Source organism: Beta vulgaris, chromosome 4 (genome assembly GCF_026745355.1).
Source record: "Beta vulgaris subsp. vulgaris cultivar EL10 chromosome 4, EL10.2, whole genome shotgun sequence".
NCBI classification, from domain to species: domain Eukaryota; kingdom Viridiplantae; phylum Streptophyta; class Magnoliopsida; order Caryophyllales; family Amaranthaceae; genus Beta; species Beta vulgaris.
In genome coordinates, this window is record NC_079205.1 from 54,296,308 (window position 1) to 54,422,660 (window position 126,353).

Sequence of the window (126,353 nt, forward strand, 5' to 3'; positions counted from 1 at the left end):
TCAACAGCTGAGGCAGAGTATAGAGCTCTTGCCCTAACTACTTGTGAAATCTCCTGGCTAACTCACTTATTCAAGGATCTTGGAGTAAAAGCTACTCATCCTGTGGTAGTCTACTGTGACAACAAGGCAGCTTTATCTATTGCTGTCAATCCTACTCACCATGAAAAAATGAAACATGTCGAGATAGACTGTCATTATATTAGAGACAAGGTTTCAGATGGCTCCATTGCTCCTCAGTATGTGCCTTCCAGAGAACAATTAGCTGATATCTTTACTAAACCTATCTCTATTGCTCAGCAAACTCACATTTTGTCCAAGCTGGCAGCTCAACCTTTCACTACCAACTTGAGGGGGAGTGAAGAAAAGAGTACTCCTCCTACATCATAGTATTCCTTCACTGTCATAGTATTCGATCTCTCAGTATGTATGCCTCCATGACACTGTCATCAATGTACTGTGTACTGTGTACTATGAGAGTACTGCAGTCATTTACATTTACTAGCTGTTATTTACTAGCTGTTATTTTGTCCTTTTGCTCTATGTAAGGTGTCATGTTTCTATAGGTCCTCTAGGTATTATTTGTCTTACTTTGGTTCCTAGGGATCCTCTAATTCCTTGAATATATATAGGTGTGTGTATCAACATTGAATGGATCAATGAGAATATATTATTGTGCCGCCTCTTATTTCTCTCTTCAAAACTCAACAAGACAAGCCAAACGTTGTATTTGCCTGCTCACCAAATTAATCGATGTCGATATTGTAGTGCTCCCCAAGACTAAATATAGAATCATACGAGTTACGACTCATCATCTTCCCAATGATACAGCAGGTGCTGGAGCACTTCAAGCAACAGCCTTTCCTCATCACTTGTTTTCCTCATCTGTTCAGGTGATTCTACTTTGCTGTTACACAAAGGCATGTACCATTAACCATGACTCCCCTTTTCTGAAGATTATCACAGGTTGTAAGAGTCACATGCTGTTAATAATTTTTCCGATCACCAGATCAACAGTAACAGACAGATTGTCAATAAAATGATTGATCAGCTTCTTTCAAACAAAATATTAACAGCAACAATATAATAATAGCTACACGGAGAAGGGACAGACCAGAGATTAGTTGGTTAAGACACTGCAAACTGATGAGTGAAAACTTAACAGAGGTGATCAATCAGAAATTCAATATAATATGGGTTTGTTCTCAGTTAGGAGATAGGACATTATTGTGGATAGAGCGATTGATTAAGGTTGTAAACATGATAATGAGGGAAATAGCCAACTTGGATATGTCAAGAAGAGAGAAACTGAAATCGACAACACAGTGAAAGGATGCTTCATCAGCTTTTTCTATCATAGAAACAAAACATCATATATTATCAGCACACATCCAACTTAATACAATGAAGAAACAAACAGCCCAAGAGTCATAAAATAAGATGGTTATCAGGGACTTGAGGTGAAGTAGACAAAGAAACTAAAAGCAAAATCTCAAGCCAAAGTACAAGTAATCTAACGTGTGACTCGTATCGTTTTAGACATTACAAACAACATGGAGGAACATCTCAACTATACTGAGATCTTGCATATCGCCAAAACTTAGTCATAATTATCCTGTTCTGGTTTTATTCATCATTTGATGAATTTCCTTATCTGGTCCTTTGCCGAGTCACTTAAATTATCAGAAGACAAGAGGCCAATAAATAACGAGAACGTATCAGCTTCAGCTTCATGACCCTTGCTAACCATAAGGTCAGAGTAGTAGAATGCATTTGATAAGTCATTGTTGACAATAAATCCTCTGATAATTGTATTATAGGTACGATCATCAGGATAACAACCATTTTCCTCCATTATTGTCAACAATTCAACAGCTTCATTCATGAGCCTTTTCTTGCAAAAACCTTTCATCATAGTAGTGTATGTTTTAACATTAGGCTGTAGACCCTTCAATACAAGATCGGAGAAGAAATTGGCTGCATCTTCAAGTTGCCCAGCCTCACACAAATTGTCCATTAGGATATTGTAGATGACAATATTAGACTGAACACCATTATATTCCATATCTTCAAGTAATGCTATTGCCTCATCAAGTAGCGCATGTTTGCATAAGCTATCAAGCAAGGAAGCATATGTAACAATATTAGGAGTAATTCCATGACCTTGCATATCCTTGAACAATTTATGGGCAATGGGAGTCTATTAACTTTGCATAGTCCATCGATGAGAGTGGTATAGGTAACAACATCAGGTGTCATTATTCCTTTTTGAAGTATTTCTTGGAATAAGTACAGTGCCTTGTCAATGTTTCTAGCCTTGCAATATCCATTAATCATAGTATTAAAACTTACAGTATCAGGCTCACAACCATGTTGCACCATGAGACCAAGTAGTTTTTCCGCATCCTCCATCTGACCACGCGAACAATAACCATCGAGTAAAGCATTGTAAGTTATGACATCTGGCACCTCACCTCTCTCAATCATGTAGTCTAGAATAGCTTGTGCTTCATCAATATTCCCATCTTTGCAAAACATGTCAACCAGCATGTTGAAGGTGGGAACATCTGGTGCTACATTACGCTCCAACATCTCAACTAGCATATCATTAGCCTCGACTTTGGAGCCAGAGTTGTAGAGACCTCTAATTAAGGAGTTATAAGTGATAACGTCAGGTATCATGCCCTCACTTTTCATGGCGGTGAACAGGTCGAGGGCCTCTTTCAACTGCCTATCCTTACAGAGACTATCAATGATGGTACTATATATGACAAGGTCAGGCTGACAAGGATTAGATTGCATTTTCCTGAGCAAGTGGAGGGCAGAAGCATTGTCACCAATCCGACAAAGGCCTTTGAAAATAGCACCATAGGTAACAATGTTGGGTTGGAAACCTAGCTTAACAATTTGCTCGAGCAATTGAAGAGCTTGAGGAAGCTTATCACAGTGGATAAAGCCATTGATTAAGGTGTTAAAGGTATAGCAGTTGGGGGAATATCCAAGTTTGAGGCATTTTCCCATAAGAGAGAGGCCGAAATCGAGACGGCCCAAATGACAGTAACAATTGGCGAGAATACCAATAGAGTGCCTATCGGGTCGAATACCTGACAATTCAAGGTTTCTGAGTAGAGAGATAAGGGTAGAGTGAGGTTGAAGGCGTTTCAATTTGGACATGGCAGTGAAGAGCTGATTGAAATCTATAACAGAAGGAAGAGGGCGCAATGAAGTCATTTGATGAAAGAGAGAAAGGGGGAAATTGAGATTTGAAAACCCTAATTTGCAGTGTTCTTTAACTGATTGAAGAAACAACTTACGATGTTCATGAGTTGCAATGGAGTAATAATTGCGTAAATGAAAATGAAAAGCAGAAAAGAAAGGGGAAAGGGAATAAGAAGAAGGGAGAGAGCAAGGAAGAAAGCTATTACCAATTAATGGATGACTCAGCCTCATTGTCGTCTTCGCCACAAATGAAATGCAGTACTGAAACTCAACAATGAGAGTGGAGAAGTGGAGTGACTGGAGTCTGGAGATCGCAACTAAAAGTGAGGAAAAAGAGAATACATTGTGCGTGACTCAACCTCCTCAAAAAAAAGTCCTAATGCAAGAGAGTGGGATAGAGAAAAGATAATTTGCTAGAGATAAAATTATAAATAGTTCCTCCGTTCTGTTTTAAATGAAACATTGGATGAAATGACACTATTTATTGATCAATTTTGACTCCAATTTATCGCTATTATATAAAGAAAAACATAGTCAAGTGGGATCTTGTTAGATTCGTCTCGATGCATACTATCAAATTATAACTTTTTTATATTTTTTACGCGTACACAACAATAGATATTAATAACTAAAGAAGCGCGTTGGGTTGCGTGAAAAAGCAAACGTTTCATTTAAAACGGAACAGAGGAAGTATATAATTACTTCCTCCGTTTTTTATTAGATGTTACACTTTTCAAATTACGGATTCCTAGGTAATTTTTGGAGAGGAGAGAGATAGAGAGAATGAAAAACAAAAGGGCCCCATGTGAACATGTGATAGGAGAGAGATAGAGAGAAGTTATTACCCAAAATAAAAGTGTAACATCTAATTAAAAACTTCCTAAAATAGAAAGTGTAACATCTAAAAAAAACGGAGGAAGTATAAATATTTAGATTTATTGTTGGAAACTATTTTTAACTTTCAAGTTTTTTGCGAGAAACTATCTTATAAAAAAACTTGTTGTCTTAAATTACATTATTTTTACAATTTTGTTGTTGACAACTAACTTATGCCGGTTTCGACGTTGACTTTTGTTTTTTTTTTCGGTTTTTAATGTCACGTTATATCACTTGATCTCTTCAAAACTTCAACTAAAATTGAAACAATCACCCTCTCCATATCGTCGAATCTCAAGCAATTTTCACAAGGGTAATTTTGTTATCCCATAATTTATAACTGAAAAAACAAAAGTCAACGCAAGGAAACTGAAATAAGATAGTTGTCAACAATAAAACTGTAAAAGTAAGGTAATTTGGGACAATAATTTTTTTTAATGGAGTTTCTCGCAAAAACTTGAAAGTTAAATGTAGTTTGGGACAAAAAAATCCAAAATATTTCTCAATAATTTAATGAGATAAAGAGGGAAAAATACAGAGAAAGAGGGAGAAAATTTTGAAGAGAGAGAAAATAATGTGCTTTATCTCCTAAAAAGTAGTGTTGTGGTGCTCAAGATAGAGAAAAATTATAAATATATCTCAACAATATACTAAGATAGAGAGAAAAATATAGAGAAAGGGGGAGAAATATTATTTTAACGGGAATAGGAAGAAAAAATATATAGAATTGCTGGAAAATCAATAGTTTTCAATGAAGTCGAGAAATCGGGTATTCCAAAATTTCAAAAGTTTGTTTGGAAGAAGTTCGATAGGATTCAAAACTAGGATCTTTATTATTGTTTATTATTATTAGTTTGTGGATGATACTAGGCTACTAGCTCCTGCCTGGCCTCTTTGTTCTCTTCGTTCATATACATATTTTTTTTTTCTTATTTCATTCCTCTAATCTTTAAGTTTTCCCTTTTTTCGCTCTCTAAAACAAAGTTTTCATTTTGATGTTTAGGCGGTAATATTATTTAAACATCATCTCTTCTTCATTTTCTAGAAGTTTTATGATTTAACTTTGTTTGTAACTAGAATCATTTAGCTGTAGATTTATTATGTATATAATTTTTTTATTAGATCTAGATTATTGTTTGTATCTTAAGTAATGGACAAAATTATAATATACAACTTTTAGATGAATTCAATTTTTCCACATTAATTTTAATTTGATTATTTGTGATTATTGTACCTATTTTCGTTGAGCTTTCAGTCGTGGAAAATTAAATATACAAAAGTTATAACGTCAAGATCAATGTTAAAAAAAGTGATTTCATTAAATAATATATGATTTGATACTACATGGTTATGATTCAATTACCCTAAATTGGTACCAAGCACAAGTGGGTTTGGTACCAAATGCGTGATAATAATGAGATTGGTACTAATTGTCTTAAATATGGTACCAATAGAATATTAGATTGGTGTCAAATGACTTATCTTACTATTTTACCGGGAGGTCGATAACAACTCAGTAACAACGTGCAGTGGTACCAATTAGAAGGATATCGTGCCACCTCTCAATGTTTCCTTGAAGGACCAGGGCAGTGGATTCACTACTAGTATCTCCTATTTATTGATGCTTTCAAATAATAAGATAGATTTGTTATGAATTTGTTGTTCTAAATGTCAACTATATTCCATGCCTCATCACTCGTTTAAGTTTCTGAATTTGCCTCCGCTTTGAGTCCAAGAACTCCTTGTTTGTTCACATTTCACATTGTATTTTCATCTTTGGAAACATACATATCCAGTACATTGTAAATCTAGCAACAAGCACTACTACATCAAATAAGACAATTTTATATTAGTCGATATTTAAACTTTTAGTTGTATGCAAATCACGTCATGTTTAGTTAAAAAGGACGTCTCATATCAGTATAAATTCTTATAAATTTCCTCAAAAGATGAGTTAGACATTTAAAAAAACGATTAGATCAATGTCTTACCATAACTATATTAGATCAATGGATTAATATAACTATACTAGTCATTAAGTTATATGCATCTGAAAACTAAAAACATATAATTGTCGTAAAATAAATAGATATTGGATTAGATCAAGGTATCTAGTAAACCGACAAGTTAAATTAAGATAATAATACTACCTGTAAGTTAATCGTTAACAAGTTATATCCAATTTGAAACTTATAAATCTCAGTCAAGCAAAAAGAAATTGATATTAAATTAGATGAATGTATCAATATTAGTCGGTAAAGTAATTGAAAATAATTGTGTTCCATTAAAAGTAAGATTAAGTTGTATCTATTCTGATTTTAAAACACAATATATTAGAGTGAAACAAATTGATTTAACGTTCTTTTATCGTTTATCAAGTTTAATTTTAGAAGTATATAAGAAAATATAAGCTAAAATAAATCAATAAAAGAAAGGTTAAGTGACAGAGACTTAAACTATGAAATTTAGCCAAAAAAATGTCTAATGTAATTCAAACTTTTTACCCTAATTATACCCAAAAGGCTAACATTTATTTTTTGAAAAAAAATTAAAAAACAGACACGCATCGCTTGCATAACTTACTATTATTATAAGAGGCGAGTTGGGCCGGGCTTTGGATAAAATGTCGGGCCAATTTTTTTTGGGGTCAGAGAGTGCTGATTTGGGCAAGGCCAAGCGGAGTTTCACACCATTTTCGGGTTTATGTTACCCATGGCCCAACCTTTTTGACCAAAAAGGCAGGGTACAAACCGCGGGGCAAAAATATTGTCCGAAACCCGCCAAATTTTAGGTTGGGCCGTGATCAAGTTGATCACCTCTTAAGTATTATAAAACGTTGTATATCCTATTCTCTAATTATTAAAAGCCCCACCAAGGATCCTTGAGTCCAAATGGTATGTCTTCCTATGATCCCATGTGGGAGACCAAGATTCAAATCTTGGTGGAAGCAAAAATTTCAATATTGTTGCGAGAAGGGTTGGGGCTTGTTGGGGCTATTGGTGAGTGGTCTTGTTAGAGGCAGCACAGAGAAAATTATTCTTATCACGAGATTCCCGAAAGCCCCCATTCGAAAAAAAGTATTATAAGCACCCTTAATCTTATCTTAAGAAAATATAAAAATAAAATTGTTTATTGGATAAAAAATATCATTTTGACAATATACATATAATTAGGTCATATTGTTGGATTTTTATACTTCCTTTGTTTTGAAATACTTGCACCATTTGGTATTTGGTCACTTTTATCAACTAACTTTAACAAACTATATTTCACCATTATATAGGAAAAAATATAGTCAAGTGTGATCTTGTTAAAATCGTCTTAATACCAGAATTTCAAATATCTAATTTTTATAATCTTAATTTATACGCAATTGCAAATATTAACGTTCAAAAACTATCTTGACAAACGTCAAAAAGCAAATGGTGCAATAAATCTAAAACGAAAATATTATTACTCTGTTTCTATTAAATACACCATTTTGACTTTTGTAATATTCACATATTTGAATAGTCTCGTGTATAAAAACAAATGTTAGGAATAGAATACAAGATGTTGAATTTATCTTGGCGTACATTTTCAAAAAAAGATTTTTTTACTAATGGATGGTCAGAGATATTAATGGTCAAAGTTTATCTCGATAAATGTACAAGTCAAAATGCATCATTTATTTAGAAAATGAGGGAGTACTTTTTGTTCTATAAGTACACTATCTTTTGCAATCGATATATATTATTGTTTTTGCTTAATATACCATGAAAACCTGTATAATGTTTAGAGTGGTTCTAATTTAAGCATTTCTCTATCCTAAAGTAAATATGGTTGTTTGTCGGTCTGACCAGTTTATAAGCATTTACGAGTCTCTATTTCTCATTCATGATATGTTAGGGTGTTGTCTCCTCAATAGAGGTGATCATGGGTTGTGTTGGGCCGAGCCTTAGAAAAATCGCGCATTGGTCGGGTCGGGCAAAAAAATTGTCCCCAAAAACCTTTCATTTTGAGCAAAAAAATAGCGGTTTTTTTGGGCCAAAAAATAAACTAAAAACTCATTTTTGGCTTGCCAAAAACCCGTCTCAAAAGGCAAAATAAATCCTGGTCAAGCCGAGCCTAACCACGGGCCAAGAAATTTCTGCCCAAACCAACCCAAAATTCGGGCCAGATTGGGCTTTTTTTGATCAGTTATACTCCTCACTCTATCCCGCTTCAAGATCTTTGACTTATCTTAATGGTGTATACAAAATGATTGAGTTTCACTAATGCTATGAACATTTATATGTTCCTATTGGGAAGAAATTTAGCATAGACTAAAGTGAGAGAAGCCATGTGTATTTCATGCTCTAAAATTAAGAGGAAAATCTAAACAACTTTTACTTTTTAGTATGATATTTTGGGTTTTTTGTGCGATTCCACCTCTCCTAACAATGATAAATTATGATCATTTGTTTTTTTTTTTTTTGATTCTAAGGAAGGCACAAGCGCCAAACAAAAGGAAAAAACAACTAAAAATAAACGCACTCTACGGAGGAACTAGGCGAGGGGTAGTAACCCCTCTCAAGTCCTCATCTAATATACTACTGAGGCCTCTAGGAGCAGAGGAGAAGAGTGAAGTAGGAAGGAGTTGTGATACTCCCAAATTGGCGAGCCAATCAGCGGCTCTGTTCCCTTCGCGATACACATGTTTCACCTGATTTTCCCATCCTTCACGTTGGATCAGTTGGATGCATTGTCGAAGAATATATGTGCATTCATTTCTTCCACTATCCCCTGACTGGAGTATTTGAACACAAGCAATATTATCTAGCTGAATCTGTAGTTTAGAGATTTGTAGCTCCTGCGCCAACTCCAACCCTTTGCAAAGAGCCATGACCTCCGCGTTAAATGAACTGTACACACCAAAAGACATGGCCAACGCTAAAGCAGATCCTCCACGGTGATTGCGAATGATGGCGCCACCACCAGCCATTCCCGGCGAGCCTTTAGCAGCTCCATCAGTGTTCAAAGCATAATACTCCATGGGGGGATGGCACCATTGAACTCCCACAATTTCACGTTGACGGTGTGTCTCCGAATGAGTAAATCCTAGAGCCTTCTCGATACTACGACGCGTTTCATCATATCGTACTTGTATAAATCCTCCAATGTCCTGTGGAACCTCATGGTTCCGGCCAAAAACAAGGCAATTTCGCCATTCCAAATCCACCAAGAAGCAATACAAAATAAAGTAGCCCAAATTGGATACCCCAAAGTCTCTTGATGTTGAAAATTGGAGCTGAACCACTCTTTAAGAGTGTGAGAATAGAAGGCATTTGAATCTGCTGGCCCCCTAAATGCCTCCACACCATATGGGCAATGGGGACAATCCCGAAGAATGTGAAGAGTCGTTTCTTCAGTGGCTCCACACACATTACATTTTGGGTCATCCATCATATGGCGTTTGAAACGAACCGCATTACCTAAAATCCGATCATGGCAAGCAATCCATAGAAATGCCCTGATACGTTGTTGAACAGGAGCACTCCATATAAGTTTCCAGCAGTCCTCATCAATCATGTCATTTTCATGGCGCAGAATACGTAAAGCAGACTTTATAGAAAACTTGCCTTTAGACCCATCACGCCAGTAGAGCAGATCGCCTATATCTGGGTCCTCTTTGAGTTCAAAGGACTGAATGCGGCGAAGGACATCTTTAGATAAGTAAGGGGCAAAAACATCCCATTTCCATCCTTGCAAAACATCCCACATTTCCTCCATGGTACTACCTAGAAGCTCATCCAGGACTGGGGCAGCAGCGAGGGAAATAAGTGGCTGCGGCGTAGCCTAGCTATGGTCCCAAAATAATGTAGTATTCCCATTGCCAACTGCCACTTGGAGGCCTGCACAAAGAACTTTAGCATTCTCTGAAATACCCCTCCAAACATTCGACATGCTCAACTTGGACTCGAACATATCAACATCACAACGACCATGACAATATTTGGCACGCAAAACTCGCGCCCAGAGTGCATTTGGTTCAGTAAGGACCCTTCACCCAAGCTTAGTTAGGAAGGCCGAATTAGCTTGTCGAGCCGAAGGAATACCTAGGCCTCCTTGATCATAACTTTTCTGCAGATTTTCCCACGCAATAAGATGGGTTCCTCGCTTGTCTTCTGTTCCACCCCAACTACACTTGCGGACTTTTTTGTCAACATCATCACAAACAGTGCGAGGGATTTTCGCGGTTTGCATCGGATAGTTTGCCATTGTTGTTAAGGTGGATTTAGCAAGAGTAATACGACCCGCCAATGAAAGATATTTAGTCTTCCAACCCATAAGCTTGCGGTCAATACGTTCGCAAATATATTGAAACTTCTCTCTAGTGACATAGCTAGTAAGAGTAGGCATGCCCAGGTAAGTGCCCAAGTCATCCGTAGCTACAATATTCAAAGCCGTACTAATGTCTTGTTGCATCTCCAGCCCAACATTCTTGGAAAAATACACCCTTGACTTTGGAAGGCTAATCTTTTGCCCTGAGGCTACGCAAAATCTCCGTAAACACTCATGAATTACACTGGCTTGGTCCACCGAAGCTTCCGCAAATAACACAATGTCATCTGCAAAGAAAAGGTTAGATAACTTCGGGCCATTTCTACTCACATAAATGGGACGCCAGCGATTATCCACTATTGCTTCTTCAATGGTTTGATATAACCGTTCCATGCACATGACAAACAAGTAGGGTGAGAGGGGATCACCCTGTCGAATACCTCGAGATGGCTTGAATTTCCCCGTGGGCTCCCCATTCCAAAGCACTTGAAGACAAGCTGACGTAATGCACTCCATTATCACATTAATGAGAAGGAGAGGAAGATTCATCTATGAGAGAGTGTCACGAATAAAATCCCAACGAAGACGATCATATGCTTTCTCAAAGTCGATGTTAATGGCCATATAGCCTTTGGTACCCTGCTTACGTTTCATGGTATGGAGGACTTCCTGCATTATGACAATGTTATCTGTAATTTGGCGACCCGGCACAAAACTTGACTGAGTGTTCGAAATCAACTTGGGTAGCAGAAGTTTTAATCTATTCACAATAACTTTGGTGATGGTCTTATAACCCACATTATAGAGCCCTATTGGGCGGAATTGGGCTACCGTTTCAGGGTGATCAACCTTCGGTATCAATGCTATGAATGTATCATTTAGATTGCTCGGCATCCCTTTTCCTTGTAAAACCTCTAGAACCATTTTATACACAGAAGTGGAGACAAGGCTCCAGTTTTTTTTATAGAATATCGCTTGGAATCCATCTGGACCAGGATCCTTAAGGGCACTCATGTGTTGAACAACTAGATCAATTTCCGACACCATAAACGGCTTGCAAAGGCGCTCCCAATCGTGTTGAGGAAATTATGGGAAGATGTCTTGAGGTACTGCTTTTAAATCCGACTCACCCTCCTCCGTAAACAACTTAGTGAAAAAATTCACGAAGAGATGTTTCACTTGGGATTTATCATGGACCCAATGGCCAGAATCATCTTTGATGGTGGTAATAGTATTACGCCATCTCCTTCTAATAGTGCTCAAGTGGAAGAATGAGGTATTTCGATCACCATTACTAATCCATTCAATGCGAGACTTTTGATACCACAAAATCTCCTCACGTTCTGAAATATCATCCAGCTCGCGTCGAAGCCGAGCTTCCAGTTTGATCAGTCCCCTATTACATTCCCTAGAAAGAGTCGTTTGAATACCAGCTATTCGGGCCAATAAATGCTTCTTTTGATGGAAAATATTACCAAACACCTCTTTATTCCAAGAAGTAAGGTCCCGCACTAATTTATCTAAGGCTGAAACAAGAGGTTCGTTTGGAAGCCAACTATCTTTCACAAAAGCTTGGAATTGTTCATGTGTAAGCCATGTTGCTTGGAACTTAAAGGGGTGATTCATCTCTTGGAGCGGGGCAAATCCGTTAGGGGAGATAAAAATGGGACAATGGTCCGATTGGATGGCCGGGAGATGGCGCAATTGAGCTTATCAAACCGCATACTCTAGCTACCATTACACTGCGGTCTATCGAGGCGGGCACTCTAACGGGTCTCTGGAGTAAGCCCTCGGGACCAGGTATGCAAGGAACCATAAAATTCCACTTCTAAGAGCTGAAGATCATCAATCCATTCGTTGAACCCTTGGGATCTTCAAGTGGTTTCCCTACAAGAGCTACTTCGTTTAGATGGAAACCTTGTTTCATTGAAATCACCTGCTAGCAACCATGGTTCGTTGTGAGCATTAGCAAACTCACGTAACTCCCTCGATAATACTTGACGCTTAGAAGGATCCGGACTAGCATAGATAGCAGAGAAGTACCAGGGGAGCGCTCCGACCCTGGATATAGTCATGGTAATGTATTGCTCATGCTGGGAAATAGGTTCAACTGACACTAAATCTTTCATCTAATAAATCCAAATACCTCCTGCAAAACCAACAGCATCAACACGAGTGTGACCAGTATAACCAAGAATATTGGCGATTTTCTCAGCATGATCACCCCCCATGTGAGTTTCAATCAGAGCTAAAACGTTAGGCTTGTTCCTTTTGACTAGTTCTTTTAGAGAGGAGATGAACGCTCTACTACATGCCCCTTGGACATTCCAAATCATACAGGAAATAGGCAGGGAATCATTCATATTAGGAGGAAAATTATCTTCCATCGCAACTGGTATGGAGGGGAGAGAACTTACATAAGCTTGGCTTAAAATCCGCATGAGACGTCCAACTTCATTGGGAATGGATATCATGGCTATCAATTCGAGGGTCATAATTGGAGGGTCCACCCTCGACGGGAACACCACCTTGAGTTGATGAGTCTGGTGGTTCGCCACTATGTGGTAAGGGTACTCCATGGCTTGGTCCACAAACACTGTTTACTCCGGGGGGATATGGAGGAGAGTAGCATGTGGAGGATGGAGGGCCCATGGGAACATTGATTGGCTTAAGAGGCATTGGTTGGGGTTGGCCATGGTTTTCAGTTCGGTTAGTTGGCTTCCTGGTAGCGTCAATGTTTTCTTTACCGGAGGGGGGGATATTGGTTGGCTTATTGATGGCGTGTTTAGGTCGCACTGAACCAATCTCATTCAAAACCGTGGATTTTTTAGGAACTTTTTTCTTTTCCTGAATTACTTTGGATTTGGCGGAAACACTTAGGCCTTTTTGGTTGGATTTCAAATCTTTTCCTAAATTAAAGGATTGCATATTGTGCTGAATATTAGGAAGAGGTTGAGATTTCTCACCTAAGTTGACAATCTCATGCACTAGGGACTCTTTACTCGAATTGATAAGAGTTTCGTTTCTATCCTCTCTAGGTCCCTAATTTGAATTTCCGGATTAATCGTCTCTAAGGACGAAAATCTCGAACCTTCCGTTTGAAATTCAAAAAGTGGTTTCGTGGGATTAAGCGGGATTTGGGCCTCCAAATTGGGTTCCGAACTGGGCTTACCAACCCGGTGCAGCAATTTGTCCACCAGCCATGCCATGGCCAGTAGTGGTGGTTGCCAAAGGCTGCTGCTCCCTCCCCGAGGAGATCGTTTGCGGACTGGTTTTTTGACCATCATCCAATCCCCAAAGTTTGCTTCGAGTTCGGGACTAATATGGATGACTGGGTGATTCATCTTAACAGCATCCTCATCCATCAAGGAATTAGTCATGGAATCCAGATGGTGCGTATGAGGGTTGGTAACATTTGGGCACTCCACAACGCTATGCCCCCAACAACCACATTGAAAGCATATCATATGAAAGCCCTCATACTGAATGCGCCAGACTCTCCCCTTGAGCCAAAATTTAGATAACAAGGGTTTGGTGAGATCAATCTCAACACTAATCCTGGTGAATTGTCCTCGCATAGCCTGAACTGTAGTTTTATCAATCCTTAGGATCTTCCCAATTTTGGATCCTATTTTTTTTCAGGAAAGTGCTATCAAAATATTCCACCGCTAAATGTGGAATGCGCACCCATGCAGTTAGCACTTTCGGTGGATTATCATCTGGGATGAAATTAGGGATCCACTTACGAACCGTGAGGTAATTATCATCAATCATCCATGGACCTTATGTGAGAAAGTGTTGGTAGTCAGCATTGGTGAAACGCGCAATGTAAAATTTAAAGACAATATCCGTGAGTGTTAAATCTCCCTTATGGCTCCATTTTCTTTTGAATTTCCTCATAAGTCCCATGTATCCAACCTTACCATGAAACATTTTGATGATTAGAGCTTGTTTCCATGGTTTACGCATCTCAAGTTTCTCCTCCTTAGTGAGAAGAATGGCGGGGCACTGTGCATTATTGATGAATTCATCAGGGGCACAATCATCATCAGACACTTCATCTTCCAGTAAGGAGTCAGAGAATTGTTGATGATCCTGGTAACTGTGATTACGGACACTAAGCATGTCACGAAAGGAGGGCGGTGGTGTAGTCCTCACAGCCTGGTTTAGGGTAGTCCCCAGAGGAACAGTACCAAGGTCAGGAGAATTCTCCATGTTTGCATCTTCATCATTAGTAATGTCAAAGATCCAATTCGTTATTTTGCGCTTGTATTTCTTGTTTGATCGAGTCAGTTGATCCGTTTCCTCAGTCGAGGAGCGGGGTTGAGAGCTTTTGGAAGGAGACATTGTTTCTGTGTAAGAGTTGCTACATATCTTGAGATTTCTTTCTTGGTAGTGTCAAATGATCGAGTCAGTTGAGAAAATAATTATGATCATTTGTAATTGTGTGATTCAAATTTTGTTGTTCTTAATTTCGAAATTCAAATGTAAGTATGACTTTAGGGCTTTGTTTAATTGCCAAATTAATAGGATTAATTTGTGTGATAAATTGGTCATTGGTGATTGATTTTCATAAATTTAGTTATCACTCCTGTACAATAATATGATTTCTTTCTGCAATCTTAACACTAATCATAAGTGAAGATGAGATTGACTTGTAGCAAATAATATTAAGAAGGATGCCATATTTTATTTTTTTGTTACTATTCGGGGAATGCATTTGCTAATGGGGATTTTGGTTAATAGAATAAATTGATCAAGTTTAAGAAGCATGTCTATAACTTCACAACCTAAAGTCAAAATCATGGTTCCACCGCAATTTGTGTATCTATGATGCATAATTTGAATTTGTGAGAGATACATATTTCACACATCTATTAAATAGTTTTGCACCAATATCTCCGCCAATTAATAATAAAAAAAACATAGCACGATATCAAAATGGTTTTGAAATTTGTGCACCAATTTAATTTTTAACGCCATCTTAATACAAATTGCCTGAACATTTAATACTAATTTACTTAAATAGAAAGTCCCCCATCCCATCCCATCCCATCCCATCCCATCCCATAGCTAGATATGGAAACTTTCTCTCGCGCAAAGATGGGATAACAAAGGTCTAGTCTTAGATAGATATACTTTCAGTTTTTAATACTACAATGTTGATTCAAATTATATTAATGGTAAAATAGTCATAATATATTGATATTAAATTAAAAATGTAAAAAAGTAAAAGGTATTTAAAGTATTTTAAATGGACAACAAATTCCTCAAGAGTTTGCTCATATAACAGAGATAAATAATCCGTTATGCCACAATGTGCTTTAGATGATAACTACACTTTTGAGGTGAAAGTTCTTAGATCACCAAAAGAATTACTACCTTTTCATAGACCCCATCAACAATTAGCATTAATTTATATGTTCGAACTGAAGGGATCCCTCTCCAGACAAATAATTGTGAGCATTATAGTGTAGTTTACATAGACGGGAAACCTGCCAAAGAAAAGGTGACTAGATATTTATAGGCACACGCAGTCCATCATAGCTCAGTTGCACATCAAGTCCTTCTGAATCCTTCAATTTCAACAAGTACGCATTGACTTCTTCATGATCCATATGATGCATCATGCCTAGGAATCATGCCACCGGAGAAAGAAGGGACAAAGCAGTATTAGAATTCATAATAGTCCAGTTTACTGTCTCTGGATTTTAGAGAGTGCTTGTAAATTGAATGGCTCGTGAAATAACAGATGAACGTATCATCAACAAAAGCAATGGAAGAAATTAATAACATAAAAGACTCCAATTAGAAGACCAAAAAAATGAGCTATCTGCATATAACCTAAGTTTCTTCGATTCTTAATTCTACTTGTAATACCTATGTTAGATGCTTGACACTCAAACTTAGGTACGAACATAGTGACACTTCATTTTGGGCCAAAATCGTGGAAAGATTCCACAAAATAGTCGAGTTGGACACACACCCGTCTGAAACGACTACCTGATTCCAAGTAACGTAGCATATATAACAGAGTGGAACATACCAGTAAAAAGTGTCCTCTTGGGTTGGATTTTTCGTACTTCATCCAACGCCTGCAAGACAGATATGGAGAACGATAATCAAACCATCTGGATCAAGATAAAGTAGACAATTAAAAAAAGAGCCTACCCTTGGAAGTCCAAAATGCGTTGGAGTAGATCCTTCAGGTTTCAAAGCGTCCTAAGTTGGTTTAGTAAAGCTTATTAGGTGCTAGCCAAGAGAAGATACTTGCAGATGAAAGAAACTCGGGTAAAAACAATGAACAGAAGCAATTAAAAGCACATAGAGATATGAAGAAAAAGAAAAGAGGGTCCAGAGGATACCAGAATTAAGAGTTCACAATCCTCCAAGAGTGGGTAAGTTTCATCAGGGATATCACTAACATCACTGAAACAACAAAAAATGTCCAATGAAGTATAGACAAACTTAGTACTATAAGGCACTACAATATGACAATCTGAAAAGAATCACTAGACAACAATACCTAATGTAACAGATGTTACCAAAACGAAAACCAAGAGAGCGATAGCCCCGGCCATGCCACACAGGTAATGGAGTGATCTTGAAACCATAAAGATGATATTTAGCAGTGATATGAAAAAACTATAAGAGGAGGAAGCATTTGGTTGTTATTTCACAGACCTTCAGATCATGCACACTGAAAGGCTCCTCGTCAATAATAATAAACTGCAATTCCGAGACAGCAGCACCTTTTAAAACTACACTTGTATCAACCAGATAGTAATGGGTCTTCTTCATTACCTGAGTAATTGCATAATGTATTCTCATTAATAATGTCACAGTTCCAGTGCAAGAAAAAAGAGGCACATCTTTTCTAATCAGGAAAAGTCATTATAGCCTCTCCCGCATAATGATATGGTATTCCTCAGTCCCCACAATTCGATATCTGAAGTGTAACTATACTTCTTGTAAAAGTATGAAGGCCCAATTAACAATTCCAATTGCTAGAGAGCAAGGCCACACGGCTAAATTTACTAGCAGTCTAAAATTTTGTCACATGAGTCTATGAAGGGCACTTGGTATGGGGCCCACTAACCCTGCTCTCTCATTTACTTCATTAAGCCAACTAGAGCCTTTTATTGGGATCGGGCACCTCCTTAGCATCCCACATGATCCCATCATGCAAAGTTCATAATATAGACAAAGGGAAGACGCAAGCAACAAAAACATAAGAAACGTCACATATCCAAGAAACCAGCCAACCAAGCTTTAAATCCGCTAGGTGAGTTTAGCTACATAGAATCCTCTTTCCCCAGCATCATATAATATCAAGAATTTGTGAAACCTATAAAATTTCAGGCTACAATGGTGTTCTTGCAGAGATGGTTTTTAGCCTTGTAATAGAAATAATGGCATTCCTTCTGAATAAGTACTTGTTAAAGTTGAAAACCAAATATTTCTACTCATCTTTTTCCCTTAAAGGGGGTGGTGTCAATGAAGTTGGAAAGCACCAAAAGTAGAACAGCTGATAACTTAATATCATATAGGTATTCAAATAAACCGTCACCTTATTGATAAAACATGCCTCATATGGCCAAGATGGGTAGAGCTGGTAAGAGTCAAGCTAAGCTTGAACCTGGGGTTGCTACTTGCTTGACATGGCTCGTCACACTTACACTCAAGCTTGAACCGAGTCTCAACCTATTTCAATAATTTTCAAGTTCAACTTAGCTTAGAACTCAACTTGAGTTCGGATATTGTAACCAAGTAATATCGTTTTGATGTTATAACGACTATCATAATTAAGAATTTGCTAATACTAAAAGATCTTCACAAGTTTTGGTTATTATACATCAAAATTTGATATACATATATACAAAATACTAAACAATTTTCGAGTCTTTGCACGAGTATCTCCAGCGACCTTAGTGGTGCTTGACTCATAAAAACTTTGAGCCGAGCTAAGTAGTTTGCATACCAGCTTTCAGCAGTCGAAAAACATTAGATATCTAGCTCATCATCATATATCTAACAGCAAATTCTAACAAAAGATCCTTCATATTCCTTCAAGAATGACTTTTGAGCACATAATTTCAATTTTCAAGTAAGAGCTTTAGATGAAAACAAAAGATGTAAGAAATGCAAAATGTGAGAATAGACCTCAAAATCACGCTTTGCAACATATATTGGAATGGAGGGCTGAACATTGTTGGTCCAGTCCCGAAGGTCATCAAGGCCTATACGAAATAAGAAGAATCAGGTGGGATATCTGAAGTTTAATTGAGTAATTATCAGGGGAGTCATGTGAAAATCAAGTTATAAGTGTTCATGTCAGAGACCTCCAATAGCATCAGCATGCGAATGAGTAATAATAACCGCATCAATTGTTCTTATCCTGGCAGAAATGCAACTAGTCATGAAAAGGAAAAAAGAAACTAGCAAAGACATGACTCAGAAAAGCCATTACAACATATTACGATTCGCTTAGATGCAACATTTAACTTTAGTCAAGATTGAGAAAAAAAAGCATATCAGGCCAATATACAACCAATTTGAAATCAAGTATTTGAAGCAAAAGAACATAAAAATATTATTCTTGAAACATTGATTCTACAGAAAATCTCAATTGCAGAAAGACTGTAACTTTAGATTATCCCTTCCAGCAGCGCCCCACACTCCACCCCTCAAAAAAGAGAGATCATCTTTAGATTACGAAAGTCCACTATAGTAGTGCATACAAGTGCATGTATCCTTTTATAGCAATTACATCTCAAAGAGGGCACACATTTTGTTTACCAAGTTCATCGATGCTACAATGTTACGCCTCACTCTTGATAAAAACTCCCGTTATCTGTTAGTAGTCACATACTCAGATAGACTATCTTTCAATACTCCGTAAAAGTATTCACCACTCAAAAAAATTGACAGGGACCGAGCAGGAATATACAACTGCTGTAAGGATCTTTTAAATAATTTATCTCATAATCTTAATAATGAGAGTTAGGTACAATGTAATTTGTATGATGTAGAATTATAGGAGTATACAGTAAGAAGTTTTTTACCAACGTCCAACATTAATGAGATAATTCTTACTTTTGAAATAAAATAACTTAAGATCATATATGGTTAGTCTTCATAACTACAAAATGATAAACTAAAAGATCCTATTATTCTAGACATAAATACCTTGTATAAAATTTGCCCTGGCCTACTTCACCTATGTTGACTTAGTGCAGCATACATGTCAGACTTTGGTATGTTTCTATGTTTCACAGTCATACCTTGTGAAACCTTGAAATGCTTTTAGACCAAAATGTATCAAGTGTCCACATTCAGGTTGGAGTATCAAGTATTCAAACATAAGTACTTGAGGTTTAGTGCCCAAGTAACATCACCCTTCACCTTCTAACTTTTTGGTAAGGTTTGAAAACAATGTCATGATTATACGGCTTAAAAAAAGTAAGATCTTCCTGTCTGTTAATTAGATCTGTCTCAACTTTTCCCATCGCATAAATTCTGCATGTCAAATATTGTTTATTTTGTTGTAGAAAGGTCCTAAGACACTTTGAATTACAGAGTTGCTCAAAGATGAAGCATAAAAAATTTGAACTTTAAAGTGCCTGATAGATTCAACTTATCTCCATCAAACCTTAACTTCTAGTAAAAGTAACAATGCCATACATTCTTTCCAATTTTTTTTATAGATGACATGTTTCTACACAAATTATAGCTTTCACAAATAATTAGACATTGGAATTGGTATTACTTTTAGATGTTACGCAACATTGGTCAATATATAGTGAAGCTACTGCTTACCCATAGGTGGGGAACCAACGAAGAGCACTATGGTAAAAAAACCTGCATAATTTGAGAAGCTCTTCATGAGTACAATTAAAGGCACATGGAAGAATAGGTAAATGATAAACTTGCAGGAAATTCATCTTGTTATATCTGATAAAAAGACCACAATGTCCATATAAAGAATGATGACTGTTACAACTCAGTTCCCACAACACATCAGCTGAGCAATTGAAACAAAACAATAGCTTCTTCATTACCAAGTAATGTGCATGAACATTCCAATCTAACCTAGATGAAAGAAAATATACCCTAGATGATTAAATATCAACCTTTTTATCTTTAAAACCATTTGAATACCAACATAAAAAGACCAGAATGCAGTGCAATCATAATATCCCTATTATTACTTTCCCAATTATCTCTAGCATTATTGGCTGTAATCCAAGGAGTTTCTATTTCTTTACCAATATTTTTTTTCCAAGTTCATGTAGTTGAATGGATTTTTTCCGACATAACATTACAAAAAGGAAGACGCCGATAAATGGGAATTAAATACATGGGTTTCTAGATCCCAGAATATAAGTTAAAAGAAAAAAGAAAGATCCACAAAGTGACTCCTAGAGTTTACTTTATAGCATAATTTGACTAACCAGATTCAAAAACCTGAAATACATGCAACCATTAATGGATAATTTTGCATAATTATGAGAAAGGATGGAATAATTAAACCACAAAAAAAAAAAAAAAACAAGATTGTTTTGTCCTTATTGACTAGGTGCCTCAAATAACAACTTATATGCTAATCAAGCAAGACGATTAAGGAAACCTTCGTGCGCAAATATTTTGTTGGGTCCACAAGTCCACCTACAACTTCACAATTTCCCAAAAGGTCTTATACTAATGTAGCTGATGAACTCTTATAAACTACGTATTTCTTTCTTATCTCTCCGACGTGAGACTTGGGATCAGGGAAAAAAAACGCGCTCGCGGTCGCGTTCGCGGGAACGGTCGCGTTGTCGCGGGAACAGCTTGTAACGGCGAAATAGAACGTTTCGCGGCCGTCGCGGCGTGAATTTTTTTAAAAATTCACATTAATATGTTTTAACCTTATTTGCATTTTTTTAGTTTATGAAGCATTATTACAACATAATATAATCAAATTTAATAGAATATCATGTTCCTCAACTATATAATTAAATCATAAAAAAAATTTGGCCAATGTTTGAAAAGAACGGATGTAATGGGGATAAAATCGTTCTAACGCAGCGAGTTCGCGTTACGGAACGGACAACGCGGCGAGAAGTACATGAATTTTATTATGGCGTTCCGTAACAGGATTTCGCGGAACGGCAAATCCAAAATCCGTTACAGAACGTCCGTTCTGTAACGGAACAGGAGAGTTTTAATTCCCTGCTTGGGATGTATACCAAGTTCCCAATAAATCCTCCCCTCCAGCAGTAATCAGTCTGATCATCTTATACCGCCGCCAACATGGAGAACACGTCGCCTAACCACCACAATATCAGAAAGACTTTCAACACAAGGCAACAAGCTCAAATTTTCCTTCGCAAGGTCACACTGAGAGCCACCCACATTCTCCTTAGCTCTCATGCACCATACCTCTTAGCTATGTCTGCAACCAACATGTTTGTGCTCCATTCTTCCACACCCATGACATATTACTGCTCTACAATTGCATGTCCATACATTAACTGAATCACACATCTTCCAGAACCATACAGAATACAACCAAAGACTTGCACGCACACCCTATAGCTACACCGATGTGCACCCCTAAGTGCTCCAGCAAGCTAACCATGTTGTTGGGGTCACCATTGTATGCACGTTCTTCCAGTTAGCGGTGTTCGTAAGTATCTGATCTGGTCCGATCCGGTTTTTTTAGCTTTAAGATATTTTGGATCGGGTATCAAAATTTCGGATCAGGCGCGAATAAGTTTTCAGATATCCGATCCGATATATCCATTTTCAAGGCCGGATATCCGATGATCCGGTTCGAAACTTATTTCATGAACTTTTCCTTTGAAAATTTAGTTTTCGGATATTTGATTTTTCGGATTTGGATCGCATTTTTGGACCGGGTTTATCTAAATGAACATCCCTACTTCCAATTGAATCTTCGGCTCTGATACCATTTGTAGAGAATTAGACTAAAAAAAACACTTTTACGTGCAATAAACACTAATCAACAACTAATGAGGAAGATTAATAAAACTAATAACAATAAGAAAAGCACTGAAAAACACAATGAATAACGTATGAAAACCCGAGCACCACAAGAAAAAAGCCACCAAACAAACAACTTTAATGAACGGTAACAAAGGATAATGATTACAAGCATTAATGGATGAGTTAATGCTCTTTTCTCTCTCCTCTTTCACTAAATCCTAGGAATATCTCACTGTGTGAAGAGTACTAAAACCTGAAAAGGGGGTTTACATAGTCTAGGGTGAAAATAAAACCTAAGGGTCGAGATTAAAGCTTAAACCCGTAAAAAATCCCCAAAGATGTCGCCGGCCCGGGACATACGTTCCCAACATACTGCCTTGAGTCCTAAAAAATGTCGCACGCCCGAGGTAGCTCACCTGGATTGCCGCCAAGGTCAAAGCTCACACAATGCCATCTTGGAGGAGACGAGCCAAACCAGCAGCTCACACGTCCTTGCTTGCTTGTGTGCACGAGCTTGCTTGCTTGATGCATATGCACGATCTCCGGACATGCCCAACAATCTCCCATTGGGAGATTGGGCAAACAAGAGTAAAAACCTCCTATGCAACACCATATACAAACCCCTAAAGTCATCACCATCCAAACCCGTTATCATCAAAGATGAGACCGATTGAAATCCTACACAACCTCAATTTCTCACTAGGTGTCCGCTGGATTCTTTAAACCGGCAATATTCCTCAAAACCAAGACACCACCATCCACTAAATACCTTGTTTAGTGATAGTGCCATTCGATGTGCTTGAATTAAGTAGTGAAATAAATTCCTAGCAAATTGAACCGCACTTCGCTACCACTATGCAACCCAAATTGTTGTTTCTTCATGTGCATTTCTAAAAGGAAGTTCTTCAACCGTTCTATCTCCTAACCTGCCTCCGACATAGCCACATACTCGGACTCCATAGTAGACATGGAGACACACTTTGGGAGCTTGGTCGGCAGCTCGGCCAGGCGAGTGCCTATCAAGCCCAAGCGAGCGCCTTAAGTCTGCATAATTGTGTCCTCGAGGGCGAATGTTAGAGAAAGGTATGCCCGGCCGGTTCTTCGATATCACATCAGGGAAGCCCATATATGTTGGCATTTTTTACGGGTTTGAGATTTAATCTCAACCCTTGGATTGTATTTTCGCTCTTAGACTATATAAACCCCACTTTTCATGATTTAAGATATTATTTACACAAAGTGAGATCTTCCTAGGGTTTAGTGAAAGCGTAAAGAGAAAAGAGCATTGAAATCATCCACTATTGCTTGTAATCATCATTCATTGTTACCATTAATCATAGTTGCTTGCTTAGTGGGTTTTTGTCCAAGTGCTCGAGTTTTTTCACATTATTTAATGTGTTTTTCATTGTTTTCCTTATTGTGCTTAGTTTCATAAATTTTTCTCATTAGTTGTTGATTATTGTTAATGACAAGTAATTAGTGTTTTGCTTAGTCTAATTCTCAATAAAAGAGTTTCTCGGCGAGTCTAGGGGGACTAAAACACAGCTAGATAAGTATATTGTATTCCAATATAACAATCTAACTAGGGTTGTCAAATCTTTGACTTCTGACTTCATCTGTAAGAGAAGAAGAGTGGCTGGAAAGTTTGACCCGATTGAAGACATTGGCGAGACTAAAAGCACTAAAAGTAAGGTAAGGGAGGTTGCCAGCTTTACTTCGCCTCCACGGCACGGAGGTCATCCAGTTAGTTTAGGAGATAAGCTCTTGGGTAGGAACATAGAAAATTTAAACGAATCACTGAGTAGAAGCTAACTCGAAAATCTTTGTGGAGTTTAACGTTGACCCATTGGCTAGAAGTTCTATTTCAAATGGATTGACTAAGAGGATCTTGAGCCTGATAGGAAAGGTTCCTCGCCAAGGTTCAAGCAAGAAGTAAACCCTTACCGGTATTGGATTCTTCCTACCAATGTGAAAGACGTGAGCGAAATGGTCAAAACTTGTCGTGTCGTAACATCATCTTTTTCTCAACCCTATCAGGAGGCCCAAGCAATGCCCAAGGACTCCCATGCCTATCCGGATCATTGGTCAACTACTTTCTCTCTATTTTAACGGAATAGTATATATGGCGCTCTTCGAACAGCCGTCTTTCAACGTCGCTCTTCGCCCCCGACGTCTTACCTGAGCACCAGGCGGAAGTGTGGTGGGACCCGAGGTCCTAGGATCAAAATCTGGCTCTAATACCATTTGGTAGGCCCACCTACAACTCCAATATTAATATGATATTTTGGGCTAAGCTCGCACAATTTGTTTATGGGCCCCTTCCTAAAAGGTCTCATACTAATGTAGTTCGTGAACTCTTAAAAACTAGGCAACTCTTTCTTATCTCTCTGATGTGGGACATGGGATGTCAACATATTTGTGTCATTATGTAGTAAGAGTGAAATGGAAAATATATAGTGTAATGGCATCTAAGAGAAGCAGCATGAACAGTGTTCTAAAGGATCATGAAAATTCAAATATAATTGGCAACACGAGAACATAATGGTGAATATGTCGAACCGACATGCAACTCCATAACACATCAGAAGAAGAACATCATGGCTAACAAGATGCAACTCCGTAACTATAATGTACTCTCTTTATCTCTTATTAGTTTACCTACTTTTCTTTTTGGGTTGTCTCTTATTAGTTTACCCACTTCTTTTTACTATTTTCGAGATGGACTCGCTAGTTTTACATTATTATTTTACATAAAGCATCATTTTTTCTATTTGTCACTATCCTTCTCTCTCTTAGCCTACAATATATTAGTACTTTCTCTTTCTCTTTAGGACCCACAAACAATTTCTCCTAAAACTTTGTGCCTAAAGAAGAGTACATTAATAAGAGATTGATGGAGTGTGCAAAGGCAAAGTTTATTTTAGTAACAACATATAAATAAATAAAAGATTCATCATCTTCACATGTTAGAAGAAAATACAGATTGAACTTAGAAGTACTAATAAACATTAATAAATGCACCAAATCCAATAGTATAGGCAATTGGAAACCACATTGGTCTCCTATAGTCCTATTATCTTCCCTAAAATACCATTGTATGTGTCAATCAGTTAATGATCCTTGTAACCACCTCTCCTAATCTCTTGAAATTTGAAATAACTGCAATGATTGTCCCATGATTGACACTCCTGTTAAATTAAGCTGAAAAAAAAAGGGAAAAAAAGTAAAAGAAAGAACCAAACTTACTTCCCAGCATCGATAAGAAGATTGTGTATCCCAGAAGATCCATTAAAACGGATCAGGATGCTTGTGTTGAGTCTCCTATTCTTGCTATCTGGCTCCGCTGCTTTCTTGCATACCTAAATAGTAATAAAAATGAAATATCAACATTCTTCTTCGAACAATGATATATTGATGGATTAAATGTTAGCATTGTATTACAGAATGTTGTTCATACCGAACAAATCTTGACAGGATCAGTCAAGCAGCTTACACGTGGTATGCCCTCACTTGTTCCGGTCCCCACAAATATGATCTCAGACTGCTGTCCTGGGGGTGTCACAATACTGTTGCTTGTAGATTCTACTGACAAAAAAAATCAAATTTGCACTCAGCAGCCTTCAGTAAATTTTACGTAATTAGCAAGCACCATCAAACCAATCTTCTTTTCTACAGTTCAAGTTTCAAAAACCTCATTGATCATCCATTCAAATAAGTGTACATAAATAATAGTTTTCCGTACAGCAATTCCATAGTCTTAAGCCCAATATAATGGTGTTGGGAGCATGAGCTAAAATTTTACTCTCAGTCATTCACATTGATCATACGCCTCCATTCTCTTGTGTCAAGTGTTAAATGCATACTCAAATTATTCACATCATTCTCAATGCCCTCCATGAAGTCATCCATCTTTGGCTTTCCACAAATTACTCTAGAATGTCCATAATTCTAACTGTTAAATGCACACTCAAATTATTCACATCATTCTCAATGCCCTCCGTGAAGTCATCCATCTTTGGCTTTCCACAAATTACTCTAGAATGTCCATAATTCTAACTCTCCCGTCTCCACTACCCTTAGAGGTGCATCCTCTTGTCAACATCTCACAGTTTCGTTCTATCATACTCTATATATGCAACTCCAACCTTCCTCCCGAATAATCATCATTTAAAGTAATATCCCTAAAGGTATTTCCCACATCCATCCACACAAATTTTTCCATCTACGTAATTTTTATACCAAAGGGAGTAAAGTAATTTTTAAAGATTAAAATGTTCTAAAGGGAGTAAAATAGATAAACCATTATCAAATAAACATACCAACATATTTCCTTTTTATATCACAGATACAAATGCTTGTAAGCCAAAGAAGATTCTCATAGAGGTATGCTTAGGAGTTATGCCAGCAAAATTTAGACACCAAAAGTCAATATCTTATATCTTAATACCTTCTTCAAAAACAATTTTAGTGGAAAATTTTATCTATTGGCAACTCTTTTTCTTTATGATTGCTTCGAATTCTCTCATTTGACAACACTTACCCAATAAGCATTCCTCTCAATTTTCAAAGTTTCATCCTTATTTAACAAGAAAAGTTCATCAGTAGGCTTCAAACTACGAATTTCTCCGTCTAGCCTTCTTTCACTCGTATAAGAGACAAGCACCTCTTTACTCATTAGTTTCCCTGTTACTCATCATGAGAACCTTAATAACACAAACACTGTGAGAAATTTAGAACTTAAATAAAACCTGGTCAGGATATATACTCTGTCCATCCCAAAATAGAAATATATCTACTATGTACACCGTGCATGGTCTCCATGGCACACCTTTGATTACTAAATGGCCTAATATGTATATTGAGAAAAATATATAAAGTGGATACAGTAAAAGTCTGTCTTGAAACAAATCTAACAACATCCCACATGAGTATATATATTGATTAATAAATAAAACGAAAGTCAATAGATTTGGGGACAGAGGAGCATGTTTTTTCCCCACTCATTTTCTGCAAGTAGAGGGCATAAAGGGTTAAGTCCTCACCTTTCCCCTTCATAGTACTACTCATGGTAATATGAATCATCAAGGATCGTATGACACCCACTTTATAGGTACTGATCAAGTACCCCCAAATTTTAGGAGTACTTGATGAATACAAACACCCATGAAAAATAATACTTATGAAGGCAAAATTTTGTATGGTTAATTCACACTAAATTGTCAATTCTTCCTCCTTTGTATCGACATATAAGTTGATAAGCATTTTCCACTTATAAGAAAGTAGTGCCACATTTCGCTCTATATTCTTGAACTTCCTCTTTCTGTTCTCTTCCATCCCTTCCATTTTCTATTTTCTCTAATTTATATTTGAAGGTTAAATCCACCTACGTTGACCATATTTTTGAACTAATAACAAAGGAATATATATTCATATGAAACCTTGGTAAATTTATTATAAAATGGGTGCTTTCAACATTTAGATTTTCCATATTCTTTACTACTATATTTTTAAAGATATTAACAAAAAAGATGTGTATTATATTGGAAATACCCATAGTGGTAGCTTTACTGTACTTCAATCTCTCTCTCTTGGATTGAAAGAGTAAGAACCCTTATCCAGCTTAGATATATGAGCTTTCCAAGTAATATCTATATTCTAAAATGCTCCCATTATCTGACTTGCACTAGAAGCAGGTAACCCCACGAGCGTCGCTTCCGATTTGTGTGCACAATATGGTGTAATGTGCCTACTTTAGGCGATTGGTAATGTGATTAATTAGGTTTACAATTGTAGCAAGATTTTCTCCTTTTGTTGGAATTTTATGAGAAAATTAAAGCTCATTAGTAATGAGTTAAGAGTTATGGTATTTTTCTCCTCTCCTATGTGAATAAATATTTCCAATCTCTATAAATTGAGTGCATAAACCAAGAGAGTTGCATTATATTTGGGGGACAACACCATCTCCAATTGCACCATAGTCAAGGCATTACTGCTTTTAAGAAAGTGTTCTACACACATTACATCAATATTAGATTTTGATGGCTCGCATTCATGTTTTAGAATTATGTGCATCTTAAGTTGATTATTGTCTACCTACAAGCTACACATGGGAAACCACAAAATATAAAACTGAAAGGACAAGAAGAAAGATAAGTAAATTGAACCAAACATATATATATATATATATATATATATATATATATAATCACCCTTATGGTGAGAACCGTGAGAACCACTCATTTTTCCTCATTTTACGAAGATTTAGCTCATTTCACAAAGTTTTCACGCATTCTATAGTTTGCTTATTTAATGCTTTTGCTCATTTAACATTTTTATGCTTATTTGACAACGTTTTTGCTCACTTTGCGTTTTGCTCATTTTATGTTTTTGCTCATTTTTAGTGGTTCTTAATAGAACTCAACCCTATATATATATATATATATATATATATATATATATATATATATATATATATAGGGCAAGATCACATGAGAATGCTCCTTACATGAGAAATGAGAATGAATCTCAACCACACGATTGGATTAGAGTTACAACACTTGTTCATTAGAGTTATACCCACCTAAAAAAATTTAGAGCCAAAAAAAAAAGTTTGAATTTTGAATTTTTGTTTCTAATATACTTATTTTTTGGAGTTACATCACTTTTTCATTAGAGTTACATCACTTATTTATAAGAGTTATAGCGCGTAAATATCATTCTCATTTCTCATGTAAGTATGCATTCTCATGTGAACTCGCTTCTATATATATATATTATAATATATATATTATATATATATATATATTATATATATATATATATATATATATATATATATATATATATATATTGTGTTTTGTCATACCAATATATTCTATTCTAGCTAATACTAGTAGATATGGACATAAATAATTTAAAAAACTGATTAAAAAACATTAAATCAACATAAATGAGAACAGAAAAAGGGAGCTTAATCACATACCAGAACGAAGAGACGCTTGAAACTTTCGTTTAAGGACATGTAAGGACAAGCCATTCCTGGAAATTGAAACCGGAAATCTAGAGAGAAAGTTTGAGTCTTCGATTCATAGGATTACTTAAAAAGGAAGCATTGACGAACTGTACCTAGAAAAACTACCATTTCACTTACAATTACTTACGAGAAATTAAAATTGGCCAACAGATAATGAAAAGATAAAGTAAATCTACAATGTTGGAGATTAAGTAGTTGGAGAAGATTTTCCTATATATACAAAATGGTGATTGATTCAAAACCTATTTAAGGTTAGAGACACTATTAGTACGAACAAGGAATATTGTCATAGTCTTATGTACCTACAGAATTGTTTGATAAATGTTAATATAAAACCCAAACAAATGGAATTTGCTTTTCCAAAGTCACCGGTCACCATATCTTTTCACTGTGAAAAACTTTATCTACCCAGTGGGTCAACAATCCAGTAAAAATAGAAATAAATAAATAGTGGAATCCAACTCATCAATTTTAATAATTTTTTAATTCTCTATTTCTAGTGGGTTAACTACCCACCGAGTAGATGTAGCATTGTCCCTTTTCACTTCTATCACCTCTAATTTGTTTGGATAGTTATAAACATATTTAGACAAGGAGCAAAGAGTTAGTGTTGTGTGTGGAGAAAGTGAGAAAAAGTGAGGTAAGTTTGGGTAACATAACTAAAATTATAAAACATTGCCAAATATAGAAGAAGTAAAAGAAAAAAGAACGAACACAAATAGACTGTGTGACAAAAAAAAAGCAACAAAGGGATATACAATAAAGTCTATCAACATGTGAAATCTTGTCAATGTGTATTTTCAAATTGCCAACTTTAATCTATATTATACGTGATTAAAGATATTAATAGTCAAATATGTATCTTACCCACCGTGAAAAATCAAACGCCTAAAGTATTCCGAGACAGATAGTATCAGTGGCGGAGCTAGTTTGGGTCACGTGGGGTCACGTGACCCCGCGAATTAAAAAAAAATTGAACGATTTTTCGGGGGAAAAAAAAATTAAAACCAGTGCCCAACAGTCAGCTAGAAAAGAGGAGTTCACTGTTCAGGGCTCCTTCCTTTCCCAATAAACCTCGGTACAATTGTAAAATTAGTATACCTGATGAGTGAATAAAGATAAGAACAAAGCTTGAAGATGAAATTGTAAAACTTAGGTTTCGAAAATCTGGGCAAAAAAAATTGGATTTGAGCAGGAGAGAGGAGAGAGAGGATCTTGTGGAGAGAGGAAGAAGAAAACATTTGCGATGGATGGACTGTTGTATTTCAATATTTCATTTAGTATAGTACAATTGTTTATAGGTGTCATCCACTCTTTTTATTTTCTTCTGTTTTTTTTTTCTTGTGGGGGAGAATACAGTTGTTATCCACTTAACTAGAAAGTAAAGATGACAAGGTTAATCTCTCTAGTAAACTCTCAAAGAAGAAACTCTTTAGTCTCTTTATATAACAGTATAATATACTAACTCAAAAAACATTATTCTATTCTTTAATAATCTAATTTTAATTGTGACTAAAATACTGTAAATTAATAAGCTTATAATTTCCATTTAAGTTACGAAAACTAAAAATTAAGATAATATCATTCATAAATGATTATATTTATTTATAATTTATTTGTATATATTTTTTGCCGAATCCAAGCCGTACCCGTTTTCGGTAATTTTGATTTTGCCGTTTTCCGTCCCCGTATCCGTACCCGTATCCGTCCCCGTACCCGTATCGGTGTTACTTAGTTAATTTATATTAAATAATGAATATAGGAAACGATGAGTGATATACCTAGATAAAAAAAAACAAAGGCAATGCGAAAATAATCCGATCTTTGACAATGTTTCTTTGTGTGGTAAAATTTTTAATATTGAATATCTTTTATTTTTTTGTGACCCCCCGATTTTGAAATCCTGGCTCCGCCACTGGATAGTATGCTATTCAAAAAAAAACTTCACATAGCATCACTACAAGCGAGTCAAGAATGTACAATTTAGTTTGTAAGCAACACTTTTCACATGATCAAAAGTATTACAATTTGGTCAAAATCTGATGATGTAAAGATGTTAAATTGTTAAATGAACTACATATACTATCATAAATCATTCAAACTCTCATTGGAAACATAAATTAAGGTCATGACCTAATAATTTATCACACAATCGTAGAAATTGACGATAATAATCAAAAAATACTGAACTGAAAAAATCTTGCATAAATTCTACCTATTGGACCAAATGCTAGAGCGATCATTTCTTCGAGGAGTCCCAAATCCATCACAATGTAACGTTTTAACGTTCGAAGTTCGACGAAATTTTTCGGAAGAATTACTCGCTTTTAAAACCCTAACAAAAATAAAATCGAAAAAAATAAGCTATAAAATCAGGAATTGAGATGAACTGAAAATGCAGAAACTAGAATGTTAAAAGTTTATCATACCTGGGAGAAAGAGGGTTGAATGGAGGAGAGAGAAAGAGAGAATGAGAGGAGCGAGAAGTGAATTTGTGGTCGAAAATGGAAGTGTTGAGTCTGGGAAATGTTGAAGGTGATCGTAACGCCACATATGAGTGAGCCATAGTGTTTTTTTGAACTTTACTTTTCTGCAGATATCTTCAGCTCAGAGAAATAGAGAGAGAAAAGACGAGGAAGTGAAAAATGTTGAGGAGATGGGTAGAGTTTTCATGGGCCTGGTTTGTAAACAAGGGCTAAAGTAGACGGACCTGCTAGATTTATTAACCCGTTAAATTATCAACATCATTCATACATTTATCAACCCCTCTACGCTACATTTAGGACATGTTCTCTACGGTATAAAACAGTTGAATTGAATTGAACTGTATTGATCTGAATTGAACTAAAATGAGTAGTGATATGTGAGAGTAAAAGTATTGTCCAGAGCTAAACTAAACTAAACTGATTGATCTGAACTGAACTGAAAATAAGTTGGGGAGAATAGGCTCTTATTTTGCTGATTTTAGGTTCAAATAAATTATTAAAATAGGCAATCTAATTTTAATATAAAATTAGCCAAATTCAAACATATGTTCTCCTAACAAGCATTACAATTGAGGAAGAGGTGGTAGTTCAGTGGAGTACCACCCCGAATTATAGGACATTGCTCGTGGTTCGAATCCTCGTCCCAACCATATGTTGGGACATTTTGCTTCTGTGATGTTTAGTCTTGTACTCAACTTCTAAACTGGCCTGTCCTGTAGACTGATAGACTGATAGTGATTGATTTTCGGACCAATTATCTTTCCTAATAATAATTTAAAAAAATATTACAATCTTAATACATAACCTTGCAGTCTTAGCGAATTGATTAAACACATCACTAGATCAATTAACTAGTCGATAAATGAATTATTAAATATATTAAACGGGTAAAGTGGTTACTTAACCAGTCAAACTAGTCACTAAATTTTAAAAGTTGGTCCAATCTCATCTTATTATTGAGCTTGGGCCATCGTCCAATTTTAAATTAAAATTAGGCAGTCTTTTACAAGACCAATTGTTGTTTCCCTTAAGGTGTTCAATTTGTTGGATGAATAATTTTTTAGCTGCCACGTTTAATTACTTCTTAACTTTTTTGTAATTATCTCTAAGTGATTTAAATTATCCCCGAATAAGCAAAGCTTATAAGGTTATCTTTTAATGGGTTCAACAGGTAAATAACATGTTATTGTAGGTAACATGTCCACATGTCTTATTTTTATTGGTTTATATTTCCAAATTAAAAATATTAATTAAATAAAAAACATTAATCAAGACCCATTTACCCTTTCCGGCCCAAAAACCCTCCCACCCTTACCCCCCTTCATAAAATCTCTTCCTCTTACTCAAACTCACAAACCTAATTTTCAATTTTCACCCCATTTTAAAAAATCCATCTACCCTTTTATGATCAAACTCCTTGAGTTTCCCAAACTATCATATTAGACAACACCACCACCATTATCATCATCATCATCATTGTTATCAACAACGTTGTCATTAGAGATGTAAATTGATCGGGTTCGGGGCAGGTGGAGTGTCACCCGCATCCACCCGATCCATGCATCCATCACCCACATCCATCTCCACCCGAATCCATCCATCCATTTATAACCGGGTTAAACGGATGGATCGGGTGATTAACGGGTGAAATCAAATAGTATTAGGAGAAGAAAGAAAAATTACTAACAAGAACCACTAATCCATTTATATAATTCTACTTACTATGTAAAATCGTCTCCAAACTAGCCCTAATCCACATTATTAAAACTTATATACTTATATTATCATCTTGTAACTTTTGGGCTATAGATTAATAAAGCTGTAAAAACGAAAAGGCCCAAAATTAAAAAAAAATTATATATTTTTTACTTTAATCGGGTGACGGATCGGGTGGTAAACGGGTGATGGGTTGGGTGATGGATGAAAAAATATCACTCGAACCCAACCCGCATCCATCGCACGATTATCCGTCACCCGGCTATCATCCGTTTAAATCGGGGTTTTCACCCACTTAATAAATCGGGTGGATGGCCGGGTGGTCCACTGGATATTGCCATATCTAGTTGTCATTGGGGGAAAGAGCGGAGTTAGGGAGTGGGCTGCGTTTGAGGTGATCCATGAGAGATATAGATCAAAGGGTGAGTGAAATAAGAGGAAATATAAGAGGGATGGGGGATAGGGAGAGGGGGTCTCAGGGGTGGGAATGAGTTTTGGGTGGGAAAGGTAGATGGGTTTTAAAATTGAAAATCTAAACCATTAAATTTAAGATATGTGAACATATTATATATAATAACAGATGGTTTACCCGTTGAATTCTGTAAAAGAAAATCCCATTGTAAGCTTTGCTTATTCAAGATTATTCTATAGTTTGACTTATTTTGAGCGAATCGTTGAGTGCATTCATCATAAATCCGGGTGTACCATGTGTATGCCCAAGGCTAGTTTTTGCTTATTTGAAGCTCTATCTATTATCTGATTATACTTTTTTGGATGTTTCAAATGAGTAATGAGCAAAAAAAATAAAAATATTGGGTGTACCATGAGCATGGTATACCCGGGTATATGATAAAATTTATGCGAACCTGCCAAAAGTTAATTTATTCTTGCTATTTTTACCCAAAGCGTGGATGGTGGACTAGAGACCACCTTCCTCTACGTGGTCCTACTCCAAAATGCATGACCTTGGATATCAAATGCAATTTAAAGAAAGGGAAATATATTTTAAAAAAATAATAATAATTTTTTTTTAAAAAAACAAAATGATAGAAGTCCCAAAAAATTCCGGGTGAATTTTTATATAGTTTTTTGTATCTCAGCGATTATACGTTTATGTTCTTTTATAATCAATATGACGTTCTTTGTTTGGTATCGTCATGTTCTTTTATGTTTTTATTAATCTTTGTGATTTTTAATAATTTTTTTTTTCGAATCTCAAGTATTATATGCACATGTCATTTGCAATTAGTATGTTGTTCTTTGTTTTATACCTTAATGTTCTTGTTAGGTTTATTTTCATGTTTATGAATTTTAAAAGCCTTTCGTTTCTCAAGTACTTTATAAACATGTTCTTTTATAATTATTATGGTGTTCTTTCTTTGATATATTCATGTTCTTTTTTACGATTGTATTCATTTGCAATTAATATGGAAATGAGAACTATATTTTGGGACACCCAAAATGAAAATGAGAACTATATTTTGAGACGGAGAGAGTAATATAGTTTTAATAATATTTTGAAAGTTTACTCAAAACCATAAATAATAGTAGTTTTTTTGGTAAAATTTGATGTACTCCACCCAATATACAAATATGAGGAGATATGAGTAGTTACCCACCGCCGCAATTTGTGGGAAACTATCAGCAATTTTTGTTTAGCAAATTTTATTTTTTTTAATTTCTTTGAGGGGAATAAATTTCACTCACATACTTAACAAAACGTCGCCGTTATGTAACAGGTGCACAGAGAGCATCATGCTCTCTGGTCCACCTACAAATTTACCATTTTTACCTAAAGTAGAAACAAATTCAAAATTACATTTCACCTACCTCTCCATCACCAAGCGATAAAAGTATGGTAGATGTATGTCGTAAGTGATGGGCATTGGTTGATAAGACTCTATTAAACATGTTTGGTAATTCCCAACGACTCAACATTACATGAGACTCTTAGAGCATCAACTACAGTAAGCCACACCCAATTATAACTTGCTATGCAACATCAGATTTTACAAACTACAATAATTTTAAATTACAACCTCTTTAATGGAAAGTCACAACCAATTGAAACTTTTGTAGGTCCTACTTGCTAAAATGTGCCCAAATAACATTAATAAAAAAACAAAAAAACATGTCTAGATTATCGTAAAACCATGTCGCATGTTCCAGCTACAAGATTATTCTAAGCCACAACTATTTGGACATTGAATGAGTGATTCCAAGGGTTGTCAACTCTATTATTATTGAATTTTCATTGGTTAGAAATACATTAAAATATTATTTTTACATCACTTCTCCCCTCATTTATTACATACATATTAATATTTTATTCTAATGTGTCGAAGAGGGTTGTCAACGCTAAAGGTTACTCAAACATTTTTCCCAACTACTTGTAGCTCCCCAATGGTAGAGCTAATATGTTTATCTTTTATTTCATCCGTTTCAAAATAGTTGCACCGTTTGCTTTTTTAAGTTTGCCAAAACGCTTTTTTGAACGTTAATATCTGTAATTGCGTATAAGTGAAAATTGTAAAAAGCTGATATTTAAAATTCTCGTATTGAGACGAATTTAACAAGATCTCACTTGACTATGTTTTTCTTATATAATGGTGAGGGAAGACTTGTCAAAATTGGTTCATAAATAATGATCAAATGTCAAATGGTGCAACTATTTTGAAACGAAGAAGTATATATCTACAAGATAATCTATTCCTTCAACCATTATAATGGTGTTTGGATCCTCTAGAGTTTTAGTGAAACTCTACAAGGTAGAGTTTGAACAATATCAATCATTGAATAAAAAATCAATGACTCATATATTATCTTTCCAAAATCCCCCATATTTTATCTCATCAAAATCCACCATTAAATCTTTTCCTTCCACCAATATGAGCCCTTGATTTCAAAATGTATGACTCAGATACAACTCTACCTTGTAGAGTTTCACTAAAACTCTAGAGGATCCAAACTCATTATATTGTGGATGCTCTTTATGTAATTATGTAAAACGGGCAGAGGAGGTCAATAACTTTCTAAATAGAAAAGTATCATATTTCCTCAACACTTTCAGATAAGATAATAGTGCAAGCGAATAAATGTGGTTTTCCATGTCAACCTCGAAACATATTACCTATATAAAAGATGCCTTTGTGAAGGTAATGTCTCTAAAATTTGACAAATTTTTACATAGACTTGTTCGGGTAATGCTACATCTACTCGGTGGATAGTTAACCTACTAGAGTTAGAGTATCAAAAAATTATTAAAACTGATAAGTTGGATTCCACTATTTATTTATACTTTATAACATATTAACTTTTTCCTCATATAATCACAATATAGTTTTTTTTAAGTAAGATAAAATCGTTTGCAAGGAAAGAGAGAAATGAGATCCTCCTTGCAAGGGGTAAGACTCGATCCCTTGACCTCTGGAATCAGGGGTGATGCCAATACCACTAGACTATCACCTAGCTATCACCTACTGCTCATATAATCACAATATAGTTGCTCATCTTTATTTTTGAACTTAGTATTTTTTTTCCCCATAAATCACACGTGCTAACATTATGTCCATACTACATTTAGCTTGGACCATATAATATAAGTTTTTTTTTTGTCACAACAACAATTTAAGATTCAGATATCTTACCATTCTCTTAATAATATCCTATTTCTCGACTGAACTAAACTGAACGGAAATAAATTGAGCTAAGCTGAACTCAAACTATTAAAGGAAAGTAGCTAAATTAAATTGGAATGAATCTCAATAGAAGATTGTGCTCAAAATAACCGGGTATATAAGAATGCATAGTTTCTTGCCCTAAAAAAAAATTAGAGTGCATAATTTCAGAAAAAAAAAGAGGGCATAGTTTTCAATGGATGAGGAAGGCATAAAGGAGAAGGTCAAAAGAAGTAGTATGTATGACGTAATGACCACATAAAAGATGTGAAAAGAAGAGAATCAGAGCTGTTTAAGAGTGAATAGACGTTAGACGTTTTCAGATTTTAATAGCGTGTCCAGCGTTTAATGGCGACTGGACTGGTGTGATAGACTTTGAAGTTTGAGGTGAGAGAGATGACTTGTTGAAAACAAAACCAATAAATTTGATTCATTTTTTATTTTTTTACTAGTGTCTACAGTACTATGTTTTTTGTTTGGAAAAAGAAAATGGGAGTACAAGGAAGTGAGGAACAAGGTGTTACGTGACTCATGTAATCTGTCAGAAGATGACATGGAAGACAAACCATGACCGTTGAGTGCGACCACCTTAATTTGGAGACCCCAAACATTACGCGTAATGCGCGGGAGCTTTTTTGTACTTCTAGTCTCATGGTATGAGTATTTCCTTGTGAGAACTAAAAAAGACATCTTTCCATGCCTAAAATGTCAAATGTCGAATACTCTCATTGTTCTTTCTAGTTATAATACGAATAGGTCCGAGTCTTTAAATCCAACTAAAACGAGTTGAAATGAAGTAAAACTTTTTAAAAAAAGTAATTGAATTAAACTAAAACGAGTTGGATTGAACTGAATTAAAATTGTGTCCAAAATAACAGGATCGAAGAACTGATGGTAGAAGATATACGTTAGTCAAATATTTCAGTTATAGCAATCTCTTATGGTTAGGATATTAGGTATACTTTTAGGATACCGTATTTTCTTTGTATAGCATATTCTCTAAAATATTATTAGCATAATATCTTCATTTCCTGTTTCAATTGTTATCTCTTGTATTGTACTATAGTCTATATAAGATGTACTTATCCTACTATGCAATACAAGCTTTCCCATAAACACTATTACGGCTCTGTTTGGCATTACTAGCTGAAAATAAACTGAAACTGATAAGTTAACTGAAACTGATAAGATAAAGTTGAAACCGATAAGGTGTTGAAATTGATAAGGTAACTAATTAGTTTAACTGTTTGGCAAAATTAGTTGATTAAGTTGATAAATTATTTTAGCAAAATTAGTTGTTGTCAAAATTTTGGAAAGGTTTTACAAAATTTCAGTCACCTGATTGTGAAAAGGTAAATTTTTTAACTTATCATCTAAGTCATTTTAGCCACCTGAAATTTTATTTTAGATGTTCCCCAAACACTACTAATCATTTTAACACCTAAAATATGTTAGCACCTTATTATTTAAGGTAGCTAAAATGCTTCCCCAAACAGAATCTACATATAAATATGATTCTAACTCAAGTACTTCAAACACCTTATGAAAATATTCAGAAAAAGGTGTAGATAGATAAAGTGAAGTCGTGTTTACAATTATGGGAACAATTGCCACTTAAATTTGGATTTCTCCTTCTAAAAATTTGAAAAGTTGAGTTTTTTCTTTTAGAATTGACAATTTGCATTCCTTCCTTATTTTTTTTTGTTTAACGGCTAGGTAGTGTTTTTCAACTTTCAGGGCTAATAATAACACATAACTTCATCTAAACTTTATAACGAAATTAATAGACAAAACAGACACTATAGTAGATTGGTATAAGTATCAACTATACAAACTCATCCATGACTATTTCCTGCACCAGGTCCTCCTAGCGTTAGAACAACACCTTGAAGATCACTTCTATCTCTTAATAACTGATCCCTCCTCGGTAGAGCTCGAAGAATGGGAGAGGGGCGATCAATGTTTCCATGACCAAATTCATGGCTGAATCCTACACCACTGCTTTTTATGGCCTGCACAATTGGACTCTTTCCATGAGTGGATCCTCTGTTAGAGTTTGTACATTGCTCAGCAACCGTAACTTGACCAAAGCTATTTTGGCATCGATTCGCTCCTTTATACGTGAAATTTGGTGCCTGATTATTGACATCAACAACCTTTTAAACATTACATTGCAGACAAAAACATATATAGATTAAGCAAAATTATAAAGATGAATCATTGCCAGAAAGTCAAGAGATTGCTTACAGGAGCAAACAGAACCCCTCTAAGCATTCTCCCATTAACAGTAGCAGTCATTAGGTAACCGGAATCGAATGACCCGTCTACTTTCCCCTGTACTTCAGCTCCAATCTACGAGGAAAAATTTACAATGAGGTTAATACTTAATAAGCAAGTGTGTAACTAATGATAATACTTGGTATGTTACTCAAGACTCTTCATTCTAAAAGTACCCATGTCGGATCCTCGCCACACCCACTTGACTTGAACCAAATCTATGGAAATTTAAACAAAATAGCCGAGTTGGATGCTTGGACACAGGGCGCTCAACATGAGTTCCAGAGTAAGAATAAGCAATTGCATATATTTCTCAAGTGAAAAACTTCATTACCAAGTTTTGAGTGACACTTTGGTTTAGGTGTCTCCCCTCTGCTGTTAAGAATTCCACATCACTTCGAACTGCATGAGACAATGGTAAGGAATGTGGATGTCTTTGGCTCGGTCGATGCTCCCCTAAGATATAAACATCAGGCAGATTATGCTGACTTTTCCTTGGAGGTTTATTTAATGGATGAATAGAAGGCGGGAACTGGAAACTTTGAGATGCTGGTAAGGAGGATGTTGGGTTTTGAACAGTTGTTTGTTCTTGATCAGATTGAGATGGAGACGAATTCTGTGAGACAGAAAGAGAATGCTCTTCCTGTTCTGGTTCCTTCTCCCATGTGTTTGTATTAATGGTTCTTCTCCTCTTTGAGTGTAAAATGTCAACCTCATTTGCATCTTTTCTTTCGGTCTCAATGCAACTCCCTAAAAGCATTGTCTTCTGCCATTGAGTATCGGACTGACCTCTTCTCCTTGGTTGACTCCTATGATTTCCAAAACTCTTGCACATGGAAATGTTGTAGCGTCCATTTGGGTGCTCGTTCCCGAGTTGCAATATAAGGAGCTCCCCTAAAGGACGCTCGTCTTCTCCACACCTATTAGAGTACACAACTACATATTAGGAGGAATTTTTTAAGAAAAAATAGGTAAGAAATTTCATAAATCCGAAATCTTAGTGAAATGGAAAACAAGATGTAACACATATTGGGACATATGCATCTTAACCCTAGAGTAGTGGGGCAGAAGTCAAGGGACTACGGCTTTGTTCACTCTATTTAAAAGGTAACTCATCTGAATTTATTAAGATATAGTCTGGATTAATCTAGTCTCCTAGTTTGGCTGAACTTTGATTATACATTTACTCTAATTTATAGAACAACTAATTCATTTACGATATTGTTAGATTCATCTCAACAAATATTTATCTAATAGCGAAGTTTCCTAATTTTTACTAGTACAAAAGTATCAGGTAATATAACGTATATAAAAAGAATGAGTAGTAAATTCATGAAACAAGGGGAAGAGAACATAGTCTAACCCTCCATATATTGCAATGTCAGAGTCTGTAACAATTGCTGTATGAGAAAACCGCCCTTGAGGTGGCTGACCACAAATCTCAAGCTTAGACCATGAACTTATAGCTGTATCGAGGACCCAAGCATCGTTGTAGTATTTCTTGTCACCAACTCCACCAACAACATACACCTGGTTTGTTTATTAATCATAAGCATCAGTACAGTAACTCATACACGACTGAAATCAGAAACTAGTAGTTTTTAATTTCATCAGCATTTATAAACCATTTACTAAAACATAATCTATCATGAACTGCATTAGATTAATGAGAAAAACAGACAACTCAAGTCCTGATTTCGCAGACCTTAGTTCCAATCTTCACAGCAGCATGTCCTGCCCTCCTACCAGGTGAAGGTCCTAGAACTTCCAACTGCCAACAGAAGTCACATAAGCTATAATATAGGAATTTGACCAAGCAAATGGAAGTGTATACTAGCAATGAGAAAACTTACTCTAGACCACGTCAAGGTATCGAGATCGAACAAGTCCACATCACCATGATAGCGGTCCCCACAATCCCCACCATATACGAAGACCTTCCTCCCAACCACCGCACTGATGTGGCTATCTCTAGGAGGAGGGGCATCACCCTTCACCATAGGGGAAGTCCATCTCATGGTCTTAAGATCCAAAAAGTGCAAATCATTCAAGTAGTTTCCTACCCCTTCACCACTCCCGCCAAACACGACTAAATAATCATCCCCAACTAAGGTGGCAGTGTGGCTCTCGCGTGCTGAAGGGTAGGCACCGGTACACAAGGGTTGGGTCCACTCCTTGGATTCAAGGTCCAAAATGTGGAGGTCATTGACCTTCTTAGAGCCATTAGTGCCACCAAAGACTATAATCCTGTTCCGCCACAGCGTGGCACTATGGCTATCTCGTGGTCCCGGACCCTTCCCAGTAGTCACTAGAGTGGTCCAGGACATTGTGTCTAGATTCAGGACTAAGACATCACCGTAATGCAGACCCCCACAACATCCCTGAAAGTGAACAAGCATATAAGTTTTGTTATACTCCTATTATTAACCTAAAGGATATATAACCATGGATTGTTCCACCACTATATCGATCAACTGATGAACTGATATAAGAGTAAAATGTGCAAGGACTTCTCTATTCAGACGCATTAGAAGTAATAATTAAGATGAAACCTAACAAAACCATTTGAATAGCATGAAAAAGGGTAAATTTTTAATGAAAGGAAAAACAAGCAAAACAAATGTAAAATGCATTACTGCATTCTTAAGCCCCCCAAAAAAAGAGAAATCTAACTATACTCAGAGAATTATCAGATAAATATAATAGAACACAACTAAGAAATCAACTGATTAAACACATGCTGAGGAATTACATACCAACATTATCATGCAAAAAAACCAAGTCAATAGTAAATTAGCCAAACTCATCAAACCAACAGCTATAACAATAAGCAAAGGGAAAAAAGTTCCAAATCCACCTAAATTCACAATTAAAAATCATGTAAACCACTCCCCCATTACATATAGTAAAAGTAATTTTGTTTAGAATTAATAGTCACGTCGAACATGTAAATTTAACCAGTAATGTGACAACTAAATCCGATTGTGACAAAATGCAGGAAAAATTACAATATGAGAGTAAATGTTACATACATATTACATAAACAAAACAAAACAAAACAAAAAAAAAGAGAAAAACTTACCCCAAAGACATAAACATGACCTTGAGAGAAGCAAGCAGTATGCCCCCATCTTTCAGAAGGATTAAAACCAGACACTTTTGGATACAACCACATTGCCTTTTTACCTTTAACTCCTTCATAACTTCCTAAAGAACCCATCTTTTTTCACCCCTCTTATTTTTCTTTGTAGACTAGAATATAGAAGTTATGTAAAAGACGAATCTCAAGATAATAAAAAGAGCCAAGAAAGAAGAGTGCAAAGAGATAAATGTAAATATTAGAAATATATGTAGTGATTTTAGCAAGTACTAAAATACTACTACTACTATTAAGATGGTGTAGTCTGATGAACAATTAAGACATGAAAAGATGGGTGCTTTCAACTCCAATTGTCACTGTGACAACCAACACCCAACTCTTCAAGCTAATAGTGGGACTGTTTGAGAGTGGAAGTGAAAAGATATTATTAAATCATGACCTTTTTTTTATTAAATTAATTTTAAAAAAATATAGTTTTATCATTTATGTGTATATAACTATATAAGGCCTAGTTCAGTAGTTTGTGTTGCTGACCATCACAAATGTGCATGGTGTTGGATAACTAAAGCTCTGAAGAATTTATATGAAAGTGATGTAAAATCATGGAAGACATGACAGTTGACAGATGGAGAGAGAGTGTATGAGAGACAGATTTGTTTTATGATTACACTTTTTTTTATATATATATATAGAAAAAATAAAAGATTTTGGTTTCCTTACTTGTCTAGCTGAAAATGATGGTGTGTATGGGAGGGTGGAATGCATTGGTTTGTGGGTGGAATGATTTCAAGAAATGGGGAGTTGTGGGAGTTTTGAGGTTTTGAGGTCAAGCATTGTTTTTTTATTTCTTTCACTTCTTGTCAATATTTCTTTTCTTATAAAATTTAGGTTTTATTTTTTTGAATTATTTTTAGATCAGTGCAATTCAGTTAATTTTAGTTCAGTTTAATTATTATTATTTTTTCAGTTTAATTTAGTCCAATTCAATCCAACCAAATGGGTCTTGCCTTTTTTTTTATTCCCTTTATATATTTCTCTTTTTTCCTTAATTTAATAATGAAAATTCAATAATACTAGATTAGCAAAGTTAAGTAAACTTTCTCAAGTTCATATTAGGTGAAACTCATAATAATGGAGTCTCGTTATTTTGGATCGAGAAGAAACTGAACTGAATGAAAACTATAAGAGGAAATTAACTAAACTGAATTGAAAATAAGTCCAAAAAAACATAACCTTATTATTTTTATTTCGAAGTAAATGAATTAAGCATAATTAGTAATATAATTGATCATCATTATAATGTTTTTTTATCTCAGTCAAAAAGTCTATTGCATTTTTTATATTTTAAATAATAATTTTTAACTTACAATACGAATTATAGAGTTGTGGATTTTTATTTTAATTTTAAGGGAAAAGTTATGGATCTTTTAATATAGACAAACAGTGTTACTAGTTTTTAACAAAGTACAAGTGCAAGCGGTCTAAGATTAACTGCTCTTTCACATAGTAATGTACTCCCTCCGTTTCAATTTATTTGCTACATTTTGCCATAGGTGCGTCCCAATTTATTTGCTACATTTGCAAATATTTCCATATATAGTACATAGGTCCCACACTTTATTTACAAATTTGCCATCACTCCCTCCTTGTTTTTGTAAATATTTCCATATAGAGTACATAAGTCCCACAATTTATCTACTTCCTCTGTTTTTTTTTAGATGTTACACTTTCTATTTTAGGAAATTTTAAATTAGATGCTACACTTTTATTTTGGGTAATAACTTCTCTCTATCTCTCTCCTATCACATGTTCACATGGGACCCTTTTGTTTTTCATTCTCTCTATCTCTCTCCTCTCCAAAAATTACCTAGGTTTCCGTGATTTGAAAAGTGTAACATCTAAAAAAAACGAAGTATTTGCTTTTTTGTTAATTCTTGTTATGGTAATGGTCCCCACTCCCTCCTTGGTCTTTGTGATAAAGCAAATGTAGCAAACAATTTGGGACAGAGGGAGTAATAGTGTTGGATTTATATGAGTACAATTTTTTCCATTGGGTTGATGCATACGGTTGGTATAAAAACATTAAAGTCTTCCATAAAAAAACATCAAAGACAAATTAAATATAACCCCATACAACTGGGAATTATTTCATTCCATTAGATGTTACACTCATTCTTAACAATTCCATTTAATTCCTATAAAGTATAACCTTTTGGTTCAAAGAGTTATCTGCATGTAAAAGAAAAAGGTATTCTAAGTAAAGATATTATCACCTCAAAAAAGAAGCAATAATATTGTCATTTTATAATTGCCTTTTCTCAAATAGTGATAAGTTGTACTGTTGTAGGGATTGATGGAAAGGGAAGTTTTAGGTGTTTGCTTTTCAATTTGGCCCCAAATTTCTATGTAAAGAGTTATGGTGGTGTGAATCTAGAAATTATGTCCCTTCTCAAGGCTCCTTGGGGAGAGTGTTTGTGGGATTTTGTCAAGGGAGAGAATCTCTCATCTTTCTTCAAGTTTTGGGAGATGAAAATGTGGAATTTATGGTTTCTCTCAATCCCACTGCCACTTCAATGTCTGTTTCCAAACAAATGAAAATATGTCTCTCACATACAACTTATAAGTCTTGCTTTTTCATTGGTTCTCCTATACAAATAATCACTTGAGATTCCTTTCATATTCTTTCTTTCCCTTCGATGCCCTAGCTGCTAGGGCTGAGCAAAAATCCTAGGTACCCGGACCCAGACTTGGCCTGAACTCGCCGGTTCTAGACACTGGACCGGTTCGACTGTGTCTGAATTCGGGTCCAGCAAAAGGACCCGATTGCGTACTGTTCAGGTCTGATAGTATTGTTTCGACCCGGTAACTGGTGAGTATCCGATATAATCAGTTCTCATCAACACCTATTAGGCTATTAACCTGCATGGTACACCAGCTTAGACGCTATGTATAATGCTAAACAAGATAGAAGTAGACGTCCCAACAATCCAATATATTGTTTGGATGAGGATTCGAACCCTAGGCAATGCTCTAGAATTCGAGGTGGAACTCTACTGAGCTACCACCTCTTCCTCATTTCCTTCATTCCTTAGAAAACTTAAAATTCGTTTTGTTTAACTTTATATGTTCATAAGGGAACCAAAAATGATGGATAATCTCATAATCCTAAACAAGAGAGAAGAGCAATTAAAATTGAAGAAATACAAACAAATTTGTAATACTATGTATGAGTATTGAGGATGATTGTGACTTAATCTTGAATAAGGAGTTCAAGCACCATAGCTTTAGATAATGAGTACAAACAAGCTAACTAGTGAAAATACTATATTTTCCTTAAGATATATAATGATGCGTACCCTAATAGCAACCATTAGTCCATTACTTCTACTTATGATGGATTGAATGTACCAAGTAATACTTGGTCTAGTGGTAAACCTTGTATCTCGCAATCTTAAGGTTGATTTATGGGATCAAACTCCACAATAAACAATTTGGAAGTGTGGGATTCCTTACCAAATATAGATGGTACATGACCGTAGTATTCCTATTTAAAGGTAAAAACTTATATGGACTTGGTATACACTAAGTTAGTGTGAACCTATTGCTAATTCGTATGATTTATGAAAAAAATGGTCACTATAATATACTGTCACTTAAGATTTTAAAAGGTTACTATATTGAAAAAAAGGGCCATTATATTAAATTAGTGGCTTTGGTCCATAATAATATTATTGAGGACCAAGTCCATCATCCATGCAAGACTTACTCTTTTTGAAAGGTTTTTTCTACGTATATGAGTTGGATTAACCTATAAAAGATTATGATTCAATAACTACTTTTCGATACTAATATAAAGAAAAATGATGGATAATCTGTTAGGAACCTAGACATTAATTAGGATTACGTACTGTACTCTAATTTTGTTAGAGAGAGAGATGCTTTCTAGAGAGAGAAATCTCCGTGGAAAAACTAATGGAGTGGCGCATGATCTTCAATGGATCACAGTCAGCAAAAGGAAATCTAAACCCCACCAAACCATAGCCTCAAAAACGTGTTTTGTAAACCATCTGCCTACCACCTTCACCATCTCTGACATATCCAAAATTTTCCGAAGTCATGGAGCAATAGCAAACATATACATCCCAGCAACTCAAAAAAATCCAAAGCACAAGTATGCATTTGTCCAGTTATATCATTCACAATCTCTGGCTACTGCTATTAGGGATGAAATTGGGAGAGAAGTCGGGAAGAATTACATTTCGGTATTCCCTGCCAAACAAGATAAAGCAATCCCAAACATCACCCCTCACCAAATACAAAGAACCCAGCAAACCTATATGAAAACAAACAAAAAGGCTCCTTTTTCCGTCCGAGATCATCGATCATACAAAGAAGCTGCCAATGTAAGTAGAGATGGCAATGACAAGACCGTCACAGAAAACCCCACCCAACACCCAAACATACCAACCCAAACTCTGAAACAAAACCATTATACCACAACCAAACCGAAACCATCAAGGCATAGAATTATGAGTTCAAGAGCTCTGGGGGAGGAAACTGAAAACATAAGGAACTCATTGGGTGAAATAGACCTAAATAGCGATTATGCTGCAACATTAAAAGGAAAAAAAATGTGAAGATATAGTAGAAATGCTGCAGCGCAGTGCCATTGCTATTGCCACATCCTCACAAACTTTGGAGTTGATTCTAAACCATATTCTCTCGGAAGGGGTCAATTGTCTTACAATCAAGCCCATGGGGAACATGCAACACCTATTAATCTTTGATACTTATGAAGACAAGAAGCATATGATGGAAAGCTCATGGTTGCAACAATGGTTCATGATAGTAACAAATGTCAATGATCAAAGCGCGACATTATGGAGAGAAACATGGATCAAGGTGTATGGCGTACCATTGATTGCATGGGGGTATGAGAACTTCTTTAATATTGGATGTGTGCTAGGGCGTGTTATTTCGGATGATTACAATAATTACGATAGTGCAAGCGTGCTCATATATATAGATTGTCTATTTGATATCAATTGCAAAATGTCCATGGAAATAGAGGGGAAGGACTATGCAATTCATGTCTCTGAAATGAAGCAAAATTGGCACCAAGTCTCCAAGTCAGATAATGATATCAAGGAAGCGATGGAAATTAGAGGTAATGCAGCCAGTCCTGTCCACAATCAAGTATGTTCATGATCAATCAAAGGTCTCTTGATGCAGAAAAAGAACCTAGTCATGTCCCCACTGACAATAGAGAAGTAAATGATTTTCTTGAAATGACATCCCCAATTCCTCTCCCAAACACACCAATAATTAACCTAGGAAATGAACACATGATGTTTCATATGATTCCTAGGAATTCCAATCATCAGTTGACAACAGAAGCAGAATTAAATGTCAATGTTCCCTCACAATCTCAGCCGCCATTCTCAAACACAATCCAACCAAACCTCAAAAAAAGCCCTGATAAAAATACCAACTTCCTAAACAGCCCAATAACCAAAATTAAAACAACAAACATTCAAATCATCATATCCCCAAAAAAAAACCATCCACCCAGCCCAATACAAATCACTAATAAATTCGAACCTCTTATGCGCTCAAACAAGCCCAACTCAGCCTCTATTTCCTCTTTGGGCTCATCCTCATGTTCCGGTCCCCTTTTTCCACCTGGGTTCGAAGATAGAATACCAATCCACACAAAAACAGCCCAAATTAAAAAGAGGGCAAGAAAAATGGCAAAAAAGAAAAAACTGAAAAGAAAATCAGCCTACGCACAAGCAATCTCTTCTCCCTCCAGTACCAATAACAACAAGTCAAGCTTCATACAGACTGAAGACATCATAGCAATGGCAGGGGCACTAGGTCTAAAGTATGATGGACCTTTATCAGAACTCAAGAACAAAATAGAGGCGATTCTGGTAAATCAAAAGCATCTTTGGGAAACCAATAATGCTTGAAATCCTTCTCCCAATTCAGCCAAATGTGTTGCAATGTCTGTGCTATCTTGGAATATAAGAGGACTCGGGGCTCGAGTCAAAAGAAGCTCTCTTCGGAGGAAAATTTCAATGTATGATCCCACCTTCATCTTTATTCAGGAAACAAAGATGGAAGAAATTACATCCAAAATAACCAGAACAATATGGAAGTCCTCTGAAATGGACTGGACATTCTGACCTTCGATTGGAAACTCAGGCGGTATTCTCTCCATGTGGAATACATCTCAGTTCAGTTTACGTGAGCAATCTGTGAATCGTTATTGGATTGCAATAAAGGGATCGTTTCCATCACTGAATTTCAACTGCATTCTCATCAACATATACAATCCTTGCTCAATCAGTGCTCGAGCGGATGTTTGGGCTGAAATTTCAAACTACTGGAAGACAGCAACACTTCCATGTCTCATAATTGGGGACTTCAATGATATTTTAAATGCATCTAAAAGAGGTAGCAACCTATCCTCTCAATGTAGTATTGACAATTTCAAAAAAAATTTGCAGGAACTTCAATTAATGGAAGTTTCTCCCTCTGTGAGGGGCTTCACATGGTTTCGGGGAAATGCAAAAAGTGTTCTTGACAGGTTGTTTGTAAATCCGGAATGGTTGTCAATATTCCCCTCCTTGAACATAACTCTACTACAGCGAGGACTATCCGATCACTGCCCCCCTGATAGTTCAATCCAAGACAAAAAATTGGGGACCGAAACCGTTTAGGTTTCAGAATTTTTGGCTAACTGATCCAAAATGCTTGAAGATAGTAAAGGAATCATGGTCGAAATCTTCATCTAGGCCCATGGTAGAAAAATTAAGAGCAGTCAAAACCAGTCTTAAGCAATGGAATCAAAAGGAGTTTGGCAATCTGGACTCCAACATTGCAAACCTGGAATCCACCATTCAAAGCATTGACAATATTGCAAACCAGAGAAATCTTGATAGTGAAGAACTGGAAAAAAGGAAAGCTGCGCAGGAGGACCTTTGGCTATGGATGAAGTGCCGTGAATTGTATTGGGCTCAATGTTCCAGAATTTCTTGGCTTAAAGAGGGAGACAAAAACACGAATTTTTTCCATGCCGTGGCCTCAAACAGAAGGCGAAAAAATGAGATTCCCTTCATTGAGATAAATGGATGTAGAGTTGAGGATCCGAATCAAATAAAGCAAGCTGCAAGAAATTTCTTCTCAAAGATCTTCAAGGAAGAAAATGCAAACAGACCGATTTTTGATAAACTCGAGTTTAAATGCTTATCAAGTGAACAAGCCACGACTCTAACCTTACCTTTCTCAGACGAGGAAATTGACAGTGCGGTCTCTTCTTGTGACTCAAACAAAGCTCCGGGACCGGACGGGTTCAACTTTCAATTTGTCAAAGCAGCAGGGCATATCATCAAACATGAAGTCTATGGAATAGTACGAGAATTTCAAGCTACAGCTCATCTTCCTAGTGGCTCTAACACGGCCTACATTACCTTAATTCCAAAAATTGAAAACTCAAAGGAATTCAAGGACTTTCGCCCAATTAGCATGATAGGGTGCATCTACAAAATCATTGCCAAGCTAATGGCTAGAAGGTTGCAAAGAGTTATGAGCTCTCTTATAGGTCCTCTTCAATCATCTTACATTGAAGGTAGGCAAATTCTAGACGGAGCTTTGATTGCAAGTGAGCTAATCGACACATGTAAGAAGAAAAACATTGAAGCCACTCTTCTAAAGCTTGATTTTCACAAGGCCTACGATAGTGTATCATGGCGCTTCCTTGAATGGATAATGGCTTGTATCTCATCTGCTTCGGCCTCGGTGTTAATTAACGGTTCTCCTTGTGCACCCTTTAGACTTCAAAGGGGATTAAGACAAGGTGATCCACTCTCACCTTTCTTATTTGTCTTGGTAGCGGAAGCCCTAAACCAACTCATAGCAAGAGCAACAACCTTGAACATGTGGAACGGCATACGTCTTCCTCAAAGTGAGATGGTAATCTCGCATTTGCAATATGCTGACGACACATTGATATTTTGTGAGGCAAAACTTGGATCGCTCATGAGCATAAAAAAAATGCTCATCATATTCCAACTAGCCTCGGGGCTCCAAGTGAACTTTCACAAAAGTTCACTTATTGGGATTAATACATCAAAGTTGTGGATTGAACAAGCAGCAGCTGCGCTTCATTGCAAAATTGGGGATATTCCTTTCACCTACTTAGGGTTACCCATTGGTGGTAACGCATCTAGAATCCAGCTTTGGGAGCCTATAATCTCAAAAATCTCACAACGACTTGCTTCATGGAAAGGAAGGATGTTATCAATTGGTGGTAGAATCACTTTGATCAAGTCATCACTCACAAGTCTTCCATTGTATTACATGTCAATATATCCTATTCCCAAAGGAGTTGTCAACAAAATCAACATGCTCTCAATATCGTTTCTTTGGAATACCAATCCGGAAAAAAAATCTCTCTCTCTTGTATCATGGTCACAGGTGCAACTACCAAAAATCCTCGGCGGCCTTGGTATTGGCAATTTAACTCACAAGAATCTTAGTCTCTTATTCAAATGGGTGTGGCGCTTCTTTGAAAGTCCACAACAATTGTGGTGCCAAGTAATTCGTGCCAAGCACAAGTACCCACCAAACTTGTGCATTACTGATTTATCAATTCCCACAACAGGTGGGATTTGGAAGCAAATATGCTCCTCCATCTTTCAGCATCCACACGCAAGGGACTTGGCTCTCAGGGGGATTAGAAGAAATGTTGGTGATGGAACGAAATGTCTCTTTTGGCATGACTCTTGGGTGGAAGCTACGGCACTAAAAAATTTGTTTCCAAGGCTTTATAAACTCTCTGTAATGCCGTATGCATCTGTGGACTCTCTTGGATTTTGGGAGGGTTTCAACTGGGTGTGGACATTCTCTTGGAAGCGAGCATTGAGACCGCAAGACGCTGCCGAAAAATCTCAGCTCGACAAAAAATTAAAAGATGTATGCCTTGCCTGCGATGGCAGGGATAAACTTGTGTGGACATTCAGTGGCTCAGGGCAACTTTCCACAAAATCTTTCTCTCTGGAGCTTGACAAAGTAAACCCCATCCCTCATCGAGATGCAATAAAAGGTGTATGGCGTGGATTAGTGCCGCATAGGATTGAAGTTTTTGTATGTGCTGCGCTTCTTGAAAAAATAAACACGCGCCAAAAGTTAGCCAAGATAGGCATAATTTCAAGTGAAAATGACATATGTGTGTTGTGCTCTCTTCACTCAGAATCATCCAATCACCTTCTCCTCCATTGTCAGTTTGCGCAGATTATATGGTATTGGTGGATCAATCTATGGGGAATGAGTTGGGTTTTTCCTAGCAATTTAAGAAGTGCCTTTGATCAGTGGCAGTCTCCAAAGACAACCCCATTCTTCAAAAAAGTATGGCACACGTGCTTCTTTATAATTGTATGGACGATTTGGAAGGAGCGAAACTCGCGTATTTTTGAAGAACGCTCCTGTTCCGCAAAGCAGCTCCAAGACATGGTCTTATTGAGACTTGGATGGTGGATTAAAGGATGGAGTGATGACTTTCCTTATTCACCTTGTGACATTCAAAGAAATCCGAAATGTTTAGTATGGAATGGTTTTCAACCGGTCTCAAAGCTTCTTCAACCAATCCCAGATCCTTGCTCATGGAGTCCCCCGGATTCGAATCAAATAAAATGGAATGTAGACGCGTCGGTGAATCCTATCACATCAAACTCGGCCATTGGAGGTATTCTTCGCAATGAAAATGGAAGTTTTATGTGCATGTTCTCTGCCCCCATTCCATTTATGGAAATAAATCACGCGGAAGTCTTAGCCATACATCATGCTATAAAAATCAAGCTGGCATGTGAAAGTGAAAGTGTCAGAAAGTGTAATATTATACTGGAATCAGACTCATCAAATGCTGTTTCGTGGAGCAACAGCGTGAACGAAGGGCCCTGGAACTTGAATTTCATTAGGAATGCTTGCAAGAGGGACCTGCGCATCAGAATTGTACACAAGGGAAGAAGCGCCAACTTTGTGGCGGATGCCCTTGCAAAGCAGGGCCTTGAAAGGAAGGAAGAATTCATTGCTTGGCTATAAAAAGAGGCTAATCAGATTCAAGTAGTGAAAGTAATATGTGCAGCTTGCTTATTATTTCATATGTATTGCGGAACACTCATAGTTTTGTAGTGATTGATGATAGCTACTTCCATAATGTATTAGTTTTGTAATGAAGGTCTTACGGCCTATAAAGGATGAAATTCCTCCTCTCCTCTGGGTGTGATTATTCACTATGAAAGTTCTCTCCTTCTGAGGAGGGATACCTGGGTTGAGTAGAGGTTTCTTATCCTTTTTATTGAATGAATGAAATGCAACAACAATTATCAAAAAAAAAAGAAAAATGATGGATTGAATTTGGGGCTAAATTAAGTTGAATGTAAAAATAAGTGTACAAGAACAAGGTGTTAGGAGGTTTGTTAAATATCGACCCAAATCTACTCAAAATCGCCCCAAAAATAATTGAAATTACATCCCTAGCCTTTTCTGTCTCTTTCCCTAAACCACCATCCTTCACATCCTGTCACCACCACCACCCTTCACATCATGCCACCACCACCCTTCACATCATGTCACCACCACCACCCTCATCTCCATTAAAATTACCTCTCATCTCCATTAAAATTACCCCTCTCTCTCCTTCTTCAACGTACCACCACCACCCACTCACCTCACTCCACCACTCTTACCTCCACTTCCTTCGTCGCACACAACCTCCCCAACCACCACCACCTTCGCGTCAGTTGAAATTTTTTAACATGGGCGAACATCCGGCCAGGACGTTCACCCTATGGCACGAACGTCCGGCCAGGACGTTCGCTCCATGGGCGGAACGTCCAGGCTAGATGTTCGCCACATGTCCGGACGTTCGCCCATGGTAAAAAAATTTCAACGGGCCTTTCTCTCTCTTCCGTCGCTTACATTCCACTGGTAATCTCTCTCTTCGCGTAGATGGTGGGTCACAATTCCATGAATTCGTGAAGGTAGTGGTCAAAAGAAGGTGGTGGTGAGAAAATTCGCAAGGTGGTGGTGGTTGGGGAGGTAGGTCATGGCAGGATTGGCCGGGGTTGGCAGGTGGTGGTGGGGGTGGTGGGTGGTTGGCAAAAAAGAAGGGTAAATTGGTCTATAAAATTAAACTTATGACGATTTTAAGTAGATTTGGAGCGATAAATAAAAGTTCAGTTGTTAATTGCCTAGTTGGAATCTGGGGATATGAATTGCAGGAATAGTGAACACCTGTAGAGTAAAGGGACAGTAATGAAGCGACAAACACGGGAGTGTTTTTGTTCAGGGTGAAATGGCGGCAACTGCATTGATTCACGTGAGTTTATTACTTGGACTACTGCTACACTCTACACTCTACACTCTTACTCTTTATTTGCACTGACTCGACTACTACGACTCTCTTACCTTTTCTCATTTCTCTCTCCTCTTACAACTCTTTTTTTCTTCCATCGAAACTTGAAATCAACAGCATCAACCTCTAGAAAAAATGAAAAATACTCTTTCTTATTCAATCTTTTCAATACTGTAGCCTATAGTTGAGATAAATGAAAAGAAAGAATTTTGACATCCATCATCTTTTCTAGAGTGTAAAGAAAGATTTAAGAGAAAACAATTGATATGTTACTATTGCTAGAATAAAATATTGAGGTTTTATTCATTTTTTTTCTTATTATTTCAGATTTATTTCATTTTTCTTGTAAGGAAAGACGAAGAGTACAAAGAATTGAGATGCTGCTGTCATCTTTGCCTCAGCACTGTCAACACCAGAGTAGACTTCAATAACTTCACTGCTTGAATTAGAAATTATTGGTGGTTTATATTTCCACATGTTTTTTTTTTTGGCAAACCCATGTACTTTTCATTCCTTACTTGAAAAAATAATATTTCCTGCATTTTGAATTAAATGTAACAAATTCACTTTAACGCATTATGATATATTATTTTGACCATAAATATATATAATTATATAAAATTAAAAATTATAATTTTATAAAGTATGTCACGATATGAATCTAACAAAATACCATTTGACTTTGTTTTTTATTATGTATAAATCACAAATCTTAGTCAAAATGAAAAACGTGAATAGTGAACAAGTAAATCTGTTGCATTTTTTTTTTTTGATAATTTAGTTCATTTCATTAAAACTCAAAATAGAGTTAAAGTCATACAATGAAGTGTCAAGATTACAACATCTTGAAAGACAAATACATGAAAATGCCAACCAAAACGCTCTAAACACAACAAAGACCCCACAACAATCTCACCACTACAACAAACAAGAAACAATACCCCAACCACATTGAAGAACCGAGAAACACACAAGCCTACTAACTGAAAAACAACAAACTAAGACAACATCAAAGAACTCATGAACTCCATAAGACGATTTTGAATCAACGACACCACATTAACCATTGGGATAACTCACACTACACCGTCTCTTTGATACTTGAATCCCATTTTTCTTCTCCATGCTACGATTGAAACCAAGATGATTAAGCAACGGACATTGATTTTTCTTTGCTAGTCTCCGAACAGAAGACTTCGGCACAACATTGCTCATAATTGAATTCGGTGATAAAATTGAAACCTCACTGACAACCCCAACTGAATGCTGAATCTAATATTGTGCCATTTCCTTTATCACAAGAAGAACCCTCATCTCCGTCAACACAAAATGAACTTCTTCCATTGATGCGCATCTCATTCGCAAATGAAAGAGCACTAGCAATGCCACTCAAACCAACACTTTCCTGCAACCTCTCCGGATTTGCCAACATCTTCTCCTTTATAACACCAACATTCTCTAAAGGGACACAATTCAATATACTAGGTTCCTTAACATGATGAATCCCACTTTCTAAATTAGGATGACTTGAACCAATCTGCATATTTTCTAAGATAAGCAGAGCACCCACTTCTAATTTGAGCTCACTATCATGAGAAGGAGGGGAAATATCATGCTGAAAATAGAAAAAGAATCCAAACAGGCATTATGACAGTCACCATCAAAACCAACAACCTTCACTTCCTCGAGCAACATGAAAAAGGCATGAACAAATTTTTCCAAGGATTATCACTACCTAAGCAGCGGACAAAAACTGAATACCATAAACCTTTAATCTTCACACTTAACTTCAAAAACCACCCCCATCGATTACAACCAGATTGAATTTTCCACCAAAGACAACCAAATCGTCTACAATGCTCAAATTCAATCAACTTTGAACAATCTTGAAGGGTACCAGAAACCAAATCTGTTGCATTTACTTCGAAACAAAGGAAATATATAAGATAATTATAATTTATAAACATGCATATTACACGTAAGATGGTTCCGGAAATAATTTTATGTCAAATACGTAAATGATGGTGTCGGAAAAAAATTTAAACTTGGCATATGGAATTTATTTTAGGCTAGCATCATTTGGGGAAAAAATTATATTACTATATGGATAAAATCATAAAATTGTGATTTGTGAAGATATATGGATGAAATTGTGATATAAGAAGATGAAGTATAATTTTTAGAAAGTCATATCATTTTGAGATGACTCAAAAAATAAAGCATATAGGCTACCACCTTATAATAAAAAAACCCTTGAAACTTGAAACCACCTATTGTTGCGGTTTCCTTAAAAAAAAGGGCAGCATACGTTATAACGATCATTTTTTCAAATATTAACATTTATCATAAAAGTCTAGTTTTCGATATATCAATATATATTATCAAAACATGTGGGCAAGTATTGTACCACGTCACCTGTTGAGTTGTTGCCCCCTTACATGGCATGTATGTTGACGTATGATACTTTCCTCTTGTGCAAAAACTCATCCGTTATATTTAAAAATAAATTTCATTGTGATAAAATCTGAACTCATGACCTTGTATAAAAAATACGGTTATTCACCAAATACCCCTAACAAAAAAAAAATTATTTACCAAATACCCCCACATTTTTCAAAATTCACCAGATATCCCTAACCTACAAAAATTTTACCAGATATCCCTGACCTTTAAATTTACCCGAAATACGCTTTTGGCTAACGGATGTTAGTGTTCTGTTAACTAATTAACCCTAAAAAAATCCTAAATAAATCTAATTAACCTTAACTAAACCCTAAAAATCCTAACCCACCCCCCACCACACTAACCCCACCAACCATCTCCCAACAACCCATCCCTACCACCCCAGACCCACCACCCCCTCCTCCTCCCCCTCCCCTGTAGCCGCGCCTCCCCTCCTCCTCCCCTCACCCCCAACTCGAATTCCCCCTCCTGCCCCCACCCTTTCGATCTCACAATCCCCGTACCCCTTCGAACTCGTCCCTCCCCCACCCTTTCGAACACGGCGCTCTCCCTCCCCCGCCGCAAAATCGCAAATCCAGAGCCCCCCACCCCTAGGTCGGTGGTGCTGCTTCTGCTGATGCTGCATTCTCTGCGAGGGAGCAAGACGAGTTTGGTCGCCGGTGTTGGGTTGTGTGTATGGGAGAGGGGTTGCGGGAAGGGGTTTGCGTGCAGGGGATGGGGGTTGCAGGAGGGTGGCTGCGAGGGATGGAGCTGCGGGGAAGGGGTAGGGGTGAAGGGTCTGGTGTTACGGGTTACAGGGGAGAGGGCTGGTGTTGCTGGGGTTGGTGGCAGGGTGGTGGGCTGGGGTTGTTGGGGTGGGATGGGGGCTGGTGTATTATGGGATAGAGAGGGTTAGGGTTAGTTAGGTTGACTTAGGGTTAATGAGGTTGATTTAGTGCTAATTAGGCTGACTTATGGCAAATTTGTAAATAAACACTAATGGAGGATTAATGTCCGTAAACAAAAGGGTATCTAGTTAATTTTTTAAAAGGTCAGGGGTATTTGGTGAACTTTGAAAAAAAATGGGAGTATTTGGTAAATAATTTTTTTTGTCAGGTGTATTTGATGAAATAATCGTAAAATATATAAAACTTGTTCTAATGAATTAACATATAAATAATGATCAATTACTCCAAAGAAAAATTAGTGAAGTATTTTCACATGTTTTCTACATTACAAAATAAAAGAAAGAATAGTTTAATGATAAAATTAGACTAAACTATGATGTTTTGTATGTGTATAATTCAACCATTTCTAAATAAGTGCGTGCAACACTTCTTGTTTTCATGTTTGCCAATGCATTATCTGATTAGATTTGAAATAAGCAAAATAAGGTGAACTAAACATAGGCTTATCTCAGATCTAATCAGATCAGAAAAAATAAGTTCAGATCAGATCAGTTCAAATCATGCTTATCTTTAAAAATCATTGTATGTTTCATCACATATTAGTAAAAATTTAATAATTGAATATTAATAAAGTATTCATTGAGACGAATCAAACAAGATCCCACATGACTATATTTTTTCTTATATATTGAGAAAAATATAAAATATAAGATCTTGTAATCTGATCAGTTCAAATCAGATCAGATCAGAAAAAATAAGTTCAGATCAAATAAGTTCAGATCAGAAAATTTCAGGTGAACTAAACATAGCCTAAATCAGGAGATTGTTTGAACCCAACAACTATTTTCTACTTATTTAATTCACCATGTAGGCTGCTGATCCAAAAGATAAATCAAAATATCTGCATATAATGGTCAGATAATAAAGGTAACGCATAAACAATAGGTTCTGAAACCGAAGCACCAGTCATGCGTAAAAGAGTAAATTTTTTGGGGAGTATCACAAAGAAACGAGCAATTCAAAGGTAGAAGAAGCTCCTAGGGTGGAGAGCCTGAGTTGTAGAGAAGAGAAGGCCAAAACTCGAATTCCTGAACACAAAACCCACATTCACAACATCCAACAACCAGAGTATCAGATAACGTAACGGGTACGAACTGTTGACCTCGTTCATCACCATTCAACGGAGCACGTAAACGACAAAAACAATTACAATTGGTTTCTATCCTCTCTATTTTTGCGCACATCCCTTTCCTTTTTTTAACTTTTTTTGGAAATTTTTGTGATTTCTGTCTACGATGCTATGATTGTTACCAAGATCCAATTTTTAATTATGTTTCGCGTATTGATAGGAGAATAATTATTAAATAGGAGATCTAATTTTATAAAATTAGAAAAATCTAAGTTTATATTTTCCTAATAAACTTGTTTTATTTTACTCTAATTCAACATTATCACTAGCCCGTCAAAAAAAAAAACATTATCACTAGACATTTGACAACAACTTAGGTCCTGTTCTTTTGAATTTATTTTCAGTTCAATTCAGTTTCTCTATGCAATTCATCATCTCTCAGTCGTAATTTACGGGGTCCTAATCGTCCATTCTTTTCTCCTTTGTTTCCGACAATCTTACGTAATGGATTAAACTAGTCGCTAGATGGATTAAACTAGTTAATAAGGGACTAAAGGATGTGATTACTAAATGTATAAAAATGGTCACTAAGGCCCAGTTCTATTAGACTTATTTTTAGTTCACTTTCTCGCAGTTCAACTCAGTACAGACACTCTCTCATGTTCAACTTTCTCGCAGTTCAGTTCAACTTCTCTCGGTTCAAAAAAACAGGGTGTAACTAAATTAAACTAATCACATAATTCAGAACAATAATTCATTTTCTTTTTAATATCGAGCTTGAAGTGTTACCTAATTTTAAATTAAACAAAAAAGAAATCCAAGAGTACAATAGAACAATGGCCAAAAGACAACCACTAGCCTTAATCTTTCAGTTACATACTACCTCCGCTTTTTTTTTTTTACTTGCTACATTTTTCTTAAATGGTTGCTTTTTTTACTTGGTACATTATTTCAACTTTCCTTATTAGAAGACTTGACCCACCAAAAAGTAATACTATTATATTTTTTTCTTTCTTTTTCTACCAAAAGTATTACTTTTTCAGATTTTCCTACCTCATTTGATGCTCAAAGTCAAAAAGTACAAAAAAATTTGAAAGAAACATCACCAAAAAAACTAGTGCAAATAACAATGTAGCAAATAAAAAAAATCAGATGGAGTAATCACTCAAAGGACTTTCCTTCTTAACGCAAGTTCTTATAAGTACCTTTTCAGTTAGTTTAGATTTATTAGTGTTACCAATTCCCCTATTCCAATGGACTTTTTTGGGCCAAACTAATTTAGGGCTAAAATCAACAAAATGAATTCACAAATTATTTAAATTACATTATGAAAATATTTTTAGCTAAAAAAAAATACACATAAATTCCTGACAAGATGAACAAAATAAGGTAAAATATTATGTAAGGTAGTAGTTCACCAAGTTCACGTAATAAATGAAAATACAACTTTGAAAATCTAAAAAGTACTCCCTCCGTCCCATAATATAATGTCTACTTCATTTTTGGTAGATCAAACTTTAAAATCTTTGACTGAATATTCTCATTTGTATATATAAAAAAACATATTCATGTGAGATCTTGTTAGATTCGTCTCTTTGTGTAGTTTTATAATATCAACAATTTATATTTTTTATTAATACGAAATTGAAGATATTAAAGGTCAAAATTACGTCTTTGGAGACTGTAAAAAATAAACAAGCAGTATATTATGAGACGGAGGGAGTAGTAAAAACTAAGAATTCAAACATTTTTTTGCAGTTTACCTTAGACACCTTAAACAATTTCATGCAAAGCAGAACATAACTTAAGCTCAAAATTGCAGGAAAAAGGAAGGAAACCCCAAGATTGCCGCTTACTGTGTATAACCACAAGTATTTCTAGTCTGGAGCACTGGACTGGGAGTTCATAATCTTTGTAGCATGCTAATGGCTTAAAGCCTTGTATGATGTTGGCGATTCCATCACACTTCTGCTTTAAGATGAGAGACATCCCCCCTAGCTATGCTAGTTATCAATTTTGAGGTTTTCCTCGTATGTTTGGTTTGTGGTTTAGTTGGTGTTAGTTTGTTTGTTCGAATTGTTCAAGACTTAGTTTGTTGTTGGTTCTGGCTTTTAAAAACTGTTAGTAAGTTGAAGCAGGGATGATGGTGTCAGGATGTAGTAGTTACTTCTGTAGTTTTCTTGAATTGTTTGTTGAAGGAACGGGTACATCACATGGTTGAGAATTGTGAGTATGGTCGAGGCAATGTTCGTTATTCGTGGTTGGACTTCCTGTTTTCCGGTTTTCTAAACCGGTGGTGTGTTCGAGAGCTCACCATGTTTAGCTCTCATTTTCGCTTGGCAAAGATCATGGTCTTTGCCTTGAAAAATCAAAATCTGCAGGCGGCACCCCAGTTTCATCTGGTGGATTTCAACACACCCCGTTTCTCCTACTTTAAGGAGAAACATAACGTACTCTCGCGAGAGAGTCCTGAGTCACCTAGGAATGTGACTCTTCTACAAATCCTGAGCCAAGAATCCCACGCGTCAAGAGTTCGTTGGGATTGCTCATGCGGCAAGTTGCAAATCTTGCCTTTGGTTCGTTGTCCAGATCATGATCGACATTTGTTTCTCCTACCACATTCATCAGTCCTCGACGTTTTGATTCCACCACTACATTCACCGAGCAATGGCGCACTACTTCATTGGTGGCTCATTCTCAGCTTTGCTTATTTATGTTTTTTAGAAAATGTAAGAGCTCATACAACTCCTTTAGGTTTTATTCTGTTCTTTGTGTGATTGTATTAGTAATAGGTTGTATTTTGTTGTTTACTTAATGCACGTTTTCTTGATGTCAAAAAAAAAAAAAAAAAGATGAGACATCATCACGGAGAAAAACTTAATCCGTAATGTATTCCATACGAATTAGAGATAAACATTAATGCTTAGCGAAATAAACTAAGCAACATTCTCAAAATTACGATGTCTTTGAGATGTAGGGGATATGCAAATATAAACTAGTGAATGCATGATAATCTCTATTAGTTTAAGTAATGATCTTTCACCCTCTGTTATTGATGAAATGAACACACTTTAAGATGGAAACGCTAAGGATGCTTAAGTAGCATCAGATTGGACAGTTCTACCATCAAAGAGAAGAAATCTCAAAAGTCCAAAGTAAACACAACCACAAACATATATGAAAACAGAGGTGCCAGTCCTGGCTGCAAGTAACAGAACTCAGAGCAAATAGTTAATAATTGTACATGTACCAGGCAGTGACCATTAAAGATTCCATGAGAAAATGTAGTAATAGGTAATTGCATCAACTTCAAGTTCTCTTTGAAACATCACATCTATCCTTGAATACCTGCTAGCAAAGAGAAATCAGAGAGCCCACTCTTACAGTAACGATAATGAAGAGTCGCGAATGACATTACAGATCTTCAATCACATCCTTAATCTTCTGTTGCTTTGTTATTATAACATCTGATCTTTGCCAGAAACCATTATAACAATGTTTCATCAAAAATGTATAAATCGCGCTTTGATTTTTTTATTTTTTTTATAATCGATTATTGTAATCTGAATATTCTGCTTAAGCTTACAGTTTTAGAGAGATATACAACCAGTAACAGTCTAACAGAGAATTCTACCAGCTAACTGAAATGAATTTATTCACAAAAAAAAAATCGAAGGTCCCAAACTACCCTTTAAAAAAATAAAAATCGTATTAAGCATTTACAGAAGGTCTGAACTAACCTGTGGTAAAAAAAATTCATAAGCAAGTTGAATTCATAGATAGTAATTACATAGATCTTATACCTCATGACAATTTTGTACTGTGTAAAGTGTTAGGCTCATCATTAGTGAACAGAATCATAACCTTCCACTAAGATGAGAAAAGGAATAGAAGGGGTCAAGCTCGTCACCTTTTCATTGATGTACAAGAGGAATGCTTGGGATGGGAGTATATACCCCGTGTAAGATCGCCAATTATCCCCAAAGTATCAAACATGTGATTCTTTTCTATTCAAATAATGTAAGCCTCGTAGAAAAGGCTCCTCGACAACCAGCGATACCTGCATCAGAAATCATGCAAAAGAACGGAATAAGAAACCAAAATTTTACAATGGTACCGGAAAGGCAAGGAACACAGTTTTCTAAGCATTAAAAAAAATTCTGGAGAAGCTCTTTCAAGGAGGCTCATATTTTTGGCAAATGCTCAAAACACATAACCACATAGCGGCATGTAGAAAGTAGATGCAAGAGCATTCGTCACCAAAGCTGTGTTTGGTTATGAGGAAATCATTTTCTAAGAATGGTTTTCTCAATTTCCTCCATCAAATTTGTAAAGAATTATCTCATTCTTCTAAGTTCAAAATAGTTTTCTCAAAGCTGGACAACATTTTCCTTTAAGCAAGAGATGCCACATTTTCCTCCTTACACTTCGCATTCTTCATCCTCTCCTTTCCACCCCGTCCATTCCCTTTTCCTTCACTCTACCTTCTCCATCAAGGGATCAAACAAAGAAATATGAAATCCGAAACTTCAGTTCCATTGCGAAGAAGATCAGTTCAATATATTTCCCTTTGAACCAAACACACCCAAAGTGCAAATCTTAATTACTAATGAGACCATATAATTAGGTGTCTGAGGGAGAGATGCATGTAGAGTACTCACTGTGAAATCAAAACTGGCGTTGAAAAGAAAAAAGCTTCCTTTGTTCTTCTGTTGGATTCATCAACCACAGACAGAAGATATATGCTGCCGCAATAACGGAAAGGAGGGAAAGCATAGCTAAGTATCCAAAATGAGAGACATCATTCGCAATTATTGCTATGCCCAGCATCACAAATTCTGCCAAACTAGCAACAGAGACTTCTGTCGTCCCAATAAGATTAGCTTTGGATGATGGAATTCCCGTTTGAAGTATTTGCTGGCCAATTACATCATATGACATATGTCCTAACCTTGACAATACCTGCACATCGAAGCACAAAAGCAATACACCATAAGAATTGTGAAAGATTGATCAACAAGTGCATAGAATCTCCCTAAAAAAAAGGTAAAAGTACAATAGGCACAGAATACTATTACAATTAATCACTCCCTCCGTCCCAAATTTATGGCCAATGTTCCCTTTTCAGGTTGTCTCAATTTTTTTGCCACATAACTTTAACGGCAATCATATTCACTCAACTTTTTCTCTATAATTGGTCCCCTGGCATACCCACACACTTCTTTCCCTCTACCTTTATACTTCCCTACAGCTTTGTGCCAAAGTGGATTGTGGCAATTAATTTGGCAAAGGAGTAACATATCCTTACAACTTGACAAGAATGTTATCAATTCAAATTAGGTAAATTGAGTCATGACATATCCTTACAATTAGGCACAGGAAGAATAGGATGGGTGTCTGCTGAGACAGAGAGGCACTCCAGTAAACAGCAACTGCAAGTGCAAGAAGTGATGCCTGGAAAATCAAGCCAGCTGCCCCAGCCTGCAAAAAAATAAATCATGAGAGCTACATCTTGAAATAATACCAAATAAATGAGAGAGGGTTGTCAACAGCACCAACCTTTAAGATACCAAGCTGTCTGATGAGTCCAGCAGATACAAATGTTGCTGCAACGCCCATAAAAGCACATACTCCACTAAATGCACCGATGAGGGAGGAATTAAGACCTGTCATGAAGCGAAAATTATATGTTGCACATGAACTTCTAATGTGAAGTATATGAGTACATAAGGAAGGATGGGTAATCTGATGCAGCAGAAACAAATAACCACAGTTCATAAGTCAAGCACCTCCACGCCCAAAGCATGAATGCAAATACATCAGGTCATCTCATTTTAAAACTATATCTAGGCAACTTGCAAAGTTGGTATCATTTATTGTTCAGAACCATAATCCCATATGGGACTTCTGAGCTTCATCATCTGCATAGATGTAAGCTTTTAGATAAAGGGGGGGGGGGGGGGGGGAGGGAGGGAAGAAAAGAATGTTACAAGTATATGGTAAATCTATCACATGACAAAGAATGACTGGGAAAAGATAGCAAGTTAACAACTACATCTGCAGATTCCATTCTCAAGCTGCCCATGTTGCAGTAAAAGTGACTGTTCTTAATTGGATTGAAATTAATCCACATTCTCAACTCGTGTTAATTACTTAAGATACATCCTTGTTTTTCTTGACAACAAAAAAAATCCAGGGGAGCTGGCACAAGGCTATTGTTTGAAAGAGAGTAAAATGACAGGAATTTCCATTTAGTAGTCCACAAATCACCAACTTGATTAGAAAATAGACTATCACAATGGTTTGGCTCGTTACAAAATGGTGTTGGTGTACAAGAGGTATCTTACTGGGGTGCCTTTATGACTATGCGCCTTTTCTTCTTTCTAATAAATTCTCACCAAAAGATAAGAAATGATTTTACAGAAAGTAATTCACATGTCATACTAGACATTCATTATTCATATTGATGCTATATACAGGCAATGTCATCAAGTTTGCATCAAAGAAAACAATTGCATAGAAGCTTGTATTAATGGATCCAAACCATACCACGTTGTGTCAAAAATGCAGTCATCAAGCCACCAGGGGTGAGAACAATGTTGAAATACAGAAGCACGTAAGCTATGCTTGCAGGAAGAGCAGGTTGCTTTATATACTCGACCCACCCATGTTTAATGGCATCAATACCTAGATTCACTGAAAATACATTCAGCTTCTGTTATGTTGAAATAACCCATTCTTAGAATGTCAAACAGAACTGTATACTTCTTTAAGAGATCAAGAGGGTTCACCTATATTTTCATTATCCATGTGGGTAAACCGAGTAGAGTCTTCAGAACAGGTATGCAGACACTTAGCGCGGTCAAGAACACCAGTGGAGACCTTGTTGGTCAACCAAGTAAGAGCAACCTGAATACAAAAGAACACGTGCGTAAAAAGAGGGGGCAGAGGTCAATAATGGTTGTGGAACTGCCAAGGATTATAGATATTGCAGAGGGAAGGATTATTAACTGCAACTGGCAAGCCCCATATCATAAATCCAGCAGCGAGTTTCAAACAGGTCACAGGGTCATATTTAGACAGAAGAATACCGAATAATGATGCTCCCGCAATCTGCAAGTACATAAGGCTGTAATATCCACAAAGATGTTCCAGATTTGTGATATGTACTTGTGAGAAAATGACTGTAAAAGTTAAATGCCAAAGCATACACAGGTATGCAGCTAAACTAATTTAGAGCTGGTCATTCAGCTGCTTAAAAAACATGATTGAGTGAACACCACAGAGTGCAAAGCTCAGTAAACAAGCAAATTTTTACCTCACATAGAAGATCAATTCGATTTATAACAGCATTAGCCTGAGCAAGTGCAATAGGTCGATTGGTCCCAGCTAGCTGGAGATCACAGAATGTCTGCATCAGAAAATTATACTCCTAGGGGATTAAGAAAGCAATGGAGTCTGCGGCTTCTGAAAAAATATTACCAATACAAGCCAGTCCCGCTCCATGGCAACACCCAAAGCTAACCCACATAGCCGCTCAATTGCACCCGCAAATACAAGAGTAATAAACCAAGGACGAAGTAGAACAGATGACACGGAAGCAACCCTAAAATTATGAGCATGAATTATCATTGCCACTGACATCAGTTGAGCTGTAACCTGCCATATGCAGTGAGTCTTAAAACTATGAGAAAGAGACACAGGATAGCATATTGGATGAAATAAGAGGATTACCTGAACGAAACTCAGAGAATTGTATGCATGTACTCTGGGGAAATGGTCCATAAGTTTCCCAACCAATGGCCCTCCAAGAATAACGGCAAGCTGTCCAAAATTAAAGATAACACTTAAATCAACATTCATCATACAGTTACATGTTCAATTATTTCAAGGACACAGCTACCTTAGTGAAAAATCCCATGACTGCGACAGGAAGAAGACTTGGATAGATCAGCGCTATAGCAGCAGGCCAAGCAAAATTCCACAGTTGTTCCACAAAGTTCCCCACCAAGCAATTAGCATATAAAGCTAATAAAGGCATATGACAGAAGTTAGTGTAATCTTAACAAGAGCTACATCATGTTATGTTCAAATTCAATGACCTTACTGAAACATCAAACCCTTGCATAGTAAGACTGTAGCATAAAAATAACCCCAGACCTTATTTTCTTTCATTTCATTCCCCCAGTTCCCATCTCATTTCCCTCATGTAAAGAATAGGGTTTAGAGGAAGATGATAGCAGCATAGAAAGCCCAAAATGAAGGTACTAAAAAAATATTCAGTATTTTTGTTACACAATCCAGATTTTTTTTGTAAAACAGTACAAGCACATCAAAGACCCTTTTAAAGCAATCTTTTATAACCTTGCAGTTTGAGCAGAACATACGAGACATCATATGTTTTAAACCCTTAAAAACATTTAAATAAGCACAGCAGATCATAATCAGGTCACTTTCTCAACACCACTCCCTTGTGTGTAATTGCATAGAATTGGCAAAATAGGAGTTTACACTTGTTACATTTCATCATATCAACTACTCATGCGCAGGAAAGCATCTTTTACCATACAAGCCAGCAGGATGAGCAGGAGTAGCAGCAAGCGCATTCTGTTCCTCCTCGGACAAAACCTAAACACAGACATCATATACTCATTAATAAAAGCGCAAAAGACATAGACATTAATCCTGCAAGAGAGTATTGTCTTACTGAATACTTACTGGCAAGCCAGTCAAAACAGTATCTACGTAACTTCTTTCATTCAAAATATTCAAAGACTCTGCCTCAAGAATGTCAGGATGGAGATGAACTATTGGACTAGAGTAATTAGAAGCAGAAGAAGACAAGTCTTCTTCAATATCTTCATCAGATGCAATGTTATCGACCTGGAGATCGGTATCTATCATTGAACAGCTTGAACAAAACCTATCAGCCCTGCAACCAGGAGACTTTAATTAGAGCGTTTCTCTCTCTCTTTTTTGGTTTTGGGGGGGGGGGGAGGATCGAGTATAATTTGAATCTGCAACTTCTCTTTGTTGGGGAATAGACACCAAAATGGATCAAACAAGAAAGTTACAGCAGAATGAAGGGGCAAGCGGCAATAATAGAAGAAATTTTCCAGTTCAACTTGTATTACTACTTGGCTCAGCTACAAGAAGTACAAGCACCGACTCACCGTAACAAAGCATATTGTGATGCGCAAAAAACTCTCCATGACTTCTACTTCTGAGAACTCTCAAACACTAACATCAATGAGGATTCTCACTGCGATCGGTACCCCCCCCCCCCCCCCCCCAAAAAAAGGCAATTATTCCCAATTGCAATGTCACATCATGCACACTCTATAAATGAGCTTATTAGTCCCTTACTATAAGCCTTCCTTATACTAAGCCAACTAGCATCATAGAAGAAGCTATCATCCAACTTCCCAATTTACACTAAAGTGGATATCATAGCACACTCGCGATATATATCTTTCTGATTAAGCAACAAAAGGATGAGATAAATGTCTTCCATAAAAATATTAACAAAGCATCTAGTGTGAATACAGCTTTTTTCAACTGAAAAGCTAGCTGAAAGATGATAAAATAAGCTATCCGTTTGTAGATCTAGCTGATCCACGTCTGATACATCAAAAGATATTCTATATTTGATTGGGATCGGATAGCTAGTTTAGGAAAAGGCTAAAGGAAACAAAAACATTTCAACAAGGTAAGATTTATTTCAATTCGAGTAGCTTATCATTTCAACTTAAATTCCAGTAACCTATTCTTTTCCGACTCTTGGTTAAATATTTCTAATATACCTAGTTAAACATGGAGCCAAACATGTTTTACATGTTGTGCTTGCAAATTTTGTTCCCAATTAGCTACCTCTTTCGCAGAACCTTAAAAATGATTATATGTATCTAGAGGATCTTGCCTAGACCATGACTGCCTAATTTATCGTACTATTAGGTCACAGATTCTGCATAGGCAATGCAGAATTTACCTCACGGGAGTTTAGTTTGTAAGACGTATTTGACATCACTAATTTGCTGTTGAACATAGTAATTCATTATACTAATGGTTTAAAGATTACAAGCCTTATATCGTACTAGTGAAAGGTCAAATTATTATATGCAACCAAGGGGACAAAACACTTACTTTTTTCCTTTCCTCTTATTCATTGATGCTTCAAATGCCAAAAAGCCCTAACTTACCGAAAACTGTCGATCTTTATGCACATATCTTCTGAAAAAGAAGCATCTATACGAAGTGAATTTCTTCCTTTCTTGTTTCAATCTATTATGTTTAGGGCTATCGTAGAGGGGATCTATACATAAGAGGGACCAGGTTGTGTCAAGGTCATAACTCTTCAGTATGCTAGGGACCAAAAATTGGTATGGAGAACCTAATTTGTGGAATGCAAAAATCGGCATCTAGGAGAATTAGGTAACTTGACATCATGAAAAGTTATTATCATCATTTATCACCATTTGGGTTATTTACTTTTTTACACCGCAAGAAAATGTTCGATTCCCAAAAAAACAATCTGAGTTGTTTGGTTTACAAAGTCAGCACCAATTTATATCATTATAAGTTTGTAATGCAATTATGCAAAGCAAGTGTTGTACTTGTACACGACAAAACAAGCTCTGTAGTGTAAAGTTCATGTCATGTATTAGTTCAAGTCACAACTTAACAAAAATTTTTTAAAGCAAGAATATAATACTAAAAATTTGCAAAAAATCTCACATCTTCTGATACTATAAATTAAGACTACCTTAAGGGTATCACTCACTAGGAAACTTATGCAGCTGTTAGAAATAGAAGTAGCAGATCCTTTCTTTTGAAGATATGTGATTGGTTAAATCCATGTCTCAATGATACATAACATCCCAAAGTTGTAACTTTCTGAGTCACAGGAGATTTGACCTATAATATTAAAAAAACATTGTGCTCTCAACTTTGCAAAAAGAGCCTATACTACTAAAATATGACATCATTCAAAAAACTTGAGAAAACCTCCTTCAAAGTTTCAATTAGCATTTTTTCTTCCACCCGTATAAAATACTTCAATCTCATGAGCACTAAGCACATAGCAAAAGACAATCAATCTTGAAGCATCCTTCAACATACACATAATGCTTCCTTGTTTAAATCATTACTCATTCGAAGCACTATCATACACTGACCTTACAAGGAAGTCTTACGACCACATTTAACCATTTTCTGATGTCCTTATGAATTCCTTCCCAGGTTAGTACTTATCCAAATACTTTAGTGGCCAACAAAATACTATTCGAGAAACAGAACAAGAGGATCAAATATTGGACTTTCAAGAAAGACAAAATGCCAAAACCACTTTGACTCGCTCTGAGAATAAGCTTAACTAACACATCTACAAGATCTTAGGTAACACAGCAGCTTACTAATCTTCTCAGCAACTTCCACAGGCTCCTAATGTGAGAGTTTTATCCAGAAAAAGTTCTTCTTTCTGGTTTGCTTCGACTTTCCGCAAGGTACAAACTAGCACTCCCTCTCTCATAAACATAAACATCACGTTGATCAGCATACTTCTCTGCATTCTAAAAATATAATCATCACTCATCCTAAAATCATGATGGTGTAATACATTGCTTAATCCAACTCAACCTCTTTCCCTTAGTAACCTGTCTAACTTACTCGCCCAACTTCATCCAATCATCCATATTTCGGAAACACAAAATCTTATATGAGGCGAACTTACAATAATCTGTCGCTGGACCCACTTCTCTATTTATATCGTAGAGTATAATCTTACTCTACAATAAGTTATTGTAAGTCTGTCTCACTTAAGACTCGTTATCCTAACACATATAACTCCTTACATTAAACTTAGTTTTGCAAAATTGACCTCAACACCACAAAGTACGGTCCGGGTGTACCAACACCACAACTTTGACTAGTAGTCAAAACTCAAAACACCACAAAATATTAGCTTGGATGCATCACGTATCACAAATGACGTTAGAGCTAACTTTTTTTTCGCCAGTGGCGGGGAATAGAAGCCTGAAATAGAAGCCTAAATCCCGTGAGCATGTGTTGAAAAGTTAGCTTTTACGTCATTTATGACATTTGTTACACCCAGGCCAATAGTTTGTGGTATTTTGGCTACCAGTCAAAATTGGTGGCGGGACAATTTCACCTAGTTCTAACAAAAACACTCATTTCCTAAATTTAATCGATTCATTTCCTTACAATAAAATCCCCGGCTCATAAAACCATTATTATAAGCAAATAAATAATCATGAATTAGCTCAAACAACAAAACAGTTTAAATTAATTTCCACCTCACCTGGCATGAGGGAAATTAGGGTATGAGAAATTCAACGATCGACGAGAAGAGAAGCGATGGCGTATTCTAGAAGAAGGCGGCGACTGTGGAAGTGAAGAAGAATTCCAGCGTGGAGGAGAGAGAAAATGATTATGGTGAGGCATTGAAGATAATGGCAACAATTGAGCAACAATAACCCCACCAACCGCCATTGTTGAACTAATGTTACTTCTTCTTGAAGCTTTCCTCTCTCTTTCTTCTTCAAATAACCTAACAAGAAATCCTCTCCCCTTAGTTGCCTAACCATGCAGCCCCAAGAAATCCAACTTCAAAACCAGTTTTAACTAATCTTGTTTGTAAATTTGGCTTACGCGACTATTAGTCGCGAAAGCATTTAATACCAATATAAGGTATTAGATACAAATTCAAACTCCGCGTCCAAAATATAGACGCCGAGTTTTTGTTGAGATTGAGTGAGAAAATAGGTAACTATCTTAAATTTCTCCCTCTCTTTATTTTGTGGATAAAAATAGTGGTGAAGTGTTGTTTTTAGTTATGGTGTGTTGTTTGTAGTATGAGAAATTTGTGGTAAAGGAGAGTGTTTTTAAAAGTAAGAGATGGTGGGAAGATTAAATTGGGAGTTTCTTATCTAGAGGAATAATAGAATCGATGATGAGGTATTTTTCTCTCCCTTTTAGAGTTTTAGAGTGTGGAGTTGTGGTCTTGTGGATGGTAGTAGATAGGTGTGAGAGATAGACGATATTTGGGCCCGCACAAAGTGCCAAGTTGGCAAGTTGTTTGAGTTGCAAAAACTTGCAATCTTGTCATTGCACCAAAACAAATGGCATCTCCCGGAAACAAGAGGTTCTTAGTTTCTCATAAGAGTTGCTCTTCAACTCTTAAAAATTTTGTCATACTCATGGCTTCATGGGTGTACCATAAATATAGTATAATAATAAGTCTACATGATTACATCCAATTGTAATAGATTTAGAGAAGTTGAAATTTAAGTGAAGCATACAAGGTTTAAATGAAAGATATATTTTTCATCCGTCCTTCTTTCTTTACTCATGAGAATCGGCCCTTACTTCTTACAGTTGTGAGGTTGGTGGTTGCTTTACTAACTTAATTTTGTTTAGATAAACACACACTTTTCTGTGGAGTGTGAAGAAATGTTTACTAATTTCATGTTGAATTTTCAACAAAATTATAAGTAAAGTTGTTCAAAAGAATCTGGTTTGCGCTATTCGATTTGTACACCGGCCAATAGATACGATCTAAAAGATTGGGTATATCAGGGTGTGCATAAATATTCAACTCCGTTGATCCAATATGTCATATGTACGATTTCGATCCGATAAACCGGGTATCAAATCCTGTTTGTTAATTGGTGTTCGGATATTTTGGACCAAATATCAAAAAAAATTTAGACCGGTGACAGGTCGGAAATTTTCATTTTCAATATCAAGAACACAGGAATTCAATTGCATAAATACAACGACCCGATCCAACACGAAATTTACTTTTTGGAATATTTTTTTAAAAAATCATTTTTTTAGTTATAATATATCCGACCAGTCCGAAATTTCGGATCAGATTCAGATTGCGATTTCTCCGATCTGAAATTTTTAGATATCCGAACCTTCATGTTATTTTTAGTATGAACACTAGACCAATTACGAGAGGGGGGAGGTGTGAATTGTAGTTGAAGAAATTTTTCGAATTTAAATGCGGAATTAAAAGAAAAGAAAGATCACACAAAAAATGTAACCTATAAGGAAAACTTCGTATGCCCAATAGGAAGAAGAACTTTGACCCCAACGGGATCTTCACTCAATACTTCTCTTATTAGAATAGGCCAAAACTCTATTTACAACTTATTACTGGACCCTTCTCTGTTCCACTAGGAACTTGTTCCCAGTCACTCAGTTCCCCTTGAACTGATGACACTCACTTGACTTCACTCGAATTTTTCTCTCTTCTCTCTTTGTTTCTCTCACTTGATTACAAGGATATTTTGAAATTTTCACTCACCCAAACACTAAGAATATTATAATGGGATATATTGTAGTAGAAGAAGAAAATAATTACAGAAAAACTTTCTAAGTAAATATAGAATTGTAATGCTTGAAAGTTAATATAGCTGTTGTAACTTCTTGTTCTTCATTGCACATTCTCGATGTTGTGTTCTTGCTGAGATCTAGGGATCATGGCCCATAACTTGCTGCACATCATCCACGGTTTTTGCAATAGTAATCAAGCTCCTCCACTAGCCATTTGTGCGCACATATCCAACATGAAGTTAGAGAAAATCTTGCTCCTCTTCCCTTCATTGTAGGCACGGATATTTAACCTAATTTTTCTCAACAAAACAACAACCACAACATATTTAATAACTAAGAATCTTTTATTCAAAAGATTATAAGTTAATAGATCCATTAAACATACCATATAATAAACTTAAGCGTGTATAAAGTATACTATCTTGATTAGATTAAAACTCAATCTTTCTCTACAAGATAAAATACACATCATCATGTAACAAGTAATAAAATAGTATTTTTTGGAGTTTTATATTTTTCAAACTAAAACTATAGAAACACCCAAGTATTTGGCATCATCAAAACATGGAATACAACATTTTCGATCGGATAATCGAAAGTGAACAAACCTAAATATATGATCAATGGTTAAAATGTTTGAAAAGGTTGGCCATTAATCTATAAAAACTTAGATGTAATCAAATATGTCATGAAAATTGTGTCATTTGCTTAAACAAGAAGATTAATTAGATTGAGTTGAGGAGTAATAAGTATGAAGGAGGACATAGATGAATGATAAAGAGAAATTGCCAAAAAAAGGAAAATAAATTATAAGAACAACTTTGGTAATTATTTTTCAAACAGATAAATCAATACACATAAATACACTTTCAAATCAAAAGAATATGTAAATATTCCTAACTCCACAATTGCACTCCAACACAAAATTAATCAAATTAATCAATATAGCTATTATATCGACCGGTATCATCAATTAATTAACAATCATACAACTTTTTCTAATCTCACCTTCAGCACCAGCAAGGACCTCGATTGAACCCATACGAACCATAGCTTTAGCAAATTTATTAGCCTAAACACTATCTTGCCAACCAAAATTTTATTTTCACCATGCTCAGTGCTTTAGGACTAGTCATAAGACTTGCATCTGATGTTAGTTGCCCTCTTCTGTTTTGAACATTTTGATAATATTTTTGTTGTCTAATCTATTAGGTGTGACAAAATCTTGAAAAACAGTAGGATCAACATTTTTAGGAGAATTTTTAGGGCACTTGGATTATATACTAGCAAACCTTGAGTCCAATAAAGGGTCTTCTGTGTTGGTAGCATTAAAGGAGTAAAGTCTTTGTGTCAAAAATGAACAATGTGAAATTCCAATAGAGTGTGCCCCGAACAAAGTGACCATTTCTTCTAGAGAAAGGCCTTTTCTTTCAAAGCTTTTTTGCAGTTGTTGTAAGTTGAAGAAAGGCGTGGTAAATTTTGGGTCGGGTTTAAGCGAGACTCTCCCATCACGACGACTTGATTGTACGTCATACTTGATCCCTCCTAACTTGGAGGCTGTATCTCGTGTTACAAAGGTTACGATGTCTGCACAAGAGACAGTTTGTGGACATCGAACTTCAAGTAGTTTCTTTGCCTCATCAATCATCAGGTACGAAGCTACTATTACACTATTGGGTTCAATTGAACCCACTTATTTTTTTCCATCAAAACAATAATATATGTGTGTGTGTGTGTGCGCGCGCGCGCGCACGTGCGTGTGCAGTATATGTACAATATATGTGCATTATATATGCAATATAAATATAAATATCTAATATTTGTCGTACTTTAAAGTTTTAGATTTTCAATTGATAATTTATAAACTTATGAAATAAATTTATAGTGTTGTACTTCATGCTTAATCCTTTTAGGACAAAAAAGTATTTATGAACTTGTTTAAGTGATTTTAAGAAGTAACTATATTTATGTCTATCTAAGCATTAGTTTTTATTAACTTGAATCCACTTGAATAAATTGCTAGCTCCATCATTGTCAATCACCTTGTAACCTCACAGACTTGGATTGTTGGCTACATTGTATTTCTCTGCTAAGTTCCCTGGGATTGAATCAAGGTAGGATTGAAGCATCACAACCCTGAAAATTGTATGAGGAAAATGTTAATGTCTCATGTAGCATATTGATTAATAATAACTATCTACGTGAATGTGAATACTCATGCAACTATGAATACATACCCTCACAAAACAATCTTGAAAAAACATCCTAATAAGACCAGCTCCTAATCCAGGATTTCTCGTGACAACATTCTTTACTACGTTCCTCACGATAGCCTCTGTCGAAGGACAAGTCCACTAATAAAATCCAACCTTTAGAGATGACGACGAAAATTTAGCAGTAGGCATACATGCCATCCCCATAACAAAAATTAATAAGAGCATACAAAAGATTGAATACATTATATAAATTTCCACTCAGTTTACTAATTAAGTTGTGTTTTTATGATGAAGATGGTTTTGGTGTTGAAACTAATAATAAGAAAAATGGAGTGGAAGTGGAGTTTATATAGGAAAATAAGATTAGTTAAATTATGTGATGATCAAGAAAACGAGTAGCCAACCAAGCGCAGCTTTGTGCCGTCTTAGTTTGAAGCTTGAATAGTTCGGCGCAATTCTACAGTGGTAGTCACCAGCCGCCATCACCTTGTTTTCCCTAAACAATTACTATATGTAGTAGTAAAATAATTCGTCAAGAGTTTTAGGCGCTCTTATTAATAGTTTGACTATGATGATTTCATATGGAATTTGCACGTGAGATAATATTAATTCAGTCATATCTTAGAAAGTAAACTAAGGCCATATATGTACGCCAGTTACATGTTGACCCTAAAAAAACACATATTTTCAAGTGTCTAGTCCCTCCGTTTTTTTAATTGCTAACAAATAAATCAGTAAACATAAATACTTTGGTAATCTTTATTTTGTAACAAATAAATCAATAAACATAAATACACTTTCAAAATAAAAGAATAATTAAATATTCCTATCTCCACAATTGCACTCCAATACAATATTTAATCAAATTAATCAAGATAGCTACTATACCGACCAATATCATAAATTAATTAACAATCCTACAATATTTTATAATATCATCTTCAACGGCAGTAAGGACATCGATTAAACCCATATGAACCATTGCTTTAGCAAATTTATTAGCCCCAAACACTACCTTGCCAAACAAAATTTTTCACGATGCTCATGGTTTTAGAACAAGTCATAAAACTTGTATCCACTAGTAGAGTAAATGTTATTTGCTGCGGTAATATTGCTGCGGTTTTACCTATACGCAGCAATATAACACGCAAAAAGAAAAGAAAAAATAGAAATTGACAATATTGCTGCGGTTCCCGCCCAAAACCGCAGCAATATTGTCTAACAGACACTTTTTAAAAATAATGTAGGCCCCTGAATAGCAAATATTGCTGCGGTTTCCACGTAGGACCGCAGCAATATATTAAAAAAAATATTTTTTTAATATATTGCTGCGGTCCTACGTGGAAACCGCAGCAATATAGCTAAAAAAAATTAAATCGTAAAAATCTTAAAGTGGGGCGCCTTTCCCCTCTCATATCTCCCCCTCTCTCATGTAAACCCTAAATATAAATAAACTGGGCACCTCTCTCCTCTAAAAACTCCCCCTCTCAAAGCTCCCAGCCCCTCTCTGTCTTCCCTCCCTCACATCTCACTCCCGGAATTTCCCTCTCTCTCTCTCGTGTAGAATTCCGGTCGTCATCCTCACATCCTCTTCCTTTTCGTTTGTTTGTCGTCAATCGGCCGTTGAAACTTTAAGCCCTAAATCCTTCTGTTGCTTGTTTGTCGAAATCAGACCGGCCGCATCTCTCCTCTCTACTCTTCGTCGCCGGTTGCGATTTCGTCTGGTTTTTTTCACATCGGAGATTTTTCTGCTTCGTCATCATCACGCGATTTCGTCTGGTTTTCTTCGTCGGGGGTCTCGTTCGTGAATCGAAGAGTCAGTTCAATTCTCAGATATCTTTATAATTTCAGATCGAAGAATTTTTTCAGATCGAAGAGTCGAAGAGTCAGTTCAATTCTCGAAGATTTTCATTTCGATTTTTTCAGATTTAATTTGTGTATTTTGTCGTTTTCCTTATTATTTCAGATCTGGTTTTTTTTTATTATTATTATTTTAGATAGGTTTTTTTGGTTTGTTGATTATTTTCGTTTGGTGATTATTTCAGATCATATTTTCATTTCGATTTGTGTATCACAAGCTTCAGTGGGGGAGTCGCAATTTTTGTAATTGTTTTTATAATATTTTAGTAATTATTTGTGTATCAGAATACTACTTTTGAGTTGTATGGTTTTGGTTTTTTATAATTTGCCTTAAATATTTTTGTTGTTTTTTTAGTTATTATAATTTTGGTTTTTTATATTCTGCCTTAAATATATTGTAATAATATATTTCAATTTGAATTTTTTATGTCTTTGAATTTTGTATAATAATTTTTTGTTATTAGTTTTAATAAGTGTTGTTTTATTTGCTTTTAACTTTTTTGTCATTCAAATTTGATGGCAAAATGCAAAAAAAAAAAAAAAAAAATTTTTTTTTTACCTGTACAGACCCTACCGCAGCAATATGATTTCTTAAATCTGATATAAAATAAGTATATTACTGCGGTTTGGCCTAAAAAACCGCAGTAATATTGGTATATATTGCTGCGGTTTAAAACCGCAGCAATATTATTAATACCTATTGCTGCGCCCTTAATTGTTGCGCGCCCCAAAACGCAGCAATATGGCCCTTTTTAACCGCAGCAAGTAGCATTTATTCTACTAGTGATCCGATGTTAAATTAGTAGCCCTTCTATTTTGCACATTTTGATAATATTTGTTGTCCAATCTATTAGGTGTAACAAAATCTTGAAAATATTAGGATCAACATTCTTAGTTTTTTTAGAGCATTTTTATTTTTTTGGTTAAAGGGGGCAATATATTAAAAAAGAAATACTACACGACCTAGTTGCTAGCATAGCTAGCATATAGGGAGCTACTCTCCATTTATTACTGCAATGGCATAATTGTTCAAAACTAATATCATCTAGGTTAATGTTTAATTCAACCCATGAATCTGTGCAAAATTGGCGAAACACATTAACCTTCCTACTTCCCTGGCGAATTGTGCTAGCCAAGATGTCTGCTTCTCGAACTTGATCCCTTTCCACTTTCTGAAGCTGAATTTGACTCCCCTCTTGCAACAACTCGCTGCAAATAATAGTATAATGGTTATATCAATCTCTTATCCTTGTGTTTCCATTTATGCTATCCACAATCACCAAGAAATTTGAAAGTATGAGGCAATTTGACAACTGATTCGACCTTATCCACATCAAAGTTTCAATGATTACAATGATCTCAGAGAGATTAACATCATTGCTCACAAGATTACCACAAATTTCGTCCACCCATTGGCCTATCTGCATATAGCTCCCATGCCTACATGAAGGCTAGATTTAAGTAGAGAAGGAAGCATCAACTATTATAGTGAACTCATGGTTTTGGGATATTTGCAAAGGTTGCGAGGGGTTAGGATTTAGAGATAGGCTAGGTCTTGAGCAAGCATACTCAATAGCTATGTTTTAGGACACTTGGATTTCAACATATTTACTAGCAAACCTCGGATTCAATAAATGGTCTTGTGTGCTGGTAGCATTGGAGGAGTAAAATCTTTGTGTGAAAGATGAACAATGTGAAGCTCCAATAGAGCGTGCCCCGAATAAAATGACCATTTTTTCTAAAGAAATTAAAGGCCATTTCTTTTAGAGCTTTTCTAGATTTGTTGTATGTTGAAGAAATAAAGGTGCGGGTAAATCTTGGGTCTGGTCGTTTTTAATTAAGCGAGAGTCTCCCATCATGACGACCTAATTGTACCTGATATATACTTGATTATTCCTTACTTGGAGGCTCTCGTGTTGTAAAGGCTATAATGTCTACAAGAGACAGCTTGTAGGCATCGAGCTTAGAGTTGTTTCTTTGCCTCATCAATCACAAGGGGTGAAACTACTATCACACTACTAGGTTCAATTGAACCCACTTGATATATATGTATGGTGCAACATATGTATGATATCTGTGCATTATATATGAAATATAAACATAAATATCTAATATTTATCAGAATTTAAAGTTTTAGATTTTCAATTGAGAATTTACAAACTTAGGAAATAAATTTGTAGTGACATACTTCAAGCTTAATCTTTTTAGGCCAAAATAAAATTTATAAACTTGATGTTTAAATGATTTTTGAGAAACAACTATATTTATGTTTATCTGAGAGTTAGTTTTGATTAACTTGTACCCACTAGCTCCGTCATTGTCAATCACCTCGTAACCTCGCATACTTGGATTGTTGGCTACATTGTCTTTCTCTGCTAAGTTTCATGGGGTTGAATCAAGTAGGATTGAAGCAGCACAACCTGAAAATCATATGAGGAATATGTTGATATCTCGTGTAGCATATTGATTAATAATAACTATCTATGTGAATGTGAATACTCATGCAACTATAAATTTGTATCCTCATAAAACAATCATGAATACGCATCCTAATAAGATCAGCTTTTAATCCAAGTTTTTTCGTGACAACATTGTTTAATACGTTCCTCACTATGGCCTCCGCCGAAGGACAAGTCTGTTAATAAAATCCAACCTTTAGAGATGACGACAACAAAATAGCAGTAGGCATACATGCAATCCTCATAACAAGAAAAAAGAGCATGCAAAAGATTGAATACATTATATAAAGTTTCACTAAATTTTCTAATTAAGTTGTGTTTTTTCTTTGACATCAAAAAAACGTGCATTGATTAAATAACAAAGTACAACCTATTACTGAAACAACCACACAAAGAACAAAAGAAAGCCTAAATGAGCTTTATAAGCTCTTAAATGTCCTAAAAGACAGATATAAGCAAAGCTGATGAAAAGTCGCCTAAGAAGTAGCGCGCCGCTAGTCAATGAAATCAAAACTCTGATGATTGACAGATGTGGTAGGAGAAGCATATGGCGATCACGATCTGGACAACGAACCAAAGGCAAGATTTTCATCTCACTGCATGAGCAAGCCCAACGAACTTCTGACGCGTGGGATTCTTGGCTCATGAGCTGTGGAAGAGTCACATTCCTAGGTGACTCATGACTCTCTTTCGAGAGTACGTCAAGTTTCTCCGTAAAGTAGGAGAAATGGGGCGTGCCGAAATCCACCAGATGAAACTGGGGTGCCGTCTGCAGATTTGATTTTGTCAATGCAAAGACCATTAAGATTATTGCCAAGCAAAAAGGAGAGCTAAACATGGTGAGCTCTCGAATGCACCTCCGATTTGTGAAACCAGAAAACATAAAGTCCAACCGTGACTAACGAACATCTCCTCGACCATACTCACATTTCTCATCCATGTGATGTACCCATTCCATCAACAAACGTGTCAATGAAACTACATATGTAACGACTACAACCTTACACCACCATCCCATATTCGACTAACAAACAATTTCTAAAAACCAGAACCAACAACAAACTATATCCAGAACAACGTGGACGAACTAACTCACACCAGCTAGGGGGGAAAGGGAAAGGAAAGCCCAACTACTGGGGGGAAGGGGATGCCCAAACAAAACCAAACAACACTCGAACAGGGGATACATGGGATGGGCCCGATGGGGTGAGGCTTGACTGAAACACTCGAACCTAGGGGGGAAAGGAAGGGGAAACCCGATTAACTAAAACAAGGGAGGGGAAGGGGAGGCCCGACGAAGGAACAGGGCAGGGGGAAGGGAGGGCCGACGAAGGAACAGGGCAGGGGGAGGGGATACCTTAGTGACGCGACTGGAGAGGGGGGAGGTGGACGACACGAACTGGCGGCGACATGGGCCTGCACGCGGCGGCGGCTGACCGGATAAAAGAACCAGCGACAACAAAACACTCGAGTGATAACCAGTGACGAAGGGAACCCTACGACACGACTAACCTTCGAACAAAAAGAGAACAAGCAGCAGGCTCGCCGGCGACCTGCGCCCACCAGCGAGCCTGCTGCGACGAATTTATGTAAAGGGAGGCTAGGGTTGTGAGAGTCGGGACAGAGAGAGAATAAAGGGAGACTAGGGTTTTTGACTTAGTATGCGTGCTATCCTAAACACAAGTTGTGTTTTTATGATGAAGGTGGTTTTGGTGTTGAAACTAGGAGTGAGGAAAAATGGAGTGGAGGTCGAGTTTATATGGGAAAATGGAGTTAGTTAAATTATGTTCAAAAGATGATCAGGAAAACGTGTAGCCAACTAGGCACAGCTTTTGCGCTATCTTAGTTTGAAGCTTGAGTAGTTCCATGCAATTTTACGACGGTAGCCACCAACACTTCGTCTTAGCTAAACAATTACTGTATGTAGTAGAAAAATAATTCGTCATGAGTTTTAGGCGCTAGGGGAAAAAACGGAAGGGCTGCGGTGCAAGGGTTGCATTTTTCTAAAACCGCAGCCCTTAATAGTGAAGGGCTGCGGTTAGCCCAAAAACCGCAGCCCTTCATAAACGAAGGGCTGCAATCAATGCAAAAACGCAACCCTTTAAGTAATAAGGGGATGCGCTTTTTTAAAAAACGTAGCCCTTTAAGTAATAAAGGGCTGCGTTTTTTTAAAAAATGCAGCCCTATAAGTAATAAAGGGCTGCGATTTTGGGCTAACCCGCAGCCCTTTACAATTAATTCTCGCGAGCTAATGGGCTTAGGTTAAAACAATGCAACCCGCGCTTTATAATCAATGAAACTCTCTCATGCATTATTTTCATCGAGCGGCCCTCATCTTTTCTCTCATCTTTCTCTCTTCTCACTCTAACTAGATCTCCCTCTCCGACCACAAACTCCTCTTCGCCGACTATAGCCGCCGAATTCCAGTGACGCTCAACCTCGGTTCTCGGATCGTCGACCACAAACCCTCTCTCGCCGGCATTTGTGCATACCACCAGACCTAGTTCTTATGATGATATACCAAATCACACTTCGTCTTTTTTGGATCTCATGTTTTAAGGTGATTTGGTATATATCATAAGAACTAGGTTTGATGGTTAAGGATGAAATAATGACTGGGAAATGAAATTTTCTGAGAATTCCCAGAAAAATACTCCTCAAATTTGTTAATTTTTGTTGCGGAAATATGGTAGGCACTAATTAAGTTGCCATGTTCGTTTTTTTTTTCATTTTCGTTTGTTTTTTCATTTTCGTTGATTTTTCTGGTTGATATGTAATTTTGTTTTTTTATTTTTCAGATCTATAAATTTCGACAATAATTTTTTTTTCAGATCTATAAATTTCGACTGTTCTTGTTGTTATGTAATTTCGTTTTTTTATTTTCGTTCGTTCTTGTTGATATATAATTTCAACTATTATTGTTGTTCATTTTTTTAATAGTTAATGCCTTAGATTGTTCTTTTTTTTTTACTATAAATTGTAATTTGATGTTCTTGTTGATTGTTAATAAGTAATTTCGTTTTGTTTGTTTATTGATTCGTTTTTTGATTTTTCTTGTTGTAAATTTCTTGATATATTTAGGAGTAAAAATTGCCATTTTTTTTTTGTTTTGGGTCAAAAGGGTTGCGGTTATGGTCAAAACCGTTGCCCTTTGTACAAAGAAGGGATGCGTTTTAGGCCCAAAATCGCAGCCCTGCGGTTTTGGGCCTAAAACGCAGTCCTTCGTTGTGAAGGGCTGCGGTTTATAACCGCAACCCTTCACTTTTGTGAAGGGCTGCTGGCCAAAAACGCACCCTTAGGCCTGTTTTAACCGCAACCCTTCCGTTTTTCTCCACTAGTGCTCATTAACATATGACTGTAGTTTGACTAGGATGATTTCATATAAAATTTGCACGTGAGATAATATTAATTGAGTCATATCTTTGAAAGTAAACTAAGGCCATATATGATATATGTATGCTAGTTACATGTTAACCCCCCACAAAAACACATATCTTCGAGTGTATCCTCTTTTTTTTTTTAATTGCTACATTTTCTTTAAAAGGTTATTTTTTTTTAATTGATACATTGTTTAAAATTTTTGTTATTTGGAGTACTTGACCCATCAAAAAGTAATAATATTTTTATGGTTTTTCACATTTTCCACCAAAAAATACAATTTTTTTTCACTTTTCCCCCTTATTTTATATTAAATGGGTCAAAAAGTATCCTCTAAAAATCTTGAAAGTGACATTGCGTAAATCTTGTGCAAAACACAACGTAACAAAAAGATGGAGGAGTATAAAATTAAGGTTTTGCTACACGCCGCCCTAGTTTTACTTACAAACGCCCTACATTTTTCATACTTTCATACATTTTTTACCCCCTCCCCCTTCCCCCATTCCCTCCTTTCCTTTTTCATTCTTCTCACCTCATTAATAGCCTCTCATCTCTCACACATTATGACTCTAGCTTACTAAGAAAAGATTTAATTAGTGTAAATAATTAATTTCAGCAGAAAGTCAATTAGAGCTCTACGTACCTATACGATTGAGGTAATTAATTTCAGCATTTTTGACGCAATTCTTAGATTATTATTAAATTTTCCGCTTTACCATTCTTCAATCATTCTTCACTACTTTAGTAAAAAATATGAAGCAAAAAAACCATAGGCAGGTGTCTATCATATGAAGTTCTCTACAAGTTCATGCGCCCACCATGGACGTCTTAACCTTTGAAGAGTCCCCTGGACCTATGGACAAGCGTCTGCCATAGGCGTCTTACCACATGTGTGGGCGTCTTTGTCAGAATCCTGGGGTTTTGTGAGCAATTTCAATCATTTTCGAGCTCTATTGTTGCCGAAAAATTACTTCAAGTTGCCGGAAAAAATTGTCGGGAAATATAGAAGAAGAGGAAACGATGAGAGAGAGTGAGAGTATGAGATCAGATGAGAGGGAATGGAAGAGGTGAGAAGAATGAATAGGGGAATAAAAAGTAAGGAGGAATGGATTAAATATATAGAGATGGGACCTCTATGTATTCCCACCTCTATGTATTTAGGACGTTAGTAAATAAAAAGTAAGATGGTGTCTAGTCGTCTAGTAAAACTATTTTAAATTGGCCATCAGCTTTAAGTAAGTGTAACACATCTGCAAGATCTTAGGTAGCATTTAGCTTACTATTCTTCTCAGCAAGTTCCACAGGCCCCTAATGTGATAGTTTTATCCACAATGTATAAACTAGTACTCCCTCTCTCATAAACATAAACATCACGTTTATCAGCATATAGGCACTGCATTATAAAAAATAATCATCACTCATCCTATAATCATGACGGTATAATACATTACTTATCCACATCAACCTCTTTTTCAGTCAACCTTTCTAACTTCCTCACCCAAACTTCACCTAATCATCCATAAGTCCATATTCCGCAAACACGAAATCTTATATGATGCGGACTTAGTATCGTAGAGTACAATTTATCGTAAATCGGTCTCGTCTAGACTCGTTATTTTAACACATATACCTCCTTACATCAAACATTAAAGGCGGCTCAGGCCATGTGCAGAATGAGCGACTGCACAGAGTTTCGAAATATAAAGGCCTAACGGGGCGTTTGGTATGAGGGATTGGGAGTTTGGGGATTAGAGGATGGGATTGGGAATGGGAGTTAGAAGGTGGGAATTTATTAAATATATCCCAATCCCTTGTTTGGTATGTTAGTGGGATTAAGTAGGGAATATATTGCTAAATTACAAATTTACCCATTTTAATGAAGGATAGCAAAAGAAGAGCAAGCGATATTAGTGCAGTATATTTTAATGAAGGGTAAATTTGTCTTTTAACATAACCAAAAATAATCCCCCTCCCTAATACCTGCCTACCCCCATGTCTTATTTTGGTGGGATAAGAGGGGTTTTAATCCCATTCCCTTTCACATGAGAATTTAGATATCCCCTCAAACAAACATGGGATATCTACCCATAGGGATATAATATCCCATTCCCACCCCCTAATCCCCCTAAACAAACACCCCGTAATTCTATTAGTTGTCCGTCCAAAGAAATAAAAAACCTAAATCTAATTACAAATATAAAGAGATTAATTTTTATATGGTATTTTTCTTCTTCTTCTCCTATTCTCCAAAAAGCCCCAATTTATAACTCTTCCGTCTCTTCTATTTACCAAAAAAATTAATCTTTATAATTTATTGGGTTTTTCTATGTTATACCCTTGTGTTTCTTCAATTTCTACGTTTTACCCCAACTTTTTAAAAATTCTGCACGGTACCCTCAAGCTTACCTTTTTTAATGCACGATGCCCAAACTGCTGATTATATGTCATTAATTTCATTTATTTTTTAAAATTTATTGGAACTAATTTGACTTATACATAGTTTAACCCTTAGAAGGTTATTCACTAATTAGATTCGTTCCACCGAAATATAAAAAATAGACGAAATTAATGATGTGTAATCAGCGTTAGGGGCATTGTCCGTTGAAAAAGGTAAGTTTAAGGGTACTGTGTGGAAATTTGAAAAGCTTGGGGTACAACGTAGAAATTGAAAAAGTACAATGGTATAACGTAGAAAAACCCTAATTTATTTTAGCACTGAGCATAAGACCCCTAATTTTATGAAACGGCCATGTCAAACGTAATTTTAAGTTTTAACTAAAACACTTATTTCTAAATTCAATTGACCCATTACCTTACAATATAATTGATTAATCCCTAACGAATCAAACCATTATTTATCTCTATTATATAAGAGAAGGGCGAGCTATGGTGTCCCATTTTAAACTTACTTAACTACCCCTTCGTAAATCAACTACTACCAAAAAAAGAAAAAAAAAATCTAACTCAAATATAGCAATAAAAAATTAACTTAAATGTTGGAGAGAATCGAGTTATAATTGAGCCACCAAAAAAAGAAACATTGACTATAAGATTTAGTACTTTTATGTGAAAAAAAAATTATATCAATCAAATATATTATCAATCAATTCACAAACACAATCATGTATTATCAATTAACAGAGTGAAATGATTTATTTAACACAAAAGACTATGTTAATACAACATAAGAAATTGTAAATAAATTCACTTAATATTCTTTAATGGTTCTTCAAGTTTAATTTTAAAAACCTAAAATAAATAATAAGTAAAAAAACTAATAAAACAAGGGTTAAGTGATAGGGGTTTATCCTATGAAATTTAGCCTAAAAAATGTCTCATTGTCAAATTTTTACCTCTATTTATGTCTAAAAAGGTTATTATTTATGCTTGAAGAATTAAAAAAAAAACCGAGCAACCCGTAAAAAAAAACAAAACAAAACAGACACGCATCACGTGTATTATTTGCTAGTAAAGCTATAAGCAAACAACTTTAGATTACATTAACTTCCAACGCTAGCATGAGGGAAATTAGGGTTTTTTGAGAAATCCAACCATCGACGAGAAGAAAAGCGTCAGCGATGGCGTAGTCTAGAAGAAGGCGGCGACTGTGAAGTGTGAAAGTAGAAGAATTCCACCTTTTAGGAGAGAGAAGATGATTATGGTCATGGTGAGGCGTTGAGATCCTTGAGGATAATGGCAACACTTGAGCAACAACAACACCACCACCCGCCATTGTTTAACTAATGTTACTTCTTGAAGCTTAAAAAATTTAACTAGTTTTATTTGGGAGATTTGGTTTACGCGAATATTCGCGAGAGCATTTGGTACCAGTATAGAGTGTTAGATATGAACTCCGCGTCAGAAATACAGTCGCGGAGAGTTTCTCGAGTTTGAGTAAGAAAGTGGGTAAGTTTTATTTTGTGGATAAATATAGTGGTGACGGTTTGTAGTATGAGACATTTGTGGTATTGAAGAGTTTTTTGAAAATGATAGATGGTGAGAAGATTCAACTAGGACTTGGGGGTTTCTTATCTAGAAGAATAGTATCGTTGATCAGGCCCCAATTCGTGACTAGGTTGCCTCTGCCGGCCTCTTGCGCAGAGGCGGCTAAGGCCATGTGCAGGGTGAACAATTGCATATGGCCCCGAAATATAAGAGCCCAATTCTATTAGCTGTCGTCCAAAGAAAAAAAAAACATACATCTAAGTGCAAATATAAAGAGATTTATTTCTATTTGGTGTTTTTCTTCTTCACCTATTCTCCAAAAATCCCCATTTATAACTCTTCTGTATCTTCTATTCACCAAAAAATATATATAATTTATTTTAGCACTGGGCCCCTGCCCTTGCGTCACAATTCTTAAGCTTATTCATCTTTCCATCGACTAGGCTGGCATGACTAATTAGAGCATGTTACATTGATATTTCCTAATTGTAAAATCGACGAATTATGAATTTGGACCACCATGAGAATCACCAATCTTTCGATTATTATTTATACATAAATCAAATTTAGAATTAATATGTGAATGAACATACCCCAAACTTGTAGGATGACAATTTTATCTTATTATTACAATATATTCAACAAATAAGTAAACAAACAACACTCCATATTACAAGCTTGACAGTTTCATCTATAGTACACACACATACATACAAGTAAATTTTCTAGTATTGCTTCTATCTATGCTTCCCAATCATATTATAAGATCAGAAATCTAAAAATAAAACACTCCATTAACGTGGAAGAGTTGGAATACTTTGCTCATTCCTGAAGAAGTTATCTGGATCAACCATGCTCTTTATCCTCACCAACCTATCAAAGTTATCCTTGAAATACATCACACCATATTTCTTCCCTTCAACATAGCTTCTTGAACCTTGGTGATTTATTCCCAAGTCTAAGTCCCTATAATTAAGGAAAGCTTCCCTAGGATTTTTTGACACAAAAGGAGTCATGTAAGCATGCAACTTCCTTGTCAAATCTATATAATACTTTGCTCTCTCACTCCCTCCTTCATTCCAGTTAATAGCATACTGAAGCTTAAACAAGTTTCCTGCCCTATGTGGGAACGGCGTCGCATTCGCCGCAATCTCCGCCATTCGACCTCCATAAGGGTTGAAAGTAAGCTGAAGTGGTTGTAATTCAACCATTATTTTCCATAACCCTTCTAACCCATATCTTGGAATTGGCTTCTTCACATAATCTGATTTTCTTTTAAGGTAGGTCACACTTGGAGGTTGCCTATCCAACAAAGTCTCAACTGGGGTTCCCATAGAATAGTCAGAATAGAAAAGTATAGATTCAAGCCAACTCATCTCAAGACAATCTGACTTTTCTAGTCCTAACAAGGGAAAATTCTCATGAACTAAGGATATTAGGCTTTCAGTGTCACCTAAAAACAAGCATCTAAATGTTGCTTGGTTTGTTAAAAGGCCGGTTTCGCTCGAATTTGTAACACCTAAGGTAAGCCTAATGAAGGCATTATGATCCAAATTTGGTGCAACATGTTGGTATTGATCAACTATGTTAGTTAAGTTTTGTTCTAACAACCTTGAAACCCTAAAAACAGTGACTCTTTCAGGCACTCGGACTAGTTTTATTTTGTAAGAAAGAATAACACAAAAGCTCGCGCCACCACCGCCTTTAATGGCCCAAAAAAGATCCTCTCCCATGGTTGCACGATCAAGTATCCTACCATTAACATCCACAATTTTAGCATCAATAAGATTATCAACTGTAAGACCATATTTTCTCATAAGATTTCCATATCCTGCTCCAGTGATATGACCTCCAGAGCCAACTGTTGGACAAACTCCTGCAGGATACGCGTGAATTCTACTGTTGTTACCAATGTTATAGTACACCTCGCCAAGAGTAGATCCAGCATCCACCCACGCAGTCTCCTCGTCGATGTTTACATCGATAGAGCGGAAGTTGAACATATCAACCATGAAGAAAGGGACAATGGAAACATACGAGAGACCTTCATAGTCATGGCCGCCACTTCGAACTTTCATCTCTATACCATGTTGTTTGGCACATATTATGGCTGCCTGGATGTGGGATACATGTGTAGCAGTTATGATAAACAAGGGTTTTCGAGTGGTCGATTCGTTGAACCGGAGATTTCGAATGTAGGATTGTAGAACGGTTGAGAAGGAGGGATTTTGTGGGGCGTAGATTTGAGGTGATATTGGATGAGAAGGAACAGAATGGTCGTTAAGGCAGTTTATTAAGGTGTCTTGGATTGAATTATGATTTGATATTATGGGTGCTGCACTTGTAATACCAAGTGTTTGTAGGAAAATAAGAGGTAGAATGAAAACAAATGCAAAGATTGGGAACTTCATGTTATGTATATATATGATGTATGCATACAAGATAGATGAGAGAATTTGGTGTGAAGTTGTGATGATTCAAGGTTGCTATATATAGTGAGGACTACGTACGTTGGAGTTGATTGTATTTGTATGAACATGGTTCATGATGTATTGATGTTACGTACTCTCATGAAATTTCTTAGAGAAGATTTTGGGTTTGAATTTCGGCGCCATTTGACGATAAAATCCAACGAAAATTAGAAGAAAAATGGTGTACACAACGTCGTTGAATTCTAACTTGGAACTTGGGCAGGGGCCCCAATATTGTGGCTTAATATAATTCTTCATTAGTTTAAGACGCCTTATTAACATATGATTGTAGTTTGACTATGATGATTTTGTATGGAATTTGTATGTGAGATATATTAATCAGTCATATCTTAGAAAATAAACTACGCCCACGTATGTATGCCAATAACATATTGACCCAAAAACTATATCTTCATGTGTATATAGAAGTAATTAATCAAAATTGTCCATCAAGGAAAAAAAAATTATTTTGAATTTGATGACTAATGAGATAGACTACATATAATCATGTCTAGTCACCCAAACACCTACTACAATTTAATTTTGTTTTCCCTTTCTAATTGAGAGTTTGAGACTGATGTTCAACTGTTCAAGAACTGCTCAGTAAGGTTGATGTAGGGCCCGTTCTCCCCAACTTATTTTCAGTTCAGTTCAGTTCAGCTCAGCTCCATTCTTTTATAACCATTTTGTTAAATATTATTATTATATTAGTATAATTTATTTTACTAATTACTCTTATTATAATTATTTAAATATATATCATTACTATTAAGTATTATTATTATTGTTGTTGTTTCTATATATTATTTGTTTATTATAGCTTTACTCATTATTATTACTATTATTATTAGGAGGAACATGGTTTAGGTCAAAGCACAAATAAACCCACTTATTTTAGCCCATAAACCAATCAAATCGCGTCAAGACGGTTTATGATGTAATTTTTGCTGTCCAACCCAATCATTATTTTTATTACTAAATATTTTTATATTATTAAATTTAATTATTAAAATAGTAACATTAATTTACTTATTAGATATTATTGTTATTATATATCATCATCAAGTATTAATATATTAATACAAATAATATAAAATAACTATTATTAATTATCATTATTATCATTAATTATTATTATTATTAATTTATGTATTAATATTATTTATTTATAACTATCATTTAAAAATATCCAAAGTACTATTATTATTATTATTCATTATTATTACTTATCATTATAATTATTATTTAATATTCATATTATTATTGTTTAGAATATTATTTATATATTTATTACATTCAGTTTATTTCAATTTAATTTAGTTCAATTCAATTCAATTCAATTCAATTCAATTCAGTTCAGCTCTGATAAGTTCAGTTCAGATCAGTTCAGTTCAGATGATTTATGCCGAAGAGAACAGACCCGTAATCTCTAACTCATACATGTATCGAGAAGCAAATCGAACAATTGGCTATATTGGATCTCTTGGTTGTTAAGTACTCATAATACTAGGACATCAACTCCCAGTAGCTGATCCAGCGTGGGTTTAGTGGGTTCAACTGAACCCGTGTGGATCCGGAAAAAAAAAAAGGAATCAAGTATGGTATATTAGCAATACATGCGTAATGTTTCATTGAAATGCACATTGGCTCAGTGGCAAAGTATTTAGTCCTTTGTGGGTTCGAAACTCTCGAGATGTGTTTTTATTTTTTTCCTCTTTCCCCCCCTTTTTTTCCTTCCATTATGCTTTTGTTATATTATATTATTATTGACATTGTCTTCTCTTTTTCCTTTTTTTCTCCTTTCATACTTATGTTATATTATTATTTTTTTTTCCCTTTTTTGAATCCTCCCTTTATTTGTTTAGCTTACTTTTCTTTCATAAATCTCTCTTTCCCACCATGTACAAATACAATAAAGCTAATGAATCTGGTATCTTTTTCATCCTCTTCCCATCTTTCTTTCTTAAGTATAATTAGTTACTAAAAAAATTTACTATATTGATTACTTGATTCACTACCCAAATATTTATATAATATGCAATGAGAAATTAAGTTGTTAAAATGAAAAGGACTAATGTTGATATATTCAAAAATTTCTATATTTGCGTTTGTAAACTAAATGTGCAAATATTAATTTTCAAAATGGAAGAATTTGATACATCACTTTGTAAACTAAATTCTCGACAGAGCTCATTATCACTCAAGAACTCTATAGGTTATTATATAGGATGAAAGCTCTTCTAAATATAGTGGTTGAAAGTTCCGTTTTCTCTGAAAAATTGTAACTCATTGATTTGGAATTTATATTCGAACTACTCCAAACCCATGTGACTCAATTCCTGGATCTGTACTGTCAACTTCTTATTACTCTCCACTCAAAAACTCCTTATCTATCTATATATATATTTAAAGTAGAATCCTTCAGGCCACGTGTCGCAAAGTTAGAGCTTTCAATCCCACGTGGCATGACGTGGCATGCTCCTTTGATCAGTATTTTTTTGAAGCTCAACTAGTTTTGGGACCCGTGCAAAAATGCACGGGAAGTGATTTGCTTAATAAAACAGAATTTTCAATGAAACCAATAGCAGACAACAAATACTGTAATGAAAGAATAAGTAAAAGTTATATTAACAAACATTACAAAAATGTGTATGAAGTTATACATTTTGGAACACTTCCTTGTAAACAACATTTGTAGTTGTTTTGCACACATTATTCTCTTTATCACAAATCAGAATTTTAAGTCCTTTTTTGCTCGTGACTCGGGAAATAGCGACATATAGCTGACCATGGCTGAAAACAGGCCTCGGTAAATACAAACCGACGTGCGACAATGATTGTCCTTGACTTTTATTTATTGTCATGGCAAAACACACAGTCAAAGGAAATTGTCGTCTTTGAATCTGATAGGAAATTTTGTTGAGTCAGACGGTGTTAGTGTCATTCGTGGGATGAATACCTTGTCACCAACATTGCTCCCTGAAATGACAGTAGCTTCAATCACTCGATTGCCTAAATGCTTGACTACCAGCCTCGTGCCATTACACAATCCAGATGTCTGATCAATATTACGAAGCAACATGATAGGACACCAACTTTTAACTTAATACTATGATTTGGCAGGCCTGAGCACTTTATTGTGTTTAAGAATTCAGTAGAATATATATCATGAGCCCCTAAGTTCCCTTCATCTTTACTAATTGCATCACAACTCAAGTAAATTTTCTCATCACCTGGAATTGTGGACAACACATGATCATTTACCTTCTCAACTATTTCATTAGTTGGAGCTAATATTGCTCTTTCTTGGAAGTATTTGGCTTCCCAAAGGTGATCAGTGAGTGAAGGGTATGTGCTGTCGACAATCGATGATATGGGGTCATCTCCACCGTCTATAAGAATATCTTCAGTGATTTCAATATCGACTTCTCCATCATTGGGCCCTCCAGCTCTGCCATCGCCAACGCTTAGTATCCATTCTGAGAAGTCCCTTATTTCATTAGCGGTAGACGAAGAAGAACATGATTGAAGTCTCATATTGGTGTCAGCTTCAAAACCTTACATGAATCCCATAGAAACGAAGAGTTCAAGGTCGAAATACTATATCTTGCCTGGTACCCTTGGGTATAACAGGCAGAATCTGTCTTAAATCACCACCAAAGACAACAACTTTACCTCCAAATGGTCGATGCAAATTATCTCGATCAACAGCTTGCATAATGTCCTTTAAACTCCTATCAAGTGCTTCAAAGCAATATTTGTGCATCATTGGTGCTTCATCCCAGATAATTAGCTTTGTTCTCATGAGCAATGCAGCTAAGTCAGAACCAGGCCTAATAGCTACACACGTAGAGTTTTCACAAACATTGAGTGGAAGCCCGAACCTTGAATGGGCGGTTCGACCTTTTGGAAGAAGTAGGGACGCAATTCCACTTGATGCTACTGGCAAAACAATTTCACCCATCTTCCTAATTGCAACACACAATGTCCTCCAAATGTATGTCTTACCCGTCCCTCCATATCCGTATACAAAAAACACACCTCCTGATTGGCCATTAACAGAGTGCATTATTTCGTTGAAAACCATTAGTTGTTCTTCGGTTAGACAGGGAAATAGTTTGTCATATTCTTGAATTAAGGAGGGTATGTCATATGAAAGCTCATCCGCTATTAGCTTATTTTGACCTTCAAACACGACTAATTCATCTGGAAATGGCATCTCACTGAATTTTCGAAGACTACTACCATTACTTTGAAGTTTAGCTTCAATATCTGCCAGTGCAAACGCTTGAATTTGTTCATCAGTTAGAGTTAAATCTGCAACGCGATAGAGAAGATTTAATATTAGATGCCTTCATATAGTCATCGTGATCTTTTTTTCGTTGCACAATTATTAAACATGCAAGTAAGCGATAAAAAAAAGTAAGTATGCATAGTACTGTAGCATGTACCTTTGTTTTTATGAATAGACGTTGTTTATATAGAATGTCATCAGATAGTAGGTGCCATGTTTTTTCCCATATGTCTTCTGGTTTAGATAAGCTACCAGACATAAGTAACATGCAAAACAGATTCCTAGATAATGCCCCGTTTCTCTAAAGCTTGCCTCTGTTATGGCGTCTATGTATTCCTTGTCGTCATCAAGCAGCCCCCTTGCATAGCAAGCTTCTTTGAAGGTTGGATACACTGAACCATCAACAGTTCTTATATCCTCGTAGCACGTCGGACCTTTGACAAAATTAAGGAGCGTTCTTAGATAGTATTTCTCACCAGAACCTGGAGTGACATGGTATACCCTGCCAAGTGAGAAACCTTTCGACCTAGGTGCCCATTCTCGCGTAGGTTGTTTCCAAACAAATTTGTGGGGAACTCTACATACGTCAACTGTCTTGCTTCTTCATACTTTTGGTTGCATTCCATCCACGATAAAAACTTTGTCTTATTAACATTAGGTCTATCAAGTACATCTCCACGTCCATCTGGTCAGTGTAGACAACCATTTGCTCCCCAGGTAGATGGAAACTCAATCTCTCAACAGCAGGGGTTCGATGGTGAATAGGAAATCCATATATCCTCCACACTGCCTCACAAGCAGATATGTAACGGCAGTCGTAATACATTTTAATCTCATCAATCTTTTGTGGATCATCGCTGCTATTTCTGTTTTGATAAGCAGCAGCCGTCACTCTATCGTAACCCTTATTTATGTACTTGAACAAATACTTTATCGATCTGGATTGATTGCACCATTCAACGTTTATATGGGCACGATACTTACGAAGCAGTTGTGGATTATAAGGAACAACAAACCTATTATCAAGATGCACTCCGTTTTTCTCAACCGAGATTCCGTTATCTCTTCTTCTATAAACTGGATATCCTTCCTCATCAACCTTTGTTTCGTCAATAAATCTTTTAGGAAAATGCTTTGTGCACTTTTTTGATCCATGCAAGGTGCATTAGTGTTGGAGGGACCACATGGACCATGTACATCATTTCCGTAACAGTCTCATATAAATCCGGATCCTCAATTGGATCTGGTAACTCAGCGCATATAATCTTGTCAATATCGCTTGCCTGTGGATATTTGTCAGCGGGGTGCAGGAAAAGAAGTATATGAGCATGCGGAAGGCCACGCTTTTGAAACTCAACTGTATAAACAACTGGAGAAAGAAGAAAATATGTATGTATCATTATTTGAACAACCTTATAAGTAGACCAACTAATCTTGAATGTAGTCAATGTTTTGTAAAGTAGTATGAAATTCAATTAATTCAATAAGAATATATATTAAAGATGAGAAAAAGATGTAGAAATCAGCATCATTATACCGCATTTGATTTATACGTACCAGCTTTAACTCGGCCAAATATCTCATTCTCCTTTAAGTCTTTAACCAATTGGTCGAGCTTCATTTTAAAGACTCGACAGATGATATCCGGTCTGTCCTCGGGTCTAAGTCCCCTTTTTTGAACGAATCTGCTTATTTCTGGCCATTTAGCATTACACGTAAAGGTTATAAACAGATCTGGATAACCATACCATCTACAAATTGCCATTGCATCCTGATAGTTCTCTCTCATGTAGCTATGTCCACCTGTGAATGACGCTGGTATAACAATGCGATTGCCATTGGAAGATCCCTCTGTATCACCTCTTTCCACAGCCCCTCTTAAATTCTTCACATTATCTGATCTTAAACTTTGTTGGTTATTCTTTAGAAAGGAGAGCCTCTCTGCCTCAATCATAGTGTAGCCGTCAACCAAAAATTGTTGATACAACCGACGACATAATAACAAAGTATCAGCTTCATGTTCACGATCTTGCATTCTGTATGCAAACCACTCACGCATAGTAAGTCGTTCTCTTTTATTCGTAGAACTACTTGATGCGGTCTTGTCTCTATGCATAACATCTACTCGATATCCATCTTCCCCATATGGGAAAATCAGTGGATATTGTAACGGTAAATACGATGGGTGAAGCTCAGATATCTGCCTTAATCTTCCATTTTTCCTTTGGACTACTACATCCCTCTTATCTGCTGTATCAATGTCTCCAACTATAAGCGCGGCCACTTCGGATGTTGTTGGAAGGTTATAAGTCCTTCCATCAGAATCCCTTCTTCCAATTAGCCTAAGTTTTAAGTCTTCGCCGTTGTTTGATTCGAAACGATCTCTAGCCATTCTAAAACTCTTGGCCAATGGGTTATGCTGATCAATCATATCCTTCAATTGTGCAACGACACGATCTTCAAATTTATTTGGGTCTTTAGAACTGAAGCAATATAGTACGTTCAAACGTTAGCATTGCTTTATTATGAATGAGGATGTATATATTACATTTAAAACAAATAACATGTTCAAATATTTGCAGTAAAATAGCACGATACCTTGCCGCACTCATCCTATTCTGAACCTCTTCTTCAGTGTCATATATGTATAGTTGAGAGAATTTAGGACGTGCTCCATCGTTCGGCAACAAACTGCCTATCAGGTGATGATTTTGACCTCCAATCTTGTATGTATATGGACCACGCCCATGAGTAGTTGGTGCAATTATTCTACCTCCCATAGAAGTGAAAGAATACATCATGTTATACCCCTAATATTATCAAGGAAGTGCGCACTTCTACTATGTCTCTTCTTCAATAGATCTTCCAAAAGTTGGGTGGACGCTTAAGTAAAGGTAATTGCACTTTTCCTTGCATGCAACACATCCCAAACTTTGGTCTTCCACTCTTATTTCGCTTGTTTACTCGTTCACCAAACCACATTTGTGCTCCACAGAACTCGCAAACACAGGTGGGATCTCCCAAATCTGAATAACCTTCTACAGTAAAGAAACAATTATAACTTTAAATAGTGTTTTATATGAACTTCTTAACATGATAGTATAATATGTAAGTCTAATAACGCACCATTGACTACAATGTCACCATCATTAGATGCTCTACAAAAAGCATATATGATACGTATGCGTTATAGGATTTACATGTGTTCTTATTTAAAAATTGAGTTAAAAAAAGCACGATATAACAAAAAATATACCAAAATAATTATGCTTTACTGCATGACTTATACCTGGACCAATTGTTTCTGCTCGCGCATTGGAATTTAAATTGCTGTCGACGTGCATATCATTTCCTTCAACATCATTGTCATCTGTATACAAACTATTTGTTTTTAATGCATAAACAAAGAAGTTTAATAACTGTATAAGTTATCTGCCTACTATTTATGGTGTTGTATTAGTTAATTAATATTTACTATAACATACCTGGAATTATTCTCTTTGAAACCGATTGAAGGACTTGCTTACTTCGGATAACACGTGTCTTTGATCTAAATGAACTACATAATCTCATAGGTTGTATAACTTCCGTTGACAGTGGACATGGCGTAGACGCTATTTCATGCGACAATAGGTGATGTTAGTTGGTCACAACGTATTATATATTTATGATCATACTATGCCAAAACTGAAATAGTATAAACATGTAATATTTCTAATAGATTAATTTATTACCAGAACTTCGTTTCTCTTCAATTATAAGTTTTCGTTGATGCCTTGCTATCTTTGATGCATTTCTTTATCTGAAGCACATAATTTTTCAAAATATTATTAGATTGTTTATACAGTAACGTTATTAGACAAATTAACAATCAATAAGGAATAATTTATTATAAACTAACCGAACTAATATCTGTTATAGCACTTAATGGCGATTGAGTTGTGATGTCCACATGACAATTAAAATCTTGTGAACTTGAAGATGGTGCACTTGTTGAAAACACTGCATTAAGAGTAATTTTACATTACTATCTTGCAAGTAATACGTTTTCAAAGTAAAATACACTATATACACTCACCATTAGGAATCGGAGTTACTGTAAGAATTAGTAGAGAAGTTTATAATTGTCGACGATAAAGGAGATAATCCATTACTTGAAGAAACCGCTTATAATTGCAAGACAATTAAAATGTTAGTTGCATATATAAAAACAAAAGGATAACTAATTATTGTCCAAAATCATTGGATGATATGTGTTAATTACTTAATATAATTGCGATTTATACCTGATGAAGATCCATTAAGAGGTAAGTTGATTGGCATGGTGATATTATTTCGTGGTCGTATAGGAGTAGAGGAACGCGTAAATCTTGCACGCTTTTCTAACATAATGAACTTCCTCTTTTGTCTTGCATATTTTTGTTGAGCTTCTTTTATAACAATTGATTGAGTGAAGGAGTGGTAACTAAAATAAGAAATGTTTTCCATGTTAATAGCATGAATTGGTGGATATAAAAGATATCGTTTTGAATTCATATGTACATTCAATGAAATTAATCTTTTAATTCTACTTATGTTATAGTAAGTTATTCTTGTCAAAGCATAGAAGTAAGCAAATTAAAATAGTTATGTGGTTCATCTAAGAATTACAAGTAGTATACTAAAAGCGAAATTTGAACTGCACGTTTGCCCAGTGAATAAACATTAAGTCATTTATATTGTTGATTTACAAATAAAATAATATAGATTTTGTATGAATTAACAATTTTGTTAAATATGTATGAAACAATATTAAATGGATGGTAATAATATTTTTTAGTTTACATAAAATAACACTTATGAATGAAATAAAATTATAACGCTTAATAAGGACATGACATTTCTATATTTTCAAATAAATGTGTAAATTCATAGTATGATTTCCAAGCCTAATATAGATACAAAATCTTATATATAACCTGTTTTAAAGCACATTACACATTCCATCTAAACATAACCTTCATGTGATACTCTTTATATACTACCTAATACTACATACCTTAAACCTTAAATAACTAAATACATGTTCACCTACATATAACGTATACCACAGTAACTATATGTTTTTTTTATAGCATATTCGCATGATTTATAAATAGTTGCGACAACGAATTATTTATTGAGGGATTAATTGATTTATTTAAATTGGCCGTATAATAATATGCATATCAAATCCATAGTAAATGACGTCAATATACTACTCTTTATCAACAAAATATAAAAGTGGTAATTCCAGAGTTTACATAAAAATAAGATTTCCAACACCAATATAAATAAAAATCGATATATATATATATATATACTTGTTTTAAAGCCCATTATACATATCCAACTAAATATAACCTTTAATGTGATACTCCTTACATACTACTTAATACTACCTTAACTAAACATTTAAAACCTTCTAAAAAAAATAAAAAGAAACACTAAAAACCTAAGTATAAATCAAGATGAGAAACCGAAAATTTACAACAAAATTCATATAAACTTGCCGCTTCATCTTCTCTTCCTCTCTCTATCTCTCTCTCTCTCTCTCTCTCTCTCTCTCTCTCTCTCTCGAACATTCATCATCTTCACGTAAAAATGGCAACTTTCCTTTGCCAAACGTTTATTTCCAGATTTCTTTTAACAAATTACACAACAAAAAAAAATTAGATGCACAAAAAATATAGCAGAAATATGAGAAAACGATTGGTTTCTGATTTAATATCATAAAAGGGGATTTAGAAATTGGAGAAATTATTTTTGGGAAGATATTATCGCATGCACGACGGATTTGATGTTGATTTCCATTGAAGAAGAAGTGGAGAAACGATTTATTTCAAGGATTGAGGATTTACAGGTGTTGTGTTTTTTTTTTTATCAATTTCGTTTTTTTTAATAATTAATAATTCTATATATTCATGAATATATGATAATTTTATAGATCTACAATTTTAAGTTAGTTGTTAAAAAACCGAACTAAAAAACATGCATTTATATCCTCAATTTTTATTTTTTCCTGTATTTATTTTCTACGAATATGTAGATTTCTTTCGCATGCATCTAAAAAAACAAAAAATAAGTTCAATATCCTAGTATCTGAATATCTAATTTTTGTTTTTCTAGTATCTGAATATCGAATGCATGTCAATTTTTTTTGTTTCGTGTTTATTTTCTATGAATGTGTATATTTTTTTTCGCATGCATGTCACAAAATTATGAAATTTAAATTATAATTCTAAATAGTATAATATAGTTTAAATTTTAATCTTTTACTAATTAATACCTATATTATTTCATTAATATATGATTAATGTCTCGATCTTAAATTAGTTAGAAACGATTTATTTCAAGGATTGAGGATTTACAGGTGTTGTGGTTTTTTTTATCAATTTCGTTTTTTTTAATAATTAATAATTCTATATATTCATGAATATATGATAATTTTATAGATCTACAATTTTCAATTGTTCGAAAACCGAAATAAAAAACATGCATTTATATCCTCAATTTTTATTTTTTCCTGTATTTATTTTCTACGAATATGTATATTTCTTTCGCATGCATCTAAAAAAACAAAAAATAAGTTCAATATCCTAGTATCTGAATATCTAATTTTTGTTTTTCTAGTATCTGAATATCGAATGCATGTCAATTTTTTTTGTTTCGTGTTTATTTTCTATGAATGTGTATATTTGTAACACCCCCAAATTACTCACTTTTAAATAAATAATTTAATAAATAATATTTGAGTAATTTAGGAGTATTACCGCCACGTGACTAACACGCTTTCGGCAACCAACTACTAACTAACCAAAATAACTTGCAGCGGAAGACTTTAACCAAAAATAATAATACTTCTTTATTAATAAAAGTAAATATTGTCTCAATACTCAAAATAAATGAAACACTCTAATCTAGGTGAAGATCCCTTCCTAGTATGCTCCCATGCACATCCAAAATTCACCTGCAAATCTGCTTACCAAAAGGTAAACAGGGCAAAGCCAAATAGGAAAAAAAGAAATACGCGTCAGTATAAAACTGAGTACGAAATGTACTAGATAAGTAACACATTTGTTAGTTCATAACAATTTTTTGTTTCGAAAACTCCATTACCAATAATTCAAGAATAACTCTTTAAGAATAAACTATTTTCAAACACTTAATAATAATTCAAGAATAATATTTTAAGAACAAACTATTTCCAAACACTTGAATAATAATTCAAGAACAACCTTTTAAGAACAAACTCTTTCCAAACACTTGAATAATAATTCAAGAATAAACTTTTAAGAATAAACTCTTTCCAAACAACTTGGATTAAAAATAATCCTGAAAACAATTCCTCTTCTTATCTCCCCTTCTATTTTGCTAAGTGTGCACACCCCCTAAGCTAGTCATCCCATCACGGAGCTATATCAAGGGGTAACTATAATTGCCAACAAGTGGACTTTGAATCTCTTGATATTAATTAAGGCTGGCAAAAGCTGACACGACACGATAACACGACACGAACACGACCTGAAAAAACCGGGTTAGGGTTGAGATTTTCGACACGAAAAGTTAAATGGGTCGACACGAACACGACCTGAAAGTAAAATGGGTTAGGTTAAGGTTGAATTTTCTAACACGAAACCAACCTGAATTGACCTGAAAATTTAAAAGCCCAAAAAAAAAATCATTTAGTCCGATAAATCAAAAACTATCAGAATTTTATTTAAGCCCAAAATAAACTTTGAGCCCAAACTTAAAATAAACCCTAAGATTCATTTCTCAACTTTAGGTTAGCATTCACCAGTCAACCGCCGCTTTCTTTTTTTCCATTTCAAAAAGACTGAAGAACTTTCATCTCTCTCTCTCTTAATCTCTTCGTTCTTCTCTCAAAAAATCAGAAAAAATCAAAAAAAAATCGAAAAATCAAATAAAATTATTACATGTTTATTTTTGAAGTAATTACAAGTTTTTTTTCGAACTAATTACATGTTGATTGTCGATTAATTATGTGACTAATTTTGTAGTAATTTTATGACTAATTTTTGAGTAATTACTTACATAATTTTCAAGTAAATATATATACAATTTTAGAGTAATTGTATGACTTATTTGTTATTTCTGTCCGTTATATAGTTTTATATATACTCTGTACAATTTTAGAGTAATTGTCCGTTTTATAGCCTTCAGCAGATTAGCATTCAAGATGTTTGTGTTCTGATTATTTTAATTTGGCATTTTAAAATTACAGTGGAAGGAATTGATGTCTTCCCATACTGCTGAACCAGTTTGTCTCAACTCTGATGAAGAATTGGACTCTGCTTGTGTCAAAAACGAGATTAAAGACAAGAAAAAGGGTGTTGTACTTCTTACAGGTAAGAAACGTCCTCGTAGATTAACCTCTAGTGTGTGGGTGCACTTTGATTTCTTGGATGAACCTGATGAGAATGGAAATTTGATGTGTAAGTGTAAGAAATGTGGTACCACTTATAATGCTGATAGTAAGAATGGAACTGGGAATTTATTGCGTCATCTTAAGAGTTGCAAAATGAGAAAATATAGAGATATTGGTCAAATGCTTTTAGAAAAACATCCTCTGGTTTAGAGAATAGATTAGTGAAGTTTGATGCTGATGAATTTCGTGAATTGGTGGGTATGGCAATTGTTAGACACGATCTTCCATTTCAATTTGCTGAGTATGAGGGTATTAGGAAATGTTTTAGGTATTTGCATCCTGATTTTAAACCTGTTACTCGCAATACTAATGCTAATAATGGCTTGTTTGTTTAATGGAGTGAACTTGATTTGTACTCAAAATTTCTTTTACATGCCTGCTGTAATTCAGAACATCTTCTGTGATTACAATGCTGCTGCCTATTCAGAGCAGCTTCTTTCCCTTTTCTTTTGCTCTTAAGTGTGTTGTCTTGATAAAATTGCACCATGTGGCAACCTTCACATGATGATATATTTTAAGTATTATGTAAGTTAATGTAATTTCAGTTTGGTATCCTTTAACATGTGTCTTCGTGTCTTGTGCCTTACTTAGGACTTCGATGAATTCTCGACTAAGAAAGCAACTGTGGCTAACAAGGATTACTTGGATATGTATTTTGAAGATGCTCTTCTCCCACGTACTACTAATTTGGATGTTCTCATATATTGGAGGAATAATTCTGTCCGTTACCCTCCGTTGGCACTTATGGCAAAAGACATACTTGCTGTCCCGGTATCTACAGTCACTTCTGAATCTGCTTTTAGCACTGGGGGTCGTGTTCTTGATAGCTATAGAAGCTCCTTGAAGCCTTCTACTGTTGAAGCTATCATATGTCTTAGGGATTGGACATTTGGAGAAGGTAAATAACTAAATATTGATACACTTATATATTACAATTTCTTATTTCTTTCAATTCATGCTTGAATCTTTATTCTTAACTAATTATTTATTAACTTGTTTGTATTGTAGCACATATGGATCCTCAGCTTGAGAACTTGTGTGGGAGTGTGATGAATCTAAAGGTGGACAATATGAAGGATGATACACCAATCGCGAGTCCGGCAATGAGCTCCGATTTTAATGGAAGTAGTTCTAAGAAATGAGAAAACTTTGAACTTTGGTCTTGATATGAACTGTGAACTTTGTTTTTGGTTGTGATTTGGGAACTCTGAACTTTAATTTAATTTGTGGTTTGTAAACATTAATATGGGATGCATTTGAATTTACATTTTGGATGTCAACATGAACACCACACTTTGTAACTTCATGGTTTGACACTTGACAGCTTGCAGGTTAATGTGGATTAATCATTATTGTGGAATTGTGGATGCATTCTGTAAAATCATGGTTTGATAGTTTTTTAATATCAGGTTGTAAGTAGGTTTCAAACGGGTTACGGGTTCGGGTCAACCTGAAAATTTCAGGTCAAAACAGGTTCACTTAACCCGGTTCGAATTATGTCTTAAAAAAAAAAAAAATCAGGTCAAACAGATCAGGTCAGATCAACCCGAAAAAAAACAGATCAGGTTAGGTTTCAATTATTTGACCCGAAAAGTAAACGGATCAGGTTAGGGTTGGGGGATAGCTGACCCGTTTAGATATGACCCGAACACGAACACGACACGACCTGATCTGTTTGCCAGCCCTAATATTAATCAAGCGGAAATAATAATAGTATGACTTGTAAGTCATGAATAAACCTCCTTTCCTCATAAACAACTTTTTGAACATTCAAAGTTCATGAAAACCAATCAACCTTTCCTTGTAAAAATACTTTAATTTTCCAAAAAGGATAACAAGACTTCTATATAAAATGATTGATAATATCATTCCTTCTTTTCACTTTCAAGAGTGAATAATAAAACATTGTAACCATTTTAAACCAAATTTCTAAACCAATCCAACCAATAAAATCAATAAACAACTTTATCATATAAACCACATTTTAAAAGATCTAGCTACATAACGTACCTTGATTTTGCACAAAAGTATACTAGTATCTTCACTTATTCTTATACTTGAGCTTTCTTATAATCAACCAATAAGTATTTGACCACATGAACTTAATCATGAATAAACATGAATGATCACCTATCATGAGCATAATATTTTTGAGTAAGAAATATGAAAATACTTTTCTTAAACCAAAGAAATTGAAACTTGAATAAGAAATATAAAACTAGAATAGATAGGAAGAGAAAGAAGAACTTTGAAGTAAGAGAGTATGGATTCTTCAAAGTTTTTGTGTGGAAAAGATGGCTTAAGGTATGGGGTATTTATAGGAGTAGAATAGGTAGTACTTAATTTTAAAAATTAAATAGTTTGTAACCTTCACCATAAATTAGGAGATTAAACCAAGATTTGTAACCTCCATCATAAATTTGGAAGTTATAGGAAAACAAAACTCCCTCCAATCACAATAAATCCCGTAGGAATATATGGCCCCTAAAAAAATTTTTTTTTTTTTTTTTTTTTGGTTTTCTGAATTTTTTTGACTAGGATTTAATACCAAAAGCTTAACAAATCCAATTTTGGCGCCATACTCCCGCCAAAATAATTTAAAATCAGTGAAAATACTAAAATACCCTTTGCTTAAAAATATTTATTTTAGAAAATGAATATAAAATAAATATTTAATTATTTAAATAAATACTAAAAATATGGGGTATTACAATATTTTTTTCGCATGCATGTCACAAAATTATGAAATTTAAATTATAATTATAAATAGTATAATATAGTTTAAATTTTAATCTTTTACTAATTAATACCTATATTATTTCATTAATATATGATTAATGTCTCGATCTTAAATTAGCTTTGTTTAATTTATTTCCTTTGTTTAGTAATAATATAGTTGAATCTGTTTAATATTTCGCATGCATGTCAAAAAAAAAAAAACAATTTACAGTTCACTATCCTAAATCGATAAATAAAAGTAAAATAATTACTTTTTAAAAAACAGTAGAATAAATATATATATTGTGTGTCATTAATTATAGTTCTATGAATATGTATATTTTCTTCTCATGCATGTTACAAATGCTGGTGAAATATTAATTATAAGAGTAAATATTATAATCTAGGTATAAATTTTGCTTTTTCACTAATTAGTACCTAAATTATTTCATGAATATATGATAAATTTATCAATCTAAAATTACCACTTTATAAAGAACAGTACAATAAAAAGTGCATGTATATCCTCAATTTGATGTATTTCATATGTTTAGTAATATATTTCAATCTGGTTAATTTTTCGCATGAATGTAAAAAAAAAAACAAATTACAGTTCAATATTCTAGATCGATAAATTAAAGTAGAATAATTACTTTTAAAAAAATAGTAGAATAAATAAATTTATTGTATGTCATTAATTACTTATTTGTTAATTATTATTTGCAACATATCAGTTATTTCTCGCATGCATGTCACCAAAAAACGTTTAGTTAAAGTATATTTATGATTTAATAGATTAATAAATAATCATATATCATTTTTAAAATAAAAAAGATAATTATCATAATTCAGATGTACGATGTATATTTCTTAATTACATTGCATGCAAGGTCTTATAATCGGTTGTTATAAACTGTGTTGTGATTAAAACTCATTGTTTGAACCTTAAAAACAGCTAAGTACAACTATCCATATATACAATTTGGGTATCTATATATTACACTACATATAAGTTCATTGCGAATACATGTCATTCTTTATGTTGCTTATTCATAATTATAGTTCATTTCATATATAGTTAAATACATAAGTTATGTTTGTCTTTTCGAGGTTTTGATTTGGATGCAAAAGATGGTGGCAATTGAAGAAATAATGTGAGAAAACATATCATGATAGTAAGATTAAAAAGGTAGTGTTCTCATTGCTTCTTTATAATTAATAATAATGATATAATATAGATAACACGATAAATTAAAAATATATTCAAATAATTTGACTTATGTATGTTATATTAAGGAAATTTCATGATGAATAACTTCATTTGTTTATTTATTGCTTTATTATTGCATAAAATTTCCACAGATATATGCATAATAAAATGTAAGAAAATAGTTTATATTGTTATATATTTTTTAGATTGAACAGAAAATGTTAACATATATATGGGAAATAGTAATACAATCTAACAAATTGTCTTTTGCACTATTATAAATACGCGGTGCAATAGAATACTATCATGACTTCTTTAGTTATAATTCGAAAATATATACACTACAAATATAACAACTTAGCAAAAACCATTAGTATATTACAACATATGAATTATTTTAAATTAATCTGTGGTCTATACATAATAATAAGTATAAATAGTTTTAATACAATGTACCTACAAAATATATGCTAACATATGTAAGAAATACAATGTCATCTGAATTATTTTTTTCTTGTATGCACTTATGCAATCTATAAATATAGTTGATAATATTTATGATATAATAGATTAATAATAATCGTATATATTTTATAAAAATAATATCGTATTGAGGATATATGGATATCTACATTTCTCACATAAATGTAACACAAAATATTTAAAATAATTTATAACTGTATATAATATTTATATTTCTAAAATAATATATATATATATATATATATATATATATATATATATATATAATTATATATATATTATTTTAAAATTAAAAAGATAATAATTCAAATCTAAGATATAAATTTCGTATTTACATTGCATGCATGGAACCTCATTTATGTTTTTTATAAACTGTATAATTAGAATGAGTTCAAAATTGTGTACAACTATATATATATATACAATTTGTGTATGCGTTAGTCTACATTATATATAAGTTTATATATACAATAAATGTGTTTTTTTTTTGAGGTTTTGATTTGCATGCAAAAGATGGTGGCCATTGAAGAAAATATGAGAGAAAACATATTATGATATTAAGATTAAGAAGGTAGTCTTCCCTTTACTTCTTTATAATTATTAATAATTATATAATTTATATACATGATAAATTAAAGATATATTCAATTTGATTGACTTATGTATGTTATAGTAAGAACATTACATGATGAATAACTTTATTTCTTTATTAAATGCTTTATTATTCTATACAATTTGCACAAAATGTTAATATATTGACAAAAAATATTGCCTTTATAAATCAACTTACCATTAGAAATGTCAAGTAAAGGTGTTATTTGGCTTCTACTTCGCTTATCGTTCAAAATTGATTTCCTCCTTTGCATAGCAACTTTAGCGTCATGGAGTTGATTTGAATTGTTACAAACGAATGGAGTATTGTCACCAATTTCGTTTTCTTTTCCGTAATCTGAACGTTTCTTCACACGTTTATTAGTAGAAGAACTCATTTCTACAATCTATATATTATTATTACGAATAAGAATATGATATTTTATTTGAAGGATAAGAACACTGTAAGATTAATTTGTCTAAAGGTGTGAAGAATATATGTACGTTTTTTGTGGAGATATTATATAGAGTATAGTATGGTAAAGATTCCTTAGTAGTTTTATATATAACAGTTATTACGAATATCATATAATAGGAATGTTTCAAATTATTTCCGAATCAATCAAAGAATAATTGCCTATTATTAAGCTTTTCAATATCGCGCAACTTTGGAAACAAAATATTACTGATCATATACTAATAACTGTAATAAGCCATTTTAAAAAGTTGATTTGATATGCATTAGGGAACTTTCTTAAAACTGTATAGTTATTTATATATGGGTAATAACGGATGCATTAATAGAAATTGTTTTATAATGCCGGATATTTTTTTCCTCTCTTAAAATATGTTGTCTGATATTTACTAAATTAGATATTCAGTATTAAAAATGTGTGTAAGAAGATGTTTAAAATATAAAACATTAGTATAAAAATACATACATATTACTTATATCACCGTAAAAAAGAACTTCTTTTTTATAACATATAACAATGATTTATAAATAGTTGCGACGACGAACTATTTTTGTAGGCGTAAATTGATTCAGGCGAGATATCATAAGTAATATATAGATATATATTACTTATATATATATATATGTATATAGATATATAGATATATATATATATATATTAATATATATAATATTATACATATATACATATATATGTATATATTATATATATATATATATTATTATATATATATATATATACATTATTATATTTATATATATATATATATATCATTATATATATATTATATATATACATATATATATATATATATATATATATATGTATATATGTATATATATATTATTGGTTATGTATAACTTATAACAGTTAGGTTCAGACATGTTATTTAATGTTTAATATTACCTTAAACATCTATATTATATTATTTGTTATGTATAATTTAATAACAGTTAGGTTAAGACATGTTATTTAATGTTTAGTATTTCCTTAAACATTATACAATGAGGATAACCTATATGGCAATCAATGATATATTTAAATTTTTTCATAAACAATCATGTCGTAACCACAAGAGTTTTGAAATGAATGTATAGGAGAATAATCAAATCCTGAATAAATGTATGCAAATTGTTTAGAAATATAAATAACAACCAAATTAAAACGTTCATCTAATAGTCTATAGATAGACTTTATATATAGTTCTTAATTCAACGACAATATCTAGAGTCCATCTTCTTCTTGAGGCATAACAACTGAGTTTCTTGTTAGTTGAAAGCTGCATCCCTAAGGGTGAATGTTCATCAAGTAATGTTGCTCTCTTTTGCGGTGTGATGTGGGATAGAGAAGAGTCTGTCTCCGATTGAAAGAGATCCTATTGAATATGTTGAAAAAATAATGGTTGTTAGAAATGCTAAAAAACAATAGATATGTAGATAAATGTGGGTAGACGAAATTAGTTGAAATAGCTAAGTATTACCATGTTCTCTTCACATTCTTGCACGCTTTCTGCTCACCTCTCTCTTTTTTCACAACAATAGAGTTCTGTTGAAGAAAAAAGTTTACATAAGTAATTACCAATTACTTGTTTACATAAAATAGATAATGAAACTAATTGTAAAATCCTTAGAATTAAATCAAATACCTCCAACTTAACATAAAGTTCAAACCACTTGTTAATTAATTCAGGTTCATCGGACGTAGAATTCACAGTGTAGGAATAATTTTGATCAATGCCATTATTATATGGCACAGTGACCTTAAACAAAAATCTCTTCCCCAATAGACTTTTGAATTCTTCAGGAAACTCATTGTTTTCTACCTACATGTACTTTGATGTTAGCATTTATAAATGACATAAGAAACCATGTATTATAATTGACAAATAAATAATGTATGATAACGAACCTGATTTTGAGAGGCAATCCATTTCTTTTGCTGTTCTACCAACTAATTTGGACACCTCTTTATCAAACATCATAAAAGTAGCATCTCCAGATTTATCAGCAACAATCAATTTTATCTTGAATCTATAAGAATTTTTAAAAATTAGCTATTAAACTATAAAAATGTTTCATTTATTGAAACTTGATATTAAATATTACTGTATACTTTGTTTTTATATTAGTAAATTAGAAATAATTACCTTGGTGTGTACTACGTAACACTACATTCTCCTTTCTACACCGGATGACATCATCTTCCCTAATAACTCCACTCATACATCTGTTGCATCCATCGTAATACCAACTATACCAACATCTATGTCCTCTATTGTGGCTAGGCAAACGCATACACAAGACTGAGAAATGAAAAAGTATACTAAGGATAATTAGTCATTTTTCTTGTGATGTTAATATATATTGTTGCATGAAATGACAAAATTCTCACCTTCTTCATGTTCATAATGTCGAAAATATCTTTTACATATTCTTGCTTCAAAAAGTCATCACTCTCATTCGTCAGTTGAGTTAGTTGGCCAGATATTTGTTGAGTTTTGCAACACATGCTGGAAAACAATCATGTAGCATAATCTTAGACAAATCGTGCTACATGTGTATGCATTTTGTATGTTCCTACTATTTGTATGAGTTTTTTTTATTAATAATGCATTTTCCAAGAGATGATTTTCCTATTTATCTAATAATGTACTCAATCTTTCATATGTTCTCATTTTACAACCAAAGTTAGTTGCTAATATATAATGTAGACATATTTGTAGGATATCATGCAACAATATAGAGTCCGAAACTTACATATTTGGTGATATGTGATGAAGCGCAGGTATAACTTCTTTAACTTTATATGACACAACATAAATTACATTTATTATTCTATCTATCAATACATGCTTACTATGTGATCCATAACGTATATTTAATTGGTACAATAAATTAAATAATAATACTTAACCATGTTGGTTACTATGAATGGGTAATTATTTTATTCCACCTAATATTAGTTTACTGCTATATGTAATTAATAGTTTAAAGCGATGTAATTTGTTGTTAATTTTAATTGTAATAATTATGTATTTGTATTTGATATGATTAGGTGGAAAAATACACTCATTCATAGTTCACCTACATGGTTAAGTACAACTATATACATGCTAATGAATATGCTGTTTTATACAAATAATTAGATGTAGTCACATAATCTCAAATTATATTATTGTGTTAGATAACTTATAATTAATATATTTTGTTGTTTTTTTAGTGTTAATTAGGGCAATGATATATAAACATAATCATCGCTAAAACTTTAATTATATAAATCTTTAATTATATAAATGTGGCTGATATGTCATCTATTTAATTGAAAATTAATATAACTTACCTATCTTTAAAAGCAATAATTTCAGATAGTTGTGTGTTAATGAACAATCTTGAAGCATATCGAGAATTTTGAACACGAACACCACCTAGTATAAAAAAAACAGATAACAAATTTATATCTATAACACAAAAAAAATTTAAATGAATTAAATCGAATCTAATATACGTATAAATATACGAAGTAGTTACGTTAAATTTAAGTTTAATCACTTTTCTTAAATTATCCGGAATAATAAAAGTACTGGCATTATATTTTACTTTTTGCTTGATTCTTCAATACATATTTAATACATAATTAGTACGAACTTTAAATATAATAAAAACTTATACGAAAATTAAGAAGCTAAAAGATATTTAATACGAAAAATCAAATCGAATCTAATATACATATAAAATACACGAAGTACTTACGTTAAATTTACAATTTAGTCACTTGTATTAAAATATCCGGAAATAAAAAAGTTAGTCGTGCATTACATGTAACTTTTTGCTTGATTCATCAATACAAATTTAATACATAATTAGTCCGAAATTTAAATATAATACAAATCTAATACGAAAATTAAAAAGCTAAAAGATATTTAATACGAAAATTCAAATCGAATCTAATATACATATAAAATACACGAAGTACTTACTTAAATTTTCAATTTAGTCCTTTTCTTAAAATATCCGGAAAAAAAAAATTAATCGTGCATTACATTTAACTTTTTGCTTGAATCTTCAATAAAAATTTAATACATAATTAGTCCGAAATTTAAATATAATACAAATCTAATACGAAAATTAAAAACATAAAAGATATTTAATACGAAAATTGAAATCTATGCGTGGATTAAATAAAATAAGATTTACCTTTATACATGATTCGTTTTGCAAACTGTAAGATGACAACAATTGCACCATTAGCTCCCTCAGCATTTATGTAATTTATCATCTCATCAGCATATGTGCCCCATAGAACACATGTTAGGTTGTCATTCCTATTTAGAAATAACAATGAAAAAGTTCATAAGTTCTTATATTGAAATTTAAATAAAATTTTTAAAAAATATATAAAAAAAAGATGGTCAATAAGTAACAATTTGGTATACACATACGTTGTGTCCATCAGCTCAATAGTCATGCACCTCGATTTAGTGGTCTTGGTTAGTTCACCATACGCAGTCACTTGCCCAATTATATCTATAGGTAGTAAAAAAAAAATTACAACTTAAGGTGTACGTTTCAAAATACCCTAAAAATAATAGAAATAAGGAAATAATTATAGAACAAATTAAACATACCAATGAGATAAACATCAGAACCTTTTTTGCCAAAATATCACCAAATGGAACAAATTCAAAACCATATTGTGGGATATCCAAAGCATTGCAATCCACTATGGACGATCCATAATTCATTGAAATGGTGAATTTATGTTGCGTAGTAAGCTCGTATCCAGCATTATCACGTAGCAAAAAATTTGAAATATGTCTAAATCCTCCTTCCTCAATCTTAGGCCAGAAAGCAACTATTAGGTTCCTCCGAATACTGGCATGTATTTTTGTACCCTAAAACACATTAAAATATACGTGAACTATTAGTAAAAGAGACAAATACTCTATAAACACGTATAAATTTTATTTATCTATATATAATAAAATCACTTACATGTACATCCATTAAAATCATTTCATACTACCAGCTTCCAGATTGTTCATAAAGTTTGGCTTCTCATAAACCCGTATTATCCGTACTGCAATAGTGATATACTTTGTTCCCTTAACCAAATCAGAAACATTAATAATTTTTTTAACAGGGGCATCATTTTGGGATGTCATTTCCGTAGAGAAATATTATTTGAAAGATGAAATGAAGAGGTTTTCGAAAAATATGAATTAAGATTATGAGTAATAACTTAGTGTGTATTTATATAAAGTGACGTAAAAGATATTTATGAAGTAGTATTCACGTTAATATGAAGCTGTTTAAGGAAATGATTTGCCATTAATCTAATACCCAATTCGTATAGTGATTGTAAAATATGAATCTATTATTATAATCAACGACAATCTTAATCACAGATTGAAAATTGATTACAGTAAGTATTACCTTAATTTATATCATTAAATCACTCAAAATCATATCTTAAATTACATCAATTAATAAGATTCTCGCCTATTTTAACATCGAGTAACCATATATTCCTGAAATACAATCTTTTCTAAAATTGTATTATTATAAAAGATATTTTTAAAAAATATAGTATCATGATTCTTTCTGAATTAACGTTGAGATCTTAACATATCTATATATAATCGTACAGTGATTGTATGAATTATTTACCTAAAATATGAATATCTCATAATCAATGACAACCGTAATCACTCGCACATAATGATTTTTTTTTTAAATATAGCAATCTTAATCATCGATTTATAAATTGCTTATAATAAGTAGTTACAATCATTTAAATCATTAAATAACTATTCCAGGATATTATAAACTGCATAATTAATAACATATATAGCCTATTTTACATTCGAGTAACCCATATATTCCTAAAATACAACTATTAGGTAAATTTGTATTAATATAAACGATATTTTCAAATTACAGTAGTATCATGCATATATTCCTAAAATCAGATAATCAACTAATAAATTACTAATATATTTAGCCTATTTGTATTTTAGGAATAAAACATATATTCTTTAAATACAATTATTACGAAAATTGTAGCATTGAAGTATATTCTTGCGAAATCTTTCCCCAAAAAATCGTAAATTTTGTTTTTCTTGTATAGCTAAAAACAATATAAGACATAGAATACACAACTTTACATAAATTGGCGTAACAATATACAATAGTTGATTGCATTACATACAAAATAATTATTCACTCCATATGTAATATGATTTAGCATCAAGAAAACGATCCTTTATTTTAAGTATATATATTGAATCTTAAATAAGCGAGCTACATAAATAACTTTTTAAACTTAAACACTTATAAATGTCATTAATCAACAACAAAATTAAAATTTATTTCAACCGCTTTATAAGTTTTTAATTATAAGTGTTTAATTAAATATATATAGATTGCTCTGATATGTGGTCAAACTGAATATAAGTTCATCAGAACTGAACAAAATGATTGTCATTTAATATGAAAAATATATAAGATTAATACAAACTTATATTATTGAAATTAAAACTCTTATTATGACAAAAACTTAATACAACTGAAAATTACCTAGAAATCAATATAAAGCAAAAACTTAAAATAACTATTTCATATCTAAGAAAATCTAGTGGAGCAAGCGTAGAAAAAAGGCTGCTTCGCGATTACATAAGTATGCATCACATAAACTTTTGAGATCATCAGGACCCCATGCGAAGTAATCCCATTTGTCCACAATGTTGTCATATTCATGAAGGTGCTCTTGATACACTTTACGAATTCATCAGACTCACGAACTATGGTATTATTTAACCAAAGGGACACCATCATATCTCGTAGAGTTTCTCTTAATTGAACCACTTTATCTATTGGATGCTTGTGAAAAACACTTAGTAATAACGCTACACCCCTTTTTTTGCGCTCTTCATCTGCATTGAATATAAGCAAAAGTCCCAATAAATAGCTGGCCAACACATTGCCATTTGAATGTGCCAAGTCGATGTTCTTCAACCCTTCATCTAACATCACATATGTGAAATATTGTACCTATACAAATATAGTTAGTTATGTTCATAATGTAAAAAAAAAAAAATATACATTTGATAAAATTGCGTTAGTAAAAAAAAAACAACTTTACCATGCCATAACGCAAAAGTGCTTCTGGATTCTTGTATTCCAAGCACAATAAAAAACTTTGCTTTATTTTCATCATTACGCATTGAACGCATGTAAAGGTGTTCAAAAGAAACCTTCTTATATATCTTCCCATCGTGTGAAAGTTTATTAATAGCCTTGCAACTGAAAATAAATTAATTTCATAAGATGAAAATGTGAAATTTAAATCTCGTAAAAACAAAAGAATATATAAATATAAAACTCACGTCATTCTGCATGCAAATAAATCAGGAGCTTTGCAGCACCAACGCGTGAAAGAATTTCAATAATAATTTCAGTAGGAAGGGAATGAACAATGTTAGGCTTCTTTGCATTTGGGAATCCATGTTAAGAGTGTGAGAATGAAAAAATCGAAATTTTATTTGGAGGTGTATTTTGGTTAAATGAAATGTAAAAACTATGCATGTATATTTAGATATATATAACATTCATAAAAAAGGCATGCTTAGAGAAAATGAAAAGATGTGTCTTTGGAATAATATTTGAGACAATGGAAAGTCAGAAATTAAAATCTAATCATAGCAACATTTCGTAACTGCCAAATATCTATGTATATGCCAATTAATGCTATTTTAATATATGATTATTAGGAAATTCATAATAAAAAAAAAATTCAAAATCGGTTTTTATTTTTTGTAAAAAACAGGCGGCAGTATTAATGTAAACGTTTGGTAAGTATCAATTTTCTAACCGGAATATATAAATCTGTATATATATTATATATATTTACATTATTATAAATGGTTGTGTCTTTTGGCAATAATATTTGACAAAATGGAAAGTCACTACTTATTGGAACACCTACCAAATTTCGTAACTGTCAAATATAAAACTACCCAATTAGTGCACTATGTAATATAGGAAATTTTTTCTAAATTCAATTACAAAATTGACGCCAGTTACTATTTTTTTTTATTAAGAACGTGACTAATAATTGTATATGGTTGTTTTATATATACGTCCAATATTAATTATTGCACTAACTTAGTTTATTATTTTAAGTGTTTGGTAATAAATCAAATTTATAAATGGAATATATAAATACGATTACATATAATATATATATAGATATGATGCTTTATTGGTATTAACTTTTCATTCTATTATGATTTAAGACATAAACAAGTGCTCGAATTATATAATTAATAACGCATAACAAAAAGTAGTAAACTTACATTATAATTGAAACACTTTGTAACTAAGAAAATTAAATAACAAATAAAATAATAAAATTTATATTTTGTGATCCATTTGTTGCTATAAGTAGGCAACTTGCAAGTAAATTGATAAGCACACTCTTCCGCCCAGTAAACGTGTGTAACATCCACAACTTTATGAACTTTAGATTTAAAACATAGCAATGTCGCTTCAAGTACGAAAACATATGCATCTCCAATATGAGAGAACAGTTTGGTCCGTATGTTGTCCATGTATTTAACCTACAAAAAACAATCATTAGCGATAATGCGAAATTTATATTACAAAGTTGTAGTTGTATCATAGAAGATTATAATATTAACATACATACCTCTTCAGTTCGTTTTGGTAGATCAAGAGTGGACATTGTAATATAAAACATATTTGCTTGTGAGATAGTCCAACACTTAATGACCCACTTATATCCTTTATTTTGATATGCATGAATACGGAATTCGAACTATTACTTTATTAATATCATCTATTCTCCCAACAACCCTACACTTGCATCCCTACAATGAAAAATGAATTTAATTTACATATCTATATAAATATAAACGAAGAATTTAAGATATTATAAAGTAAATATCAGATACGACATACTCCGTTGTATTTGTGAAACTCAGAAATGGATAAACGCATTGAATTCGAGATGCATAGTAATCTATTGAGCGGAAGAGAAGTCTTATTTATCCATAGTGTCTTGTGTCGGACAAATTGATCGTTACGAAACCTAATTAACCCAATCAAAACATGTATTTAAGAGAACACGTTAAGTTGCGCATGGTTGAAAAAATGATCAAATCGCATGTAAGTATACATAGTAGCTTACCACTGTTTTAGTTTGCTTGCAATCTTTGTCCTAGGATTGATCATGATTTGTGTGTTTTCAACAGATTGCAAATAAATGCCTATGAAATGTAGTAAAAATACAAAGATAATTCAAATACAGAATTTGAACATATGTTACCTAAATAATACAATTTCATGCTTACCGTCGTCATTTTTCAAAACCAATCCTCTTGCTAAAACAACCACCGTCTTGTAATAGGTCAGAACTTAATTGTTCTAAATGGTCAAAAAAATTGTCGACAACACATAGTTTCATAGCAGTATAACTGATATAAGTAGAAACAATGAATCAATATATTAATTATGGCAAGAAAAACGAAAATAACTACAATTACATGTAATATAAATCACGAAATTATAAAATTACCTCTTGTCAATTAGTATGATATATTGTTTTTTGCTTTGTTGATTAATTTTTGATTGAACACGTCCCATATAGATGAGTACTCCAACAACACCTAACATGTCATTTTTTTAGAATTACACATTTACGAATATTGTCTATTTCACATGCATATAAATTTATGATACTACTAATACTAAACGTGGACAAAAATAAAGAAAAAATCAAACAGAACAAAGAGGCGAAAATTGCTATACTGTGATAAAAAATCGAAAAAGGATTTATTTAAGCTACAATGTAACGATTTCTTATTTACTTGGGACTTCATGTAACGATTTTTTTGTTTTTTAGAACTATAATGTGATAAAAAATCGAAAAATGATTTATTTAAGCTACAATGTTTTAACAGAATGTAAAAAAGTAAGGTTTAAAAAAAACGTGTGGAAATAATAATATGCAGTATATATATATACCTATTTCCTTATTTTGAACGCGAACTTGCCTCATCAAAGAATTTAGCAATGTTAACTCATTTTTTCGCACCTTATTACATGAGGATCCATTTCACAAAAGAGAATAAAACAACTTTTTTGTATGTTCAATATATATAAGAAAAAAAATACAGCAAATAAAAGTATGTGTTGCTTGAAATCACTTAATTTCGGAATCAATCAAAAAAAAATCACTGGAATATTTCGTTTCTAAACTGCTAAATATAAATGTTCGTAATTAGTGTTTTAATGCTTATGTTTGGTAACGAATAAATATATTAAAAGGTAAATCAAATCAAAATCTTTAACACATATAAGAGTATCCCACGGTGATATGTTCATTGTTAGATCGAAATATACAAACTAATTACGTTAGATTTAAATTTGTAGTCACTTTTATTTATAGATCCGAAAAAAAAAATTAACATTATATTTTCTTTTTCTTTATTGAACTTAATTAATGACCATGATAACTAAAGAGATATACATAATACATATTTAAAATTAATTACTATGAAATTTCACTTAATTAATTTAGTCATGTAGTGCAAGACTTTTGCTGTAATAAACAAAATTCATGACCATCAAAAATAAAAAGAGATATGGAATACATAGTTAATACGGAAATGCAAAACAATACATGAGATAAACTTGAATAACACCACCTAAACTTGAATACTTTTTTTTCTTGAAGACATAATCTCAGCTTTTCATCCCCAATCGTTGAACACGTTTAAGTACATTAATCATTTATTAGGGAATCCAAATACTGAACTCTTTCCTTTGCTTCTATTGTTGCAAGTTCATCTTATTACGAAAGGAGATAATCATACCAACATAACCCATGGTTTCCACTTCATCTTCATCATCTAATTTCTCTAGTGCTTTTAGAGATTTCGAAATCTCCTCATCAATGGCAGACCATGCTTCAAAAAATTCATACATAGACTCGTTAATATCATTGAATGTTTTGCAACTCTAGGATCCATTTAATGAAATAAGTTGTTTTTGAGAAATTTGAAGGATAATTAGCTTCGATTTTTAAAACCGATTTTGATGGATTGGAAGCAAGAGGGGTTGAAAAAACCGGATTCTTGCAATCTATTTTATAGGCAAAAAATTTATCATTTAATGTATTGCATGCATTAGGTGGTAGATAATATTTAATGGCTTGCATGCATTGGTTGGTATTTAAAAGCTTGAATTTATTACATGTATTAATCACCAACCATGTTTTTTTTTTTTTGAGGGGAAACCAACCATGAGTAATATTTGGCAAACACGTATATATTTATATTAAGAATGAAAAAAAGTACAACTCTAATTGGACTTATTTTGTAATTCAACTAAGAGAATTAACATACTACATTAATATAAAAGAGTATGTAAAACAACTTGCTAAATATTCCTTGCACAATAATACAATAAAGTTTTATTTCTACTTAATTGAAGAAGATTTCCGTCGACCAAATTCAATTCTTCGAAACACTCATCGCACACTTTATGAATCCTTGGAGGAACAGTGTGTAGGTAGTACAACATCATGTTATCACAATCCAAGTGTACCCTAAACCGAGGTTTTGATGAAGTAACGTCTTCAATAGTATCCCATATAGGCGAATCATAACATATATCATGCGTGAATTCTTTTGATACCTTATGACTCAAAAGACGACCCGAACGAAATAGTGTTAACACCATTGCATCAACATCAAAAAAATTAGAATGTGCCAATTTCGGATGCCATGTATCTTCAATTGAGGCGCATTGATTTTCACATGGGACTTCATGAATTACATCTTCAATTACGAACATATCACGTTTATGGTTATTAGATTGGTTTCTATTTAGTATTTTTGTGAAGATAATCTCATAAAAACGCATGAATAAAAATCGAACAAACTGTTTTATAGTGTGCCATGACCATCCTAAAAACGCCATTTGGACTCTCCTCTAATTGTAAAAATTACGGAATTTTGGATTTGGTGTGGTGTGGTGAGACAAAGCCAAAGAATCATTGATATTTATACTACATATGGCCGAGTATAATTACCATTTTAAATTATTATTTTTTTTTTTTTATAGAAATGTAAAATTGTTTCCTTAATATTAGCATGGGGTGGTTGGTTGATTTTCAATTACAACCATGATTGATTCCTAATTGATTCGATAATTTTTTGTTTCCATAATACTGTTATTGATATTCAGGTTTCCTTAATTGATTCCATAATTTATGCGAAAATCTCTCAATTAAGATCGTGATTGATATATTTTTTTTTCTAATTTTCAAGTGCAACTTGCTCGACACACATTACGTTATTCCAATAAACGTTTCCTTAATTATGTAGATCACATATCAGTTTAAATCCTTGATTGACGCCAATTACATATTCTTTGATTCGAGTGACACGTGGACACCCTCATTGAGCTCCAAAAAAATACTGATCAAAGGAGCATGCCACGTCATGCCACGTAGGATTGAAATCGATAACAGAACGACACGTGGCCTCAAGGATCCTACTTTAAATATATATATAGATTAGAGTGTCCACGTATCAAGGCAATCAAAGAATATGAAATTCCCTTAATCACACATATTCCTTCCCTTAATCACGCATATATAATTGATTCAGTAATCTATATAATTGACGTCAATTACGGATTTTAATTGATACGTAATCTATATAATTAAGGAAACAGTAGCATTTCCATGTCCGATTTATTCCTTCCCTGAATTTATTCTTTCTAATTTTATGTACATCCGATTTTGCCTATCTAATTCATATATATGGTAATGAAATCAAAATATCAATCAAGGATGATTTCCATGTCCATGATTTCCGCTAATTATACACATTTCCATGATCTCAGCTAATTATACAAATTTCCACTGAATATGTATTGAAGCTTATTGCATACGTTTTGGCATGGAATTGATATAAATAGGGTCAATTGAAATCTATGAATCATTGTAAAAACCACCACAACGCACAATAGAACTGAAATAATGCTCGACCACGGTGGCACGCAGAGAAGTAACAACAACAACAATCCAACTGCAACAACTATACATTGGAAGCAAACGACGACGGTGGAAGATGAGAGATAAAATTCAGAAGCAGCAAGTTAATTAGTAACAGTAACAATGCAATTGCAGGTAGTCCACGAAGAAGAGGAAAGAGAAAACCCACGAGCACCACATCAGGAGCAGCATAGATTAATGATAGAGTTCATCTAAATATTGGAATTTAGAAGCAAACCACGGTGGAAGAGGAGAGAGGACATTCAAATAAACTATATTTTTGTACTTAATGTAAAAGTTTTAGATTTGGAATGCTTATCTTAACATTGTGAATTTATGATGTTTAATACAATGAATATAATTTATTTTGTCGTGTGATTTGATCGGAGGCATATTCCTATATGTGATTAATACACATTCTATTGAAATATTCAAGTTAGAGAATAAGATCATTACGATGGTCCCATGTGATCAACTCACTGCACCAAGAATTAGTTGCCAGAGGTATTTCTTCCTTAATTTCTGATCTCCTCTGTAAACTTACTAAGTAAATACTAAATACCAATGAGCAGCTTCTTCAAGCTCCTTCATCTCTCTCCTATGTAAAACCAAATGTCTAAAATCATCAATGTTTCCCCTCTAAAGTATCCTAAACATACGGCTAGCTTCTTGAGACCGACGGCGACATGGCGACGGCGATGCAGTGGTGTGGCGCGCTGCGAAGTGGTGGTGCGGCGGATGTGAGTGAACTTGGAGGAGAGAGAGTAATGAGGATAGTATATTAGGTATTGAAAGAAAATTGATTTGTTTTCTTACATTTGGGTGTTTGGAAACTAAAAAAAAAAGGAATATATGAAGTTACCGTAAAACTTTGGAGAAGATGAAGTTGATATCCATGGAATTTCCTATATTTAGCTTTTTTTTTTTTCTGATAAATACTTGAAAGGTTTTATTGGAATTAAGTAATTTTATTAGTTGTAGGGGGGTCTGTTATGCTTTTTATATCTGTAAATAATTTTTTTCTGGGAGGAAATTACGTCAGACTTTTTATTTTTATTTATCTTTATTTTTAGGTTTATGATAACTACTTACATTCACTTTTTTTTTTCTGATCAGTACTTCAAGTTAGTTTGAAGATATGAATTTTTTTTTTATTTCCTTTTATCATTATCCCTTGTGAATTATATGAACAGGTATTTCATGGTTTTTTTTTTTTTAAAAAAAGAAGAAAACAATAGCGCCAATCGAGATAACAAAGCATTTAACAATGGCGTCTAAGAGAGATGGGGTTTGGGTTTTGGGGTACCACCGTACCAGACCAACAAATGGTTGGGGTTTCTTATTAAGAATCAAGTAGGTAAATGCATGTAGTAGTAAGTACATGTGATAGAAAAAATAGAGTGTGATAAACTTAGAAATTTTACTATTTTCATTACTTGGTTTTGTTATTAGATAAAAATATAGTGATTGATTTTTCACAATTCACCTAAAATCGTATTATATATTTTTTGGCACAATTTGAGCAAATTATATTAATATTACTTCATAATATTTGAGAAAAGTAGGGTATTTAATTCGATAATTGATCCAAAATTCTATACATCTTGCACAATTGTATACATTTTGCAGAATTCACATAAAATTATATACATTTTGCATAATTCACCTAAAATCGTGTATATTATAATATATAATCCGCTCAAGTTGTGTCGAACATTTATACACTTTAGACAAATATTATTTCCTTTGGTGTAACAATTAAAATTTTTAATATTTAGCAATAAATCATGTTCAACGTTAATCATGGACAAATTGATCAAATGATTTTAAATCATTTCCTATATCATACATGTGAATTTAGGAAATAATCAATTACAATTTATTATTCATGCATGGTTTTATTAGTAATATTTAAGGCAATTAATTTGTTATTACTTAGGTTTTTCACCCTTTACTTGGCACTAATAAATAATTTAATCATACTTCCATTGCATTCCTACACCAATCTCCAGAAAACCCTAAAATCCTTGACCTAAATCCAAATTCTAAATAACCTTACAATGGAGAACAGATAGAGTTTAGTTGAAACAACACTCCCATCTACGCATAAGAAGGATTGCCATCCTAAATTGGAACATACAAATTTGGTTGATTATGAAGGTATGGTGTTAACAATGTTCCGTTTAGGTCAAGGATTCTCTAATTTTCTAAATCAACATGACCAGCTTATAGTATATGATTGTAATAAGTGTCAAATGACTTTTATTTAACTAAAACACCCCTTCCCTATTCCTTCAAAAAAGCTTATAGTATACGACTAATAGTTTTATTTTTAAGATACAATTTTTAGCTGCCAAAAAAAAGATGAAATTATATGATACAAAATTTGTGCTATAAAGTCCAAAAACCAAAGCCTGAAAATAAACATTGATACTCCCTCTGTATTTTTTTATCTTTCCTACTTTGACTTTGCACGTTTGCCAATGCACTTATTCTACATTAAATATCTTTCATTACATATTAGTAAATATTATAATAATTACATATTAATAAAGTAGTCATTGAGACGAATCAAACAAGACCCCACATGAAGATGTTTTTTCTTATATATTGAGAAAAATCTAAAAGATTCTCTCTAATTGTGAATAGTGTCAAGATTCTAAGTGAAAAAGACAGAGGGAGTATTAAACGAGTCATGAGTCAGTTAATAGTAGCATATTAATTTAATTGATTGTGGCCTTTAACAACTGTAGTAAGTGTAACACGTTCATGTAACTCGAGATTAGAGAAGAGTACTATGTTATACTCACTCATTACGTTTTTTTTAAAAAAAATTATTGAATTAAGAAGTATGAGAACACTATAGCTGAAAAAAAAGTATAGCTTCCATATGACTATACAATGTAGGAATCAAAGCATCTAGAATAACTTTTGAATATTATTTTAGACACACTTAAAATTATTGGAATAAAATGGTACATCCAATAATTTAGTTGTCTACTTATACAGCGTATAAGACAAAGACTGAATTTGTTGTACTAATGAAATATATGAAAAGGGCAGGAGATTCAAATCAAAGTGGAGAGCATATAGGCATGTTGTCCTCAAATCATTTTATAAACTTTCTATATATTCAAATTTGATATTCCACCTAATTTCGAATAAATACAATGAGTACAATTATTACATTCCAACTAATATAAAACAAATTACAATTAACATATAAGCTTTAGGTGGAATATCAAAGCTGAACATTTAAAGCTTATTTTAACGATTTAGTTGGAAATTTTCTAAATCAATAAATCATTATAATAAATGAATATAATATATAAAAATGTAGATGTTCACCTCAAATATCCGCAAAATATTTTTATGTATGAATAACTTGAGAGTTTGTTGATTTGTAATTCTTATTGCAGTTTGACATGTAAAATGTATTAACATGAAGGTATTATTAATAAAATTCAAAATATTGTAAAACTATATATAAATTCATGAAATAATACATTGCATATATAATAAATACTATACGCATGTTAATTATGTTATGTTGCTATTATTTATAAAAATACAATTTCTTAACCGGTTCAAGTAAAACACAATGATCCACTTTGTTGACAAGAAGTCGAGATCAATTAAGAAGTCAACGACATCATGTGAGTGATATTTCAAATGGTACTATAATTTAATTACTTTCCTAATAATAATTTGTCATTATATAACTAATTAATTTTACAGTTGTTCCAAGATTTGGAAAACAAGTGGAAGAAAATCAAAATGTAGATATATCAATCATAAAGACCGGATGAACTACTGAAAAGGGAAATTGCAAATTAGCTAGAGCAAACAGGAAGTACATATTACATCAAAAGCATAACAAAAATCAAAGAATTGTACATGGTAAGTCTATTTTGTTTTTTCTTATTATACTTCATAGTTGCATATTTTTTAAACTACTATACTACTTTTATGTAGATGACATTATTCTACATCTAACATGAGCTTATTTTTATTTGTTTATAGGTAATGTCCAAACTGAACAAGAACAACATATTCATTCTCAAACATATCTAAGTGGTATTTCTCAAATAAGTGTTGTAGTTGACATATCTAATAATGGTATTTCATTTCATACACATTTTATCTCTTATTTGTATTTTTGTGGATAATGTAATAACAAGATTTTCCTTATTATATTTATATAGCAAGGTATGATATACAAGCTGTATTTTAGGATTATAATTAGTCATTTAAAGTTAATTTAAATATAGATGAGTTTCAAGTTATCCTAAGCATCAGTTATATTGACAAAAAAAGGAACACAAAATAACATGTTTTGTTATTTGCTTCATTTTAAACACTACATAATATATATGTTTATCTAAATATCATCATTCAAAACATAAAGTTCATATCATGTACAACAATTTACATAAATTCTATTAAGTTCATATCAGATCTAATATAAAGATCAACAAATAGAATAAAATTTATCATAATTTTATGTAAGTTTTACATAATATTCAATAGAAAATATTTAACAAACAAAAAAGAATAAACAACGTACCTTAATTCAAATGGCATTGAAGGAAAGAAAGGTTTTATTTTTTAGCTTAATTTTTTTAACGCAATCAAAATATTGTGTAGATCTGTTCAATTACGTATATAAAAACAGAAAACAAAACAAAAGAATTAGACATGTATGATATTAAAATTTATAGTTTTTTTATAACAAATTTAATACAAGGAAAAACAACTAATTAATTATAAATCGTATGAAGCCGAAATCAACTATAATTTTTATTGCATTCAAATAGTTTGATTATATAATTTATAAGAAAAAAATAAAGATAAAACAATAGATAAAATTATTATGAATCGTTAAATATCAAAAAAAAGGTTTTTTTTATTGGTTATTTATTACATGCAACTGAAAAAATAGATATCTTTATTATATATATATTTGGAGCAAATTTATTTATTCTAAATATAACATTTATTTGGATGATTTTAATTTAGTAAATATGCATGAATTGTCGAAAAGAAATTATAACAAATTTTTATATACAGTTTTTTTATTGGTTATTTATTACATGCAATTGAAAAAATGGATATCTTTATTATATACATAAATTTCGAACAAATGTATTTATTGTACATATAACATTCATTCGGATTATTTTAATATAATAAATATGCACGAATTTTGCCAAAGAAAATTATACCAAATTTTTATATACAATTTTTTTATTTGTTATGTATTACATGCATTGAAGAAATAGATATATTTATTATATACATAAATTTTGAACAAATTTATTTATTGTAAATATAAAATTTATATAAATTATTATAATTTAATAAATCTGCACGAATTTGCAAAAGGGAATTACAACAAATTTGTATATACAATTGTTTTATTTGTTATTTATTACACGCAATTTAAGAAATGGATATGTTTATTATATATATAAATTTCGAACAAATTTATTTATTGTAAATATAAAATTTATATAAATTATTATAATTTAATAAAGAAGATTACACTACTAAAACGAGAATAAAAAAAGATGGAAAAACAACCAATCAGGCGGTGGCAAGGACGCGGGGTGGCTCAAGGAGCCAGCAACAAGAAAATCAATCACGTTACTTTTTTAGCTGGGGAAAGGGAAATGATCCTATATCAACTATATATAGTAGAAAACATATATTTTGTATTTCCTAGAGAATCATTTAAAGGGGGTCTGAGTATGTCAAGGAAAGGGGAGTAG

General features: G+C 34.0%; 6 protein-coding genes and 3 pseudogenes across 12 annotated transcripts; 1 reads left to right on the forward strand and 8 right to left on the reverse strand.

Moving 5' to 3' along the window:
* Nucleotides 1-1,323: 1,323 nt before the first annotated feature.
* LOC130591199 (putative pentatricopeptide repeat-containing protein At1g12700, mitochondrial) lies at nt 1,324-3,018 on the reverse strand. The gene is made up of 2 exons (XM_057394138.1): nt 2,291-3,018; nt 1,324-2,111 (listed from the first exon to the last, which is right to left on the reverse strand). Exons 1-2 carry the CDS (start codon nt 3,016-3,018, stop codon nt 1,631-1,633), a joined length of 1,209 nt encoding a protein of 402 aa, XP_057250121.1. The 3' UTR covers nt 1,324-1,630.
* A 12,632-nt stretch (nt 3,019-15,650) lies between these two features.
* On the reverse strand, nt 15,651-32,093 carry LOC104890757 (putative hydrolase C777.06c). Of its 3 annotated transcripts, none has more exons than XM_010676343.4 (14): nt 31,849-32,087; nt 31,635-31,754; nt 29,369-29,445; nt 25,844-25,971; nt 25,633-25,745; nt 20,215-20,256; nt 18,738-18,793; nt 18,559-18,635; nt 17,080-17,199; nt 16,922-16,998; nt 16,761-16,824; nt 16,567-16,617; nt 16,442-16,490; nt 15,651-16,027 (listed from the first exon to the last, which is right to left on the reverse strand). In XM_010676343.4, exons 1-14 carry the CDS (start codon nt 31,983-31,985, stop codon nt 15,909-15,911), a joined length of 1,230 nt encoding a protein of 409 aa, XP_010674645.2. In that variant the 5' UTR covers nt 31,986-32,087; the 3' UTR covers nt 15,651-15,908. The 3 variants fall into 3 exon arrangements, 2 of the variants coding, with proteins under 2 accessions (XP_010674645.2, XP_048497749.1); XM_048641792.1 differs by having other exon boundaries at nt 25,844-25,968; nt 31,849-32,086; XR_008969107.1 differs by lacking the exon at nt 15,651-16,027 and having other exon boundaries at nt 16,449-16,490; nt 16,567-16,664; nt 31,849-32,093.
* Nucleotides 32,094-39,041: 6,948 nt separating this feature from the next.
* On the reverse strand, nt 39,042-43,561 carry LOC104890755 (uncharacterized). Its single transcript, XM_010676339.4, has 7 exons — nt 42,658-43,561; nt 41,429-41,956; nt 41,281-41,346; nt 40,939-41,105; nt 39,910-40,495; nt 39,546-39,650; nt 39,042-39,433 (listed from the first exon to the last, which is right to left on the reverse strand). Exons 1-7 carry the CDS (start codon nt 42,793-42,795, stop codon nt 39,134-39,136), a joined length of 1,890 nt encoding a protein of 629 aa, XP_010674641.2. The 5' UTR covers nt 42,796-43,561; the 3' UTR covers nt 39,042-39,133.
* Nucleotides 43,562-47,325: 3,764 nt separating this feature from the next.
* Nucleotides 47,326-52,779, forward strand: LOC125496759 (uncharacterized). The gene is made up of 2 exons (XM_048642318.1): nt 47,326-47,871; nt 49,441-52,779. Exons 1-2 carry the CDS (start codon nt 47,326-47,328, stop codon nt 52,777-52,779), a joined length of 3,885 nt encoding a protein of 1,294 aa, XP_048498275.1.
* Nucleotides 52,780-62,083: 9,304 nt separating this feature from the next.
* On the reverse strand, nt 62,084-71,221 carry LOC104890754 (solute carrier family 40 member 3, chloroplastic). 5 transcript variants are annotated; one of them, XM_010676338.4, is made up of 14 exons: nt 70,890-71,218; nt 67,292-67,505; nt 67,138-67,201; nt 66,477-66,601; nt 66,308-66,397; nt 66,056-66,232; nt 65,892-65,966; nt 65,585-65,686; nt 65,365-65,482; nt 65,123-65,260; nt 64,133-64,239; nt 63,941-64,054; nt 63,235-63,535; nt 62,084-62,633 (listed from the first exon to the last, which is right to left on the reverse strand). In XM_010676338.4, exons 1-13 carry the CDS (start codon nt 71,078-71,080, stop codon nt 63,242-63,244), a joined length of 1,809 nt encoding a protein of 602 aa, XP_010674640.2. In that variant the 5' UTR covers nt 71,081-71,218; the 3' UTR covers nt 62,084-62,633; nt 63,235-63,241. The 5 variants fall into 5 exon arrangements, with proteins under 5 accessions (XP_010674640.2, XP_010674639.2, XP_048497746.1 ...); XM_010676337.4 differs by having other exon boundaries at nt 65,123-65,269; nt 70,890-71,216; XM_048641789.2 differs by lacking the exon at nt 70,890-71,218 and adding an exon at nt 68,717-69,088 and having other exon boundaries at nt 65,123-65,269.
* Nucleotides 71,222-73,904: 2,683 nt separating this feature from the next.
* Nucleotides 73,905-75,390, reverse strand: LOC130591006 (peroxidase 5-like; annotated as a pseudogene).
* A 661-nt stretch (nt 75,391-76,051) lies between these two features.
* On the reverse strand, nt 76,052-79,744 carry LOC130591200 (peroxidase 5-like; annotated as a pseudogene).
* Nucleotides 79,745-87,312: 7,568 nt separating this feature from the next.
* Nucleotides 87,313-89,255, reverse strand: LOC104890753 (berberine bridge enzyme-like 8). The gene has a single exon (XM_010676336.4). The coding sequence runs from the start codon at nt 89,198-89,200 to the stop codon at nt 87,584-87,586; it is 1,617 nt and encodes a 538-aa protein (XP_010674638.2). The 5' UTR covers nt 89,201-89,255; the 3' UTR covers nt 87,313-87,583.
* A 2,662-nt stretch (nt 89,256-91,917) lies between these two features.
* On the reverse strand, nt 91,918-95,613 carry LOC125496291 (uncharacterized; annotated as a pseudogene).
* Nucleotides 95,614-126,353: the final 30,740 nt, after the last annotated feature.

What these genes read in the sequence shown, in the direction of transcription:
- LOC125496759 (XM_048642318.1), top strand. Translation starts at nt 47,326, where the DNA reads ATGCTGCAGCGCAGTGCCATTGCTATTGCCACATCCTCACAAACTTTG. An exon ending in CCAGTCCTGTCCACAATCAA is followed by an intron (nt 47,872 to 49,440) that starts GTATGTTCATGA and finishes AAATGCTTGAAG; the next exon opens with ATAGTAAAGGAATCATGGTC.
- LOC104890753 (XM_010676336.4), bottom strand. Translation starts at nt 89,200, where the DNA reads ATGAAGTTCCCAATCTTTGCATTTGTTTTCATTCTACCTCTTATTTTC.
- LOC104890754 (XM_010676337.4), bottom strand. Translation starts at nt 71,080, where the DNA reads ATGGCGGTTGGTGGGGTTATTGTTGCTCAATTGTTGCCATTATCTTCA. An exon ending in AGCGGGACTGGCTTGTATTG is followed by an intron (nt 65,967 to 66,055) that starts GTAATATTTTTT and finishes TGTGATCTCCAG; the next exon opens with CTAGCTGGGACCAATCGACC. An exon ending in GAATTGATCTTCTATGTGAG is followed by an intron (nt 65,687 to 65,891) that starts GTAAAAATTTGC and finishes ATGTACTTGCAG; the next exon opens with ATTGCGGGAGCATCATTATT.
- LOC130591199 (XM_057394138.1), bottom strand. Translation starts at nt 3,018, where the DNA reads ATGGGAAAATGCCTCAAACTTGGATATTCCCCCAACTGCTATACCTTT. An exon ending in AGAAACATTGACAAGGCACT is followed by an intron (nt 2,112 to 2,290) that starts GTACTTATTCCA and finishes CTTGCTTGATAG; the next exon opens with CTTATGCAAACATGCGCTAC.
- LOC104890755 (XM_010676339.4), bottom strand. Translation starts at nt 42,795, where the DNA reads ATGGGTTCTTTAGGAAGTTATGAAGGAGTTAAAGGTAAAAAGGCAATG. An exon ending in AAAGTGTCACTCAAAACTTG is followed by an intron (nt 39,651 to 39,909) that starts GTAATGAAGTTT and finishes TTTTCCTCGTAG; the next exon opens with ATTGGAGCTGAAGTACAGGG. An exon ending in GAGGGGTTCTGTTTGCTCCT is followed by an intron (nt 39,434 to 39,545) that starts GTAAGCAATCTC and finishes GTCAATAATCAG; the next exon opens with GCACCAAATTTCACGTATAA.
- LOC104890757 (XM_010676343.4), bottom strand. Translation starts at nt 31,985, where the DNA reads ATGGCTCACTCATATGTGGCGTTACGATCACCTTCAACATTTCCCAGA. An exon ending in TCAAGCGTCTCTTCGTTCTG is followed by an intron (nt 25,972 to 29,368) that starts GTATGTGATTAA and finishes TTTTTTTGTCAG; the next exon opens with TAGAATCTACAAGCAACAGT. An exon ending in GGTAACATCTGTTACATTAG is followed by an intron (nt 16,825 to 16,921) that starts GTATTGTTGTCT and finishes TTGTTGTTTCAG; the next exon opens with TGATGTTAGTGATATCCCTG.